The sequence below is a fragment of the Polyodon spathula genome, chromosome 3 (assembly GCF_017654505.1).
Source record: "Polyodon spathula isolate WHYD16114869_AA chromosome 3, ASM1765450v1, whole genome shotgun sequence".
Taxonomy (NCBI): domain Eukaryota; kingdom Metazoa; phylum Chordata; class Actinopteri; order Acipenseriformes; family Polyodontidae; genus Polyodon; species Polyodon spathula.
In genome coordinates this window covers 21,446,088-21,562,038 of record NC_054536.1, presented here as the reverse complement: position 1 = coordinate 21,562,038, position 115,951 = coordinate 21,446,088, and the positions used below count along the sequence as shown (strand labels likewise).

At 38.1% G+C, this 115,951-nt stretch overlaps 4 protein-coding genes across 7 annotated transcripts; all 4 read left to right on the top strand.

Moving 5' to 3' along the window:
* The first annotated feature begins 18,332 nt into the window (after positions 1-18,332).
* On the top strand, positions 18,333-21,286 carry LOC121312849 (5-beta-cholestane-3-alpha,7-alpha-diol 12-alpha-hydroxylase-like). Its single transcript, XM_041244693.1, has one exon. The coding sequence runs from the start codon at positions 18,374-18,376 to the stop codon at positions 19,907-19,909; it is 1,536 nt and encodes a 511-aa protein (XP_041100627.1). The 5' UTR covers positions 18,333-18,373; the 3' UTR covers positions 19,910-21,286.
* Positions 21,287-44,371: 23,085 nt separating this feature from the next.
* gjc2 (gap junction protein gamma 2) lies at positions 44,372-72,360 on the top strand. 3 transcript variants are annotated; one of them, XM_041244689.1, is made up of 3 exons: positions 44,372-44,649; positions 48,162-48,251; positions 69,872-72,360. In XM_041244689.1, the coding sequence occupies exon 3, from the start codon at positions 69,892-69,894 to the stop codon at positions 71,140-71,142; it is 1,251 nt and encodes a 416-aa protein (XP_041100623.1). In that variant the 5' UTR covers positions 44,372-44,649; positions 48,162-48,251; positions 69,872-69,891; the 3' UTR covers positions 71,143-72,360. The 3 variants fall into 3 exon arrangements, with proteins under 3 accessions (XP_041100623.1, XP_041100626.1, XP_041100624.1); XM_041244692.1 differs by lacking the exons at positions 44,372-44,649; positions 48,162-48,251 and adding an exon at positions 56,821-56,845; XM_041244690.1 differs by lacking the exons at positions 44,372-44,649; positions 48,162-48,251 and adding an exon at positions 66,863-66,959.
* Positions 72,361-82,722: 10,362 nt separating this feature from the next.
* Positions 82,723-89,303, top strand: LOC121312847 (putative transferase CAF17 homolog, mitochondrial). The gene is made up of 3 exons (XM_041244688.1): positions 82,723-83,216; positions 84,499-84,854; positions 87,241-89,303. Exons 1-3 carry the CDS (start codon positions 82,831-82,833, stop codon positions 87,624-87,626), a joined length of 1,128 nt encoding a protein of 375 aa, XP_041100622.1. The 5' UTR covers positions 82,723-82,830; the 3' UTR covers positions 87,627-89,303.
* A 3,429-nt stretch (positions 89,304-92,732) lies between these two features.
* On the top strand, positions 92,733-109,782 carry LOC121312846 (meiosis-specific coiled-coil domain-containing protein MEIOC-like). 2 transcript variants are annotated; one of them, XM_041244686.1, is made up of 8 exons: positions 92,733-92,992; positions 97,594-97,725; positions 98,193-98,362; positions 99,168-99,269; positions 99,659-101,465; positions 101,838-101,972; positions 108,120-108,300; positions 108,546-109,782. In XM_041244686.1, the coding sequence occupies exons 1-8, from the start codon at positions 92,948-92,950 to the stop codon at positions 108,860-108,862; spliced, it is 2,889 nt and encodes a 962-aa protein (XP_041100620.1). In that variant the 5' UTR covers positions 92,733-92,947; the 3' UTR covers positions 108,863-109,782. The 2 variants fall into 2 exon arrangements, with proteins under 2 accessions (XP_041100620.1, XP_041100621.1); XM_041244687.1 differs by lacking the exon at positions 92,733-92,992 and adding an exon at positions 93,950-94,047.
* Positions 109,783-115,951: the final 6,169 nt, after the last annotated feature.

Here is a 115,951-nt window from a genome sequence, read left to right as displayed (position 1 = left end):
TCAATTAATAATAGATTTATTATAATACATGCAGGGAATCATGTCCCAAGCCGGGAACAGACAGATTCAAAGCGCTCTGTTACTGGGTGTTGGTCATTTTGTGTTAAAATGGTTAAGAATGTCAGCCCATGTTGTTGCATGGTCTGAGTGAGATACTTAAGCATGAAGGAACAGAAAAGTTCAGGTTGCTTAATGCACACACATACACAGAAATTAAGTTTTGTTTGTTGGAGAAGCTGTTGTTGGCTAATTTAACCATCTTTCTGTTTTTTCAAGAATAACTTCAGATGACCTTACCATTGGCTCCCACAATTGAAGTCGAGGGTCCAAATGAATATAAAGATATATATATATATATATATATATATCTATATAGATATATATATATATTATATTGTCAAGAAGTACGTCATGCACACAGTATTATATATTTTGATACAGACGGTGAAAACAGGAAATTCCTGTGAGTCAGCCTGAGACAGGCAAGGCAGCAGATATCATTATACTAAGATCAGCTTTACTGGCCAAACTTTATATTCAAAATTTCCTTGGTACTCTATATTGGTTCCATAAAGTAGTATTTAAAATATATATATATATGTATTTTTACAATATTTCAAACATAACTCAGACAAGGTCAAACATAGCTTGTGTTAAATAGAAAACTTCTAAATTCTCAATTAGCCAGTTTAGCTTACCTGTGCCCCTTTCACACTGGCATGCTCTACCCGGATCAGAACCTATTCGGGTCAGGACCGGGTGTCATGCAGGTGTCAAACACAAGTAAACAATACCTGTATCAACGCCCAGGAAGCAGCTTCTTACTGACGCTTCCATCCAAGCTTCTCTGGACAGACCCGTCGGCCCAAATGATGATTAGATTAAATATTTCTTCAAATGTTTACAAACGAGAGGGGGCCATTCAGCCCATCTTGCTCGTTTGGTTGTTAGTAGCTTATTGATCCTAGAACATCATCAAGCAGCTACTTGAAAGATCCCTGGGTATCAGCTTTAACAACATTAGAGGGAAGTTGGTTCCAGACCCTCACAATTCTCTATGTAAAAAAGTGCCTCCTATTTTCTGTTCTGAATGCCCCTTCATCTAATCTTCATTTCTAACCCCTGATCCTTTTTTTTTTTTTCAAGTCGAAAAAGTCCCTTGGGTCGACATTGTCAGTACCTTTTAGAATTTTGAATGCTTGAATCAGATCGCCGTGTAGTCTTCTAGTTCAAGACTGAATAGATTCAGTTCTTTAAGCCTGTCTGCATATGACACACATTTTAAACCGGGAATAATTATGGTCGCTCTTCTTTGCATTCTTTCAAGAGCAGCAATATCCTTTTTGTAGCGAGGTGACCAGAACTGAACACAATATTCCAGATGAGGTCTTACTAATGCATTATAATTGTATTAATACAATTAATACTAGAGAACTAGATACTGCTACACCAGTGGCGTAGCTAGGGGATAATTTTAGGGGTTTGTATTATATCGTGTTACATATCTTGTTTTATCACTTTTTTCATTTTGACAACTTTATTCTGCAGCGGGTCGAGTGTAAACGTTATTGTTTTTTCAAAAGCAAATATAGGTATTTTATTTACTTTTTTGTATATAACGAAATCAAGCAGTTTCATTTAAGCGTAGTATATTATGATATGATTTGCTTTATATTAATGCAGCAGGTAAATGTTCTACGGGCCTGTTCATGCATTTTACTAATTAATTATCAAATTTTCAAAAACATTAAAAACAAAAACATTAAAACCTGCATATGATATAATTGATGTTTTCTTGCTTTCTTTTCTGCAAAATGATCTACAGTTATTTTTGTGTCCAGTTTCTTTGCCCTTTCTACTTCAATTGAAATTTTAACAAGTGCAGACAGTCACACCTATGACATTGAAGTCCTGAGGTAGTTTTTGATCAATTTCAACTTGGAAAATTGTCTTTCTGCAGATGCTACAGTAACTGGAATTGTCAGGAATAAGAATCAAGCTGCACACACATTAGGAAATGTAGACGGTACGACTTGGTTGTCAATCAAAACAAGCTTTGCAAGATCACGCACAGTATCAAGTTCGGAAATCTCTGCTCTCATGCATGATGTCAGTGATAACAACTGCCCTGGCAAAGATGAACAAATGTCTGATTATAAGCATTCTCCTGAGTTCATCAAAGTTTTTCTTGATTCTTGATGTGTGTTTTTGAGAGAAATTCATTTCATCTGCCCAAGTTTTTGGTAAATTAGTGGCTTGCATTTTCATTTAGAAGAATTCATTCTTCATGTTGCGAACCTGTTCAAGAGCATTTTGCAATAGCACTCCAGCACGACGGATGTCTTGAGCTTGGTGTTGAAATGGTTTTGAGACAGCATCGTTACACTGAAGAATGTTACATTCAAGCACTGTTTAGAAAACTGTATCAAATAACTGGTAATGTTCCAGTAAACTTGCAGCTTCATTTCTCTCTTTAGAGCTTGTCCCTAAGAGAGAAATATTCGCCAGTGCTTTCATCACGTCAACATATCTATGTCGCAATGCCATCAAACAGTCATAGCGAGAAGACCAACAAGTTGGACAGCTTCTTCAAGGTAACACGGGAATCACCTAATGATGATAAAGTTGCTAACCTCTCAAGAAGACCATAAAAATTGCACATTTTTCTGAGACTTTGCTGAATCATTTAAATTATGTTGAAGTTATGACTAGCGCATTGTACGTACTTAGCAAACTGACACTTTTCTAGTAATCGAGCTTGAACATTGACGACTTCTACAACAATAGTCTGACACAGTAATTTCGATTATTTTGCTCTGTATTGTAGGACTAAGAAGTCACAGTGCCTTTTGATTTTTGCAGTACTTCGAGCACACAATCATGCTTAGTAATTCAGTAATAGCGAAGAAATTTCCTGTTTTTACCTTCTGGAGTTTCTTTGTCCTCGAAATACTAAATTAGAACTTGCCAGGGTTCGCGTCACATTAACTACCTTAGCAAACTACATTAGAAAATAGTTAGCTTTTTGCCTGATTTGTGCTTCTAAGATCTCTCCAGATTTCCATGTGAGTGCCATTGCTCATAAACGACACAGGCTTGAAAGTGAGCTGAAGAAATCAATGCTTCTCTTCAAATGCTGCCAGTCTGAAAAACCACATGCCCACACATCACATGGCTTTGTTTGGTCCCTATACAACCAACACTGCTCACAATAGCACTGATTAAGTTTAGGCGAATAGCAAAGCTAATGATGCTGAAGTTTAATTCCTGCCGTTGATATTTGTTTGTAGTACATTGAGTTAAAACCTTGGCCTTTATTAGACCCATTTAAGTCTTGTCGAAAATTCGTAACAGTCCTACAGGGCCCATGTTGCAAAACAAAACCTTTCTCTTGAGAATTTAAATTATCTCAGAAATTCGCTTTGTCAGCAGGTTACTCACTTGTTACGAAGTCTGAAATTGTGGTTAATTGTAATTCAGAATCAGGAAGCCTTTCTGTAAGAGACGTTAAAACAGAAGCCAAAGGCAATGAATCAGAACTCGGTCTACTTTGTGGGGCTGTAACATCATCACAGGTCATAAAAACTGGCAGAAAAATTGTCCACACTTTTTCTTTGAAATACGAGTCACTATTTTCTTCAGCTACGACGTTGGCATCTCTGTTTGACTTTTAAAAAAATTGTCAATTTAAAGTAACTTACTTAAAGTTCCTCTTTTATCGCGGTGTCTTTTTCTCTGCTGCACACCTCAAAATTTCTCTTGGCATGTTAAATTATAAAAAAGAAAGTGAATATAAACAGTAAGTTATAATATATTAGCTTATAACTTTGTAGAGGTATCAAGTACGGTCAATATTGCTATTAACTATAGGGGAGCATGTATGGGCTATCCAAAACCGGTGTAGCATGAGAAAGTGCCCCCAGTGAGATAGTACACCCCCTCTGATCCACGGTCTTTAACTCGCAGACGCATCACAAAGCATCACCTGATTTATAGCATTAAAAATAATTTTAAAAAGCATATTTTGTTAAAACAAATGTATAGACACTATAGACTGCAAGCTTCTCAGGGTATAGTTTACTGCCTTTGAATGAACTTTTACTGCCTTTGAATGAACTTCTGCTATACTTTTTCAATCACGGGAGCTCATTCTGAGAGGTAGCGCAGTTTTTCAGACTAGTTTGACAATCTAAGCTACCAGGTACCTCATTCTGAGCGGGTAGCTCAGATTGTCAGAACACAGATGCTCCCACACTGTTACCAACCCTAACTAATGTAAGTACAGTGGCAACCTTTAAAAATTAATTTGAGTGGCAACACTGTTGTTATTGTTAGCTTAAACCTTTGCTACAATTACGGGTTTTGCGATGCATTTTGTTCATTGTCGCTACCGCTGACAAAAATATGTTCATTGTTAAGACTCCTAATTGCGTTATTATTATTATTATTATTATTATTATTATTATTATTATTATTATTATTATAAAGGAGGGGGAAGGATAAGCCCAATCTAACATAACAAATGCACAGGTAGGGGATAAGTGAGCCCCAACAACCCCACAGATAGGTCCAGACAAAGGGTAAAGAGATAATGTGGGAGGTAGTTACTAATGAATTGTTTGCTGCGTGCTGGCTTCTGATAGGGGTGAGGGATGCTATGTAGAAACTATATAACCCATATACGTGTAATACTCCGGCAGAATATACTAGTCACTGATGATTTGACTGTTGTTCTCCGGAGCGCTCTGTTGTTTGATGTCCACTGCAATAATCCTTTGACGCAACGATCGGTGAGATTTATTGTCTCTGATCGTCTCTGAGCTTCATTAAGGGACCCTACAATATTTTACAAGAAGTAGTCTGTAGAGCTTGGAAGACATCTGGAGTCCTGCATTGGGTATCTTTTCTGCGAAAGCTTCAACTGGAGGCACGAATGTAATATAAACGTATTTTATAGCAAAGTAAGTAGATAGTAATATGTTACTCTGTCAAAATATATCTACACCACTAGAGATAGCTACCACATTGTATAGCCTATTGTTTAAACTAAATTTGTGGAGAATGGTAGAGATGTTTGTATGTGAATGTGAGAGTCAATTGACACAGGCAGTAGGTGCAGGACAAACACTTGCGGGTTCAGGTCGGGTCAGGTCACAGGTAAAAAGATGGTGTTGTAGCTCATTGTGGGTTTGGTTCGGGTTGGGTCCTGTAGTAGAAGCAGGTTGTAAAAATCAAACCCGTGCAGGACTGTGCCTCCATTATACCAACCTGCAACACCCTCAGTTTTATCAGTAGGTTTAGAACTATTCTTATGACATATTGCTGATATTTAAGGACAAACCAGCAAGGGTTATGTCCCACTCTTGTCTCATCTTATGCCTAAACTGACATAAACAACCAGGAGTTGTGTTTCCAGCAGCAGAAAAGAAAAAGCCAAGAACCTGACAATGTGAAGACATCACATCATTTTACATTAGTGCAGATATGTAGCGAGCCAAAATTCATTACAGAATTGCTATCACCAGTTTAAATATGTAGTTCTGATCAACTATGGATATGGTAAATAGCCTGCGTTATTTACTTTCTTCTTGTAAGTTTGAAAGTCCTACTTCTGAGCTATAAGGCTTGTAGGGAACTCGGGCTTTCTATTTTAGAAAAATATCGCAGAAACCCTGTCATGTGAGTGGTGACGTCAGGCCAAATGCAGGAAAAAAAACAAACCAGGTACCGCAGTGCAAAAAGATGTGTGGTGCACCATTTTTATTAGACAAAAATAAAATGTTTAAACAAAAAAAAAAAAAAAACATCACAGAGTGAAAAGAAAAGGTTAAAAACAAATCTCGCACACAAAACACAGGTCCTGGTGGGCAGTAGCCTTCACGGATCCTCTGTTTTATTTTTAAATTCTCGCTTGCTCTCGTTCCTTCTCTGAACACCCCACCTAGAGTGCAGAGAGCTGCAGGTTTATATACAGGTGACCATCTCCCGATTTATCAACAAATTAATCACTTAATTAATTCGGGAGATATCCACCTTCTGCACAAGGATTTTAATCATTCTTGGCAGAGGACAAGTTACTACCTCGCCTCTGCCAGAACACGTCTAAACAAAACAAACGCGGCTATGCCGCCATATTTAAATACAGTAAATCCTAAATAAACAATAACATGCCGTCATAAATACAATAAATCATAAAACAAACAAATACAATATAACACAGGGGCGGAGGGGGAAACCCCATTCTAAAATAAACAAATACAAAATAAAAACAAATCAATAACGTGGCAGACGGCACCATGCTCGTTCTCCACATATAGACTGACAGTAATCTTCAAGTCATGCCACAAATTTTCAATTGGATTTAGGTCGGGGCTCTGACTGGGCCACTCAAAGACATTTACCTTTTTTTTTCCTTAGCCACTCCAGTGTAGCTTTGGCTGTGTGCTTTGGGTTGTTGTCATGCTGATAGGTGAACTTCCGTCCCAGTTTCAACTTTCTTGCAGAGGCAGCAGGTTTTCTTCAAGGACTTCTCTGTACTTTGCTCCATTCATTTTCCCTTCTATCCCGACAAGTGCCCCAGTCCCTGCCGATGAGAAACATCCCCTAAACATGATGCTGCCACCACCATGCTTCACAGTAGAGATGGTGTTCTTTGGCTGATGCGCTGTGTTGGGTTTGCGCCAAACATAACGCTTTCCATTTAGGCCAAAAAGTTCGATTTTAGTTTTGTCAGACCACAAAACTTTTTGCCACATGGCTACAGAATCTCTTGAGTGTTTTTCTTCATACTTCAAAAAGGATTCAGGGTGGGCTTTCTTGAGTAATGGCTTCCTTCTTGCCACCCTACCATACGGGTCAGGTATGTGGAGTGCTTGAGATATTGTTGTCACATGCACACTTTGACCAGTCTTGGCCATAAAAGCCTGTAGCTCTTGCAAATTTGCCATTGGCCTCTTGGTAGCCTCTCTGATCAGTCACCTTCTTGCTCGGTCATCCAGTTTGGAGGGACAGCCTGATCTAGGCAGGGTCTTGGTGGTGCTATACAAGTTCCACTTCTTAATAATCATCTTGACCATAGTCCAAGGGATATTCAAGGCCTTTACTACTTTTTCATACCCACCCCTGATCTGTGCCTTTCAATAACTTTGTCCCGGAGTTCTTTTGAAAGTGCCTTGGTGCTCATGGTTGAGTCTTTGCTTTGAAATGCACTATCCAGCAGACGGAACCTACAGGAACTGTTGAATTTATCCTGAAATCATGTGAATCACTACAAGTTAGCACAGGTGGAAGCCACTTAACTTGGTGTGTGATTTTGAAAGCAATTGGTTACACTTGAACTAATTTAGGGTTGCTATTACAACACTTATTCAAACAAGCTATTTCAGTTTTTATTTTTAATTCATTTTCTACAAATTTCTAGAATTTTTTCACTTGGAAGTTGTGGAGTAGGATGGGTAGATAAATGAAAAAAAAAAAATTTTTTTTTAATGCATTTTAATTCCAGACTATAAGGCAGCAAAAGGTGACAATTTTGAAAGGGGGTGTAGACTTTCCATAGGCACTATGTATACTGTATCACTTCTGTTTCCATTGCTTTAAGTCTTGAAAAGCATATCGTAGCTATTCAACCTAATGTAACCTTGTACCTCCTGAACTTGCTTTTACTGATTAGAGATTTGGATCAAAGATAGACTTTGACCATATGATAAATTCCCCTTCCATTACCGCAAACAACCTTAAATGTCAAGTTACTGTTTAACCAGCATAATCCATATTCATATTCCATATTCAGGTTTGAGCCCAAGACCAGGACTGGCGAGTCAAGTCTTCGAGTCCAACAAAAAGTTGACAGGCTGAATTTTGGATAATATTATTATTATTATTATTATTATTATTATTATTATTATCATCACTACTTTAGTAAATAATACTACATTCAATACATTCATATCTGGAAACAAATAAAAAATATATGGAAATACATTCACGAAATGGTTCATGACTGTGGTAAGAGTACAAAAAGATTGTTGTCACCAGATCTGTTTCATTTTGATGTGGAAAGCACTGTGACTGATGCCTTCATAGAATGTTTTTCAAATCTGGGCATTCAAGTAAATGTGTACCAAATGAAAAAATCAATGATTTGCACATGGTATTGTTGTTAATGCTAAAACCAAGGAAGATGCTGAAGCACTGAAACGCACTGAAACAGAATACAAAATAAAGGTTTCCAGTTGAGCTGGGCAATGCCTTCACTGGATTTAGACAATTGAAAAATCACAACCAACAAAACACCAACCTGCTTCCTCAGCTCCCTCCTCCCAAATGAGAAGCAGAGGCCTCCTTTTATGTCAGGTGGCTGGGTGCTGATTGATCGTTAATTAACCTAATCAACTAATCAACCCCAGCCACCTGAACATAATAAACCCAGGCAGGTAGGGGAAATTAACCCCATCCCTGCCAATTTAAAAAGGGCAGAGCTTTGCTCTGCCACAGGGCCCTATATGCAAAACAAATAGGCACTTAAAGCAGCATACTATGCAATATATTTACTTGGTAAACTACAGAGAATCTGGATATATAAGGGAATAACTCTGAGAACAACATTTCGTGGTTAACACTCGGTTTTATTATATAGATAGAGGACTGCACCACCAACAAGGTAGGTCAAAATAAACTACAGGCACATTGAACATTACAGCCAATGGAGACGAAATGAGTAAAATAAGGACTTAGAATCCTGCAAAACAGTTCTGATTATGCATGTTGCTGCTACACTACAATTCATATCATTACATATTAAAAAAAATATCAATGATCAAAAACCTGGGAAATGTCGTTGGTGGTGATGGTTGTTTGTCCTTAGCGATGGGCCTGAACTGGGTATTCACCTCTGCCTGGTGTATTGTATCACCTGCTTCAGCTTTGGCAATCACAATTTCTAATATATAATTTAAAAAAAAAAAATAAAAAAAAAAATAATAATAATAATAATAATTATAATAATAATAATAATATTAATAAATCAAGTCCATGTTCATTCCATCTCACTGGTTATAATTTATTCACAATTTTAAGATCATGTGTATTACTCATTGGAGAGCATATTTTGTAGTAAATTCAGTTGATTCACAATAAATGATATTCTTTGTGGAGTATTGGCTAACAGGATTTGATAGCAGTGTATTCATTCAATTACTGAATAAGGACTCTTCCTGAGGCGAATCTGCATATCAAATGTGAAGTGATCTAGATCTAGAACCCAGTGACAAATCCTCCCCAAATCACAGTTTATACAATTCTAGCTTTCTCTGGGTAGGACCCACCTAACAATATTTTAATTGTCTGTTTGCATCTGTTGAATCAATAAAAAATAAATAAAATCAGAGGGAAAATGAAAAAGGCTGATGTGTGAGAAAACTTGCAAGAAAAATAATATACAACAGCAGAGACCATCACTGTAGCCTGCTTGTAGGTCTTTTGAATATGGAGCTGACCCAGGTGGATGCAGATGACAGCTGGAAGTTTTTTTTAAAGAGACTTGAGGAAGAGTTGTGCCCCGGCTGTGGGGAATATGGGCACACGGTGGCCATCTGCTCCACGCAGTATGAGGGGGAGGAGCCATCGCTGCCGTCCCAAGAGACAGAGGGAGAGGAGCTACAGTCCTGTGAGATGGAGAGGGAGGAATGGGAGGACCAATCCCCAGATTTTTTTTTGGGGGGGGGCAAGGGTGTGAAGCTGGTGCTGCACAGCAGCCCCTTTATTTACTGCTGAAGGGAGCCCTGCGGAGATGCCGACCACCAACGCTGCTGTCGGAGAAGTCGGCAGCAACCTCAGCTCCAGCCCTGCTGCTAGAGGAAAACAGGTTTTTATACCTGCCTCCATCACCAGAGGAGCTGGAACTGCCTCCACCAGCTGACAGTGAGGATGAAGTCTGGCCTCTGCCACCCTGGCCAGAGGTTCCTGCACTGTTGGCCACGCCCGCACCGCCCAGGGATGCCTGCCTTGCACCACTCAGGGATGCCACACCCGCTCCTCTCAGGGATGCCACATTTGGATTGCGTGGGGCTGCCTGCTGCTCCGCATCGCTTGGGGCTTCTGGGGTCTCCTTTTTGTCTAATAAGGTTGCTGAGGATCCGCTGCTGTCGTTGCCTGGGGTCACTGCAGGTTTCGCTTGGCTTGGGGTCGCTGCCAGCCCTTCATGGCAGCAGGGAATAGTGTGGCCAGAGCTGCACAAAAGGGAGCTACCGGCTATGAAGAAGGGCGCAGAGGTGAGGAGATCACCTCCACCACAGCCCCGACCACCACCCCTGTGCCATAGCTCGGTGCCTGGGGATTGGTTCCCTCAGCCTGGGCTCCCAGACACCCAGGCTGCATGTCTGGACCTCTGGTCGCTGATTGATTTTTAAATTGGCAGGGATGGGGTTAATTTCCCCTACCTGCCTGGGTTTATTATGTTCAGGTGGCTGGGGTTGATTAGTTGATTAGGTTAATTAACGATCAATCAGCACCCAGCCACCTGACATAAAAGGAGGCCTCTGCTTCTCATTTGGGAGGAGGGAGCTGAGGAAGCAGGTTGGTGTTTTGTTGGTTGTGATTTTTCAATTGTCTAAATCCAGTGAAGGCATTGCCCAGCTTGGAAACCTTTATTTTGTACATTTTGATTTTTTGTCTTTCTTTTTGTGTTTCAGTCCTTTTGTTTTGGCCCTTGTGCCTTTTTATTTTTGTATCTATTTATAATAAAAGTATATTTTTTTTGAACTACAGTCTGTCTCTGGGCCTCTGTCAACTTGCCAGCCTGCCACAGGCCCCTTACCCTTTTCTCACTTCATGTATTCTGTTTCAGTGCGTTTCAGTGCTTCAGCATCTTCCTTGGTTTTAGCATTAACAACAATACCATGTGCAAATACCATGAAGTCCCTCCCACCTACTTCAGAAAGGGTGGATGGCTTTCCAAGGGGGGGGTGGGGGGTGGCCGTACGGCCGATACGTGTTCCCCCCAAGGGGGGGACTTACACCGTGTGGCAAAACACAGTTTGGAAAATTTTTGTTTGACCTTTTAGTTTTGGCTCTGTGAGCAGTGTTTTGTTTGACTTTTTTTATTTATTTTTTTAGATTAAAACAGAGCAGCACCGCTTTAACTGCAGTTTTACTGTCACTGAGTCTCTGTCCTCCCAGCTATCCTGTCACACCCTCATTAAGATATCTCTAAATGTCAGTTTGGTGTGCCATGCTAGTACAGTCCATGTGGTTTCCATAGCATTTAAAGATATCTGTAAATCAATCTGCAATATCTTTATTTCATTTTTAGATATCTCAAATTGATTTACAGATATCTTTAAATTAATTTTAGATATCTTAGAAACTGCACAATTAAAGATATCTGGAATTCAATTTGAGATATATTGAAATGTTTTACAGATATCTCTAAATATTTCAAGATATCTTAAAATGCAATTTGGCTTGCCATAAAAATATGGAAAAAGAATCGTTCAAGCAGCCCGGCAAAATCCTCAGATTACTGCAAAATATTTGACACAAGAATTGAGAGAAGATGATCAAGAAATTCACGAACGAACAATTCAGCGGTACCTTAACAAGATGAATGTCCATGGGCGAAAACCAAGATGCATACCTTTGTTAAAAACGATGCACAAAAGAACGTGATTGGAGTTTTCCATTGAATATTTGAAGAAACATGATGATTTCTTCAACCAAATTTTATGGTTAGATTAATCCAAAATGTACTTTTTCACCAAGAAAGCAACAATATGTTTGGAGGAAGAGAGGATAATATTTTAAAGAAGAGTTCATCATGCCCAGTGTTAAACATGGCGGAGGATGTGTGGGCTTGTTTTTCTTGGTGACCTTTGTATTGTAGAAGGATCAATGAATGCTGAAAAATATCAAGACATTTTGCATTATCATTTGTTACCCAGTGCTGGAAGGCTTATTGGACGGAGGTTTGTATTCCAGCAGGATAATGACCCTAACCATTCTGCAAAGTCTACAAAGGAATTTCTGAAAAAAAGGAAGGTTACAGTTATGGATTGGCTATCTCAGTCCCCAGACTTGAATCCCATCGAGATGTTGTGGATTGACTTGAAGGCTGCTGTTGCAAAGAAGAAACCAAAGATTGCAGAACTCAAAGCTGTATGTGTTGAAGAATGGAGAATAATATCTCTGGAAAGATGGTTTCAAAATAAAAAAAAAAAAAAGACTGCAAGCTTAAAAGGAAGCAAAGGGTGGGCACACAAAATACTAATGTAAGGGAGCCCAGATACTTTTGTCAAAGTATGAAATTAGTTTTTGCATGTTATTTTTCTTGTTGATAGCCGCGTCAGGCTTTTTCTTCTAGGATTTTTTAAATTACTGTTTTTTGGGGTTTTTTTTACTGTTTGTTTGTAGCTGACCAGCCTTTTATTAGGTCTATATAAATTATCTGCTGGTTCCTGAAAATAAAAATAAAAAATCTACTTCATTGTACAGTGGGGTTTTTTTTTTGTGTGTTTTTTTTTTTTTTTTTTCTTAATTGTGACTTTGATTTAAGGTCTTATTTTTTCCTGTTCTTGGTCATTGAAGTTGGAATTGATTTAGATTCAGGGACAACTTAAATTTAAATAAATACACATTTAAATTTGAGTACATTCCATGTGTGTTTAGTTTTTAATCTTTTTTTTTTTTTTGGTATATTGCCAGGTTTTAGTATTCGAAGTTAATCAAAAGAAGACATGAATACAGTAGAATTTTTACTTGCTAATAATTTTGCTGTAATGGAGGAAGCACAGAAACTGCAGATCAAAAGGTTGGGGCCCAGCAAGCCTCCAATACTATTAGTTCAGGTGAATAGTGACAGTTGATGAGTCGGAGTATAACCTTAGGTCAAGGGGTTGTGAAAACAACAATGCACTGTTTTGCTTTCCTTGCTTCCTTTTTGCTAAGCCTTAGGGAAAGACCGGGAAGAATTCAGAATTCATCATGCTGTTGGAACTACTGATTAATCTTGAAAGTTACTTACATTTCAGTTGGTGGTTCAAAGAATATGTTAGTTCCAACAGCAAACAGATTCTAATTCTTCCCGGTCTTTCCCCAGTCTTTTGTCAAATAATCTGACCAATCAAATGCTCCATTAAACATTTTAGATACACATTCAGCAAAAGACGAGTAACCAATCAGAAGCAAAGCATTCACTCTGCCCTTGAGGCAGCTCTGCCCCCAGAACAAGCTTGGCTTCCAAAAACTCAACTGAGCTGGAAGTGTAGGCCGCTGCCATATTGGAACCTACCTGGCCCCGCAGTTATGTCATATCATTGACAGCCACCCTGTCAGAGGGTAGTGGGTGTAGCCTTAGGTGGACCAGCAATGACGTCACTGAGTCGAGGGTGGACTGCAAACTCAGCGCCAAGCCTGTCGTCTGAGTGGTATATTTATTTGTTGTTTCAAAAAAACAAAGGGGGCTGAAGCCACAGTCAGCATCCAGATTGGGCAGCAATAATTATTTAAAAAAACACAAAAAAATGGTAATACCAGCGATGGTAGAATTGGATTAAAAGAAAATAAATTACACAAAAGAGTCCCGCATACAATAGCAAGAGTCAACGACAGGACGCCACACAAAGCGCAATGGAAGAGAGCTCTAATACATTCAATGGTTAATTTGTTTTAATGATTTTTATACAATATAGAAGAGACTGGAAATGCGTCAAAAGGTTTAGTTAACATGTTTTCTACTGAAATAATGATATATTCATTTGCACTACAGTTCCGCTTTAAGAATCAGTGGCTGTTCTGCTGGTGCCTCATTGTTCATGAACTGGATCGGATTGGGTTATGTGCAGATGCATCATAATCTAAAAAAATAAAAGTTTGGAAATATGAAGAAAGATGCTTGGAAATTGGAATGGCCTTTTTTTGCACTGCAGATGAACCTTGTCTATAGTGATGTACTTACTATTGACTTTTTCTTTTTATTTGCTAAAAGAAAAAAAAAAAACCTGTGTCCTCTCATAAATCAATCCCTTTAATGTAAAGGTCCATTACGTGACATCCAGATTGAGTCTAAGTGACATCATTTTTAGCATTTATCGTAGCAATTATATGCAATAGGAATTTGCAAATAATCACAAAAACTGTATTTTTTCAACAGATGCATTCCTACCTAAAGACAGCCAAAAGTATGTCTGTATATGAATAACTTTCCTGAATCACGTCCCAACTTTCCTGATATTTTACTGTCTGTTTATTGTAGTCTGTAGTGTTTAAATCTGAAACACGGTCTGGTCTCATCCTTATTGCGTGACAAAGTAGTTAATTTCAGGTGTACCACCATTTTAAACATTACAAATCCTTGGCTTGAAAATGATAGAACACAAAATGTGCATTTCACATCACGTAGGAATTGAGCATCTGACTGACTGACTGACTGATTGACTGAACTAATAAAACAGTCATGAAACACAGAAACTTAAAGTTGCAAGGCCTTGAACCTTCACAAAGATACTGAAATGCTGTGATCTGCACCTATCTCATTGACCATCTCAACAAACTTGAACAAGGCTTGCAGGTTAACAAGAATTCATCACATTGTAAAAATGTATTTCACTAAAAGTCATAGGAAATGCAAGCAACAGCATAGGTAGGCATGGCAAAAAAAAAAAAAAATCAGTATTAAAAAAAAAAGAATGGCAACAGATTTTAAAAGCACAGTGAAAATGAAAAAATGAAAAACAATGAACATGATAAACTTTAATTTAAGGTCACTGGCGACTCACAGATACAGTGTTTAGCTGAAACTGCTACTTCTATGTAATTACAAATGTATCCATATTCACAAGAGTTACGGGGGTTAGTTCCTTATCAAGAGGTACATTGGACACGTGTACAGCATAAATCTAAACCTTGATACACCTGACAACGTGTTGCTGTTTTCCATCATGTTCTATTGACAGCAGTGATAGTTTCAATATCAAATCCATCCTGTTAAAATCACAGAGATATCACTATCATTATGATGGACCATCCAAACAGAGACCTACAGTAAACAGTAACAGAGCAGGTACTAAAATACCCAGACATACTTTGCAAACAATGCAAATAATATGGGTTAAAAAAGTGTAGACAAGTAGAAATTCAGGGACGATGTCCTTCAGCTTCTTGCAATGATTAACATTATATTTTTCCCGATAAAGAGGGTCAATAGTATCAATAGTCATTTTGCAATATTTATTTTTGACAACCCTGCTTAGACTGATAAGTATGCAGTGCACGCAGTGACACTCTGCTACCATCATCCCAAATACGCATGCAGAAGCTATGCACAAACAACGCCTGCAGCTCACTAACCCGCTTAGTAGAGGCAACAGCCAAGAGGAAGGCTGTCTTCATGGACAGATGCTTCAACTCAATGGAGTGTATAGGCTCAAATGGGGGGCCTGCGTGAGAGACTCCAGTACAATGTCAAGGCTCCATTCGGGGAGAGGGTGCAACCGCCGAGCGCCTCGGAGAAACCGTGTAGCCAGTTGGCACTGAGTCAACAGGGGCATGGCAAGCAGAAATAGCCGCTAGGTATACCGTCAGTGTGGAAGGTGATCTTCCAGCCTCAAGCAAATCTTGCAGAAACTGCAAGATGACTGGCATGGGACAGGAGGACGTCGACGCCAAGTGGACCGCTGCAGCGGTGGAGGGAGTGGAGGCAGTATGTCATCTCCTCCGAGGCGAAGAGATCGACCTGCGACGTTCATTCCCAAATGCCCTCCACCACCTGAGGGTGGGCCCTCCCTTGAGAGGAGGTCCGCTGCCCGATTCTCCACGCCCGGAACATGCGTCGCCCGAAGGGACAGGAGGTTCCATTGTGCCCAAATCAGGAGCCTGAAGGCTAGGTGATGCAACTCTGGGGACCGAAGGCCACCCTGGTGGTTGACATATGCCACCACTCATGTGTTGTCCATGCAGATGTGTTCCCCACTATGGGTAGGAAGTGTTGGAGGGCAAGGAACACCACCTGCAGCTCCAGCATACTGATATGCAGAGACATCCAACGGCCCGACCAGGGCACACTGACTGCTCTGCCTTCGCAGACTGCGCCCCAACCTGAGTTGGAGGCGTCCGTCGTCACCAGCCTGTGGTTGTAGACCACTCCCATTCGGACTCCATCAGCACACACGCAAGACACACCGTTAGCCAACGATGCCTGTCACGCTTGGGATGTAAGTAGAACGCATTGAGCCATGCCTGTAATGGGCACATGCGCAATAAACCCAGCTTGATGGCTAATGCCGCTGCCGCCATCAGACCCAGTAAGTTCTGGCACAAAACAAGGGGGACCCTCGAACCCTGTCGAAACAGGGAGAGGTGGTACTGGAGGTGGTACAGGTATGCGTGCAGCATAGTGGAGTCCAGCCGGAGCCCTGCATACGTTGTGCACTGCACCGGCATCAGCTGACTCTTAGCATCGTTGATGGTGAGGCCCAGCCTCACTAGATGCTCCATCACCAGTGCCGTGTGGGCCAGCACTCCCTCCTGCGACTGGGAACTGATCAACCAGTCGTTGAGGTAGTTCATCACTCTGACCCCTTGCAGCCGCAAGGGGTAGAGGACAGCATCAGGCACCTGCGCCTGCGATAGCCACAGCTGTCTGCACGCGACCACTAGGCCCACCAGGCTTCAGCCCAGGGCTAACCCCTGCATGTCAGAGATCTGGAGCAGCGTGTGTGATATTAATCGCAACTCTGTGGCCACCGGCTCTGGGAGCAGGATGTCACGCATCACACCATCAATGTTCGCAACCAGCATACTGGATGTATTAGCCAAGCGGGTACTGGCCCCCGCCATGTAAGCCCTCCGGACGTGTGTCTCCATAACCCTGCACTGCAGGTTTGGGCACACAGGGTCCCTGGGTATACCTCCTACCAGTGGAGCCTTGACCAAGGCTGTGATGGTGGAGTCTATGGGGGGGAAACTTCAGCCAGTCCCAGCTTCTCCGCCCCCTCCAACGAGGCCAGTGGAGAACTGTGTCTCTACTGAGCTGGAGCTGTGGCTGGGTGGTTCCAGAAGGAGTACACCTCCTCCATAAAATCAGGGAAAGCTGGGAAGGGTTGAGCTCAGGAAGCAATGTTATGCGGCCTAAAGACGGAGCGACGTGGCTCTGCCTGCGCTGTCCAGGGGACCTGCAGGTACGTAATTGAGGAAACCTCAGAGCTAGGGGCAGCTTCAGCAGGGAACTCAGGCTCTGCCTCCACCTCCATATCCGGAGGGAAAGCGGACTCCCCCCCACGAGGCAGCGATAGAGAGCGCATCCTCGTCCGAACAAAGCGCTCGGTCAACCCACTTGCCCTGCTCTCCCACGGAGAGGTCAGGGGGCAGTACAGCGACTGCTTTGAAAATGATTCTCTGGATGGAGGCAAAAGTAAATGTGACATCTGTCCGATCTCTAGCTAGCTAACTTAATATATTTGCCGTGTCAGTGTTGTTTTATCATTATTTTGTTATTATTATTAGTGTACTTTGTTTCTGTGTGTGTAAACTATAATAATAAAAGTAATGACTATTTTGCTGTAGTCATTACTTTTATTATTATTTATTTGTTTATTATTGGTAGTTTTTTTTTTTTAACCTACACAGTACTCGCAAGTTTCTTCTTTTAAAAAAAAAGTAAGAAAGAAAAATAATATTAAACATAATCAACGTCTTGTGTAGCATACATATTGAGACCTCGACACATAAATAATTAACTTTAATCACAAACAGGAATATATCATATTTCTAGGTTTCTTCAGTTTCACTTTCAGGTCTACATCTGCCATTTCGGCTCTTTTCTGCACATTTTTTTTTACATTGCAAAACTTTATGTAGCTCTGCAACTGTACAAAACTGTATTTCAATTCTTATTAAATATTTGAAATCCTCATAAAATTGCATATCTCCCATATACTCTAACTTTTTTTTCTAAATTGTTTGGAAAACTATAAAAATTAGCACATTTGTGAAATATTATTATTAATATGTCATATTTCAATATTTTTTTTTGGAGGTGTTGCTTATAAGATAAAATCTACAAAACACCCTACAACAAAACAGATGATACCACTGGAAAGGTCTACTCAATACTTTTCTGTTGATATATTGGGTTTTAATTTGTGATTTATGATTATTAAACTACAAGCGTTAAAATAAGTTGGATAAGAAAGTCGTTGGATACATGCACAATTTATAGTCATTCCTTGTAGGTGGCATAGGGTTAAAATTATGAATCGCTCACTAGAACACTCCGCCCTGATTGGCTAGCAGCCCATAGGGAGGAGCTAGTGTCTAGTGTTATTTGCAGCTTTCTCTTAGCTCTTAGTCAGAGTAGTGCTCAGAGTAACAAGAAGACAAAATGTCTCTTTTGCTTCCAGTCCTCCTTGCCTTGCTAATCTCCATCCTCAGTGGCCTGTATTTCTTAGGAGCTTTTCGTAAAAGACGACCTGGAGAGCCTCCCCTGGACAGGGGCCCCATACCATGGCTGGGCCACGTGCTGGACTTCCGAAGGGACACAGCCAAGTTCCTGCAGAAGATGCAAGAGAAGCATGGGAACATTTTCACTGTGCAGTTAGCAGGTCACTACTTCACTTTCCTCATGGACCCCCTTTCTTTTGGCACTGTTGTGAAAGAGTCCAGAGCCAAGCTTGACTTCAACAAGTTTGCTGTACAGCTGGTACAGAAGGTCTTTGGCTACCACGCAATGGAAAATGATCACAAGTTCCTGCAAATCTCCAGTAACAAGCACCTGATGGGCGACGGCTTGGTGGTTATGACCCAGGCCATGATGGAGAACTTGCAGAACCTGATGCTGCATAGTGTGGGCTCGAAGAAAGAGCAGACAGCATGGAGCCAGGATGGACTGTTTAACTATAGCTACAACATTGTCTTCAGGGCTGGCTACCTTGCACTTTTCGGCAACGATACTGCCAAGGAAGCTGGCAGTTTGGAGAAAGCTAAAGAACGGGACCGGATCCAATCTCAGGAACTGTTCCAAGAGTTCCGCAAGTACGATAGACTCTTCCCCCGGCTGGCATATGGAGTTCTGCCGCCAAAGGAAAAGATGGAAGCAGAGAGGTTGAAGAGGTTGTTCTGGGACATACTGTCTGTGCAGAAGGTAGCTATGAAAGACAACATCAGTGGCTGGGTGTTGGATCAGCAACAAATAAGAGCTGAGAATGGAATGAAGGAATCCATGCAGGACAGATACATGTTTCTGCTCCTCTGGGCTTCCCAGGGCAACACCGGTCCGTCCGCATTCTGGCTGCTACTTTTCCTCATGAAGCATTCTGAAGCCATGAAGGCAGTCCAGGGGGAAGTGGATCAGCTCTTAAAGGAAACCGGCCAAGAGGTCACATCTGTGGGCCCACTAGTTAATCTCACTAGAGACATGCTTCTCAAGACCCCCATTTTGGACAGTGCAGTGGAGGAAACCCTTCGCTTAACTGCTGCCCCTGTCCTCACCAGGGCTGTCATGCAGGACATGAAACTCAGGATGGCAGATGAGCGTGAGTACAGCATACGAGAGGGGGACAGAGTGGCTCTGTTCCCATACACTGCAGTGCAGATGGACCCGGCCGTGCATCCGGACCCAGACAAATTTAAATATGACCGATTCCTGACCCTGGAGGGGACCAAAAAGACTGACTTTTACAAAGATGGTAAGAAGCTGAAATATTATAACATGCCTTGGGGTGCTGGAGTCACTATGTGCCCAGGACGCTTCTTTGCTACAAATGAGCTCAAACAGTTTGTCTTCCTCATGCTGACATACTTTGAGTTTGAGCTGGAAAACCCGGATGAGGAAATCCCCTCCATTGATGTCACACGCTGGGGTTTTGGATCTATGCAACCAGTCAGAGACATCCAGTTTAAATACCGTCTACGATTCTAATGTATTGAAATAATTCAGATGAAAAAATAACAAAATGCATAGTCTATAAAGAATTGACCAGTTCATTTAAGAATGTTTTAACTATGTGATTTGTTCCTGCTTGTTCCTTTCTTTTTGGAATTTTATCTAACATGTTTTAGTTTTCTGATGCTATGTTTTTAGCTGTCTAATATAAAAATAAATCTCGCCAGTGTTTTTACTATTCTGTATTACAATCACTTAATCTGTCATGTAATCTAAGTTACAAGCTAGAATGTCCTTTAGGTATAAACTATAAAATAATTATAATTATAATAATTATTTTAAACTAAGTTGTAAAAGAAATCTGAATTAACCAAAGGTAATGGAAATTTGTGGCTGCTCAAAAACATTCGCTGTCATTCACTGTATGAAACTAATTCAACTCTGCCCAGATATAAATACAATTGTTTCCACAGCTGGATTGAGTTGGCAGAGAGAAAAATAAATTTTAACTAAAAAATTAATTTGGGGAAAATTTGTACTGTATTGTACTGAAATTTATAAATATTCTTGCATTCAGCATTGTAACTGCAGTTTGACCTCTTTTACAGAAATTTTAATTATGATCACAATAATTGAAACTGCATTGTATGTAATTGTAGTTTGTAAATGCAGATTTACTACATTGAATATAGAAAATGATTTTTTTATTTTTGTTTTATAAAAGACACTAAAGACTTTGGCTGAAGCACAGCAGTGATGTCTGAATCTTGTTTACAGCACAGTTTTGGAAGGTATGAGCATGGCAAGGGGGCCTTTTGTGAGTGTCTGCTTTGATTTATATTGTATCGCTGCACTGAAATAAGAATAGTTAAAGCAAAAATGACAATTACTTATTTTACTTAAAGAATACTTTTAGTAAAAAAAATAAAAAATAAAACTATAAGAATTTAAATTACAGTTTACTAAGACATAAAACAGACTTCAAAAAACATTCTTTAAATAATGTAAGCTTGGTTTACATGCATAAAATAAAACATAATTTACACATATATGAAAATGTTTCTGCTACTGTTCCTCACACCGAAGTGTTTTTTTTTTTTGTTTTTTTTTCTGATTTAATATCATTACTGGCTGTACTTTCCCTTTCTGAATAAAATAAAAATAAATAATCTTTCTCTCTAATCATGCATGTCTTTTAATAAGCAGTGGGCACAAAACACACGTGGACAGATTTTGAAAGCTTTTTCCTCTGTTTATTAGCATTTTCAGAATATTATTCTGAAAAAAAAAAAATAAATAAAATAAAAATGACAATTATTTCTTGTTTGGTGATTTTAGTGGTTGCAAGTTACATAATTGTTCAATCCACCTTTGCCGGGGGGCTCAATGAGCAGTAGATCCGCAACAAACAAGCCGCTTGGAGCTCGCCCAAGTTTTTGCGCTTTTGCCTCTGTGAAAAATAAAGGCTTGTATCGCAAATTAAAATCTGAACTGTACTACTGCGCAGCTGTGTTCAGGAAGTTTTGCCATGGTAACTGGCCTGTTTCGAAAGAGGCTGGGAGGGGAGGGGTGGGGGGAAATAAAAATAAATAAATACAGTGAAACTCTGATACAACGTTCTGCTTTGGGACCGTACAAACAGTATGTTATAACGGAGGTATTTAATAACCAGATACATGCACATACCCGCCTGTGAGGGAAATATAATGAGTTATGGTTATAAATCTCACTCTCGACCACCACATAGCGTTTTAGAACCGAGTTAAGGGTTCAAAGCATGTTTAAAAGTGCGTAAATCGAGTTTCATCCACACAATACACAGTTCAAACTGAGTTCAACACTCGAATTTGAAACCTGCTCAGGAGGTGTTGTCTCGAACTCGGTTGTCGGTATAATAATACTAGTTTAACTGTAATCTAGAAGTGAATCACCTTCGAGCCTGTTTACACAGCATCTTCCGAGATCCCGTAGTGCTTTGCGGTAGTACATTGTCATAATCCCCCTGGTTACATGAGGACGAGGATAAAGAAGAGACAAACCTGAATTAAAATACAGGAGGATTTATTCTTGTCATATTCCATTGGTAGTCAGATATGCTAATGTATCGTAGTACACAAAAATTAGTTTCCAAAACACTTTTTAAATTATCTTAGATCACATCACATATTAGCAAATTAAAGGTCTTTATTTCGGCTTTTAATTAAATTAAAGAACGTCTTATCTGTCCCAGATTTCCCATTTGTGCAAATGCACATCTAATTTGTTTACTATGGCGTGGGCATTTCCCCCCCATATGAATGGTTGCAGCTTCATTGCAGTCTGTTGCTTCCAACTACAGTGCGCTTTTAGAGTTTACTGAAGAACTGTCAGTACAAGACAAATGTGATGCTGGAGGAAAGGCAAACTGTTTCCTTTTACATCTGCAGAAGTTTGACACCTTTTTCACACTAAAGCTGCTGTTACTGGTTTTCTGTCGTGCTGAAAAAGTTAATACGGCACTACAGAGCATAAACTACACTTCCATCAAGCAGAACTGATGATTAAAATGTTAGAAGAAAACTTTGTGAAGGACTCACTCAATTTTGGGCCAAAACAACCGAAACTGCAGAAGGGTTGGATTTGGAAAGCCTCAGAATTTTGAGGCCAAGAAAAGTTCCACGGCGCTTTAATGGAGCATTACGCCACACATTTCAGTCTTCGGAAGAACTGTGCAGGCAGAGATATTATGAAGTGATAGATCGCCTTTCTACTTCTCTGTACAATCGATTTACTTCTTGAGTATTCACACACGTGACAGAAATCGAAAAGTTTGTAATTGGAAAAGGTGAGAATATTTTGAACTTTTACAAAAATGACATTGTCAAAGAGACTGGAATTACATCGCAGTATGTTCATTACATCGCAGTATTCACCTGTCTACGTTGCAGGATGATGAAAATGACTTTAGCGACGAGAAGGGAGACCACCTGGGACAATTATTACCAGAACTAACAAAGCTGTAGCTATACCTGTGACCTCTTGCACATCAGAAAGGCCATTTTCAAGCCTTCGTAGGATAAAGACCTACAAGCTTTAAACTGTCATGCTATTTGATTTCTTTCTTTTGAAAAAGCTCTCAAGCATTAAGGGTTCAATGATGTTGCTTGAGTAATATTGGCCTGGAAAATGATTTTGCAATGGATGAGACAAATTCTGTTTCAGTTTTATTGATCTGTCATTTTTAAAGAAAACTAAAGAAGAAACAAAGGGCCATGTTCACAAAAGCACTGTTTTGTGTTTATACACATTCCTATAGGGTTCATGAATACTTGATTTAATTATTCAAGATGGCCCCAATATAACAACTTTGTCAAAAGAGACATGTAGCTGCAGCAACACAGGGATGCAAGATTCACTCCCTTATAAATTGCTTATTATCAAAGATTATATTTAATGTGAGAGATAAAATATTGTGGTTCCACTGCTCTTTTGTAATTTCTATTAGCATGTAGTGAATAAAGCTGTATGATGGCTTGGCCATACTACAATACCCGAACATACTTTGCAAACAATGCAACTAATATGGGTTAAAAAAGTGCAAACAAGTAGAAATTCAGGGACGATGTCCTTGAGCTTCTTGCAGTGATTAGCATGATAGCCTTCCTGATAAAGAGGGTTCAGTAGTACCAATGGTCATGTTGCAATACTTTTTCACAACCCTGCTTAGACTGATCAGTAAAAAGATTTACTGTAAGAATGGTGGTATAGGTCAATTTTCAGGTGAGCCACTCAGGGTCCCGATCATAGTTTTGAATATTTTATTCATTACCATACTTATGTACTTATTTTGGACAGTTTTGTTGTCAAATGTGTGCCAATTTGAAAGGCAGCATTCATGTCCTATGTTGAAAGCTAAATGTTGAAAACAAAATAAACACAACAAATGTAACAACTGAAAAATGTGTTCTATTGACTTTTTCCAGTTACAATCAATTCACTTATAAAAACTTTTAACCCCATCCATGCTGACAAACAATAAATGATAATACAATAAATAATATACTATATACATAGGGGGCAGGCACTTTGCCACAGGGACCACAGAAAACTTCCGATAATGCCGATTTTACCTCCGCAGTAGAGATGAACTCAAACCTATCTGAAAGATATTATTTGAACCAGGATAGGACATGGCCAGACAGTCCCACTGTGCTTCCAAGATGATTCAGTAGGATGGAATGGTCTGCAACACTGATACTGAACTCTGGCCCTCAAGGTCTAATCCAGTCCCGGTCTTTACTCCAAACAGGTTCTAATGTAGTTAATTGAAGCTGCTAAGAGGCAATTAACTAATTTAGGAATTAATGCACTGAATAATACTGTACTGTAATTAGTAAAATAAGGTACAGTAATCATCGCCTATAGCGTTGTACATTATATGCCACTGAAAATTCCTCTAATTTACGCTATTTTAAGAAGTATTTTAGGCCCTGACCACATAGCGTTTTAGAACCGAGTTAAGGGTTCAAAACATGTTCAAAAGTGCTTAAATCGAGTTTCATCCACACAATACACAGTTCAAGCTGAGTTCAACACCCGAGTTTGAACCCTGCTCAGGAGGTGTAGTCTCGAACTCGGTTGTCGGTATAATAATACTAGTTTAACTGTAATCTGGAAGTGAACCGCGTTCGAGTCTCTTTACACAGTTGCTTCCGAGACCTTAGTGCTTTGCGGTAGTACATTGTCATAATCCCCCTGGTTACATGAGTCGAGAATAAAGAAGAGACAAACCTGAATTAAAATACAGGAGGATTTATTCTTGTCATATTCCATTGGTAGTCAGATATGCTAATATACCGTAGTACACAAAAGTTAGTTTCCAAAACACTTTTTAAATTTTCTTAGATCACATCACATATTAGAAAGTTAAAGGTCTTTATTTGTGTAAATGCAAATGCACATCTAATGTGTTTACTATGGCGTGGCCATCCCCCCCATACGAATTGTCACCCTTTTGTTTACTTAGGCACTTTCTTGTAGCATTTATTATTATTATTATTATTATTATTATTATTATTATTATTATTATTATTATTATTATTTACGGTTGTATATTTATGTGAAATGGGCATTGATTTTTGTTTGTGTGAATGTGTTTATTTCATTTTGATGCTTGTATTCTTTATTTTGAAACGTGTGTTTATTTACTTCTATGTGTGCTGCATTCTTAAATGAGCTCTTGGCATGGCGCTGATTATGCTGGGGTCCCCAGGGCTCGGAGGAATCACAGTAAGTGTAGATGGATTTCTCATGGCATTGTCAATGAAATGATTGAAATTATTTCTCATGACGTTCTGCGTACACTGATGAAAGAAATCCACAAAGCAGGGTGTTTTTCTATAATTATGGATGAAACTGCTGACATATCCGTTAGAGAACAGGTGTCGGTATGTTTTTGTATTGTTAACAACGATCTTGTTATTGTTAAAGAGGAAATATTTTTCGGCTTTTACAACACTTCAGACACCACATCGCAGGCACTTTATATTGTGCTGAAAGATATATTGCTCAGATTTGATTTTCCTTTCGAGAAATGCTGGGGACAATGCAGTGATGGCTGGATGTTGTCGGGGACTACAAGCATTTGTACAAGATGAACCGTGAGCTGTGTATGTCATTGTTTAGCACATACTGTGAACCTGGTGGTACAGGATGTGTGCATACAACCTAACTTTCTTACTCTTATTTGAGAGCTGATTTCCCTTGTCAAGAACTTTCCCAAATGCCTTGCTTAGTTCGAAGAATTTCAGCAAGCCGACAGAGACATTACGAGCATTTTGTCTTACACATTGGACATTCAGAGCAGCTTCGTTGCAGTCTGTTGCTTCCAACTACAGTGCGCTTTTAGAATTTACTGAAGAACTGTCGGTACAAGACAAATGTGATGCTGGAGGAAAGGCAAACGGTTTCCTTTTACATCTGCAGAAGTTTGACACCTTTTTCACACTAAAGCTGCTGTTACTGGTTTTCTGTCGTGCTGAAAAAGTTAATACGGCACTACAGAGCATAAACTGCACTTCCATAAAGCAGAACTGATGATTAAAATGCTAGAAGAAAACTTTGTGAAGGACCCACTCAATTTTGGCCAAAACAACCGAAACTGCAGAAGGGTTGGATTTGGAAAGCCCCATCATTTTGAGGCCAAGAAAAGTTCCACGGCGCTTTGATGGAGCATTACGCCACACATTTCAGTCTTCGGAAGAACTGTGCAGGCAGAGATATTATGAAGTGATAGATTGCCTTTCTACTTCTCTGTACAATCGATTTACTTCTTGAGTATTCACACACGTGACAGAAATCAAAAAGTTTGTAATTGGAAAAGGTGACTGTGAGAATATTTTGAACTTTTACAAAAATGACATTGTCAAAGAGACTGAAATTACATCACAGTATGTTCATTACATCGCAGTATTCACCTGTCTACATTGCAGGATGCTGAAAATGACTTTAGCGACGAGAAGGGAGACCACCTGGGACAATTACTACCAGAACTAACAAAGCTGTAGGTATACCTGTGACCTCTTGCACATCAGAAAGGCCATTTTCGAGCCTTCGTAGGATAAAGACCTACTTGCGATCAACAATGGGACAAGCAAGATTGAATCACGTCGCAATACTACATGGACACAAACACCTCGCTAGAAAGATCAGTGTTAATGTGGTGGCTAATGAGTTCATCAGAGTCAGTTTTAAGGCGCAGCACCTTTCACATACAAAATTAAGACCGCTTATGTGAGTAGTAAAGTTTTATATTAATATAAAACTACTAAATATTAATAATATTAAATAGTAGACTCGATTTATTAACTCGATTTGATTAAATCCTACTACTATAGTGTAACGATGGGTTAAAAGGACTGGTTTCTGGACCGTAAGGGGGGTGGAGGGTGGGATTACTGTGTTTGTTTGTAATTAGTTTGTTTTCTGTTTTGTGTTCTCTGTGTCTTGTGCTGTGGAGAACCATATCCCTTGCAGCTGCTCCAAAATAAATTGAGAAGTCTTGTACAAGTTTAGCCTTGTTGTATTTTAAAAGGAGAATCATTTTTACCCCCTTCTTGCTATTTGTGATTGTACAATTTTATTTGTTTGTTTTAAATTGTTCACAGTGGCCACATATTATACATTGTGTTCTTAGATTATTTTACAATAACATCTATTGCTTAATTTTTTATTGTGAAATAAAAACTTAATAAATAAATAAATAAATAGTATCCATAGAGGATGGGGCCGGGGCCTAGCCTGTTGTGGAGAACGATTGTAGCTAGTACTGCACATTGAATTCCATTGTGTTGGACATTTTTTTTTTTTCTGTGATTTTCTTTATTGCTTTTATTCAAGCTTGCAATTCAACAGCTGAAATCACTCCATATCCAGTGTCCAATCAAATGTCTCGCTCATTAGGTGGTTAAGTACATATGCCTCAGTCATAGTCACTCACTCAAGTGTGTCATGGTCGAGAATGAATGATCAAGAAACCAAAAACATTTTGTCAATGTCAATCATATATATATATATATATATATATATATATATATATATATATATAAAAAATAATAAATAATAAATGTGTTATAATAGTGATAGATGCAATAAATAGTGATAGATGCAATATACCCATTGTCTACTATCTTTAAAAAACTGCCTCTTGCACTCCTGCTTGGTATTGGGTCTTGGAAAGATTACTGCGCCAAACTAGTGAGAATTTTCACCTGTGGTCAGAGAGGGATATATTTTTTATCTAGTATTTGCTTTATTTTATTTAGGGTCCTAGTGCCCTGCAAAACACTGGGTGGCGTAGATCAGCAGACTATATTAGTTACATTGGGTGACACTAGCCTTATTAGGTTGGTGTAGCAAAGACGTGTGAGGCGCCTTGCTCCGACATTTACGAGGGGGGGAAAAACGAACGAAGAACGTGTGTACATTAGAGTAGTTTCTGGGATACAGTCACCCAGCAAAGTGTTCTTTCAACAGCAGCTGGGTTAAACTAACCCGGTTTCATTACGGCAATGTGGATACTCTCTAACGCTGATGGGTTAGGGTTCAGGTAAATCGGGTCTGAACTCGATTGTCGATTTTTTTGCTATAATGTGGACAGGGCCTTGGATGACTGTCTCAGTAACTGCTGCTTTTTAAACTTGTGCTCTTTGCGCATAATTCTGACTGCTTTCATCACTTTAAGATTTCTCCAATAATGTACAGTTGAAATTATCGACCATTTAGCGCTGGCCATGATATTACTGCATACATTACAGTAATAGAGAGCAAGGTCAAGTTCAAACAGCAAGAAGTAGGCCTACGAGTATGCAATATGCGCAGCACAGACCACTGGGTGCCATCGCAGTGTGTGCATAATAACAGGAAGTATGCACTATCAGAGTACGTACTAAAAGGAGAATTTAAACAGGATTTAATACGATTTTATTCGGTTCCATGATACTGGTTCTTTGTATCAGTGTGCATGTTATATCCCAGGTACATTGTAAATGGGTTTGATAAAGAAAGAAAATATTAACAACAAATTAGAAAGTAAAAGAAAATAAGTGTGCATTTTGTATATATAGACACAAATACAGTACAGTCACAATGTTTTCCTGCGTAGCAGGTTGAGTCTGTTCATGGGACAAAAACACCAACCCGTGTAGCTCTAATGATAAGCTTTAAACTGTCACGCTATTTGATTTCTTTCTTTTGTAAAAGCTCTCAAGCATTAAGGGTTCAGTGATGTTGCTTGAGTAATATTGGCCTGGAAAATGATTTCGCAATGGATGAGACAAATTCTGTTTCGGTTTCATTGATCTGTCATTTTTAAAGAAAACTAAAGAAGAAACAAAGGGCCATGTTCACAAAAGGACTGTTTTCTGTTTATACACATTCCCATAGGGTTCATGAATACTTGATCTAATTATTCAAGATAGCCCCAATATAACAACTTTGTCAAAAGAGACATGTAGCTGCAGCAACAGAGGGATGCAAGATTCACTCCCTTATAAATTGCTTATTATCAAAGATTACATTTAATGTGAGAGATAAAATATTGTGGTTCCAATATTGTGGTACCCGAACATACTTTGCAAACAATGCAACTAATATGGGTTAAAAAAGTGCAAACAAGTAGAAATTCAGGGACGATGTCCTTGAGCTTCTTGCAGTGATTAGCATGATAGCCTTCCTGATAAAGAGGGTTCAGTAGTACCAATGGTCATGTTGCAATACTTTTTCACAACCCTGCTTAGACTGATCAGTAAAGACTTACTGTAAGAATAGTGGTATAGGTCGATTTTCAGGTGAGCTACTCGGGGTCCCGATCATAGTTTTGAATATTTTATTCATTACCATACTTATGTACTTATTTTGGACACTTGTTTTTGATTTTAGCAGTCTGGCATTTAAAAAAAAAAAAAAATAATAATAATCTTAGTGTGTTCTTACAAATGTACCAATTTGAAAGGCAGCATTCATGTCCTATGTTGAAAGCTAAATGTTGAAAACAAAATAAACACAACAAATGTAACAACTGAAACATTTGTTCTATTGACTTTTTCCAGTTACAATCAATTCACTTAGGAATACACACCCTGAAAAGGTGTATAAAAACATTTACTGCAAGCTGCACTTAACTTTGGGAACTTCCCATACTCAGCATGAATAAAAGGATGTTTTCGCTTTAGATGCCTAGAAAACAAAAACTGAATATGGAATTATTTTAACAAATGTGGTCCTGTATTTACTGATCGTTCTCATGTCAGTAAAACCATTTGGGGCATTAACATTAATGACCTTCACAATTAACATTTTATTATAACAACCTATTTTTTTGGCTAAAAAATTAAAATTATGCCCCAAACATGCCTGTGACAGGCTGGCGAGTGGATAGAGGTTTTATTATAATGCTTTTGCTTTTATTATAAATAAACACAAAATAAAAGGGCACAAGGGCAAAAATAAAGATATTTAAACACAAATAATCAAACAAAAAGCAAAACTTACAAAAATAAAGATTTCCAGGCTGGGCGATGCCTTCACTAGAAGAGAACACACAAACACACATCCCTCCTCTCCCTAATGGGAAGCTGAGGCCTCCTTTTATGTCAGGTGGCTGGGTGCTGATTGATCGTTAATTATGCTAATCAACTAATCAACCCCAGCCACCTGAACACAATAAAACCAGGCAGGTAGGGGAATTTAACCCCATCCCTGCCAACTTATAAAGGGCAGATTTCTGCCACAATGCCACACAAAAAAAAAAAAAATTGGCTTGCCCTTTGCCATCCATTTTTTATTATGTTCATGTTTCCAAATTGATGATGGCAAACTGAATGACGGCGGCTGCTTCGATTCCATTTCAGAGAAATGGAAAGAGAAGAGAAACTTGAGAGGTCATAATTTGTTAAGGAAACTGTCAGTAACTATGTTTCCATCCAAAAAGATAAAAATAAAAATGTGCTAAAACATATGCGTATGAAAAAAAAGCACCGTGACCGATGGAAACTTGCAAAATTGGGATATATATATTATATATATATATATATATATTCTATATATATATATATATATATATATATATATATATATATATATACACACACACACACACACACATACACACATACACACACAACACAAGATCACATGGTACATTATTCTGTGAATGCACCAGCGGGCAGCTTAGTCATTTAAAATATACTTGTAACTTCATACATTATTGCAATGGGGTGGGGGCAATAATAATAATAATAATAATAATAATAATAATAATAATAATAATAATAATAATAATAATAAATAAATACCTTTTACTTTATAAGGCGTTTTGTTTTGTTTCTGACCAGGAGATTGGTTTTGGAAACGGGAGGTTCCTGATCAAGACTTGACAGATATGTACAGATAATACTATTTCTAGGCATTTGTGTTGCTGACACAATTTTGTTAAAGTAACTAATATATTTATATTATATATTTATTATTATAATATCATTATGAAGAAACAATGAAGCGAATTCATGCATGTTTTTTCATAATGATGTTATAATAATAAATATATAAGCTCAACAGCAGATGCCTGGAGAGTGCTTGGCTTTTTAGGACATTCTGTCTTTTTATACAGGTGACCATCTCCCAGTTAGCAAGAATTAATCAATGAATTAACTCAGGAGATGGTCACCTTCTGCACAAGGGTTTTATGATGGGGTTTTTAACCCCTTCCACGCTGACAAACAATAAATGATAATACAATAAATAATATACTATATATATAGGGGGCAGGCACTTTGCCACAAGGACCACAGAAAACTTCAGATAATGCTGATTTTACCTCCGCAGTAGAGATGAACTCAAACCTATCTGAAAGATATTATTTGAACCAGGATAGGACAAGGCCAGACAGTTCCACTGTGCTTCCAAGATGATTCAGGATGGAATGGTCTACAACACTGATACTGAACTCTGGACCTCAAGGTATAATCCAGTCCAGGTGTTTACTCCAAGCAGGTTCTAATGTAGTTAACTGAAGCTGCTAAGAGGCAATTAACTAATTTAGGACCCGGTTGGAATAAAGACCAGGTCTGGAATAAATCTCAAGGTGTCAGAGTTGAGTACCATTGGTCTACAGTATCAAAGGAAGCACTTTGAATTAGAAAAATGGAAACTGATGGAAAGCCAGTTAGTAATAAAAAATCCATAATGAAGGCATAGTTCACTTCATCGTGGTCAGGCGCCCAAGAGTCTTGACAGATTTCCAATGCTAGGCACGCTTGGCAGGGAAGGAAAGAAAGAATTTGATTATAATCCTGCTGTATGTACTGTAAAGATGCTCATGAGATACTCAGTTTTGCTGACAAGGTACTACATGGTGAGAATGGTACATTAACTGGTGTGCATGAGATACTGAACACCATTTAAAAAACATGTTTTAATTTAATTTAGTTGTTCCATACAAAAACATACGTTTGCCACAAGTACAATAAATAAATATGTAAATCATAGTTTTAGAATTTTTTTGAATGTGTACAACAATGCCAGTACTCCTGGGTTGCGGTTTTATAGTGCCATCTGCTTGCTTCTTTATGTAGTAGCTTCAAAAAGAAATGCAATACAGTACTACAGCAAACAAAAACCACAGTCTGCCCTGAAGATTCAAGCAAGAATGGATTCTAACATCTTTGCTGAGAGGCTAGCTTTCCATTTGTTATTTACTTTACACAAGACTGGCATACACAGAAGCCAGATTGTGCCAGTTCAAAAAATTTAATTGGCTGGCACAATTTGAGAACATGCTACATGAACTTTGGCAAGCAAAAACCTAAGCACTATAACCATTATTGCTTTTGCCAACCAATTTAATCGTACAGTATGTCTGGGGGAAACCAATTAGGAATAGAACACTTAGTTAAAAAATAATTAGAACTGCATATTGTGATTTTGTATTTAGTTGGAATCCTTCCTAATATTATCATATGCAGCCAATTTGGAAGGAAGCCATGTTTATAGGCTGTCAGCTTACATCTTCACTGACTGCAGAACAGATTTTGCAGACCCTATTAGGAGTTAGGAGTGGGATGGCTGTTTATAGGAAAGGGGCGTACGTCCTGTAGCCTCTTTAAAACAAATGACATAAAATGACAAGCCAGCAATCAACCATGCAGAAGTCCAAAATAGATGCCTTTCTAGCCAAACTATTTATTGTTTCTTTATCTGTATTAGTGTTTATTAATAACATTAGTACAGTGGAACCTGTCATACCTGATTTAATTGGTTCCAGGGGCCCATCAAATATGTGAAAATATCATATCTCAGAAGTACTGCATTATAGCTGCTTTATTACCGTCAGTGCATTATAAATGAACAAATTCAAGTACAGCTGAGTCTAAAATACCAAAGTATAGTACTGGACCTATAATATACAAAGAAAATCAGTGAAAATTATTGCAAATCAAAGCACTCTAATACAGTATTTGGCAATTTACAAAACAGTATTCTGAAAACAGTTGTTACCAAGATTTCTCAGTCAATGCCAAAGTAAGGGAACAGGTTGTTTTTTGGTTTTTTTTTTTGCATCATAGGTGCATGTTAGCCCATTACAGATAGTATGTTTAAAACAACAGCATCAGCAAAAAAGCACTCACACAAAATGGCTTTGGAAAAAAAAAAATCGTGTTTTAGCTTTTAAAAGATACAGTAATTATATTAACCCTTTGCTTTGTTGTTTTATTTTATTGAGCGTTGTTAAACTGTGCAGTTTGTTTTGCATGAAGTAATAGCATGTAAGAAACCAAACTGCCTTCCAAGACGCACCTTCTGCAAATGAATCAATTCTATAATGTTCATTGATCAGTTTCCATCTGATCCGTTCAAGTGGTACCAGCATGGCTAAATGAATATAAAGGATTGTATAGTATAGGTTCTACTGTATTATCACTTTATTATTATTTGTTTATTTAGCAGACGCCTTTATCCAAGGCAACTTACAGAGACTAAGGTATGTGAACTATGCATCAGCTGCAGAGTCACTTACAACCACCTCTGGTCTGATTGACACAAGCAAGTTAAGTGACTTGCTCAGGGTCACACAGTGAGTCAGTAAGTGAGCTGGGATTTGAACCAGGGATCTCCTGGTTACAAACCCTTTCCTTTAACCACACAGCCTTCCATTAGATACTCTGCTTATAGTTTTGCATTGTGACAATCCATGGCAGGACACTGCTGAAATTGCGGTTTAATTCTTGAAAAGCTGCTACTAATTGCTTTTAGTAACCAAGTGTTAACATATTCTTTTCATCTCTTATCTGGTGTCTGTTTAAACAAACATTTTATAGCCTTCATCTCTGTTCCTTTTTTACTGGTTACACCCCAGTTTTCAATATTACCCTATTTAAAGAACCTGTGTGCAATTTCAGATAAGAGTGACACATAATTAGGTGTGCTATTTCCTTTTCTATAATTCGACCTGTGTAAAACTGGTTGTGACTAAGTTGAGTATTACAAGTTTAACCTTTGGCCACTTACTGTCGGCCCCTGTCTACTAGATTTCACATGTACAGCATTTGGCTGTTTCCTGCTAATGAATAGCCCACTGATGCAGCCCCTAGATAGGGTGATGCATGGCAGCTATGATCCGCGTTGCCTTTATTGCCCCCTTAAGTGTCTGAAGCAACATCGTACAAATTACTTCTCTATCTCGACTGCAGTGTTCCGCAAAGGGTTACTTGAGCTGTGCAGTAGCACCACAGGACTTAATTTGAACTATCCAACTAGATACCCCGGGGGCCTAATTAAAACACAATTCCATATCTCCAGGTCTGTGAATCCCAGCCATGGGCAGGGATTGGTAAGCAACTACCACTCATCAAACTGAATCATTATCACTACTTCTGACAGCAAATATTGTGCTGTCTTGGCGAAAACAAACTGAAGGAAAATGTTAAGAGTTAATCACCCATGAAGACTGCTTTTTCCGCTGGCAGCTCCCTGACCCTGAGCAGTACCCTGGTGGAAGGCAGCTAGGAAAGGAGACCCCTGGCAATAGGAATGCCCGGCAGAACATGCCCTTCTTTCACTGTGCGCCATCTGCAAAGCCACTGCCTGCATTGACAGGGAGACTGGGCAGCAGAGGAGAAGATCAGCAGATCACATCTTTTTTTATGTTTTGTATACATAAATACATTTTTTTAAGAGAGGCTATCAAATAGCGTTCTGCACTCCTTTTTTCTTGGTTATGTAATTGTTGCTATTCAGACTTTGAAAAATCCCCTGAATAAAATAATTCTTTACATTCAGCCAAGGGTGAATTAAATCTACATTATCTTGCAGTTACTTAATGTACATTGATATATGCGGTAGCAAAAGGAGGTTTATTTTTGCAACATTGGATAAAATGCATGTATTAAAGCTTGTTAAGAGAAAACTCTAAATTGTCCTATTTTACACCAAAGAACACTATTTTCAAAGGTATCAAAAAGCTTGCATTTCTATTTCATATTTGTATAGTGACAGATTAAGACCCTAAAAATTATAAATAAGTAAATATGTTTGCATGTAGAGGCTGTTAATGTTGGAAATGTTGAAGTTTTTTTTTTGTGTTTGGCAGGGATGAACATTTGAAAATGTGGCTGAGATGGAAAAACTAGAACCCTGATCGATTGACCGATTATCTCTATTGCTTCATATAAAGCTACCTTATTTTCGTGTGATACCTGTCTGACTGACCTGGCTGCCTTTTCAGTGTGTCCTGCACAGTAGCTAACTTTCTGTCAAGATGTTTCTCTTAGTTAAGTATCTTAAAGAAAGCTTTTCACAAGGCAAAGACTAAAAAAAAGAATATTGCCTTATAATAGCAGTAGAATGTGTTGTAGTCTGTAAGAGAAAATGTTGTATAAAAGAGTCTGATAATGAAACTGGACTGTTCAGTCACTTTATATTAGCCCTTGCGTTACCACACAGTGTCTCAAATCGACAGTGGAGCATATTACAAGTTTGATAATGTTATGTGCTCTTAAATGCATACACTCATCACCTTTCCTCAGAGCACAGTCAAAGATGTAGTCTTTCACATTTAAAATACATTCTCTCTAATATTCAAAGGACATGGGCAAACAGAAAACTGGCTGGCTAAATGTGTGTTTATCCTAACAAAGGTTTTTCAGAGTTTGTTGCTCTTAAAATGAGAGGTATTTCTTTCTTGCAGTGTCTAGTTTTTTTTCCTTATGTGAGATAAACTAGTTGGTACAAGTTATGTAAAGTATAATGTTCATGACACATCTGACCTCCACTTGTCACTGGTAGTTTTACATGTGTGTGCTGGTAACTATAAACCCAATTAAACAAGAGGTAAAAAGGGGTTTGCACCAAAACATAGGTGACAAAAAAATAGCTTTAATGTATTTTATTTGATAGTGTATACGTTAGTTTCAGTATTTGCTATGTTGGAAAATACACACTCATTAAGGAATACTTTATATCCTCTATAGAAATGACACTGGGATGATCTTGGGGTGTGCACCCCCAGTGGTCATTACTATACTGGCCTCATCACAGAAATATCTTATGAACTCCCCAATGTAATACAGTAATAATTTATTGAACGTGACAAATATCCATGAGTGTAGAAACATAAATTTATTATTTAGAACACGTAGCATCAAATAATAAACAGATACACTTCTATCACAGAATAGAAATGTATTTTTTTTAAAATAAACTTAAACACGCATCTGTCACCTGTTGCAGTTCACAGCCAAGTGTGTTGCCAGATACCCGAGACAAGTCGTCCTTCAATTCTCCTGTATCTCATTTTGTGAAAAATATTAATTTGGAAGATTATGAAATCTACTGTACTGGTAGTTCTTCCCTTTAATTAAAGAAAAAAAATAAACTAAGTTCAAACCAGTTACATTCATTTCTGAGATTAGTGCTAGAGCCTCAAGCCTACTGTTTAAGAATGTTCTATCCCGTCTCATACATATAAACCAGTCTTTCTTTGTTAAATGAGATAAAGGCAGATAAGCATTGACTTAGCTGTTGATCCAGTGAATTTTCTCTGCAAAATCTCACCTCAGCTGCACTGTATACAGATTCAGCTTGGTTAATTTTCCTACATTATTTTGGTTCAGCTAATTTGTTTACACATAGATAAAAACCACAGCCACTTTGGCTACCGAAAAGCTTCACTGAATGTTCTTACTGACCAGCTGTATGCAGTACCTCAGAAGCACCATTAAAAGGTAATATAATTGAAGACACCAGGTGATTCATCTGGTAAGTAAATGGATGGCATTATCTTGTTGTTCACACTCAATCATGAAAAATATTATGCTTTTGAATAATTTGCTCAGTTTAACTGTAATTGAGTGGAACAGTATCTAGGTCTGTAATCTGAGGGTTGGTGTCCTAAAATGTAATATACAATGAAATCCATTTGTTTCCATCAGACCAAGTTTAGCGGGTTTGCATGAACTGATCTCTCCATCTCATTACTGTACTTAACCTAGAAGTGCAAAAACCTGCTATCAGAGAAGAGGGTTGTCAATTAATGTATCAGTTGTGGAAATATTGGATATAGCTGGAAACATTTATGAGCAGGATTACTATATAAACACATGGGGCCCCATATTAAATCAAATCCAAGTCTAACTGCAAATTAAACAAGTCATGTTTACACTCTAGAAAATGTGTGTACATGTCACTGCTTGTGCATTTGTTTTTTTTTTTTTTTTTTTTTGGTTCTGAATATAACTGTCTAGAAGAAAGTAATTTTTGTAGTTTTGCAAAAAAAAATGCTGAAATAAATATTTGTTAATGCATAAACCAAGACAAAAAAAAGAGCATTTGTGTAGTTTTGCAAAAATGTTGCTGTGTGCACCAGGTTTCTGTACAAGATCCATGTGAACAGGCTGGCTGGTAGTGATGTCAGGCCAGGAAATGCAGGATGCAAACAGGGCTGCTGAGTGAGTGCGCTATTGCACTGCTTTATTGTAATTGAACAAAATAAAAAGGTTTAAACAAAACAAATGGCATGTTGGCCAAAATAAACAGACAAAACAAACACTGGAGAAATATTGAATAAAAAAAGTATCACGCTGGTGTAAAACCAGCACGAATAGCAGTTGAAGCATTTGTTTCAATTCCAACTCTCTCCCGTTCTCGCCACACTGAACACCCAATCCTGTAACACTCTATTTATACACCACGTGTTTTTGTAGGGAGGTAACTGCATTCCTGTCACCCACTATTCCACACACACATCCCTGTGCTCATTTACTAATACACACTTTCTCTGCACGTGAAGTGATTGTGCAATCCCCTTGCCTAAATACAAATATACATTTTAAATCACCCATGCTACATAACCCACTCTCCGTGCACCAATACATACACACCACATAAAACATAAAACACAAAAATACACACAGCTGCAGGGCACGCTGCCACATTCCACAATGACCAAAGTCAGTAGTATTTAAAAGTAAACTCATAAATAAACTGTGCCTGCATATCAAAGTCAAATATAGGTAATTATTTCTGGACAGTGATTATCCTCTTGGAGGGTAGGTAGACCTCTAAGGACAGCAACAAGAAAGTGAAAGAAAATGACTGCACCCGGAGCATATAGTCTGAGCAAATGCTGTGAGATATTTGCTTTCCAGGCAAATTTGTTTTAATATTGTACTTGCTATTTTTATTCAGTTTTCAGTTCATTTGATTTTTAAGCTGTACAGTGCATTTACCATCTATTTTAAGGGGAGGGGGTGTTTGTCAGATCTTTGCAAATGCTGTACTGCAGGTATAACATTACAACAGATTACCATGGTATAAGCATAGGAAAGTTTCTATGAATTGTTCAAAACTTGTTTAACCATGGAAAAAAGCATTAAATGTATATTATAAGGAAAGAAAACTGGCAAAGGGAGGTAGAGCCTTCTCAGAATTTCAAATTGAAAAAAAATATATGTTCTTGAATTTAGTTTTTGTTTTATTGAACATTATGTGTGTGTTTGTGTGTGTGTGTGTGTGTGTGTGTACAATATAATATATATATATATATATATATATATATAGATATATATAGAATATATATATATATATATATGTGTGTGTGTGTGTGTGTATATATGTATATATATATATATATATATATATATATATATATATATATATAATGTTAAATAAAACAAAAACAAAAATATTGTCTAAAATACAAGAACATTTTTAACCAAAACCCAAGATTCCTATATCAACAGCAGTACTGGCTCTTCAAAGGGGACAAGTCTCCATTATAAACTCTTATCTACTATTAACCACAGTACTAGCAGTAGCAGATCACATGATCTGTGTACAGGTTTTAATTGGAGGAGTCCAGAGAATGTTTTTTCATCAGAGGAAACAAGCGTCCGTTATAAACGCCAACCTCGATAACCACATTACTAGTAATGACAGGTGACGCCATCTGAGCCCTGGTTTTAATTGGAGGAGCAACTACTACCATCCCGCCCCCTGCTAAAGCGCTGCTGCCATGTGCTCGACTATGAGTGACGTGTTGAATAAAGGAAACTGCATAATTTAGTTTCAGTTTGTGCTACGAATCCACAGGAAAATGTTGATTCATCAACAAAACCAGTCAGAACAATTTGTAGGAGGCTGTGTGGTCCAGTGGTTAAAGAAACAGGCCTGTAACCAGGTCATCTCCAATTCAAATCCCAGCTCAGCCACTGACTCACTCTGTGACCCAGAGCAAATCACCCTCTTGTGCTTTGGGTGAGACGTTGTTGTAAGTGACTCTGCAGCTGATGCATAGTTCACACACCCTAGTTTCGTATCTTGTAAAGCACTTTGTGATGGTGGTCCACTATGAAAGGCACTAAATAAAGATTATTATTATTTATAATATTACACATTTCAAACATGACACTAGAAAAAGATTAAAGAAAAGTAATACAAATTATATATTAACATAATGTTTTTATAATTACAAATTCACTTCCACGTAAACATCCCCCTTCTAATTTTTCACATTTCTGCGGGACAGGTTCAGGAACAACAGCAATTTCATCATCACTTAGTACATTTCCATCAATTACTTGGACACTAGATGTAAACTCCGCTTTTGCCTTTCTTTCGTTTAATGTTAGCTGCGCAGTTCGTTTTGTAGCAGGTCAGTCTGCGTTATTCATGCTTCAGCTTAAATGTCTTCGCTAATAACTTTGTTCCCTTGTTCCTTTCACTGCAGGTCACATCTCCGCACAGCACTGCCAAGACATTATCAATTATTTTCCTACCTGCTCAGGTGATTCTTCTCATCATTCAACTTCTCTACTTGGCCACAGGAGCTCCAATGTCTTTCCTGCTCCTTTTCAGTCTCCTGCCCAGCAACAGCACCATTCAAAACGCAGCACCATTACTCAACTTTCTCTGCGTTTTCATTAGAAATACTGGCCCTCCGCTAAACTTTCAAAGTTTCACCGATAAGACATCGACGTTCCTTCGTCAGTGATTGCCCTGCCTTAGCTCTATTTAAATTTGCCATGAAGCTTTCTCTGCTGAATCTGTTTTTACTCCTCGCCGCCAATCAGGCGCTCCCGCTACAGCTCCCACAGAGTCAGCACGTCCATCGGGGACGTTCAACATTTTAAAGACCTATCCAGGCCATTACAAACTCTATTCAACCAGTGGCGGCTCGTGATTAGTATTGCCCATTCCACAAAGAAGGAAGTCGCTAGAGAGACCACACAAAGTCACTACATGTCACTATTTAGACTTTATAAAGTCACGAGAAATGTTGCTAGACAATTTACCACTCTTCTTGGAATTGCTTAACCAGAGTAAACACCAATATAAACGATATTAAATGTATTAATGATGATTGATCATTTTAAAACACCTATGTGTATTTGTCTGGATTATCTACCTATACAGAGTTAGTCTGATGTAATTGATTTTACTGTAACATTGTACATCACTTATCACTGATTTAGTACATTATGTTTGTTTAAATAACCGATGTCGTTCGCTTCCGCTAACAAGAGGTCAGCAGTTGTAGTTGTTTACATTACGATTAGCAGGTCACTTGTGATCTCTTTGGTTCATAGCGGCAACCAACTCCGCAGCAACTTTTCAAAGCTGCGCTGGACTGTGCAGGGTCCCCATAGATTTCTGCATGTGGAGTTCAGTGACATCACGCAGCAGCCCTTGAAGAACGTGCGTCTCTGCAATTCTGTCCAGAACTGTGCAGATCTGTGTAAAACTGTGGAAATCTGCATTAAGTTAAGAACGCCACCACTGTACTACTGTATGTGTTTTTCTATCCTAGTTTCCAAGTGCGGGTCTGCCGGTCTGTAACTAGTTGGGGCTTTAGCCCACTCCTCTGTCCTAAGTCCAGTCCTATATAGCTGGCACCCTGTCCTAATAACCGTTCCTTTCTGCTTCTGTTGCCCTATCACCCCTCAACTCACGCCCAGTGAATCATTGTTCAAGAAGCTTATAGCCCACTGTGACAGAAATACAATGATTCTTGGTGGTAAATCTCCTTCCCGATCTGTGCGGGCGCTAAGCAGCGAGAATAGAGTTCGTTGGACAGGCTGGCCTCACAGTTCTTTCCCAGGGTTCAAAGGAAGTTGGCCAGCTGGAAAGGGGGCGAGACTCCATTGCAATAACTCATTGACCCTGAAGGGAAACAATGTGGCAGCCACAGATTGGAGAGGCAGTTGCACTTGTTTACCAAGGTGTCATGTGTGACAGCAGGGGATGGAGAATCGCAATCTGTTCCTTCACATTGGTTATGTGTTACTAAACCGAGAAGGACTTAGAGACCCCGTAACCACTGTTTCAGTAACATGAGTGTTTTGTTTGTTTGTCTGTGTGTAATTCATCTTGTTGGTAAAGCACTAGACGGCTAACACAAATCCAGAGCTGTCGCCGAGGGCCAGCCCTAAGCCAGAACAAGACTGCACTACTGTCACAAAATAAACTGCATCACCCACCACGAGCACTACTGCACACACCCAGGACTGGTGACCGTGTTTGTATTATTGTGAGATGGATACTTATTGTTTATTATTTATTGTTTGGGTCTGGAAGCCTGTTATTGTCTACCCTGTGCAGTACACGTTGCTGTGTATTGCCGGGGGATTATTATTACTTGTCACCAGGCCTGGATACAAATAAAAATCACTTTCCAAACCGGATTACAATGCTCTGTCTGTTTCACTACCGCACTGCATCACTCCTACACCTGTTTCCACTCAGCCACTTTGCCTCACCCACTCACATTTTGTCTAAGTACTTCTCGAAAACTGATCGCTGATATTTAGGTCTTCATCTGTTTAGGTTTGGCAAAATGATCAATATCTTTGCTCTCCATTCCTGGATCACATTCCATTGTTTTTTGCATTTTAATTTTTTTAATGCCACTTTCATGTTCTACAGTACATCTAAAACACACTTCTTGCTACATCTTCACTTACAACAGACAACTTGTCTGTGTGTGTTGGATTTTAAACTCAATCCAAGGAACTTGTGACAACATTTCCACAATATGAGAGGCCAACATTTTAACTGTTTGAACTAAACGTGACAAATGAGCAATTTCCAGATTAACAATCAATTGAATCTGATTATCAAACAAGTATCAATGAGGACGAAATGTTTGAAGTGGCAGAAACACCTCAAAGGGTTGAATTGGTAAGAGAACGGCACTTGAAACTGTGATTTTTTATTGTTTTTTACAGATTCAACACTTATCATTGTTCATCCCTTACTTACGCAGTTAAAAAGGGGTGAGGCATAGCGTGGAATCGAACACAGCCGACAGTGGCTACTCTCTAAGGGAACTGAACGAAACTGACAGGGACTGCAAAGGGGTTAATCACACAACTCCTTCTTCGAATTGAAATACAAAACGCCAAATTATCCTTGCAAATGGGAGCTGTTGACTACAATAGAGTCTACAGAAATAGAATCCCCCTCCCTCTTTGTCTGACTACATTACAGTGTTTTGACAGACCTCCCGACTTACAGTGCCAGGTTTGGTGGAACCACACAGCTGGGAAGGTGAGAGAGCAACAGATAGTGTCTGGCCAATGCCTGGTCATTCAGAGCAAATGTCCATGCCTGGGTAATGCTGTACACTGTTTCATGATACAACTGGAACAGAAACATTTGTGACTTTGTAAATGGTCAGATTTTTTCATTACGCACTGCAGCCCCTGTAATTTATAACATAACATGTCTGTACTGATTCACCATTTCTTGAGAAAAAAACATGTCTCAGTGACTCATTATGAGGCCTCAGGATCGAGTATTGTCACCTTAACCCTGATCAAATATCAAGTTCTTCATTTTGTATTCCCCTCTTTTCATCTTGTTCACTTATTCTCTAAATTAGTCTAAACAAACAAAAAAAAACAGTGTTTGCAGATAAGTAGAAAAGGAAGGGTTTTGAGTCAAACTGGAAGAAAAAAGTTCTTAAGTCAAGAACATGGAAACTCACTTTCATCATAGTGTTGGACAAAAAACTGGTATAACTGGTATAAATTATACTATCAGTCTGGGTTGACAAAATGAGATGGATATATGGCATCATTCAGTAAATATTTTAATGCATCCTCCAGGGAAATAAGGGGTGGAAATTTGCCACAAATTACTTCTCACTGAGTAAAATAGAGTTATATGATTACAAGGCAAAGTTGTAAACAACTAAATATGTAAATGCATTAAAGCAGAGATTTATGAAGCCCTGCGTACAGTGGAATCCGAATTGTTCTTGGGGCTGACCAGTAAGAACAAAATAACATTTAGGATAATGAGAGCCTTCAGAAGCACATTTCCCCAATTAAGTTATATTATTTTGTGCCAGATCCTTAATACATGTATTTAGGTATGTTTTTTTTTTTTTTGTCGGGGTGTTTGTGTGCACCCCTTTTTTTTATCAGAAGAAATTATTGAATGCAAACAAACAGTAAATATAATTATGTAGAATGAACTAACTAACTAACATCATACCATTCTTATTTCACAAGATATGTTAATTCGATCGGGAGAATGTATTGTCAAATGTTTTGATACTGATATTTCATGCTGTGTGCTGTTTTTTTGTATATATAGAATCTTATTCTATTCTGAATCGGTTTTCACTCTACTTTAAATTTGTGAAATTACACTGATTTACATCTGCTGCTGTTTATCCTTATGATATAGCTATCATGTGAGTGTTGTTTTGGAAATGCAGTACAAGGTAAGGTACTGTACCTTCTGAGAGCCAGTAAGAGTTTTCATACAAACAGCGTCTGTGCAGCTATCCATCAATATGGTTGAGAAGCAAAGACTGTGAAGATGAGCAAGATGGCAGAACATCATGTTAATATGTTAATAAACCATTATGAGGTTTTGCAATACATTGATGGGTCATTGTGGGAACGTATATGCGCTTCAGGGTAATATAGAACATCATGAGTAGCCCCACATCACAAACAGTTAATTAGCTCCTGGTTTTTTTGGTATTATAAGTGGATTTTAGAGGTATTGGCAATATTAAAAATAGGTCAATGTATCACTAACAAAGTGTGTGTTTTTTCAAAATTTCGAAATGATTAACAAACAGCTCAGATGTATCTACCCCCACCAGAACGCTTAAATATATTTTCTATATTTTCGCACGCTACTCCCACACCCAAAGCACGGGAAAGGTGTGATCTGCACACACTACTAGAAGTGTCATCAAACACACACAGCAGAAAATAAAGCCACAAAAAGTAAACAACAAAATAACAATCATAATAGTAACAATTAAATATGGTAATTATTACTTTCCCAGTGCCTGTAAGTTGTTAAAGGTTGTCTGTGGGAACTGTCTGCACAGTATTCAGGACTACAGGCTGTTTCATCCCTTTTTCACTCCCTCTCTTCTCTTGGTCGCCAAGTCCTGTGACGACGTGCTCTGTTAGTTGCCGCTTGGATGATCTGGGAGCAAGCTGTGTTAGCCTTCACGCAATAGACTAAATTAGGAACAGCAGAAAGACTAATATATAGGTATATGTATGTATTTGTTTTTCTTTATTATATTGGCACTAGAATATCTGTCATAGTCACAGAAATAAGTGATATATGACATATTTATTTGTTTGTTTGTTTATTTGTCGCGTCCTGTTTGAAGAGAACATGTTAACCTGCCTCTGTCCATTGCTATGTTATTGTTTGGGTTGATGATCTCACACGGGCAACAGTTCACCACCATGGGGGACAGTTGAATTGTAAGTACTGTATTTTCATTGTACGCTCTCTGAGGGAAAACCCCTAATATAATATATATATATATATATATATATATATATATATATATATATATATATATATATATATATATATATATATATATATATATAAATATATAGTACTATATATTCATATTTAATGTGTATGCAATGTAATGGAAATAGGTAATTCAGAATTAAAGTTCGATGGGAAGTTTTTGACAGCTTGCGTTTAAAAGTTGTATTAAAATATTAAGTAGAGGTTCAGACCTACGAGAACAGCAGCCGTGAATTGTTTTTTTTGATCGCACTCAGCTGTAACAGTTGTAATTTATTCATTTAATTTATCTCTACACCTACTCATCCCATTTCTGAATAAGTGTAGCTAATAAACAGATAAATAGTAGTTGACATTTAAATTGTATTTCTCCTTGCACCTGTTTCAGAAAATAAAATATTTTTGTTATTATTATTATTATTGGCTTATTTGGGTGGGCGTACACTACTGTACTTATTTTTTGCTGTTAAAGTTGTTTATTTGTGTACTTGCTATAAACTCAGAATGTGCTATGTTGGCAACACTAGAGACAAATGTTCTGGCTTTATTCACAAACCAGGCGTCTCAACCCGGCCCCGGAGAGCTGATTCTTCTTTTTAATGGTTTAAAGAACATTCATTGTACTGAACAGTATGAGACGATGCCCAGGGAAGTGCCAGTCATAATATCAACAATCCATGGAACCAGTGCTTAATTTGTGCCATGACTTGCCAGGGCTCACAAGACCGAAACCTCTCAGCGTGCAGAGTCATGTTCTCGGTACCTCGAGTTAAAAATCTCAAGAATTTTTTTCTTTTTAAATTCTCACCACAGTTGTAGCAAGTCTGCAAGTTCATGCGTGCGAGCTAGAGAGACAGACCGCTGCCACGTTTGTAGCCTACTTGAAATAACGATTTCAGCTTGAGTGCCTTTAAGTAAAATGACACTGGCTGCAACTCTATTGTCGTTTTTCTTTCTTTTTTTTTTTTTTTTTTTATACACAAATAAGCTTACTTGATTTGAAAAAAGACATGAACGATACAAGCAACTTCTAACGCTACTTGGTTTGATTAAATGATTAGTACACAACAAAATATGAAAGCTGGATTTCAACAAAGAACAAAGACAATTTTAAAATGAAAAATAAAAGTATATATATATTACTTCAATAGGAACATTAGCCTGTTATAGTAGGTTACATTGAACCAAGACAATAACAAAATAATAACGACCCTGTTCTCCCTGTGCCTTTTTCAATGAATATAATTTAATAGAGAATGTAATCTACCAGCGCCTTCTGTTGCACATACATCGCTGATAATAGTGCAGACCGTGGGTTAAACCAATGTTCGTGTTGGGGTGCCTATAGTCGTCCTTGTGGAGTTCTCTAAACGCCTTTTAATTTGTTTGTTTGTTAAACTATTTAAGTGCAAAACAGTAACAAAACATGTATACATGCTTTAAAAAAATATATAATATATATATATATATATATATATATATATATATATATATATATATATATATATATTGTCCTGCTGTTGCCTTGAATTATCGTTTTTTTCACGTACTACTACTTTGTATATGGTGTAGAATACGTGAATGTAAACATCTAACACTAGTGTGTACAATAGTCTTTCAAATAAACATGTTATGATGTTGAATGTGCGGTTCTTTAGGACGGTGTTGTCATTGCATAAGCCCCAGCACCTTTTCTTTACAAATTTAAGCACTGGAAGAAGAACAAGTGTTCTTAAATACTGACACAATTATTGCGTTGTAAAACTTCCCTTAAGATAGTTTTTTCTTCCACAGTCTGAGCAATTGATGAAATTGGGAGGTAAGATCCTCAAACAATAAACACATTCCACCATTCGGGATGATATGTTCAATGAATCAACAAGGATTGCCTGCTTACAAATGGAAGGGGACTGGTTTGCATTAACAATGAAGCTTTTACAATTGTACAAAATGTGTACTCCAGGAAAAATAATAAAATTGAAGTACTGTTTGAAGCCACATGCCACTGCTCAGCTGCAGATTTTGGGTTGGGGCCAAACTTTTCAATGATGCAAGGTGTGCCTGTGCAGAAGTGTTCACAATCCCCATTGTGATAAAGATACAGTACTGTGGCTGCCCAACAAGGGAGGTAAAGCACAGTCTTAAGTGTTTTATAGCAGAATGTTAAGTGGGATTTGTTAGCTAGACTGATATTTTAAATGGAGAGATCTGTTTATTTCTCATCTACCATTACAAACATGTACTGTATGTACAAAGTTGCATTAAAAGCAGCACCAATAACTATGATTATATGAAGGATTTAAAGGTTATGTGTAACCCTAAAGAGAAACTTTGCCCAGAGTGATTTTGTACTCTGGTTCCTCATCCAAATCCCTTTTAATTTTGATCTTTAACCTGCATGTACTGTATGAGTCTGGCTGTGGGCAGAACACACTGCAGTTTTCCATAATCACCTCAAAGGGACTTCAACCTCATTCTACTAATATTAGCCATAGCTGAACCATGATGAGTTAATTGGACTGGCTGGCAACAATGACAGTATGTTTTGTGAAACAAATTATCATCACTTTAAGCAAGACAGATGAGGTGCTTCACTTGAACATAAGCATCCCTGAGCATTATGTACATGTAGTGCTGCATCTGCCCACTTGGTTTTGAAGCAAGTACATCCCTATTTGTGATTTGTTCCTTTCCGAATGAAGCATCTTTGTACAGACAAGTTTGTGGGTGGCACTGATTTATTCAAATGGAGTAAACACTATTTTATATAAGGAAGAATATATACTACATGCTGTATGTTGAAGAGAAGTACATCATTACATGCTTTAACGTGGATCACAGGTAGGCAGTTTTGAAACAAAAGGTTTACAGCAAATACGATCAGAATGGGCTGGCTAGATGTGTAAGTTGGTGATTAGAACTGTTTATGCAGCCACCTGTGAAAAAAAAACAAACAAAAAAAAACAACTACACTCCCTTTGATCTATGACAAATCCACATCACTGAGCTGACATTGAGTTAACCAATAAAACTGCAGATTTTTAAGGTGCCAGGATTGTGCCAGGTGCATAATCATACCTATTTACAGTGTTATGCTGGTGCTATGCTCATTTTTGTCCCGGAATAGTAGAAGTAGGTAGAAAGGTGAATGTTTTGAACTTCCGTGATGGATTTCATTGTACTGCATTTCTGTTCTATAGTCATCATGGCCTGTGATCACATGGCTTGGAGGAGTCATGCACACGTTGGTAAAAGATCTGAATGAAATCTAGAACAAAACCCATCATTCAAATACACAAAACTGCCCAGTGTAACAACTCGGCAGATTAAACAATGAGACTATTGGAGTCGAAGAAGGCTGATTTCTGGTGTGCTGTCCTTTGTGCTTGGTGGTGAGTGGCTGTCTATACAGTGCCCTCAGAATGAGCTATTGTCTTCATTTTCTTGTTTTAAGGTTCAGAACTGCTAACCAAGGTCCAGAACCATCGTAGGATGCACTGAAGTGATTAGAAGTAAATCATCAGAGTTTTCTCTATATGGGAAGGTATGGACTGTTTTTAAACTGTTATATAATGTAATTATAACTGGTCATGTTCCCTTTACGTAATATTGCTATTCAAGATTTTTTAAAGAAATTATTACTTTAATAACATTGAAAACATGATTAAGTACTTTTCTTGCTGGCTGTACTTAAATTGTTGGTGAAATATTGCATACTCCAATCTAAACGACTATAATAGTTAAGATTTAAAAAGAAACTAACAAACTGTGATGTTAGACTGCCTTTGATAATGACATTGAATTAAGATTGGATTTACACCATATATATGTAGCTGTGTACTTCATAGATTTTAAACTTGTTTATTGCTGTATGCTGCATCTTATATAATTCTGTCAAAAATTTGACTTGAAGTGCTGAAAGGATACATGAGTAAATATACATTTATGTACCCATACCTACTTGCTCTTTACAGAGTGCTGTAGCTTCAAATTCAGTTTATTTTTTAAATTGATAAAGCTGTGTTGAGGTACTTTGACAAAGAGATCAGGAGCTGCTCTTCAGTTTTAGTTAAGTGCCATCGACATACGTTTGTAACTTTTGCCAAAAAAAACTTTTGTAAAAGAGCCTTTTATTAGTAAGTGCCAGCAGCATCTAGTTGCTAATTACCAGAAATACTTAAGGAAATTTGATCCACAGTAGCTGTTCGCTAGATGGTGCCTGCTCTTATTTCTATAATGACACTTTGGCTGATCTAGCTAATGTTACACATGTCTATTGCCGGGAAATTAAACTGAAGAGCAGCTCCAGAACTCAGACTGGTTGGAAAGCACACCACCTGATTCGTAAAGACCAACTCAGTAAAAAAAAAAAAGATAAAAATGAATGTGCTGTACACCTATGAAAGTTTGTTTCAACATGAGGCTGATGGTTCCTGCTAAAACTGGAAGTGTATATTATCTCTCAAGAGGTAGCAGACACTTACAAATTATACACACACACACACACACACACATACACACACACACACACACACACACACACACACACACACACACACACACACACACACACACACACACACACACACACACACACACACACACACACACACACACACACACACACACACACACACACACACACACACACACACACACACACACACACACACACACACACACACACACACACACACACACACACACACACACACACACACACACACACACACACACACACACACACACACACACACACACACACACACACACACACACACACACACACACACACACACACACACACACACACACACACACACACACAGACACACACACACACACACACACACACACACACACACACACACACACACACACACACACACACACACACACACACACATACACACACACACACACACACACACACACACACACACACACACACACACACACACACACACACACACACACACACACACACACACACACACACACACACACACACACACACACACACACACACACACACACACACACACACACACACACACACACACACACACACACACACACACACACACACACACACACACACACACACACACACACACACACACACACACACACACACACACACACACACACACACACACACACATACACACACACACACACACACACACACACACACACACACACACACACACACACACACACACACACACACACACACACACACACACACACACACACACACACACACACACACACACACACACACACACACACACATTTTTAGTGTAATTTTATCATGAAAAAAAAAAAAACCTTACAGATGTAATTATTCCCAATCAATTGTGTTCTAAACCATTCTGAAATGCATGTAGACACCTTCTAAAATGTATATAAAATTTAATTCTGTGAAAGGTTTGGAGAGTATTATAGTATTTCTTAGATTTTGTTTAATATATAGACATGACCCCAAAAAATATCAAATATTAGATATGCAAATCTATAGCGAAAAAGCAGAGGAAGAGGTTTAGATAGTAAGGAGACACTTAGCAGTACAATGACTCATTAGATCTGGTACTGGGATAAATATGCAAAGATACATATTGTCCTTCTATTGCAATGCAAAAAATATATACATTTAATCTATCCTTTTGTTACAATATTGGTTCCATTCAGACAACAAATTGAGCTTGATCTTATATTTTAAAAAAAGCATTTTACAAATGGTTAGTAAAATGTGGGGTTCAGCATTCTCCTTTATTTTTCAGTTCTGTACATGTTTTAGCGCAACCCTTGCCAGGCAAGCTGACATGCTGTTGTAAACATGCATCAAACTATAGCAAATGTACTTGTTAGTGCCTCCCATGAGCAATCATCTCTACATGCTACAAGGTAACCACAAAACAACAGTAAAAAAAGCAGAACAATAAAGTTAATTTGTCAAGGCCATCAGAAACATTGTGACTCTCATAAATAAAATATGTTCTCATAAATTAAAACATGTTTTAAAAAACCAAATACTATTTGGAAATGTTACTACTGGTCACTCATTGTACCCTCTAGATTTGATGTTAATCCAGGCCAGACAGTGTAGCGATTCCAGACCCGGCACAGCGCATATTTATTATAGTTATCAAAGGCTTCAGACCATTCATAACATCGTTCCACTATTTCATTCTGTAACACACTGTACATGTCACAGATTCAAGCACTTCTATTATTTAGCTCGCTATTTAATTCATGTTGTGCTAGATACACCTGAGGCACAGCTACTCAGCGCTGACCTCTCTTTGTAATTGATAGATTTTCATCAGAAAACAACCCAGTAGGGGGTTCTAAAGAACGATCAATGTTATTTAACCCTTTGTCGGCGGCAAGGGGTGCATATGCACCCCAGCGTGTTTAAAATGAACATATCTCATAACTCTTAAGATTGCAGGATATCCTTACAAAATGCACCATCTTATGTTTTGGTGTGCGTCTGCACCCCTTTCCAAGGGTTACAAAAAATAAAACATTTTCACGTACCTCGATCACAGCTCTGCTTAACTGGCAGAATATATTTAAACGGTGTATCACTTCTAAAATGATTGCTTTAGACCAGTGGACCTCAAAGTAATTTTGGCACGGGCATAAATTGATCTTACTTGGCTGTTTGCGGGCACGCTGGCTACTGCATAGGTTCTTATCTTAAAAACTGCCTTCTCGTGATATGTATAGTATATGTGTATATTAAGAGTTTTAGTGGAAGTTATTCTTGGCTCACTCTGATAAGTCAAGTCTCAGGAAGTAATTGTGCGTGCTGCGCTTATTCTTTAAATAATTTATATGAAATATTCAATGCAAATATTTTTAAATAGCATGTTTACACAGATAACCACGAATAAACAAAAATAAAAGAGAAAAGATACAATCTCACTTTGTTTCAATTTGGAAAATTTGTCAACACTACTCTGCTCTAAAAATCACTCATCTCCAGTACAATTATTCAGTGAAAGTATTCATAACTAAATCTACTACGGTGTTTCCCTTGTCTGGTGAAATAAAAATATATATAGAGAGAAAATTAATTTTTAAATACTGAAATGTATTATTTTTCTCAGTAACAGTCAGCGAAATTCAGTGCTTACCCAGCATATTAACACCCTGGAGGAGAACGAGCGAAGTAAATAAATAAATACTTAAAGAAGAAAGAAAGAAAAGATTATTTTTGCACCAGGGAAAAACTCAGATTATTGGTTAGGGTAGTGAGGGAACGCATGAGCTAGGACGGAGACCCGGGCCGTAAGAGTAGCAACGATCGCGGTGAACATTGCAGAGTGCAGCACCTTTATTTTGTAGTTTTATTATGTTTATTACTGTGTTTTATTTTCCCTTTTTCTTTCACCTTTTGTCTTTTGTGATTTATTATTTCCAGACCACCTGCGAGTGTACTTGCATTGGACTGTGTACCTGGATTGGTATAAATGTGGTTGTGTTTACCGTTGCCGGTACTCAAACCACAGACGACAGTGCCCTCTGCAGCTTGAAATAAATCAGTGCGTCTGAGTGGCGTTACAAATAAAGTTCTGTCTCTGTGTCAGTGAGACACACAGTTATTTTGCAAAGATGCATCAAAGCCTTACACAGTGACAGGCAAAAGATTTGGGCAGTTTAAAAAAATGAGAAATACCACAAAGAAAGTGATTTCTATAATTTCTAATTGTTTTATTGAAACATTAAAGTAGAGATTAGGGTTATATAACATTCAAACAATGAAAAATAGCATGCAAAAACAAATTTCAAAAGTATAAACAAAAGTATTTGGGCAATCAACATATTTCATATGAAACCCATTTGTTGCTAATTATTGACAATTATCATGATTGAAAACCAACACCTGATGGTAATTATAGAATAAATAAATACATAATCATCAAGTGCTGAAAAATAAATTGGACATGTATGATTAACAAAGCAACAAAAATGGTTAAAACTAAAGAGTGCAGCAACAATCTCAAAATGGAGAAACTACCATAAAGGTAGCAGAAAGACTCAGTTCACTGAAAAGCACTGTGTGGGCTACTATTGACAAACACAAGAGAATAGGAACTACTCCTTCAGGGGTGGAAGACCAAAAAAGATTTCTACAGAATCTGGAAGAAGAATCATTCGAGCAGCCCAGCAAAATCCTCGGATTACTGCAAAAGGTTTGACACAAGAATTCAGAGGAGATGGTCGAGAAATTCACTTCAAATTCAATTCAGTGATATCTTAGCAAGATGATTGTCCATGGCCAAAAACCAAGAAGCAAACCTTTGTTAAAAACAATACACAAAAAGAAAGTGATTGGAGTTTTCTGTTGAATACTTATGATGATTTCTTCATCAAAATTTTATGGTCAGACGAATCCAAAATATACCTTTTTTTCACCAAGAAAGCAACGGTATGTTTGGAGGAAGAGAGGATAATAATTTAAAGAAGAGTTCATCATGCCCAGTATTAAACATGGCGGAGGATGTGTGGGCTTGTTTTTCTTGGCGGCCTTTCTATAGTAGAAGGATCAATGAATGCTGCAAAATATCAAGACGTTTTGCACTCATTTGTTACCCAGTACTAGAAAGCTTATTAGACACAAGTTTGTATTCCAGCAGGATAATGACGCTACAGTTATGGATTGGCCATCTCAGTCCCCACTTGAATCCGAATGAGATGTTGTGGATTAACGTGAAGGCTGCTGTTGCAAAAAGGAAACCAAAGTCGTTTGCAGAACTCAAAGCTGTATGTGTTGAAGAATGGAGAAGAATATCTCTGGAAAGGTGCCAGGAACGGGTTTCAAAATACAAAAAAAGACTGCAAGCTATAAAGGAAGCAAAGGGTGGGCACACAAAATACTAATGTAAGGGAGCCCAGATACTTTTGTCAAAGTATGTAATTCGTTGTTGCATGCTATCCGTTTTGTATTATTTTAAAATGCTTCTTTGCATTTTGTCTGTGTGATTACTTACGCTATTATTCATGTATTTTTAAAATGTGAACTTTCGTTATTATAAATTACATGTACTTTTTACTTTTTACTTACGTGCACGATATCAATATACAATTATCATATTGTTTCCCACCACTAGATCTAAGGGTGTCTCTCGGTCTAATACATATATTATCTTGGTATAATACATTTGTCCTGACAGCAAAAGCCACCACTGCTGAACATTAACAGTGATTTGGGAATCAGGAGAAAGCAGGGATGGAGCAGCACATCTACACCAGTCTCTTCAGCGTGAACAGGAACCACATAGTTCCAGTAAGGATCAATAACGAGAGACAGCACACTTTGAATGATTGCCTTAATATTTGGTACACAGCTGTATGTTTTTTATATTTAGGTTCCATTATCGCCATTGTCCAGTAAAAATTAACACTTTCACTGCCACATTGCTTTAATCTCTGGCCATATAAATGATACCACATGTTTTGAAACATTGTCTTTCTAGGTGGTAGTTGCTTTCTCTATTATTCTGCCAAATAAATTCCGTCCTTATAAAGATTCTCAGTTTTAGAATTGTATTCTTGCACTTTTATCATGCTTTTCCCATGGTTATACTGTGTATTTACCATAGTTTACTCTGGATTGCCATAGTTTTTATTTATTTATTTTTTTAATGCTTATCATACCGCTCTGTGCTTTACAATGCTTACCTCTGCTTTACGTTCACTGTGCTTTATTACACTTTGCTATGGTTTTACTATACAAAGTCTACATAAGGGCAATGTAGGTCGTCTCCAGTCAATAGCAACCATTTCACTGCCACATTGCTTCAATCTCTGGACACAGATATGATTCACATATCCATATTCACTTTTTACTTCACTTCAGTGTCAAACATGGTGACTCACTGGGGACTATGGTAAAACATGGTGAAATATAGTTAATCAGATTACAGTAAAAACGTATTATAAGCATGGGAAAAGCACCCTCAACTACAAAATTACAGTGAAAATCCACAGAAATTGACAGGTAATGACAATAGTACCCTCCACATTTTGGAATTTGCGCTGTTACAGGGCTCATTACTGACATAACCTCTGTCAGTAATCAAGCTATATTATTGCTTAAGGGAACCGTTTCTACAACTACTGGAAAAAGGTTAAGTAAGCACCTGCTGAAGAACTCTATCTTAGTTGTATCTGTCAAAGTCCACCGGAATGTCAGCTGCACCCTTGTCGCACAGGCGATTAGAGTTTAGCTTCCAAAGAAATGCTCTGTGGAGCAATCATTACCTAAAGATCACAATTACACAACACATTGCTCAGGAACTGACCCAGAATGAAACATAAAACCATATCTTTTTGAGATGTACTATGCTATCTGTGTTAAAGGAAAGTGCTTCAGGGGCAGTGATTGTTAGATAACGAGACTCCTCCTTTGGGTTAAACAGATTATTCTGGCATCCTAAAGGTGTTTTTTCATTTCAGAACAAGATGGTGCTTTTAACAATTTATAGTGTAGAACAAGACAAGAGATATTTAGAAGTTACAGTAAGAAGAAATTCCACCCCAGATTTACCATAACCATAATTATTGCCTCACTGGGGGCCATATATATATATATATATATATATATATATATATATATATATATATATGCTAATTCATTTTTTATACTATTCTGCATACACTGTTGATATGTCATAGTCATCGACTTTTTCATAATACTCATAGCTCTACTGCTGAATTTACAGCTGTATATTCACAGAGCTTTCTTCGCTTGCTTGCACCCGTTGTATAATGCAATATAAACAACTTAAACGTATACAGTCTGGGTTGTATTCTTATATGACTAGCATGCTAGTGACTCATGAGTCCTGCACATTTATCAGCATGCTAATGCCAATGACAATGCAGTCTTTTATATTTAGAAAGTCTAGCTTTTTAGGAAAACATCTAAAGCATGTGTACTTTTTTTAACCAACGTATTTATCACATATGTTGGCCAGTTATCTCGTCTGTACTGCTGCTTCCTTATTTACACATCTGGCAAGACTCAGACTGGTTCAGCCTATCATGCCTAACATGTTCACGTATAATGTCTCACTTCGTAATAGAAACCAGACACAGTGCTTTTAGAGCATCTTGTTTTTAATACAGACCCATTTTCATCTTTCTGAGCTATTTTTTTAAAGCACAGAGCAGAGAGGATTTGAACATATAAAACCAGTGCAGTGACAGCTTTCAGCTTTACTCGGGGTACATATTGTGAACCCAGGACGCATTTCATGCTTTTGTTAATTTTTGCAGTTGCTTTTATGAGAATTAAAATGGAAGCGATTCTTATGAATTAAAATGATTAAGAAATACAAAGGCAGGGTAGAACATTGTACCATTTTACAGTAGGTAAAACTGCATTGGTAGTAAATGCATAAAATTGAGACTACATCTCAGTGCAGTATTACCTCAACATGTCATTGTTATGTTTGTTCTCATTCCTGCTGAAGACATTTTAAAGTTTGTAGGAAGGATTCTTATGCTGCGTTTTTTTTTTTTTTTTAATTTTCAGAAATAGAATCTGATAGAACCTGACTGTTTTTTTATCGACTTAAACAGGAAAAACGGGAACCTTCTGTCAGAAAGCCTATTGACCTTCCAGTTTGTGTCCATTATCCAAAGTTAGTTTTGGCATTAGAGAACCTGCTAGCCAGGTTTTTTTTTTATACTAAAGAAATAATAGTAAGATAACAATGAGGATTCGGAAAACATCATGAATTTTGAAAGGTTTTGTTTCAGTGTTATTTTGAAGTAAAAAAAAATACAAATACAGCTTTTGGATTAAAATGTAGACATGTTTTCTATGCAATAACATAAAAAATGTTATTCTAGAAAACCAACCGCCGTCTTCCTTTGGACTCCAGTTTAAACTCTACTGTGTAGAAGAATGAGGAGGATTTCTGCATAAAATCAAGCTCCCCCCACCCCACAGACACAGACATACAAGCCAGTCCTAGGGCTGCTTCTGCTAGTCATGCTCATCTTTAGACTGAAACACTGAGAATCTGCTGGCAACCATACATGGTGTTGAAGGTGGCTCTTCATGTCTGAGTCTCTTGCTGGTTTTGAGAAGATTTAGTTAGAGCTGGATTACAGGTAAAGTGAACCATACTGTTTGCCTTTTTTTTAATTTAATTTAGTTTATTTTAATTTAATTTAAATTATTATTCTTTTTTATGTTTTTTTTTTTTTAATTTTTATTCGGGTTTGAAGTGAAGCAGTCACAGTTCAGGATACTACCAGCTTGTTTTTACATGTTCTGCACAAGTTATTTTAATTTTAGTTTTCCCTGAATAATATTTTATAAAGCCACAATTCCATTAGCAAGCTATAAATGTGTGCAACAAATATGAAACAATGTGATGGAGCATAGAAAGAACATATCAGTAATGAATTTTAATAATCAAAACAATCAAAATATCTTCCCAGCTTAAAAGTTTCACTGAATGGAAACCAAAGTAATCAATAATAATAATAATAATAACTGTATACCAGGCACTACAGGGTTCAGTGGAGGTATTTGACAAAGTTAGAAATCGTGCAAGGTCTAAACTACAATTAAAAACTGCATTTGTAATATGTAACAGTGTTGTACTTTCCAGTCTTGGACTTGCTAGGGGTCTAATATTGATGACTGATCGAATCTATCAAATGTTTTTTGTTCATAGAAAGGCCCAACCAGTGCTAGGGGAAGCACCGAGTGAACAACTAGTCGACTAGAAAAGTGATAGTCGACCTGAGAAACTGGTAGCACACTTTTGTTTAAAAACAGCATCAGCAACATGGTAATGTTTTTACGTGTTTTAAGTGTAAACTAGCAGTGAACAAGCAATGTCAGTAACATAACTGCACTCGGCTGTTTGAATGAAATGAAAAGTTAAGTGTGTGTTTTCATATGGATGAGAATGCATTTGAGGTTTCAATCAAAAAATGACATTTTAGAACATTAATAAGTCATTTTAGAAAATATTAAATAGTTTTAAATCAATTTACAATACTGCACCAGAAATGTTCAAATACATGATTTATTAAAATAAATTTTAAAGTGGGAAGTAGTCAGCTAGGGGATTATTTTAACCTCAACTAATAAGTCATTCTACCTCTAACCAGTACAAGGCACGCAGATCTTACCCCAAAGTTTAAAGGCAGCCTCCTCAAGATGTTCTTAATTTTAAATTGGTGGGCTGCCATCACAGGATTAAAATGGATCAGAGGGGCGGGTTTAGTGTGTCTGTGTCAGGACTGGGGGGGGGGGGGGGGGGGGGACCAGTTCATCAAAGTTTTTAAACCATTTTCATTCAGACACCTAATTTCTGGCCATCATTTGCCTTTTTTTAAGATAGGTCATCAATAAATAGGCAATGACCTACAAAGAACCACGGTGACATGTACCAAGTTTAAAAGACAAACAAGGCTATATGATCTTATTTATTAATATAAAGAGTACTTTCTCAAATTGTAAAACTGGGTATGATGCTATAAATGAATAAAGTATAAACAATTTGAGGCGGGTTCAACAGCCTGATTGAAGTCCTAGAAGCTAATCATAGATTTGTACAGTTGAATGCGGCTTTGAAACTCAAAGTTCTTTGAAACCCTAAAGATCTTCTGAAGATTGTCTAAGGGCTGTAATGGCCAATGCCTGTTCTTTTTAACTCCAGCATCCTTAGAGAGAGCGAAAGAGACTGCTGCTTCATTGAAAGTCTCATCCCCTGGGTTGTTACTGAAGGAATCGCTTCAGCTCACTACAGCCTCAGTCAACTGGTACATGAAAAGGCCACTAACCCAAGGAAAGGGCCCTGGGTTTTATTTGAATCCCTGCATATACTGTTTGTTTTCCTATGATATGTAAAAATAAGTATTTTTATTTCTACATTTTTTTGCCCCCCGTGCTCCCAGTGCATTGTGCATTGTTCAATGGAAACAGGTGTCTTATCCTATGCTAAAGGTTTCTGTGATTTGAGCCACTGTTGCACATCTGTTGCTTCTGATAATGTGTAATACAGGTCTGTGGACATAACATAGATGTGTCCCTGGCCTTTTTCTCATTCACCGCCACTGCCAAGGCTTCATCAGCTCCACCAGCCTGTTGCTTCTCATTATCACTCAAGGACAAACTATGAGTGGCCAATCACTCCACTACTGAGCTTAGAGATTTATTTCAGCACTGGTGATTGGCTGGTTATAATGAATTGAAATGTTCAATCAAAAAGCTGACTGGTTGGTAGAACAGTTTAATTACATAGGTTATCAATGGGAGGTGGTGTTCTCTGCTGCAAGGAAAACTGCTCCTGTGACTCTAACTTTAGTCACTTTATATCACAAGGACATTGAGTTTACAAGTACAAATTACAAGTATTTGGGTATCTGGTTGGATAGGAATCTGGATTTTAAGGCTCATATTGAACATCTCGCAAAAGAACTGAAATTTATGTTGGGTTTTTTGTACAGACTGAAATCTTGTTTTTCTGTGGAAACAAAAAAGAGGCTTATTGCTTGTTTTTGCCGCAAATTGACTATGGTGATGCAGTATATAGGTTTTCATCATCATCAACTTTAGATAAACTGGACTTGCTGTATCATGCAGCATTGAGGTACATTACAAATACGAGAGTTAATACTCATCATTGTATATTATACGATTTGGTAGGCTAGACTTCTTTGGCTTTACGTAGGTTGAAGCACTGGTACATTCTGGTATAAGGCTATTCAATGTAAATTATATGAATATACTTATTTAAATGAATACCTTATAGCTTCCAATAATAACCATAGCCTTTTTTTTGCATTCTAAAATTCCAAATGCGCATAAAAGGATATGGTAGCTAATGAGGCTGGTAAAGGATCCTTTGCTTATTATGCCCCATGGTTCCGGAATGAGTTCCAGTCCAAACTAAAGCTGCAGACTTCATTGCAATTTAAAAGTAAACTGCATGATTTTATGACTGAGAGTTGTAATTTTTTTAAATAGTTTGAGAAGTGAAAGCATGTTTAGCACACCGGTGGTACAGCAGACTAGATGCACTTCTGTGATACTGGAACTCACTTTCACAGTAGATACAAGTAACCCTCTTTCTATCCAATGAACTCTCTTTAAAGGAAAGTTTTAAAAAAATAAACTTCCTATTCAAGTCCTTCAGTTTGAGTGCTTTGCTACATAATGCAGTTCTATGACAAATTTTATATTCAAACAATGACTGCACTCGTTTAGTCCTGGCTTGTACTTGAGTGTATTAAAATGGTGCTGCAGGAAATTAATTGTAGTATGCTAAGAGGTACAAGACAGGAGTGTGATTAACATGTGTTAAAAAAAATTAATCTCCAAAAAATGAACACATTCATCGCAGAACTTAACGGCGATTAATTGACAGCACTAATTTGAAGATATCTGGCAATGTTTTAGAGATATAACTTTAAATATTTAGAGAAATTAATTTGAGATATCTCGGAATGATAATTTGGCTTGCCATACGCTTCACACAAGATATGCAGCAGGATTACAATAGATCATGACATTTATTTCTGTCGCAGTAAGATGATGATTCTTTAGTTTAATCCTTGGAAGCTCTATGATTAGTTTATAATGCACCGTTATTGAAATTAGGACAGTTCTAGTTGTTTCGTTTTTTGCCTCTACACCCCAGTGTGATACTAGCTCTTTAAGGGATGTTCACATAATTCACATTGCTCTTTACCTTTAAGAGGAAAGGTTAACTCAGAGGTAAATAACAAAACGTAAAAGGATTGTTAGATAATATTTGTGTGGCTGTGTCATTAGGCCATTCTAATTTGTGTGATCTCCTGTCTGTTTAACTGCATATTCCATTAAAATGGCCTGTGCTAAATCTCTAAACATCTATCACAATGTTGCGACTGCATACAACATTAAAATAACTGGCAGCATGCCTGACCCAGAGAACATACATATTGTGACATGTCCTATTGCTCAGTAGACATATTATTAGCAACCACTTTTATTATGAAATTATGAAGCTAAAAACACTGCACACTAGCTCAGACACTATCTTTGCAAGCTCAATGTGAGGTGCTACACATTCTTATTAAAATGCCAGACTGTTCTGGTCTGAATGTGCAGCAACAGGACATTTGGGACAGACTTGGAGAATATCATGTTTTTTGTTTTTTTGTATGTTCCAATATATTGCAGAACATGTTAAATAGAACAGTGCTAGTTAGCTAATGTCTGGATTTAACGAGGTTTACCAGTTACGCTTCCTGGTGATTGACTCTAGTGCTTACGTAACTTGCTAGAGGTTTTGTTTTCTTTCCTGGGCAGAAACAAAAATTGACACTTTGCAGAAATGTGAAAGGTTCTCCCAGGTCACCCTGCGGACTCCTCAGCCAACTGAGCCCGTCAGATCTGGTACCTTTCACTCAGCTAATTACCATCGAATGTCTTTGAAAATGCTGTTGCCTTATTTCAGATTTTTGAGATGGCTTTCTGACAGATGAGGTGTTTAAATAGGGTGTCTAAATGCTGAAATAATCATGCTGCTAGTAATTGTATACCAGTGCCTCTGTGTCTTTCAGAATTCCACGTCCCACATCAGAAATACATTTGGGACATACAGTATAGTAAAATAAAAATAAATAAACATCCTATTAACCATAGCAAAACAAAATAGCACAGCAGTCTCTTCAAAAACATAGGGAGCCTATAATAATGATTTAGCTCAATGGAATGATGGGTTTATGTATCATATATTCAGCACATAGTGGTTTTATTTTAAATTTTTTGATGAATCAGTTTTTTGTGTGACGCAGATCTCCCACTCAGTATTGTAGTTTTCTTTGATGCTTTGACAAGGTATCACTCTGGCTGTTCTGTATATCCATGGTGTTGGTACATCAATAATGTATCTACTTTGCAGGGTACTGCCTACCCCATAGAACAAGGATTAAATCTCTCTGTCTTTTTATACAATCATTTCAGCAAATATGAACAAATTCACTTTTTGAAAATTAGGAAATATAAGATTGAAGCTTGCATTGCCTGTGTTAATATGATTTTTACTGAGAACATTGTATAATGAAAAAAACAGAGCATGACTGAAATTGAACCCCCAAGAGCAGCTATTTCACCACGATACCATCAGCTAACTCCCAAACTAAATACAGGTCTGCTTTGGAGAAAGATTTCAGGTGAGATATCTTGAATAGATCGCATTTATACAGTAGACATGGGCAGACTACCAAAAAAAAAAAAAAAAAAGTGTGAGCACACACCCTGTCGTTACAACTCTCTACAAATATTAAGAAAACAGTCTGGATTTAACTTCCATTTTTGGGTACATTATTTTTGTTATCCCACTGTATAACCCTGCCTTCAAGGAATATACTGTAAAGGTATAGACAGTCCAACAATTTGACATTTATAAATGCAGGCTTTACGCCTTATCAGAAGCAAAAATGTAATACCTGGCAACACCATTGTGGGATATAGTGTGTTAAGGCATGAGGATTGCACAGCACTTCACGTGCAAGTAAAACGTAATAATATGTGAGCATGGGGAATTGCACTTTATTAATTCACATGCAGTTGTACCGCGACTCCAATTGAATGATTGATTAGCAGTCGAGTCTCGGTACAGCTGCATAAAAGCTACATGTTTTCACCCACTCGGGGTTGGGTGTTCGGTGAGTGGAGAACGGGATAGGAGACGGAGGTAATAATTTTGATCATAATAATAGAAGTACAATATCTGCTCACCGTGTTTTGTTTAGTGTTAGTCCGTTTTGTTTGTCTCTTTGTTTTGGCTGCCAGTGCCGTGTCCTGTTTTTTGTCCTGTTTTATTTTGTAATAATAAACTGCGCAGCAGCGCATCCATTTATCATTTCATCTCGCAGTACTGTGTGTTTCTTCTGGTCTGACGTCCCCACTACAGCCGTCTTTGTGATATATATATATATATATATATATATATATATATATATATATATATATATATATATATATATATATATATATATATTTAATTTCTTGCTCATTGTGAAAGTAAACCCAAGTACGACCCCAAAGCCAAAAAAAAACAATTTTCTATGTGAGTTATGGACTTTAATGTAGTATGCATTGTTTTTTACTGTATCTTGTAAAGTGCTTTGTGATGGTGTTTTCCTCTGTCTCTACGTGTCTATAAGCAGAAATAAAGCCTGATTAAACCCATTTATTATACATTAAAATTGAACCGATTCTTTAAAACCTGAAAGCAGAAGCAGTAGGAAAAAATAATTAGAATTGATATATAATTAAATGGTAATGAATAAAAAAAAAATACATAAATGTTTGATTGTGGAATCAAGGGCAATTGTATTACTGTAATACAAAATGGAAAAGAAGAAAGCTTGTGACAGTCCTGACATGTTTTAGTCCTGAGGAAGGCTTGCCAAGTGTCATGTGTATCAAAACTCTTTGTAGAAGGTTATGAAAAGTCTGATTTCAATTCTATATGTTATTGCTGGCTGCTTAGTACATTCCCCTGCAGTTGACTCAGCACTGCACTAATTTTCACAAGAAACCAGACTCTACTTGAAATATTCCTGCCACTAGGAATGATAAAGTCAGGGTTAGAAACTGCCTCTAGGCCTGCACCAAGCCTGGGTTTCAGAACTCCCCTTCTTCAGGTATATTATTAAAATGGCAGATGTTTGATCAGTCAGTTCACTGTTAAATCTGCTCTCAACTGATCACACATGAATATGTCTCACCTGTAGCTGTAGGTTTGACTGTTAGAAGATGTTCATGCAGCTATAAGGGGGGGGGGACAGTATGTTTAATAGGGGTTTGAATAAACTCCTGTTTACTTTACTTTACTTTCATTTAAATAATATACTTTGTTGAGGGCAGTGTAGAAACCCAGGACTGGGTGATTATGTTATTGTGTTTGTATTTTACAAGTAGTACTGTAATAGATCTGTAGTGGATGCTGCACATATTGTGTATGCAGAAGTGTAAGAAGTGACATTCCATCAACCAGCTACCAGTGCACTCAGTTTATATGGATCATTTAAGAGAGATGCCATACCAATGTGGACATACTCTATCTGTAGCCGTTGGCAACTGCAAACACTACAACTAGGTCAATTAGCCTGCAGGGAACCGGAGAACAGTTTTCATGTTTCCCAGCTAGATTTGGCAGATGACAGAGATTCCTTTGCCTTCTGAGGTTTGAGATGGTCTATTAGACATCCCTGTAGCCAAATGCGAAGTGACAAGGCAAGACTAGCCCTCAATGACTAAACTCAGCCAAGCGGAAATACATCAATAAATACATTTTTAAAAAATTGGAAAAGATCTGAAAAAAGTTATTTTAATTCAAGACTTGAGGGATAAAGGAAACAAGTTTTAGCAGAGAGAACAAGACTAGTAAAAGAGCAGTTAATGAACATACTGATTTGTTTCTTGTTCGTTTAATATTGTTACCATTTTTTTTTCTCAAGGACTCCAAATGCACATGTTGTTAAATTGTAAGCAAAAAGTCATTTGTTGAGATACAGCACTATAAACAAGGTGACAGCAATAACAGGGAGAGGTGGATAAGAGCCACATGAATGAAAAAAGATTGCTCTTTAAACTCATTGTACGGTGCCATAGATGTTACCTTACCATAGCCAACTGGTACATACTAGTAGTTAAAAAATAAACATTACTCGACAAATTGGGACTTACACAAGGAACTAGATAGATCAATCTTTTTTCAGGTTTTTCAATTCATTTGTTTTTTTTTGCTTTTAGCCTATTTTTATTAATGTTGCTGTTTTCTCCATTTTGGTAGAGCAAAGATAATTTAAAACTGAAGGTCGTTAATTATCATAGGAATTAATGCACACATAGCTGGTAGTGTACTCCAGAGGAAAACCAGGCAGGGATCAATGGAAAATTGTCAAATTTTGCGCAAGAACAAGTGAGGAGCATATTAGCATACACATGTATCAGAGCAAAATCTGTGAAAGCCACAAAATATATGAATTGCCCCTTGAATGTTCATTAGCATTAGGATAAGAGCAATGGGTTTTACTCCTAGGTTGACAATACTTTACAGAAAGCAAATTTAATTCTATGAGGCAATTCCAATATTAGAAAAAGTAGATTTTAAAACCTTGCTACAATGTGTGATGGAACATGAATTAGCTCAAGCAGATGTCTGTACAGTCAGTCAGCTGGCTGCTGTACAAAACAGAGGTGTTTTCAGTCTGGTGTTTGTAGCTGATGGCAGCTTGCCCCTGCACCGAACATATTTTCAAAGCATGCTAGCGCTTGCCCTGAGATCAGTGGGCTGCTGCTTTATGCTTCTTCTGTCAATTTTATTTTATTTGCAGGGAGTGAAATTCCACTTTAAGAAGCAAAAATGTTTGAAATGGGTCTTATTTAAAATTCAGGCTAGTCAATACAGGATGGTTCACTTACTCAAATAGCACAATATTAGGAGGATTACTCCCATATACCAAAAAGGTGACATTCTAGGGCACATCAATTCTATAATACAAGTATTGTAATGCCTGATCCTGCTGTCACCTCACTTATTAAATGTGAATTAGTGGTTTTCAGCTCTGTTCATAAAGTGATGCATTTTTCATTTGTATTTCAATATTAAAAACAAAACAAAACACATTCTTATTATTTTTTGTTTATTTAGCATGGGCCTTTATGAGGTGACTTACAGAGACTTATCTAAGTGAAACTATCATACGGTCCGTTAGTGATGGTAAAACAAAAGGGGGGGGGGGGGGGGGGGGGGGCTATATTAAAGCATGCATAGTGGATATTTTGCATTGTGTTATTTTGTTATGTGTTTATCTGAGGGAGAATATAAGCGACAACCCAGACCACCATTCACAAGCCCAAAACACTGATCCAGGTACACTGTACTTGCCAGATCTCTTTTTTTAATGTTATTATTTGAGTTTGTCCCAGCATTGTAATTAGTTGACTAATACAATTTTCCAGACATGAAACTAACCTGCTAGCCTAACGTGTAACCTAAATGGTTAGTGGGTTGGTGACAAAATGGGCTCAGGCTTGGAGCTTTTGCAACAAACCGAGATAGATGCAACAAAGTCATACAATCTATTAAAGATACCTTGTGTAAGTGATAATCAGCTAAACACAAATCCCATACATATGCTACAAGTGAGGATGGCTTACCATAAGCTCATTTTTCACAGTATTGTAATGTATGCATCCCAAATTACTGTTGTATACAAACAACTGCCTCCACTGTGGGTAAAATTTGACACCAGTGGGGAAATCCAGACAAAGTTAGAGAAAATAATGATGTTTAATGTTCTCTGTTTAAAATGAGCTAATATATCAGTAAAGATATGTTGATTATCATGTAGGTAACTTTTCAGGCATGTTTAGCAAATAAGTTTCCTACTCTTCAGCTTCAAGTTTTTTAACTAGTAAATGTTGTTGGGATGTATCTAATGTCAACACAGAATATCTAACCTGAAGGCTTTTGACTTTAGCAGACTCAAGCAATTGCCTTGAACTCAGAAAATAGACAGTTTTAGCTGTTTTAATTTAATCCAAGTTGGCACCAATTTGAAACAACAAAAATGTACGTTCCAGTTAAGTGTAAGTAACATGTTAGTTGTGTAATTTGTGTCAGGGATTAAAATGTGATTACAGTACGTGAACCAACACACTGCAAAGCAGTGCCATTGATTGATTGCTATGTCCATGCATTGATTGATTGCTATATCCATGTTTTTGGGTTTTTTTTTTTTTGCAGTGACATAGTAAGACTAATGTGGCTGGTTGCTGAATGCATGTGATGGTTTCTGTACAATGAGTGCACATTCCAATTAGTTGCCATTGTGATACCTGCAAGTTGCCTTGGATAAAGGCGTCTGCCAAATAAATAAATAATAAAATAATAATAATAATGATGTGCAAACCTCAGAATATAATGGAGTTGGATAGAGGTATTGGCAAGCCACATTACCCTTACCTGTAGCTAGATTAATTAATCCCTAACCCTATCATTAATTCATCAGGTGTTTAACTGAAATGTGTAAGGATGAATGGCTAGCACACTGGTGTATGGAGTCAAGTCTAGACAAGAGGTTTCCAATAAATAACTGGCAAATATTTTAAAAGGTGGAGACTGAAGCAGGGTGATTAAATACACAGCACAAAATCTCTTATCTCTGAGCGGTACGGTCACTTAAAATCTGCAATGAAGCAAATGTAAGTATAGCAGTATATTTTAATAATTTTAATCTAATTCATTTTTGAGTTAATAAACTGGAGAAAAACAGTAATCATTTATTTTAACTACATTACATGTTTTTTTTGTGTGTATGTGTGTATGTTTGTTTTAGAAAAAAAGGCTGCTGATTTTGAGCTAGAGCGTATGCTTTTTAAGTCCATTGCATTGAGGTACAATATAGGCTGTGTGAATACACAATTTGAGCCAGGAGTGAAAAAGATTAACAGCTTGTTGAAGAATTTTTAGTGAAACTAACCAGTGATTTGTATGGCTCAAATAAAAATACTTCTTCAGTCTCTCTTCAGTGCTGTTCAAATTCCTGTTTAAGATGCTGAGTCAAAGAGACTTTTCACTGGTTCACTGTCCAGCCCAAGATAAAGTAAATAAATACTATAGATGAAAACAAGGTGGCTTTACAGAATCTGATTTTTAAGATAAATAGACAGATAGCTACTGTATTATTATTGATATTCTCCACTGTCATTTTAACTATGTGTCAATAGTGTTTTGTTTACTTTTACTTTAAAAGTGAAATAGCCTTTTTGGTTTTTTGTGTAAAAGAAGATATCCAAAGGCATTAAAGAAACGTAAAATAATTATTTCTGCTTTCAGTGCCAGCTGTTGATGACTTTTGTAACATTCCTTTCCAAAGTAATATACTGGCAGTGCTGCTCGAGGCTTGCCACACCATTTTATTATATTGTGTTTAGAACAAGAACCAGCATGCTTTCACAAGACAGGCACATTTTGGGAACATATTGGGCAGTGCTGTATGGTTACGACAAAAAAAAAAAAAAAAAAGAGAGAGAGAGAGAGAGAGAGAGAGAGAGAGAGAAAGAGAGAGAGAGAGAGTGAGAGTATGCTAGCTTTCGTTTGGAGAGATCCTTATTCCGTCAGGCTTGAGAAGGACTTCCCCAGCAAACAGGTGTTTCGGATACTTAATTTGATTATAAAAGTGTGCAGAAGGCAGTCAGGGCTACCCTAATTAGCAAGAACCAAATAAAAACCCTGCTCATTTTCTACACTGTTATGTTTGATCTGGATGTGAGCTGCATGTCATGAGTGAACCTGTTCAAAAGAAAGGAAACAAAAACTAAAGTTGGTTTGCTTGTAAGAACACTGATTTACAGAATCTGTGTTTTGTAGTGGAACAGCTTATATGTTTGTTTGTTTTTTGTTTCTTAATAACGGCCAAATGGTCCGATGACTGGAAATTTCAAACTTGTAAATAAAGTACGCTCTGGTGTTAAAGATACTTCTGTTTCCGGCCTGGATTATCTGACTGACCCACACTAACCCAACACAGTCAGGCAACGCACTGTACTACACAATATATACTGTCTACACACAGTCTATTACCAATTTTGGACAAAATGTATATTTCTTTATTAACCTCCAGAGGGGCTTGCACTTAGAATATTTAATGGTATGCAATTAGTTATGCTTTTGACAGCTTAATTGTAGGCAGATGATTGTTCTCTCTTTCAACAGTATTGATTGCTGGGACAATGATAAGTGCTTAATCTGTAAAAATAATTCACTGTTTCGAGTGCTGTTCAACATGAGAAACTGGATTATTTTCTTACCGATTCAACACTTTGAGTTGTTTATGCCACTTCAGATTTTTCTTCCTAACTGATATGTGTTTGATAATGAGATTCAGTTGATTGTTAGTGTGGAGATTGCGTCTGGGTTTTGCTCTTTTGTTACACTCCTGGTTAAAGCCAGAAAAGAAGTGCAAAAGCTTTTTTTTTTTTTTTTACATTATGCTAAGATATAATTGTATTACTTTTAGCAACAATGTGAAATTCTAAACTGAAATCACAAGCCCTTTTCTAAGTGCTAAGTTTGAAATGTGTAATACTGTAATTAACTAATTGTTGAAATGATTGAGTAATAAAATGGTATTCACTTTTCTGTTGAATTGTTCTGACTGTGGTTTTGTTGACGAATCAACAATCTTTTTACAAATTCATATGGAAATGCCAGATTTCTTTTTATGGTATTCGCCTGCATAACCCAGCACTACCACTTGAGTAAAACCGTATGTTAGCTTGGGCCACAAATGCTTTAAGGAAAAGGCTTTTTGACCATTCACCACAATCTTGTGTGTAAAACAAAACATTAAAATAACATGTTTCACAAAGACAAATGAAAAACATGAAAACAGTTCCAATGAAGCAATACTACATTATCTTTAAACAGGGACTGTTTTGCCATCCTCCACTCTTTGGATCATTTAACTGAGTCCTGTGTTGTGCAAGATAAGTTTAGCTCCATGTTACCGAGATCTTGTCAGATTCACATATAAACACAACAGAGAAAATTGTAGCATGGTATGTGTTTTGTCTCTGCCAGCATTGCCCATTGTCTCCACAGGTGAGGGAATGGATCCAGGAGATAAGTTGTACTAGAAAAGCATTGAGCAGCTATAACATAACAAAAATAACAAAAAATCTGTGGCCTCCTTTGTTTCCATTCTAGAACTTGTTTTTTTTTTTACATTCAATAACTATTTAATCTTTTCAGGCATGCAGAACAGCTCTCTATCTGATCCAGTCTGCTGAAAGTAAAAGCACTATTCATTGTTAAGAAGAAGAATAAGTTGTTAACGTCAGAAAAATTTTCCTCACTAAGAAACAAGCATTCTAATATATAAGGTTTGAATGAGACTGAACTTAAAAAGTCACAGTTGTTTGAGACAATAAACCAATACATGAAATACCAAAAACCATACTAATACAAAATTTAATTCACTCGTTTACCTTAAGAGTGATTCACATGGACGTGACAAGCTCATTAGAGAAGCTGCTTCTTTTCAAGGTCAGTTTGCTTGGGAGATTCATGGATGTGTGAAACTTTAAATTTTTTTTTTTTTTTACCTTTCCAGGTTTTAGTTGAACAGTCCTTATGACCAACATGAGCTGGAGCTTTCTCACCCGTCTTCTGGAAGAAATCCACAACCACTCCACCTTCGTGGGGAAAGTGTGGCTGACCATTCTTATCATCTTTCGTATTGTGCTGACAGCAGTCGGAGGGGAGTCCATCTACTCGGACGAACAGACCAAATTCACCTGCAACACCAAGCAACCTGGCTGCGACAATGTCTGCTATGATTCCTTCGCCCCCCTGTCCCACGTCCGGTTCTGGGTCTTTCAGATCATCATGATCTCAACACCTTCCATCATGTATCTGGGCTACGCCATCCACAAAATTGCCCGCTCATCTGAGGAGGAGAGGAGGAGGTTCAAGAAGTTCCGGAAGAAGCCCCACGCCATCAAGTGGAAGACCACCCACACTCTGGACGAGGTGCTGGAAGAGGAAGAGGAGGAACCCATGATCTATGAGGACACACTAGAGGTGCATGAGATGAAGCCAGAGAGCAAAGTGCAGGGCAGGGAACAGCAGAAGCACGACGGCAGGCGTAGAATCATGCAGGAAGGACTGATGAAGATTTATGTCCTCCAGCTTCTGGCCCGAGCTATTTTTGAAGTGGCTTTCCTCGGGGGCCAGTATCTTCTATATGGCTTCAAGGTCAGCCCATCATACATCTGCGCCAAGAACCCCTGCCCTCACCAGGTGGACTGCTTTGTATCCAGGCCCACGGAAAAGACCATCTTCCTCCTGATCATGTATGTGGTCAGCTGCTTGTGCCTGTTGCTGAATATCTGTGAGATGTTCCACTTGGGTATCGGCAGCATTCGGGACATCATTCGCAACAGGAGGAACAAGGGCAAGCACCCGTCCTGCAGCTATCCCTACCCCAGGAACATTCCTTCTTCGCCCCCTGGGTATAACCTGGTGGTCAAGTCGGATAAACCTAACAAGATCCCCAACAGTCTGATCACACACGAGCAGAATTTGGCTAATGTGGCACAAGAGCAGCAGTGCACCAGCCCAGATGAAAATATTCCCTCTGATCTGGCTAGCCTGCACAGGCACCTCAGAGTCGCCCAAGAGCAGTTGGACCTGGCCTTTCAGACTTACAACAGCAAAAGCAATGCACAGCCTTCAAGAACCAGCAGCCCGGCCTCTGGCGGGACTGTGGTGGAGCAGAACCGAGTCAATACAGCCCACGAGAAACAAGGGGCTCGGCCAAAATCCAGCTCAGAGAAAGCAGGGTCTATCATTAAAGATGGAAAGACGTCTGTGTGGATTTAACTGTACATTCTGTACTTTTACAACTTGTTCTGTAATGGTCTGTGTTAAAAAAAGGTAACAGCAGCTTTCTGAGAGCTATTTCAATGATGACATTTGTGAAAAGGATTGTTGTTTTAGGAACCCTGTGAATAGGGCATTAGGTTTTGGAGGAGACTGTAAATATTTGGATATTGTGACATGCAGGGTTCTTGAGTTGAAGTCCTATCAATCAACAACAATTTGTATGTAGCACTTTGACTGCCTAGATATCTCAAAGCAATGTACAAATGTGACCTATTAAAAGCAAACTGCAAACATTTATCTGACATGACAGTATTACCACAATAACATTCTACAGTCTAACCCACTTAAGTATATAACCAACACTTGAATGGAGTATACACTTAAGTGGGTTGGTGCTCTGCAATCCCAATTAATTAAAAAAAAAAAAAAACATTGAGGCCAACAATTTATTATTTTACTTGAATAAGAGAACACTGACTTATCAGTTTATAACATATTTTATTTAAATGTACAGTAAATGGTAAACAATGCACAGTGATGCACATTCGCAAGATGCCACTTTTTACTTTCAAAAGTTAAATGGAAATAATTGTTACTTGAACACTATGTACTGAAAACTGTATTCATTCATTGCCTCTTAACACATCTACATGTAATTTTAGCCTTCCTTATCAAAGAAAATTAAATTGTGGGTTATCAATTTTTTTTAGTACACCCCTACATTTTCCCTGATGATGAAAACGATGGGTACTGATTACAGTTGAGTTTAGGTTGTACATAAAAATATCATTACGTGTTTTGTGTAGGTTTCTCTGTCCCAATAATAATATTATTGGATTTAGGGAATGGGGCCCTAGTAATTTGATTGTTTTTAGATAAGCTCTCCTTCTTCCTAATATGAACCAAGTACAATTTTCTGAAAGCTGAAATGTTTGTAGTTTATCAAGTTTTACAGCAAAGGTCATGTGACAGCACCCTCTCTGTTATGAACTTAGATCATCCAAAATCACAAATTTAAGCTTTGCATCTCTCAGTCCGTATTCCTAAAACATGCTGTCGGAGTCCCAGTTCAGACTGCATTAATATTGCTCCGCTTCTGGTGGAAACAAACTGGACTGGTTTTAAAACCATTTCAATGCAATCCCAGTGGCAGATGCAAACAATGCATTCGTTTGTTGGATCTGACCACATCGGAATGAAATGTGTATGGGCTGTGAAAAAGAAACCACTGGATGATATTAACTTTTTTGATTTTTGATTTTTTTAAAATAAAATGAAAACATTAGATGAGGAAGACTGCTGTTACCTTTCTTTGTGATGGATTAGGACCACGAGAGTTCTGGAGTGTGTCGAGTGTTGCTGGAACAGTGCTGTCAGCCCTCAACACTGTTTATTAGAAAACATGTGGTCATCACTAGTCAACCAGGAAATCCTTCAACTTGCTCCTTTAAATGTCTATATAAGGGATTAGGTAGATATATGCCACTATTGTTCCTACACAAGGGTAAACATGATTCATATAAGTTATGAAACTTAGGACTTCTAAAAAATGATTGTAGTGTTAGCTATATTATTGTTCTGTCTGAATGCATCATTTTTCTACTATGTCAGGTAAATGTAGAACTCCATATTTAATAGTCTTAATTCTATCAAAACACCCAAAACATATAATTTGATAGCATTTTAATATGAGGGAGACCTTGTGCTAAGAGAATAAACTCACAAATCTAACAGAATGGATGGTTTGGCTTACTCTATATCTGACACCCTGATGCCCTCTACTGAATGCTATATAGCTTGTAAAGACTCTTTATACTAAAATAAAACCAAATTGTCTTCCTTGACATAGTATATGCAACACCTTGTACTTTTCATGTATTTACTGTGTGTGTGTGTGTGTGTGTGTGTCTGTGCGTGCGTGGGGGTGGGGTCGATGTTTGATGCAACACTTCATGTATTTACTGTGTGTGTGTGTGGTGTGTGTGTGTGTGTGTGTGTGTGTGTGTGTGTGTGTGTGTGTGCGTGGGGGTGGGGTCGATGTTTGATGCAACACTTCGTGTGTGTGTGTGTGTGTGTGTGTGTGTGTGTGTGTGTGTGTGTGTCTGTGCGTGCGTGGGGGTGGGGTCGATGTTTGATGCAACACTTCATGTATTTACTGTGTGTGTGTGTGTGTGTGTGGTGTGTGTGTGTGTGTGTGTGTGTGTCTGTGCGTGCGTGGGGGTGGGGTCGATGTTTGATGCAACACTTCGTGTATTTACTGTACTGTGTGTGTGTGTGTGTGTGTGTGTGTGTGTGTGTGTGTGCGTGCGTGGGGGTGGGGTCGATGTTTGATGCAACACTTCTATGGTGTGTGTGTGTGTGTGTGTGTGTGTGTGTGGTGTGTGTGTGTGTGTGTGCGTGGGGGTGGGGTCGATGTTTGATGCAACACTTCGTGTATTTACTGTGTGTGTGTGTGTGTGTGTGTGTGTGTGTGTGTGTGTGTGTGTGTGTGCGTGCCTCACCCACCTGGGGGTGGTGGTCTATGTTGTGACACACAAACTGACACCATTTACACATCACAAACAGTGTGTGTGGACATGTGTCGGTACCCCCCCATGGGGGTTGTTTTACGTTTTATTAACTGTTAATGTATGTACTGTGTGTGTGTGTGGTGTGTGTGTGTGTGTGTGTGTGTGTGTGTGTGTCTGTGCGTGCGTGGGGGTGGGGTCGATGTTTGATGCAACACTTCATGTATTTACTGTGTGTGTGTGTGTGTGTGTGTGTGTGTGTGTGTGTGTGTGTGTGTGTGTGTTGTGTGCGTGGTGGGTGCCCAGCGATGTTTGATGCAACACTTCATGTGTTGTTCATGTACTGTGTGTGTGTGTGTGTGTGTGTGTGTGTGTGTGCGTGCGTGGGGGTGGGGTCGATGTTTGATGCAACACTTCGTGTATTGTGTGTGTGTGTGTGTGTGTGTGTGTGTGTGTGTGTGTGTGCGTGCGTGGGGGTGGGGTCGATGTTTGATGCAACACTTCGTGTATTTACTGTGTGTGTGTGTGTGTGTGTGTGTGTGTGTGTGTGTGTGGAACCCGCACGGTCGGTGTTTGACCCCAGCCAACAAACTACGTGTGAAGCACATCCTGTACTGTGGTGTGTGTGTGTGTGTGTGTGTGTGTGTGTGTGTGTGTGTGTGTGTGTGGGGTCCCCCCCCCAGCTACAAACTACGTTGTGTGTGCGTGTGTGAAGTACATAATGCGAAAACATTCCATGTATTGTGTGTGTGTGTGTGTGTGTGTGTGTGTGTGTGTGTGTGTGTGTGTGTGCGTGGGGGGTGGGGTCCCAGCGCGTGTATGTTGCAAAAACTACATGTATTTACAAAACTGTTTGTGTGTGTGTTGTGTGTGTGTGCGTGCACGCGACCCCAACACCAGCACACAACAACTATGTTGATGAAGTACAGAATGGGTGTGTGTGTGTGTGTGTGTGTGTGTGTGTGTGTGTGTCTGCATGGGGGTGTGTGTGTGTGTGTTTGATGCAACACTTCATGTATTTACTGTGTGTGTGTGTGTGTGTGTGGTGTGTGTCTGTGTGTGTGTGGTTTTACGTTGTGAAGTACAAAATGACACTCAATGTCCTGCTGTGTGTGTGTGTGTGTGTGTGTGTGTGTCTGTGCGTGCGTGGGGGTGGGGTCGATGTTTGATGCAACACTTCATGTACTGTGTGTGTGTGTGTGTGTGTGTGTGTGTGTGTGTGCGTGGGGTTGGGGTCGGTGTTTGATGCAACACTTCGTGTATTTACTGTGTGTGTGTGTGTGTGTGTGTGTGTGTGTGTGTGTGTGTGTGTGTGTGTGGGTGGGGTGTGGGTTGGGGTCGGTTGTGCTGCAACACTACGTGTATTTATAAATCTGTGTGTGTGTGTGTGTGTGTGTGTGTGTGTGTGTGTTGTGTGTGTGCGTGCATGGGGGTGGGGTCGATGTTTGATGCAACACTTCATGTATTTACTACTGTGTGTGTGTGTGTGTGTGTGTGTGTGTGTGTGTGTGTGTGTGTGTGGTGTGCACCCCAGTGGGGATACTACCGTTGTGATGCAAACATACAAACCTTTGTGTGTGTGTGTGTGTGTGTGTGTGTGGTGTGTGTGTGTGCGTGGGGTGGGGTCGATGTTTGATGCAACACTTCGTGTATTTACTGTGTGTGTGTGTGTGTGTGTGGTGTGGTGTGTGTGCGTGCGTGGGGGTGGGTGGGGTCGATGTGTGATGCAAACACTACGTGTGAAGCACCACCAACCGACTCACACTACTGTGTGTGTGTGTGTGTGTGTGTGTGTGGGTGTTGGGTCCCACCCCCCACCACACTACGTTGTTTGAAGCAACAATTCGTGTGTTTACTGTGTGTGTGTTGTTGTGTGTGTGTGGTGTGTGTGCTGCATTACCCCCCACCGATGCTACAAACTACTTTGTGAATTTACATAAAACTGTGTGTGTGTGTGTGTGTGTGTGTGTGTGTGTGTGTGTGTGTGTGTGTGTGTGTGTGCGGTGTGTGGGGGCCCAGCGATTGTTTGATGCAACACTTCATGTTGTTACATAAAATGTGTGTGTTGTGTGTGTGTGTTGTGTGTGTGTGTGTGGCACCCCCACCCCAGCCACCCCCAACTATCCAACACTTGTTGTAATAAATTCAGTATTGACTGTGTGTGTGTGTGTGTGTGTGTGTGTGTGTGTGTGTGTGTCTGTGCGTGTGCGGGGGGTGGGGGCACAAACTATGTTGTGAAGTTACATATTGAGGATATGGTACACACACACACCTGTGTGTGTGTGTGTGTGTGTGTGTGTGTGTGTGTCTGTGCGTGGGGGTGGGGTCGATGTTTGATGCAACACTTCATGTATTTGACTGTGTGTGTGTGTGTGTGTGTGTGTGTGTGTGTGTGTGCGTGCGTGGGGGTGGGGTCGATGTTTGATGCAACACTTCGTGTATTTACTGTGTGTGTGTGTGTGTGTGTGTGTGTGTTGTGTGTGTGTGTGTGTGTTGTGTGTGTGTGTGTGTGTGTGTGTGTGTGTGTGTGTGTGTGTGTGTGTGTCTGTGCGTGCGTGGGGGTGGGGTCGATGTTTGATGCAACACTTCGTGTATTTACTGTGTGTGTGTGTGTGTGTGTGTGTGTGTGTGTGTGTGTGTGTGTGCATGGGGGTGGGGTCGGTGTTTGATGCAACGCTTTTCATGTATTTACTGTGGCGGTTTGATGCAACACTTTTGTTTCAGAGCTCTCTGTCAAGTTGTTGGCAATTTGAGTAACGTAACTGTTATTACTGCCTTTGTAAATATGAAACTACCATGTGCCTTAACTTACAAAGATCAAGTTTTATCCTGTGTATATAGAAATACAGAAGACCCATTTTTTAAATATGTAATAATACACAATTCTGTGGTTTGTTGACAGTGACAGAGAAATGTAATAAGTATGAATCCCAAACTAGCTTGATATTTAGACTGACAGAAATAAATAAAGTCTATCCCATACATTTATATACCTGTGCCCCAGTTTGTTTAAAGGATTAAAAATACATTAAATGGGACATATTACATTGACTGAGATGACAGAGTTGCTGTTGCTGTTGTTGAATGCATTAAACCGTGTTGGCAATATTTTCTAGAATCTATCCATAGTTCAAATGTAATTAGATATAAGCTGACACAAAACTGTTGAATTCTTATTGATTTCCTATTAATCAACCCATGATATATTGCACATTATTTATAAAAAAACATTATTCATTTACATCTACCTGCTTTAAAAATGGTATCCCACAATGGATATATCAGTATTACAAAAGAGCTATAAAGATGCTTTTAATTTAAAGAGCCATTATCAGAATTAGACCTTAAAAAAAAGTGTGTTTTGGTGCTGTCGTGGAAATAACAATACTAAAATTGAAATACGTGTGGGAAGTACGGCCCACTTGTTTTGAGGAAACAAGTTGATGTCGTTCAGAAGTACCAGGATCAAGATAATTTTTCTGCTAACCTGTAATTCAAATACCGCTGCAGTGACAGTGGATGAGAATGGCACTCCTCGCTATCTCCTGTAATAACAAATGACAAAACTTATTTTACAGTAGTAAGAGACATGTGCAAACAATGTATAATGTGGACTAGGTATTGAACTGAATTTGGTTTTGCTAATGTAGCAGTATTATAATTTATTTTTTTACAAAAGTGTCATAGGTATTATAAAAGGTTTGAAAAATGTATGTATTTGTCTGCCGCCCGAAGCATGCCTTCCGTTTTGTAGCTCTTCTCTGGTTAAAACATATATATATATATCGATATTTTGCATCAGTTTTCTAATCTGGGTAAGACGGGGTTGTTTAGAAGTATCTCATACCTTCACAGTTGTTATCACTGGAAACCCAGTTAACTCAAGTGCAGTGTTCCAACCAATCCCAGATGATGTTTTGGGTTATGTATAATAGGTGTAACAGAAGGAAGTGTTCTTGCGTGGGTCCTCACTGAATGAGTCAGACACAGGGCATTGGGTAGATTTAATAAACACACAGCAATGGAAGCCCCAGTGTCAGATTTAATAAAGAAAACAAAAAAAAAAACCCTAAAAATAAAAGTTTGCCTCACAAAAGGCGAGCGTGGGTCGTGACCTGTTAAGACTCCAAGACACAGGTGAGTGTCAGATTTAAGGAACGAACGTTGTCCTTTGGGTTTCTAAAACGGAATGAAACCCATCTCTATGTTCGGTCGGCCAAGTCTGCAGAAGTTCCAGCACCGTAGGCGGCAGGCTGGACGGAGGTCGGCTCACATATCGGTCGGCATGGAGTCTAATATGTCAGATTTAATAAAGAAAACAAAACAAAGCTAAAAATAAAGGTTTGCCACACAAGGCGAGCGCTGGTCTCACTAAAAGAGATGCCCTGCTCCAGGAACCGATTACACAATGAAACCCTCTCTATGCCAGCCTTTATGCATAGTTCAGAGGCGCTGGAGAGGTCGGTCATCCGTCGGTCGGCCTGTCTGTCTGTCTGTCTGTCTGTATCTCTCTCTCTCTCTCTCTCTCTCTCTCTCTCTCTCTCTCTCTCTCTCTCTCTCTCCTCTCTCTCTCTCTCTCTCCGGGTCATCGTGGCTCCGCCCATTCTGCCTCAGCGCTCTCTCTGTCTTAGCCAGATCTCCAATAGCCCCACGCCATGCAAGCTAAGTTAGGCTCTGGGCCAGAGCGTAACGGGATGGGGCTCCCCTCTACACTGTCCCATCTGTCAGTCACTCCCTATTCTATTTATATATTGACAAGCACAACTTCCTGTCTTTGTCTTGCGTTTGTTTCTCTTCCTCCTCCTCCGCTTCCCTTTCAATGCTGCATTCCCTTGCACAAGGTTCCCTCTGGAGGTGAAGTGAGGCTCACTCCCCCAGCCTCGGGGCTGGACTCAACGCCCCCTGCCGATGCAGCTCAGGTTCTCCCGCGGAGTCAGAGGGGACCCCACACACAACTGTTCTATCGCAGATCATGAGCTTTGCCTTGCCTCATGGCTCTATCCTAATCCTACTCTTACTCTACCCAGGCTTGATTCCTAACCTTGCTATGGCCTTCTAAACATTTCCCTTATCCCAGGTCCCTGACGGTACCTCTCCATAGAAGCCGAGGTCGACTCCTGGTGACAGGTACCTGACTGCCCCCTTTTCTTTTCCAGGTTCTCCAACCGTACTCGAGAGCCTTTCCTTCCCCATCGCCAAGTGGAGGGGACTCCTGCCTATCCTATGTGTTTTACAGTCTCCCACACCGACTGAGAACACTTCTGCGGTCCTCCGAGAGTGAGGGTCTGTCCTGTCCTGTCTGTTCCGTCTCCTAACACTCCCTAATAAAAACCCTTCAGCCCTTGCAAGTGCCCCGTGAAATACTGGTTGGGATCACTCTGGGTTGTTGTGACGGTCCTGGCTGGGCAGTGCCTTCGCAGGCACCGTGTTGCAGTTGAAGGGTTCTGTAGTAGTTATCCTGCAGAGCGGACGCTTTCCTCCTTGATGTAAACAAAGCACCCTGTGCAGAGCGGACGCTTTCCTCCTTGATGTAAACAAAGCACCCTGTGCAGCATAACGGTGGAGTCACCTTGAGCTGTGGCCCAGACGCTTTTTCAACTTTGTAGATAATCATGGTCAGCACCTGGCTTTGGTTATACAATTCAGTCTCAGTTTTGCTTGTAAATGTGCTAATTGTTTTTTGTATGACATTTCAGTAAAGGACGAAAATAGTATTTAGTATAACAGTCATAATTAGCAGCTCCACTGCCATTGGCCAGTTAACATGGTCGCTCTTGCATTTCTCTTTTACTGGAAATACCTGAATGAACTAGATGATAACATTGTAACCCTCAGGCTTTGCAAAGGTTTTTTTTTTTTTTAATAATTCATGTATAAAATTCAAGATTTATGCTTTTTTTTTGTATTTTTTTTGTTTTACTTTTTGTTCAAAATAACTTTTACAGTAGATCAGGTGTAAAATGAACAATAATATGTAAATATGCATTTTATTTTTATTTTATTTTATTTTTAATATGTCATTGTAAAAGAACAAAACTTTGCTGTCTGCATGTCTTTTTTGTATTCAAATTTCCAGGCAAAGATTGTCTTTTTTCTATTCAAAATTTCCAGGCAAAGATTATCTATTATAAATATATTATTATTATTATATATAATAATAATAATAATAATAATAATAAATAATAATAATAATAATAATAATAATAATAGATATGTGAGATTTTTGTCCTACTGCTCATATACATGTTATTGTGAACTGGTGCTGCCTTTAGGAAATGTATTCTGCTCCTTCAATTAAAAAAAGGTTTAAAGTTTTTATTTCAGGTTATCTCTAAATGCAGGTGTGCATCATTTGAGATATGTGTGAATGTCTATTCAGCTTGTCTAATTTCACTTTTGTTTTTAGAGGTGGGGTTGCATTATCTCTCAGTAGCCCCCTCTGCAGTGAGCATGTGTTACTGCAAGAGACAGCAGACTGGATTTACCTCCCAAAACTGTATTTATTCAGTGTGTTCCCAGGGCAGGAAAGAGTTAAACGTAAACTGTCATTGTTTTTGGCCAGGCTTGACCCCCAACACAGCAGGCAACACATTGGTGCATTTTGATGTATCTGCCTTCTACAATTAAAAACCCAGCTACGTTATAGCTTTAATACAAACAAGTATGTTAGGTTTAATGCCATTCTTGTCTTAATTCTTCCCAGCTCCACATGATTTTCTGACACATTGGATATCCAGTAGACCCCGAGCTGTGTCAAAACCCGACACTAATCTGTGTTAATCAGAGTGTCCTTGCATGACATTGATGTTGGTGTCATATTTCAGACAGCAGATAAGAGTCTGAGCACTGTCTGTTGAATTATTTTCACTCTCCTGCCCGATATGACAGGGTCCAACATTTCCCTGTAGCTATAACTAAAGTAGCACAATATGAGTCAGCCTGTATTGTAAGGACCCAAATTCCACTGGTTTTGAGGGGGATGAAATATATGGTTTAAAGAAAACAATTTAAAAACTGTGGCATTGCTTCAAGTTTGAAGTTAATTTATTGCAGCCTATTTTTCTTTTTGTAATTTATACTATCTCTTTTAGAGTAAAAGTGTACAATTAAAACCACAGTTGCTTCACATGAAGTGAAACACATGATATTATTTACTTGACAATGCCAGCAGGCAAATTAAATGTATAACAATATCTCCCCACTTACACAACCCGGTCTCACTATCAAAATAGTGCAGTAACACATTGCTGTGGGAGATGCACTGTGAATTGTATTGTGGGGTTTTTGAACACCTTAACCCCTCAAAAAATCAGGAAGTTCAACTTGGAAACTGTTTTTGTTTTTTTACTTGCATTTTACTGACTGACAGTTTTCAAGTCTGTTTTCTAGCTTTGTAACAATGTGTTATAAGCTATGAAATGCAAATCCATTCTTTGTGCTCACTTATACATGCCTAAAGCTTTTATAGAAATCTGTTTAATTTAAACTAGCAGGCACAATTAATAAAAACCCAACTAAATCATCTTAAGATCAATAACACAGCTGGAGTGCATTGTTCAGCCAGCTACAGTACCCAATAATCGATAATAAATTTCAATAAAACATATAATAAGGTGATAAAAATGAATTTTAAACATATGCTAAGGATCACCTGATTAGAGTCCAATTTTCAAGATAACTTTGCATATGAAGTTCTGGACTGTTCATTTTGAAATACGACCTGCATGAATGCCTATTAATCATTTTTGATATTGGTTGTAATCCCAGCATGTGATGTGTCTACAATGACAGTATTGTAATACTGTCATTGTAGACACATCATATGCTGGTATAATCAAGTCAAAAGAGTTATACAGCATGACTGGTTAAAGTATTGTAGCAATGGAAATATTATACTATACATAAAGGACATTCACATTAATAATGTGCTGAATTTGTTTAACCAATACCTCTATGTTCTTTGGGCTGAGAATGTTTTTTATTAAAGACATTGAATTAATTGAGTTACATATTTTTTTGTATAGCTGCTTTTGTAATGTGGAGGTTCACATCATTATCTGTGGATCTATATTCCCTTAACAAATAGCCTCAATACTACATTGGCTGTGTACTAGTGGAAATTACTTTTATGCTAGCCAATATGACTGATTAAATGTCTCAAAATCCTTCTTACTTTGTTAAAATTGGTGACACTCAAAGAAAATGTAATTAAGCTGTCTTTCTTGAGCGCTAGAGGAAATCATCACATTGTCTGTAACTGTGGAGAATACAATACTGTGTGTCCCATTCTCTCCAGGGCACACTGATACTCTCTGACACCTCAATTCCAGTTCTGTCACCACAGGGCTCAGACAACAGGCACCAGCTCGATGACATCTTTAATTATCAGCACATAATTTACATTGCGAGTCATAAATTGACCTGTTACTGTATATAAACAAACTATGTCCTAGAGCTAGAGGATACACTATAAATGTAGATGATTGTAGTTTTTACACACATTAAGATGGCTGAATAAACGATGAGCCCCCAAGACAAATATTCTGTTTATAGAACAAGCACAGCGATTGGAAAATAAAGTATGATTAACCCTAAATTAAACAGACAAATGCAGGTTAATGACTGAGATCAAGATCTGCATCTGCTTAGTAATGTATTAACATTTGTCTAGGGTTCAGAAAATATCAAGTTAAATATCATTATGAACAGAAATATTTACAGCAAAAAACAAAAGGGGCTTGTGAGAAAATGTTCCCATGATAATGAGAGGTAACGGTTATTAAACCTTTACATAGGATTAACTTATAAGAAATCAGTTTACAATTCACAATAAACTCTATATAGTAAATTTCTCTATATAGTAAATTTGTTCACTCTCTACTTAAAACTTCTTGTGCCTGTCCTAGTATTAGTATCTACTGATACGGCTGTCTGAAACAAACAACAATATCATTTTCTGCCACTCGGTGGCACTATTGCAGGAGGTTAGCAGATGCTTCAACAACATGTAAAGCAGAAGTCGCTCATTTTAAAGCTCGATTTATTGCTCCTTGTCTTTTAAAAGTGCAGAACAGCGGGGAATTTCGGGATACAAAATGGCATCAATTTGAGCTTTTGACTTCGAATATTTCATTTTATATACTATTTCTAGTGTATTTTAAGGCATAGAAACGGGACGATGTTTAATTCATGCTTGGCCCGTGGCAACTCCGGAGCTGCAGTTTATAAGACTTTCATCTGGTCCAATTTGAAGTGCTGTCGGCGACCGAGACAGCATCACCAGGTCGTTACATTCAATGTTTCTGGGTTCTGCCAGAGCACCACAAACTCAAAGCGGAGTTTCAGTCAGGTGGACGGGGATAAATGTTTGGGGCTGTATACGTGTCACAGCCTGACTCCTCATAGGACTCTCTTGAAACTTCAGGGCAAGGACGCGAGAGCATTTCTGCAAGGTCTAATCACTAACGACGTGGAGAGCTTGACGGGGGAAGAGGGCAGAAAAGCACTGTACACCCATATGCTGAACATTCAAGGGAGAACTTTATTTGACATTATTTTGTACAGGTAAGAGTGCACGCATTACATTTTCTAAAGTTAATTGAGTAATTACATTTGATGTATGCGAAGAAGCTGGAATGCTAATACGAAGCTGGTGAATAGGAAGCCAACTTCAGCATCGTGCAGAACAGTCCGTTTTATATTTTCGTTAATGATTACTTTATGCAAGAAACACGCTACAATACACCCTAAAGTTTATGCACAATTAGATTTGTACTAAGGACATTAGTACATTGTACATTCTGTACAAAATTCTGTTATGACCAAAAAATAAAAACGCATCAGTTGTAGTTGTAGTTCCTATTGATGATCCATTATTGGAAGAATGTATATCTTTTTAAAATGTTATTTCAAGTGAGAAAGGTGCATATCCTGTATTTCTGTTTCTGAAACCCCAATGTTACTGTGCATACTGTGATAACTGAAGTAAAACCAACTGCTCTTTCTGTATTAGAGAGATATGCTGCACCAGCCAGAGGTCTGACTTATCTGGGATACTCCCTTTTGGGTTGTTGGATAAACTCATAAAGCCAGTGCTGTCCTCATGTTTATGCCAAATGTTGTAAAATATGGCAAAATCTTATTAATTTCGTGCGCGTGTGTGTGTGTGTGTGTGTGTGTGTGTGTGTGTATGTGTGTATATATATAATATATATATATATTACACACACACACACACATAGAGCACTCTGTTTATAAGAATCAACTGCATATTATGATCAAAACCACTGGGACAAAATCATTCCTATACTACCCAATGTAAAATACTCAGCTTGTAAGAATCAAGCAATCTGCTTATAAAAATCATTTAGGGGCAAACTGACTAAATGTAATACGTTACTTGATCAAGTGCAATGACGTGTACAGCCAATAAAGCTGTTTCTGAATTTGAATTTGATCACGTCTCATGTGATTAGACGCGTACACAGTGTGGATCATGCAATGATGCAGGAAACATAATCAATAATCGATATAATCAAATGTGACTGCGCCACTGCATTGTGCAGGTATTTTTTTGTATTCCAGTACTCATTTAGTTGTTTTCATGTTGTTCTCCATAGACTGTTTCAGGGAAGCACCAGCTACATTCTGGATTACTTCATTAGAAAGAAGTGTAGATTAAGATGTTTTGAAATGTTTTTGTTAATTGAGTAGTTTCATCATTTATAATTGTTAAAGGACAAACGACTCAAAATATATTAAATACACAGATTGACATTTATTGTTTGTTTGTTTTTTAATTTGGAAAATGAAATTATTATTTTTTTTCCCTTTAACGTTGGTGAAGTTTGGAGGGAAAGCAGGGGGAAGAGTCGAGCAGCCTGTTGCTGGAGTGTGACGGTACAGTATCGGACTCTATTCAGAAACATTTAAAAGTCTATAAGATCCGTCGGAAGGTGATCATCGAGCCCTGCACAGACCTGTCTCTGTGGGCCGTCCTGCCTTCAGGGCAGCTGGGGGAGAGCAAAACTGCCGTCCCGCAAGTGTCGGGCTCTGCCCAGATACTGGTGTGGGAGCCTGACCCTCGTGCTGCAGCGATGGGGTGGAGACTCATTGTGAACAAGCAAGTCAACCCACTGGAGATCCTGCCAGCAAGCCAACTTGGGGATGTTGAAGAGTATCATAAGCACAGGTATAAAATAGGTAAGTGCGGGGAGCTTCCTGAAGAAACAAGGTTCTTGTGTTTCCATTACCCTGGTTGTCTTCAGAACCATGCATCCAGTGATCATGAAACTTGTGTGTTTTATTCAGCTCCTGAGGGTATCGCAGGCGTGTGTTTGCTTTTGTTCTGGCATCAAACGAAAAGTTATATCTGCAGAAGGGTTCCCATAAATCTCACGATCACTGTTACAATACTGCTTCTTGATTTGTTCAGGTTTTGTCTGATGACATTCTATTTTATGTAGATAAAGGTGGCCTGGTATTTCTTGGCAGGGCACAAGTAGGTCTATATTTAAATACCTTGGGTAATATTTCCAATTTGTGCACTCTGTTCTTCCTCCTGAAAAGAGAAAAGTTATAATTTTAACTCTTTTGAATAACCAAATGACTTATAAGGTTTGCTCTTGTGATAGAAGATCTGTAAAGCACTCAAAACCTGTGTGTTTCTCATTTTCTAATACTAACATGCTAAGACTGGTAAACTTTGAAAATATACTGTAGCCCTTCTCTAATTTGATCTTTTTCAAAAATGTTTTATTCAGTTTTCAGACTACTTAGTAAACACTCTCTCAGTCGCTGTGCTGGGTACTGTACCTTTCTTCCTAAGTATAGCCCCAGGAAGGGAAGGCATATATTGTTTCACCACAAGGCACAGTTTAGATACAATACAGGTGATATTGTATTACATTTTAAGCATTCGCTTGCCACTTTGTTAGTGCTTCTCTGTACTTTGCTGCCACCTGCTGCTGTGTTCTGACATTACAACATTAGTTCACATTTATTTTAATTGAGTGATGGGCACCAATATCGATATTAAATCAATATGATAATTTACATATTGTGGGATTTAATCATTTTAATAATTCACGTACATTTGCAAACACATACTTTTCATTGCTAATGCTGCTAAAAGTACAAACCTTATAATCAAGTTTATTTTATATTATGGTACAGCAAACATACCAATCATTTGGGGAGTTACCATGTGTGGTTATTTACACTTGAAGTAATTATAATTATTATCCTAATTTTCTGGTGGCCATGTTAAACAAGGTTAGCTATAATACAGTACATACACTAATGGTTTCTGTTATATTAGTACAGCATCCAGTTAAAAAATGGTCAAGAATGTTAACATCAGCAGTTTAAAATATATTTAAACCTTTTCTACCGCAGTAACCAGAAACAAAAATTGCCAATATGTCTTACTAAAAAATTGCAGCAACAATAATTATTAAAACAAATTGGCCAAAGGAACATTTGAAATATTTCTTAAAAAAAAAAAAAAAAAAAAACACAGTTAAATACAGGGAAACTGTTTACTCATTAGCATAAATAATTTTACTCAAAACCAAAACTTCAACACATCTGCTTGACTGCTACTCACCGCGTGAACTCCTGTCATGAAAAAAAAACCTTGAAATGCTAAGAAACAGTAATTTAATTTCCAGCTAAGTGGAGATTTGGGACGTAGGGTAGAAGCTACTTTTTCACACAGAGAGTGGCGAGGGTTTGGAATGGGTTACCAAGTCATGCTGAATCGCTGGGATCCTTTAAGACTCTCTGACTTAGTTGCATGATTTTTTTAAGACATTCTATTTTAAATTGCGTTCAGATATTTTGTGAAACATGGTTTTAAAGCCAAAAAAAGGGTGTGGGGGTGGGTAAGTTTCATTAATGCTTAATTAAAAAGTCCCAAAATAACTACACAAGTTCATGTTACCCCTGCATAAAATGACACGACACACATAGTTATCTTTATAACTGTTGCTTGTTTTGTTGCTTGGTACTTTTTAAAAGCTCCATAACCCTAATTGGTTTGGCTTAAGAAGGGCTATTGGTTGGGGACCTGGCTTTGAGGAAACGTTGCAAAGGCATGAAGCTATTTCATGTGCAATTTCACAGAACAGACATGTCATTGTCTGAGCTATTGAATAATAATAATCTTTGTTTTTATATAGCGCCTTTCATAGTGGACCACCATCATAAAGCGCTTTACAAGATAGGAGACTAGGGTGTGTGAACTATGAATCAGTTGCAGAGTCACCTACACAATGTCTCACCCGAAAGACTGAGCACAAAGAGATTAAGTGACCTGCTCAGGGTCACACAATGAGTCAGTGGCTGAGCTGGGATTTGAACTGGGGACCTCCTGGTTACAAGCCTGCTTCTTTAGCAACGAGCCACACAACCTCTTATAAAGGCTATATCATAGGAACAAATTTTTTTATTTTATTTTTTTATTTTTGTATACATAAATGATGCATAAAATGATAGGCTTTGAGTTTGTTAGCACACAGTGGTAATGTAGGGCTGCGAATAGTACTTCTCAGCTGCTTATTCATCTCCTCTTGGTTTGTTCCTTCAGGGCTGCCTGAAGGTGTAAAGGACCTTCCTCCTGGGGGAGCACTGCCTCTGGAGTCCAACCTGGTCTACATGAATGGTATCAGCTTTGTCAAGGGCTGCTACATCGGGCAGGAACTGACTGCCAGAACTCACCACACTGGCGTGATCCGGAAGCGCCTTATGCCTGTACGGCTGACGGAGCCTGTCACTGCCCCTGAGGGGGCTGCCATCCTCACTGGAGGCGGGAAGTCCGCCGGGAAACTCCGTACCAGCCTCGGGGTCCAGGGCCTGGCACTCATCAGATTAGCTCAAGCCAACGAGCCCCTTTTTGTTCAAACATCAGACAACACTCTTCTGCAACTGAAGGCTTCATTGCCCGACTGGTGGCCAAAATATGATAAACAGTAGTGACATGACAAAAACCTTAATATTTAACATGGGTCCACACACACACACACACACACACACACACACATTGCTATAGAAAACAATTGGCAAAAGAGAAATTCAAGATAAATTCAAGAGAAACCTCACAAAATGCATATCCAGCCCCTCTATATTGAAATATGTTTAAAAGTTGCAAAATTGATTACCGATAGAAACTATAGCTCATGGTATGTATATTTATTCTGTTTTTATATGTTCCAGTTTTGAGTGCTTTTGTCAAATTAGGCATTCGGTTGTCAGGGTCCAGTTATTAAATTCTTAGCTTGGCAAAGTGCCAACAACCTTAAATGTGTTTGTTCTGTGATCTTGCAGAAAACAGACATATTCAAAGATGTTGCTCTACCATTGCACCTAACTTGGGGTGCAAGGTAAGCTGGGAAATTTAGTTACTGATCATTGTTTTTTAGGATTGCAGAGTTGGTAGGAAACACTGAGGGAATGTATTGCTAAAGTATCTACCAGTATTAGCATGTACCACAAAACCACGATGCTATACCCTGAGTTGTTTGTGTTTGCCATCATTTCTGTTATAAATATTCAGTGTGTAACTTGATTTGCAGTGAAATATGATTGTTTTTAAAAAAAAGAGCTAATCTTTACCATGTTACTCCTGTGATATACAGTACCTTTTTTCAGATAAATAATATATTAATGCTTTACAAAGCACTATAACATTTATTAAAGTGCTTATGCAAGTTTTTTTTTTATGTCCTGTTTCATTTGTGTGTTTGTGAAAATGGGCTGGTTAGGTTCACATTTTAAAAACGCTTGATTCTGAATTTTGAAGCTGTGGATTTGCAATTTAACCTATTCACGTTTGGTATTGGTCTTTATTGAAACACAAAAGCATTAAACCTCCTGCATGGAATTCATTTAGTCATTGTAGTAAAAGAAGTTACGGGGAGCATTTACTTGGTAACATTTTGGAAGAACAGTCTAAACCCATTGCATTAGCTAATTCAAAAGAGGTACCAAGCAAGGTTATTTGTCATGCTTTGGAATTAGTGGTGAACTGCTTTTGGCTATACAAAATATAACCTAAACTTTCCAAAAAAATATTGCATGAATTATGTGTTTTGCATTTATTTATTTTATCCTTTTGGGGCTGTATGAGCTCCAAAGCAGTTGGGGTAAGTAAGAAGCTGTGGTTTGTTCTTAAATCCCACTGAAGTAAATACAGGCTCCAATTTGTGAGAACAATGGGTTCTAATCTGTTCGCGAAGGTACATGTAAAACTATACATTGTGGCATACATACATACACTCATTGTTTAGGTGCCAAAGTTACGATAATTAACAATAGCCTATTCTGCAGCTGCAAAATAAGCATGCTGAAGCCTTGTGCAGCATTCATACATAATTAACATCCTTCAGAGGTACAGGCCAAACCAAAGGCCGATACCTTTCTGCTGGGGTTTCCATTTGGTTATACTGATTTTCCTCAAGCACTTCCTAATTTGAGGTACCTGTCTTCTAAAATTAGCTTTTGTGGCATCTTGACTTGTCTTGAAACATGACTAATGATATGGCAGTTGTCAGTGTCTGCTCTTGAAAAGTACTGATTGTGTGAATTTAGCCATTCATTGTTTACAGTACAGACAGCCTGCTTAACAGTAAGTTACAGTTCTGACTCCTAAAAAACAAGGTATTTTTATTTTATTTCTTTACATTTTTCTTTAGCTTGTGTATTTTTGTTTTGTTTGATTTAAAATAAATAAATGATTCATCAAGCTTGTTTGTCTCCCAAGTGAAAATTTACACAGATGGAATAATTTAAAATCATTTGCAGAATGGATTTTGCCCTTGAAATTTAGATGAAAAATTAATTTCCATGACAAAAACTGGCCTTTTTTCCCAGAAAGCACTTTTTTTTTTTTTAAATGTCATCTCCAATTTTTTACCCTGGTTTTTCTCCCCAATTTGGTGTACCCAATTATTATCCATATCCTTGGCTCACTGCTCACAACCCCCCCTGCTGACTTGGGGAACGGGGAACCTATAGTGCCGGAGGACAACACAGATCTGGCTGCTCCACTGCAGAACCACAGGTGCCCTATCGGCCACAGGGGTTGCTGATGCACAGTGAGCCATGGATTCCCCTGCCGACCTGAGCCCTCCCTACCTGCCAATTGTGCGCTGCCCCCTAGGAACTCCTGGTCATGGTTGGCTGTGACATAGCCTGGACTCAAACCTGCGATCCCCAGGCTATAGGGCACATCCACATGGAGTGCCTTTGCTGGATGTGCCACTCAGGAGCCCCCACAGAAAGTACTTCTAAACACAATCCTATGGTCAAACAGGTTTATTTTTTTTTTTTTTTTTTTTTATTTTTTATTTATTTTTTTTTTTTATTTTTTTTTTTTTTTTTTTTTTTTTTTTTTTTTTTTTTTTTTTTTTTTTTCTTTTTTCTGTTTTTTTTTTTTTTTTTTTTATTTTTTTTTTTTTTTTTTTGTGTTTTTTTTTTTTTTATGTGTGCTGGTTTTTTATTTTTTTTTTTTTTTTTTTTTTTCTTTTTTTTTTTATTTTTTTTTTTTTTTTTTTTTTTTTTTTATTTTTTTTTTTTTTTTTTTTTTTTTTTTTTTTTTTTTCTTTTTTTTATTATTTAATTTTTTTTTTTTTTTTTTTTTTTTTTTTTTGTTTTTTTTTTTTTTTTTTTTTATTTTTTTTTGGTAGCCAGCTTTATAGTTGATTCTGTGGGACTATTTAGTCTTGATCATTCGTTCAGGGGAAAAATCCAGGCCTAATGGAAACACATATACAGTGAGCTTTTTTGGCCTCAACGCTAAGTGCTATGTTTGGCGCAAGCCTAACATCGCATATCATCCTGAGAACACCATCCGTACCGTGAAGCATGGTGGTGGCAGCATCATGCTCTGGGGATGCTTCTCTGCGTCAGGGACTGGAAAGCTTGTGAAGATAGAGGTCAAAATGGATGCAGCAAAATACAGAGCAATACTGGAGGAAAACCTGCTGAAGTCTGCAAGAGACTTGGGACTTGGGAGAAGATTAATTTTCCAGCAGGACAATGACCCCAAACATAGAGCCAAAGCCACACTGGAGTGGCTTAAAAACAAAAAGGTCAATGTCCTGGAGTGGCCCAGTCAAAGCCCGGACCTCAATCCAATTGAGAATATGTGGAAAGAGTTGAAAATTGCTATTCACAAAAGGTCCCCATCCAACTTGACGTAGCTTGAGCAATTTTGCAAAGAAGAATGGGCAAAAATTGTAGTCTCCAGATGTGCAAAGTTGGTAGAGACTCATCCAAATAGACTCATGGCTGTAATTGCTGCCAAAGGTGCCTCTACCAAATATTGACTCAAGGGGGTGAATATTTCTGCAATTATTTTCTGTTTTCTATTTGTAATTAATTTAGTACAATTTGTAGATTTTATTTTTCACTTTGACATTATAGACTTTTTTGTGTGGATCAGTGGCAAAAACTCCTTATTAAATCAATTTTGATTCTATGTTGTAATACAATAAAATGTGGAAAAGTCCGGGGGGGGGGGATACTTTTGAGAGCCACTGTCTGTGTGTGTGTGTATGTGTGTGTGTATATACAGCTCTGGAAAAAATTAAGAGACCACTGCAAAATTATCAGTTTCTCTGGTTTTACTATTTATAGGTATGTGTTTGGGTAAAATTAACATTTTTGTTTTATTCTATAAACTACTGACAACATTTCTCCCAAATTCCAAATAAAAATATTGTCATTTAGAGCATTTATTTGCAGAAAATGACAACTGGTCAAAATAACAAAAAAGATGCAGTGTTGTCAGACCTCAAATAATGCAAAGAAAATAAGTTCATATTGATTTTTAAACAACACAATACTAATGTTTTAACTTAGGAAGAGTTCAGAAATCAATATTTGGTGGAATAACCCTGATTTTCAAACACAGCTTTCATGTGTCTTGGCATGCTCTCCACCAGTCTTTCACATTGATGTTGGGTGACTTTATGCCACTCCTGGAGCAAAAATTCAAGCAGCTCGGCTTTGTTTGATGGTTTGTGACCATCCATCTTCCTCTTGATTACATTCCAGAGGTATTCAATGGGGTTCAGGTCTGGAGATTGGGCTGGCCATGACAGGGTCTTGATCTGGTGGTCCTCCATCCACACCTTGATTGACCTGGCTGTGTGGAATGGAGCATTGTCCTGCTGGAAAAACCAATCCTAAGAGTTGGGGAACATTGTCAGAGCAGAAGGAAGCAAGTTTTCTTCAATCTTTTTCAAAAAGACTTTTTCAATCTATCTAGAAGAATGCATGCCATAAATGATTGTAAATTATTTGATACGGCGTTGATTAATGGAAATCAGATTAACACGAAGACGTGCAAGTTAACAGTACATCTTATTTTTATATTGTTTCAAACATAGATCTGGAGATTGTATGTCATATTTAGGATAAATATTATATTGTACTGAATTAGAATACATAATATAATATAAATGTGTGTGTGTGTGTGTGTGTGTGTGTGTACGTTGCATATATTTTATCAATTTGAAGTTCAGCTTCACTACATATAAAATGTAAACAACAGATATTTAGTATATTACATAAATAGTATCCAATATAAATGTATTGAAGCAATACATTGACAAGTGCTGATTTAAGAAAAAAAAAATGCCTGCAATTAATTGCTAGCAACTATTGCGAAACCACCCTACAATCAATATTTACACTAAAGTACCCCTGACAAACTGCCGCTTTTTAAATCTGGTACTGTGCCCTGGTTTTAAACGCCTATGGATAGATTATTTTTTTGCAGCGTTTTTGTTTGTACAGTATTTTCACGCTTTATCTTTTAAGTTAAAAAACAATTGGTTGTGTCACAACCAAATCTTTTATGATGAAAATGGTTGCTTGAGTAGGTCTCTGAACTCTTTTTATGGAATACAATTTACTGGCCAGTTCGTTGTAAATACTCCTGTAGCGTCCGTTGCTATGGTGTTATCGACGTTCTCTGCCCCTGATTGGCCAATTTAGTGGGCGGTCAGGAATCTACAAATATTATGTTGCGAGGGGCTGGGCAATTACTGCAGGTATTCTTTTTGACTGGTTTGATTGGTTAGGGCGGATGTTTGCGGCGGGAAGTCTGGCGCGGCGTTTACCCGGGTAGGAGGGCGGCTTGAGAAGGGCTGTCTGTTGCTGTAAACAGAGTGGAGGTCTCATTTTGAGAGAAGAAACAGAAGTGAGAGTAGGCAAGGTCGAGGTAAAAGCAGAAAATAAAATATTAAATACAAACGGAAAGTATGAAAAGTTGATGGTTAGGAAAAGAGATGGTAGCTAAAAATCCTCAGCCAGAGCGTTCGACTTTATGGAAGGTAGGTACAGTTTTTATTTTTGTTGCTGAACAAATATCTTTTCAATTCTTCGTTTTTGTGCCAAATCGAATTACTGTGTTTTATAATTTCCTATTGTATCACTAGTATTGCTATTGTCGATATTTCAGTACCTTAAGTTTAATGTGTTTTTGTTAGGAACCCCAATTTAAAAATCTAAGAACTGGGCAATGACCACGAAAAAGCCAATATTAATAAGGCTTGGGTGTCTCTGAAACAAGATGTTAAACCCCTGAGACTTTCTACAAATCTTCAAAAATAAACTAGGTATTTAATTTACATAACAATGAACCGCACTGCGTGTTTTACACGGTAACATAACGACTCATAACACTTGTTTAACAATGTGATGGCTTTTCACTGCTTGTAATTGTTATGGTGTCTTACAGTAACCAGACAGTTATTGGAGTGTGCAACTAAAAGGTTCAGGAACACCTCTGATAAACCTCTGCATATGTCAAGTGACAACAGTGCAAATTCACAGATGCTTTCACTATTTTGAGTTCGTACAAGGTTTCTTAGATCTCGAGGAACAGTTATATTATCAGTACTGCAACGCTATTGCTCTTTTTCACTAGAAGAATTAACTAGAAGAATGGTCAAATCGTGACAAAATTAAGTAGATTTGCTTTTCGATCATATGAACAGATGCACTGGGATTCCCCATTCTGTTGCTGGATTCTTCTGGAAAACTCGAAATCGTTGCATTATTTCAGAGCGATGTAGCGCATTCTTGTTATCCACACAAATTGCAGTCTTGACATTGCTTCGGTCTTCGTTCACTGAGCTGCAAGTTCCACAATTAAAATACATCGAATACATTAAAACCCACCAAACAGAACACTGAGGTTGTTTTAGTACGTTGTGCATTTCCTGCTGCTTATGTCGCCACTGAAAAGTGCATTTCCTGTGAACAACCCAGAAGGTGCAGAACTAATGGCGGCTGGGATTGCAAATTATGCTCTGGATAAAAAAACAAAAACTGTACGTTTTGGTGAAAAGCTTAAGGCCTTAAGCTGAACGGGCAGTGAACAGAAGTAAGTTCAATACTTTGGCGAATGTTGCTTTGGGGCGGGGTATCAACAGTGCAGGACTAGATAGACAAGTCATTTGTGCAAGACTGTTTCAGCATTGCGATGAACATGCATCAAATATCCAGATAGCAGATGTACAGTTTATGTTACGATAAAGACAGCGCAAACAAAGTCGTATGTAGCGTGGTCATATGTACTTTTTATTTAAGTGCACGATAAGTATCTTCTCTCAGGTTTTCTCACTTAACTTGGCGTAGACACGACTCTCTTCATGCCGCCTTTATCTTCCATCTTTGGAGATAGCAAATACAGTAAAATCAAAACCAACACGCTGCCGCTATGATAGTCGGTTTTAAAAAAACAGGACCAACCCCCAAGTTTGCAGTATACTACGGTACTACGTATATTTTCAGGCCGGAGCAACAGGTTGTGTGCACTGATATTCCAGCTCGCTGCCTTGTTTATGAATAATTATGTAATTAAAGGCATACCGCCGTTTATAACCCCAATATTTTTTTTTTGTTGCTTGGCATTCATTAAAAAAATGCATTCAAGGTAGTTTTAAAGTAAAATAAACAACTACTTGAGAGAACAGTGTGAGACATTTTATTAAATATTACACCAAATCACTTTAAAATAAACCAATTTTTCCTTCTTGATTACTTCTATAATATTTATACTGTGGCTGTAAAAAAGTTGCTTGTTTTCAAACGTTGATGGTTTAATGCAATAATGCTGCTGTTGGTGGGGGCAACTGAAGTGTGCACACAACACTGTTTAACTTCGTGGCAACTGTCACTGTATTGTCCTTTCTGCGGTATCCAATGACAGCGAGTCCATGGCACATACAGTACATGTAAAGAGTAATGCCTTGATTTTGCACAGCGAAGTCGTTTAGACATAATTCGTTTGTGTTGGGGTAAGTTGAACAGCGCATATGGGAAATCCATAGTGTTATTTATATTGGTTACTTTTTTTTTAAGTAGTTGGTTTAAAAAAATAAATAAACCAGTGATGTGTTTTTTGTTTAACACTTGGTTTATAGGTTAGCCCTTTGTGTGTACAAACTATTCACAATGACTGTCCTTCCTTTTAAGTAGTTGGAATCAAATGTATGTTTTCTCAGTTAGCAGTTTAGGATAGCAAATTATTAACCAGGTTGAAAATTTTAAAGCACCGGGTTGCTATTATGATCTGCATGTTCAATGATTGCATGTTGCCGCAGACTTGTGTAATGTTTGGTACTAAGCATTTCAACCCCCTATCTTGTGTGTTTCTGTTGATTTAATATTGAGTTGATACTGTTTGTTTAACATTAACACCTGAGTTGTTTTTTCTTAATTCAGACACAAAATGCAGTACTTTTTTCAGAAAATATATATATATAACACTGTGTAACAATTTATTTATTTTTGTTCCTGGGTAGTAAGTGTTATTTCCTAATTGCTTATGCCTCAAAAGTATAGAAAATGGCTATTATTCCCCACAAACTTTGCTTTTGTGACCAGGACAGTGATATTTCAAAATATTTACAGTATAATCGTAAATCTCAAAAAACTACTCACTTCTAAATCTTTTGTAGTCATTTTTATATTACTTTAGTATAAATACATGTTAATTTGGATTCATATGTTGTTTTTTTCTGACTTTATGTGAACGAAAAGACACACATTTGCCCGTTTTCCCATTGGAAATAGTGATATTTTGAAATATCACTGCCCTGGTCACAAAAGCAAAGTTTGTGGGGAATAATAGCCATTTTCTATACTTTTGAGGCATAAGCAATTAGGAAATAACACTTGCTACCCAGGAACAAAAATTGTGTTACATAGTGTAATATACATATAAAAATTGGGTTTGCGCCAAACATAACGCTTTGCATTTAGGCCAAAAAGTTCAATTTTAGTTTCGTCAGACAACAAAAGTTTTTACCACATGCCTACATGTCTCCTGAGTGTTTTTTGGCATACTTCAAATGGGATTCAAGGTTGGCTTTCTCGAGTAATGGCTTCGTTCTTTCCACCCTACCATACAGGGCAGATTTGTGGAGTGCTTGGGATATTGTTGTCACATGCACACTTTGACCAGTCTTGACCATAAAAGCCTGTAGCTCTTGCAAAGTTGCCATTGGCCTCTTGGTAGCCTCTCTGATCAGTGGCCTTCTTGTTCGGTTATCCAGTTTGGAGGGATGGCCTGACCTAGGCAGTGTCTTTGTGGTGCCGTACAGCTTCCACTTCTTAGTAATCGTCTTGACTGTGCTCCAAGGGATATTCAAGGCCTTTGATATTTTTTTATACCTATCCCCTGATCTGTGTCTTTCAACAACTTTGTCCCAGAATTCTTTTGAAAGGGCCTTGGTACTCATGGTTGAGTCATTGCTTTTGAATGCACTATCCAGCAGAGTGAACCTACAGGAACTGCTGAATTTATCCTGAAATCATGTGAATCACTACAGTTTAACACAGTTGGAGGCCACTTAACTTTGTTTGTGATTTTGAAGGCGATTGGTTACACCTGAGCAAATTTAGGATTGCTATTACAAGGGGGTGGACACTTATCCAACCAAGCTATTTCAGTTTTTATTTTAAATTTTTCTACAAATTTCTAGAATATTTTTCTCACTTGGAAGTTGTGGGGTAAGATGTGTAGATAAATAAAAAAAAAAAAAAAAAAAAAACTATTAATGCATTTTAATTCCAGGCTATAAGGCAACAAAAGGTGAAAATGTTGAAAGGGTGTATACATTCTGCATGCTTGGACTGGCCCGCTTGTGTTTACACTTGATTGCATTATTTTAATCCAGGCTATTGTAGGCAACAAAAAGGTTCCAGGGAAACAAAAAGTTAAATATTATATATAGTTATATATGTATCCGTGATATATATATATATATATATATATTATATATATGTATATATATATGTATGTATATATTTTTCCCCAAATGACATAGCCTTTCAGGTTAAAAAAAAAAAAAAGGATTATGATCTTTTTGATTTTCAGTTCCTGCTGTGTAAAGTGATTTAGTGATTGTCTTAATGTTTGGTCATTCTACAATAATTGTTTGTCCTCCACACCTGCCACATTTGCCATTTAAAATAAAAAATCACTGAAGCCTAATTGTTTTTTTACAAAAGCAAATAATTTAAATAAAATCATTAAGAAATACTTAAAAAAAAAAAAAAAGAAATGTGAGTCATAGTGTGCCTTGTTTGAAAAATAGTATGTATGGCCATTCCAACAGTTTAACTACAAAATTAGGCTTTATCTATATTTATACTGTACATTAGAGTCTTTGTACACGGACCCCACCACAATGTACTCCAGTGTTTTGTCCTGGGTGTTCGGCATGCAGATATTCCAAGCTTGCTTTCACTTTGCTGTCCATTGTCACAAGCAGGCAGTATCAGTCGTAGCCTGTTGTGTTCCTATGTTTGCATTTCTCATAGACAGTGCTTAGACTGTGCTGCCTGGTGCAGCCCACAAACACTGCCGCCTTCTACTCTTTGCTGTGTGATTTGTAAGGACACACCCGCTTTCTTTTTGCAGGCTGACACTGTGTTAAGCAGTCTGGATCCCCATGTATGCTGCCATGGTACAACTTTGGAATCGGGATCACCATACAGTATTCATGAGGAGATGGCTAATCCAAGACCTTCCTTTGGTCTCTACAAACAACAGGTAATTGAAAGCTGATTGGTTATACTCCCTTTTAAAAACTGTATCCTGTACAAGATTTTTATATTTTTTTTCTTGTGGTTAATACTGTGCTCCTTCGGAAATGTTCAGTAGAATGTATGCATCTACAGTACATGGAATTTTGGTAGCACAGCAAGGCAACCATTCTGCTCTGTGTTTTTTGTCATTTATTGGAGGAGTTTCCAGTTGCTTATTATTAGTTTTTATAGACAGTAGATCTTATGGTACAGTGCAACATACATTTTTAAATATGCTTCTAATACAGTTCCAGTAAGAGTGTTTTTAAAAGCAGATCTGAAACTTCCCTGTCCAATGTAGGCTATGTAGTATTTAAAAACTTCAGGTATATAGTGTTTACTCCAGTCTGTAACAAAGAAACTTTCATTATTGAAAATCAAGGGTTAATTACAGTAAAGGCTGGAGTAAAAATACTTTTTTTTTTTGAAAAGATAAACTTGAAAAATGAAGAGATGGACACCCAGCTGTTCCCTTCAGCCACACTGAGTGGCATTAACAATTCATCATCTTCCCGAGACCCAGCGCCGCTCTGCAACAGCTGGTCTGTGTTTGCTGATGACGTAAACCCATCAGTTTCCTTACAAGACAGCAGTGGACACAGGTAAGAACATGTACAAAATAAAAATAAAATAGCATTCAATTACATACAGTTTCATCCTAACTGGAAAAGCGGTTCTCTAGACAGGCCTATTTGTAAAAATGTAAGTACCATACATGTACAGACAGCTTCATATACCCCATTCATTATGATAATATCTTGTGTTAAAGAATGTCCTTAGAAAGTTGTGCTGGAATTGGTGTTATCTAGCTAAATAAAAAAAAATGTAAGCGTGATTTTTTTTTCTTTTTTCTTTATTATTAGTAAGCATTCCTAAAAGAGGGACTTTTATGAGTTTGTCAACAAGGTGCCGCACCTACTACTGCTAATTCCCCATAAACCATTTAAGCAGACAACTTACAAATTCCAAAAACATTTACCCTTTTCAGATAGTTTTTTCATACCACAGTGTTAAAGCCTTCTGTCGGTCATTCCACAGTATTCATCCGTTGTTCTTGGGACGTTTTACAAAGTCCAGTGCCATAAAAATATACCTACTGTACTTGCTGTGCTTATTGGACAGCCTACTACATGTATTTTTTAACCGTATTTCACAAAAAATTGCATCTCGCCTACAAAAGTAAAACCAAAGCATATGGGACCAGAAGAAGTTTTGGTCGCTATGGCAATTTTTGTTATTATTTTTTCTTGGGGAAACTACATTTAAGGCTACACCTAGCCACCGTTGTGCTGTAGTCATTGGATGGCTTTGATATAAAACTCTTTGTAATGAAGATTTAATTTCAAGCAGCCTGATGCAGTAACTACATACACTGAACACCACATTTGTTTTTTCCTGTGTATTTAGGGCCCAGGTTAATCTCTCCTACTCTGGGAACGGCCCAGATTTGTTTGGACTGGTCTCCAGTATCTTGGAAGATCCAAATGGTTCAGAACACCTTTCAGACTGGTAAGCTTCTGTTGTATTTATTTTTCATTCAGCAAATGTTCATCAGTTTTTATAAAGCCTTTATTGATACGTGTCTAAACAAGATTTGTGTTAGAATCTATGGTCAGTTTAGTAAGCAAAACCCTTATAAAAGTTCACTGTAGTATACCATGGTCAAAGTGTAATAAAGCAAATAAAATAAGGTAAATGAAATGTGTATGTAATATGTGTGAAAAGCTGCAAAAGGACTGCAGCCCAAGTGTTGTAAAATATCAGGACATAGCCTTGGACTATTATAGTGTTTACCTTGCATACTGGTGTGTTGTTGCTTGGGCAAGTTTGCTTGTTTTAAAAAAAAAAAAAAAAAAAAAAAAAATTAAAGTCTGTCTAATTTTACTGCTTTCACTTAGGAACTCCTCCTCAAAGTTGTTTCCGTCATGGCCTGTTGAGACAAGTGACTATCTGGGCCATCCAGCTAAGGCCATGTTAGATTGTAATGGATCTTCAGACGTGGCCGGTGCAAATGACTTTTATCAAGAAACCTTTCAGACGACCCCAGAAAATCAAATGGAGACACTGTATCAAGGGTTCCAGGGGCTCAACCTTGTGGAGTCGTGGCTTTCCACAGTCAAAAAGGACACCGACATTTCCAGCCTCCAGTCACTCCATTTCACCAAGAGGTCCTCCCCAGAGGATCCCATCTACAAGAGCAATTCATTTGTACATTGGAATGACTTTGGCTGCCATGAGAACAAGTTTGATCCGTGTGTGCGAGACTCTAATAAAGGAAGCTATAAGAAAGGTCTTCCTGACTTCAGCACATACGCTTTTCATAACAGCAGCAACAGCAATAACACCAGAGTGCAGAGGGAGTGGAACATGGATAAATGCAGAGACAAGCATGGCCCAACAGAGCAGGCAGGCTTCCCCAAAGATCATGGCTGTACACCGGCTGGGGGCAGCTGGGGAAAGATGTCCCAGCGGAAACAACATCCACAGTATTTTAAGGGGTATGAGGACTGCAGGGTTCACCAGCCACAGAAGAAATCGTTTCACCAGTCACCAAATGACTTTGGACAGAAGCATCCCAAGGTGTATGGGAGCATGAACTGGAAGACAGATGCCGACTTGACACTGAACTTGCATGATGGCTACCCTTTGAATAGAATATCTTGTGATCAGGTCCATTTGAACCCGATAGATGGTCATTCTTTCCCTACTGATTTCACCCAATCTGTGACCACCATGCTCCAAAATGGGGATTATCTGCATTTGGCAAAGAGCTGCCACGTGTGGTCCGAGGGGGACCTTCTGAGCCCTAACGGTAAGTCCAACTCACGATACCGAAAGCATAACAGTACAGCAAATAGCCCGCAGGCTTCATCATCTGGAACTTCTAACTTGTCAAACGAAAACTCTCCCACCCAGCTCTCTCTAGGCTCCATTCCCCAGCCCCCCTACTACTCCCCAACCTCCCCAGTACCTTCAAGCAGCCGCCAAGATAGGAGACCTAAGATTAGAGATGTCGGTCCTGGTAGTTGGCATGGAAATTCCAGTCCTGAAAACCTGGGGTTGAACAATTGCAGCAGCCACTCCAAACTAGACCAGTCTGCAGCCAAAGAGAACCAGTGCAACAACCAGTCTGACAGCTTTCCTTCAAGCTGGGCACCTCGATCTCTGAATTCCCCATGCAGTGAGCCAGACAGGTTTTTCCGATACCGCAACAAGCCAGGTCAGGAGACTCGGGATGACCGGAGTAGTGGGAGGAAGAACTGGTTCCCTCAACCCCACAGATACGGAGGCCCCAACCGCAACCAGTACAACAATTACCGCAGAAAGCAGGACCAAGATGGCAGCAACGTGTCTGACTTTGTGAACTCACAGGTTGTCCCGCCTCTCCCATTCATGATGCCAGACTTCAAGCAGAATCCCAACTTTTCCCAGTTCACTCCCCACACTGGCAACTTTCCTGCACCAGCATCTGGATTCCCCTTCCCTGACCTCATGGATCTACTTCACTATGAAGACTTTAGCCACCTGGGCCCTTTTGTCAATGATATGTTCTATGGAGACGTGCCCCCACCTTCCTTTGGTTTTCCGACACCCTTTAACAAGATCCGACCCATGAGGAACCGCAGTGGCCCCGCTAACGAGCTCCATACGCAGCTGGAGATGTGCTATGAGCAGTGGAGAGCCTTGGAAAAGGAGAGGAAAAAGGTAAAAGCCCTTCAAATCATTTACTGGAATATTTATGCAATGATAGTTTTACTGCAAATACTTTCCTATTCTATTTGTTTAATCTGGGTTTGATTGATTGATTGATTGATATTAACATGCCTGATAAATGTTTAGTATTTCAAAAGGCCAAATGTGTTGATGTAAGCTTTAGCTTAATTAATATGAGCAGCAGTATATAGCAGTTAAATTCTAGGCCAGAGGGAAAATTAGCCAGAACAATGCTTTTAATAAAAAAATGAAAAATAGTATTCAAAATACCAGTGAATATTTATGCTGTTGGACTACACTGACATGGTGGCATGTATCGTATGAAAAGAAACCCAATAACATTATTGCTATTTATTTACTCAGACTGAAGCTGATCTTGCAAGAAACTTTCCAGGAAAGAGAGTATCCAGCTCAAACAACACACCGATCCCTCGCCTTCCAGCTAACCCTTCCAGGGTTGACCGCTTGCTTGTGGACCAGTTACGTGAGCAGGCAAGAGTAAGTGTGTCTCAGTTTGGATTTCTCACACAAACAAGCTACGAATAATTTGTTGGGCCTGTGCAAAAAAAAAAAAAAACAACAATATATGTGTATACAGTGCCAAGAAAAAGTTTGTGAACCCCAATGATAATTATGGAAATTCCATAGTTTTACCACGATAGCCTTGCTGAATCAAAACTAGTCTTTTCGTAAATATCCAGTAGGGTTTATAGTGTCCAATTCCATGTATTTTGAAACAAAATGATGTATGACTTAGACAAACATTGAGTTATTAAGATTCAGGGTATGTGAAAATGTAAGTGAACCCATGTTTTTGTCAGGTCAATTAAGTGGATAATTAGAATCGGGTGTTTAAATAATTAGGTAGATCTTCAGGGGTGAGTTTGGGAGGCCCCACCCTATATAAAGATCAGAAACTTTGTGAGTTTGGTCTTCACCATACAGGTGTGTGGAAACATGTCATGCCACTATCAAAGGAAATCTCTGAGGACCTCAGAAAAACAGTTATTGATGCTCATCAGTCTAGAAAGGGTTACAAAACCATTTCTAAGGATTTGGGGCTCCAACAATCCACTGTCAGACAAATGGAGAAAGTTCAAGACCACAGTCACTCTACCCAGGAGCAGTCGTCCAACCAAAATCTCTCCAAGAACAAACCTGCTCATCATCAAAGAAGTCACAAAGAACCCCAGAGTAACATCCAAGGATCTGCAGGTCACTCTCGCCTTGGCTAATGTGAGTGTTCATGACTCAACTATCAGAAAAAGACTGAACAAGAGTGGTGTTCATGGCAGGATAGCCAGGAGGAAACCACTGCTCTCTAAAAAGAACATTGCTGCCAGTCTGAAGTTCACCAAAGAGCACATAGATGATCAACAAGACTTCTGGAACAATGTTCTCTGGACAGACAAGTCAAAGGTAGAACTGTCTGGCCTCAATGAGAGATCTGATGTTTGGTGAAAACCAAACACTGCGTTCGAACAGAAGAACCTCATCCCAACCGTCAAGCATGGTGGTGGGAGTGTAATGGTTTGCTGCTTTGCTGCCTCAGGACCTGGACGGCTTGCCGTCATTGACGCAACCATAAATTCTGCATTGTATCGGAAGATTCTAGAGAAGAATGTCGGGCCATCTGTCCATGAGCTGAAGCTGAACCGAAAGTGGGTTATGCAACAAGACAGTGTTCCTAAACATACAAGCAGATCCCTACAAAAGAATGGCTGCAGAAGAAGAAATTCCACGTTTTACAGTGGCCTAGTCAAAGTCCGGACCTAAACTCCATCAAAATGTTGTGGCAGGACCTGAAGCGAACTGTCCATGCAGGGAAGCCCTCAAATATCAAATGAGTTGAAGCAGTTCTGGAAGGAGGTATGGGCCAGAATTCCTCAAAACCGATATGAGAGACTGACAGGAAACACATAGTTGAAGTCATTGCTGCTCAAGGGGGTGCCACCAGTTATTGAGTCTAAAGGTTCATATACGTTTTCACACATGGATATTGAGTGTTGAATAAATAATAAATAAATGTTGAAAAAGTACAGTGCTTTGTGTCATTTGTTTAATCAGGTTATCTTTATCTATTATTAGGACTTGGATTAAGATCTAATAACATTTTAGGTTTGAAATATGTGAAACTCCTAAGGGGTTCACAAACTTTTTCTCAGCACTGTATCTCTCTCTGTGAGTAGAGAGAGGTATATATATATATATATTATATATTATATATATATATATATATATATATATATATATATACACACATACATACATACAGTGGCTTGCGAAAGTATTGACCCCCCTTGACATTTTTTCTATTTTGTTGCCTTACAACCTGGAATTAAAATTGATTTTTTGGTGGTTTGTATCATTTGATTTACACAACATGCCTACCACTTTGAAGATGCAAAATATTTTTTATTGTGAAACAAACAAGAAATAAGACAAAAAAACAGAAAACTTGAGCGTGCATAAGTATTCACCCCCCCCCCCCCCCCCCAAGTCAATACTTTGTAGAGCCACCTTTTGCAGCAATTACAGCTGCAAGTCTCTTGGGGTATGTATCTATAAGCTTGGCACATCTAGCCACTGGGATTTTTGCCCATTCTTCAAGGCAAAACTGCTCCAGCTCCTTCAAGTTGGATGGGTTCCGCTGGTGTACAGCAATCTTTAAGTCATACCACAGATTCTCAATTGGATTGAGGTCTGGGCTTTGACTAGGCCATTCCAAGACATTTAAATGTTTCCCCTTAAACCACTCGAGTGTTGCTTTAGCAGTATGCTTAGGGTCATTGTCCTGCTGGAAGGTGAACCTCCGTCCCAGTCTCAAATCTCTGGAAGACTGAAACAGGTTTCCCTCAAGAATTTCCCTGTATTTAGCGCCATCCATCATTCCTTCAATTCTGACCAGTTTCCCAGTCCCTGCCAATGAAAAACATCCCCACAGCATGATGCTGCCACCATCATGCTTCACTGTGGGGATGGTGTTCTCGGGGTGATGAGAGGTGTTGGGTTTGTGCCAGACATAGCGTTTTCCTTGATGGCCAAAAAGCTCAATTTTAGTCTCATCTGACCAGAGTACCTTCTTCCATATGTTTGGGGAGTCTCCCACATGCCTTTTGGCGAACACCAAACGTGTTTGCTTATTTTTTCTTTAAGCAATGGCTTTTTTCTGGCCACTCTTCCATAAAGCCCAGCTCTGTGGAGTGTACGGCTTAAAGTGGTCCTATGGACAGATACTCCAATCTCCGCTGTGGAGCTTTGCAGCTCCTTCAGGGTTATCTTTGGTCTCTTTGTTGCCTCTCTGATTAATGCCCTCCTTGCCTGGTCCGTGAGTTTTGGTGGGCGGCCCTCTCTTGCCAGGTTTGTTGTGGTGCCATATTCTTTCCATTTTTTAATAATGGTTTTAATGGTGCTCCGTGGGATGTTCAAAGTTTTGGATATTTTTTTATAACCCAACCCTGATCTGTACTTCTCTACAACTTTGTCCCTGACCTGACCTTTGTCTTCATGGTGCCGCTTGCTTGGTGGTGCCCCTTGCTTAGTGGTGTTGCAGACTCTGGGGCCTTTCAGAACAGGTGTATATATACTGAGATCATGTGACACTTAGATTGCACACAGGTGGACTTTATTTAACTAATTATGTGACTTCTGAAGGTAATTGGTTGCACCAGATCTTATTTAGAGGCTTAATAGCAAAGGGGGTGAATACATATGCACGCACCACTTTTCCGTTATTTATTTTTTTGAATTTTTTGAAACAAGTCATTTTTTTCATTTCACTTCACCAATTTGGACTATTTTGTGTATGTCCATTACATGAAATCCAAATAAAAATCAATTTTAATTCCAGGTTGTAAGGCAACAAAATAGGAAAAATGCCAAGGGGGGGTCAATACTTTTGCAAGCCACTGTGTGTGTGTGTGTGTGTGTGTATATATATATATATATATATATATATATATATATATATATAGCAATTATATTTTACATTAATGGTGAGGCAATACCAACAGTGTCCGAGAAGCCAGTGAAAAGTCTAGGGAGATGGTACGATGGGGATCTAAAGGACACAGTTCGTGTGGGAGAAGTTAGACAACAAGCAGTGGAAGGGTTGAAAAGCATAGACAGCAGCACTTTACCAGGCAAACTGAAACTCTGGTGCTTTCAGTTTGGTCTACTGTCAAGACTGCTGTGGCCACTGACTGTGTACGAGGTTTCCTTGACAACAATTGAGAAGCTGGAAGCTTTAATCAGTTCATACTTCAGGAAATGGTTGGGAGATCCATGCTACCTCAGCAGATTGGGACTTTATGGTAAAGGAATACTGCAGCTACCAATCTCTGCTCTAACCGAGGTGTTTAAGTGTGCCAAAGTCCGACTGGAAATGACATTAGTAGGTTCACGTGACAAATGCTTAAGGGAGGCAGCACCTGTGTTGAAAACTGGAAGAAAATGGACGGCAAAGAAAGCTGTGGAAGATGCTAAGGCTGCCCTTCGAATCGGAGATATTATGGGGCAAGTTCAGCATGGAAAAATAGTTTTTGGTCTCAGTTCAGCACCTCCTACATGGCACCCCCGGCTCAACGGAGGAAGCTGGTAGTCAATGAGGTGGAAAAGCAGGAGGAGAGGATCAGGTGTGTAAAGGCCGTTTCCCAGGCCAAGCATGGAGAATGGATGAGATGGGAGAGTGTGGAACAACGCAAGATCGTCTGGCAAGACCTATGGACAATAGAACAGAGCAGGATCAGTTTCCTCATTGGATCAGCATATGATGTTCTCCCATCACCACAGAACCTAAACCTCTGGGTGGGTGAGGATCCCTTATGTCCTTTGTGTTCATTACCTGCAACATTAAGGCACATTTTGACAGGATGTAAGGTGGGTCTTAGCCAAGGACAGTTTACTTGGCGCCATGACCAGGTGCTGCGATGTTTGGCCTTAGCATTGGAAGACAAGAGTAACCTGACCAATAAGTTGCCACCAGTTCCATCAAAGCATTACACACAAAAGACAATATTCCTTCATCCAGGACAGCAACCACCAAGAAAAGGTGTTAAAATCAAGCCTCGCTCAGGACAACTGGAAGCTGCTAGAGACTGGAAGGTGCTGGCAGATGTTGGTCAACGGCTTATTTTTCCACCTGAGATTGCCACCACTAACCTTCGACCAGACATTGTCTTGTGGTCTGGATCACGCCTTGTTCATCTGGTAGAGTTAACAGTGCCATGGGAAGATGCTGTAGATGAGGCGTATGAGAGGAAGAAACTTCGGTATGCAACAGCGAGGATGGAGAGTCCAAGTTTAACCAGTGGAGGTGGGTTGTCAAAGAGTGGTGGCACACTCTACAACCCCTTTCTCAGAGAGGTCAGGTTCAGTGACCAAGAGTTGCGTCGCACAGTGAAGAACTTATCTGAAGCAGCAGAAAGGAGCAGCAACTGGCTGTGGTTGAGACAGAAAGATTCTGGATGGGGATCTCAAGCACAGTAGAAAGAAAGCAACGCTGATGTACAGGTAAGTAAGCTGGGCTGAGCTGAGTGGGGGATGGAGGGGGGTGATGCTGAACGTGAGAATCACTGTTGAGCCCTCTTGAGGTGCCGTGGGCTAGTCAACGAAACAACGAGGATGGAAGGTGCCCACTTGAAGACCCCAGAGATGTACCCTACTTAGCTCAATCCAGACGGTTGTCATGCTGATGCGCTGGGGAAACTGCACTAGGTTGATCCCCGGAGCCAGCATCACAGCCGTTGTGTGTGCTGATGTGCTGGGGAGGCAAAATTAGCTTATTCCCGGAGCCAGCATTACGCATCAACAATCAACACCAGGCAGAAGGATATCTACATCACCAGATGGAAAACAACGCAAATGGATGGAGATGCAGATGGATCACATTAGTTTACTGCAAAGCCACGTCTAGGTTGGTACTTATCTTGTCGAGAGCCGAGTTCAAATCAGCATGAAGTTCAACATCTACTTTCATGTAATGGAAATTATTTTTTTTCCCTAGCATACTGGACACAGAATTCTGAGTTGTACGATCGATGTCTAAGTCCTCATTTCCGTTGCGGGCTGGCCGCTGCCAAGAAAAACGGTTTTCAGTTATTTTTTTCAAACGTCGCCAACGTTGGAAGTTCTTGTCCTGCGTCAAAAGGTCACTGGGTTGATTGTGGGACAGTATTGTGCTGTGTTTTAAAGAAATCCATAGCAGTGCTAAGTTCAGAGAAAATGCTGCAATTGAAAGTACGTTTGTCACTTTTTATTTTTGTTATACATACTATCTTAGACAGCATTCACAGATTATTAGTTATCTTTTCTGGCCAAACTCTTCTCAACAGCCATTGCATTACTGAGTAAAATTTTGTAATATGTAGTTCTATTCCCCTGTTGGTTTCTTATTTAGCACACACTACCCTGTTATGTAATGACATAGTTCCATTGTGGCCAGGTCTGGCCACATTTGGTACGGTATAGCAAACCAGGCAAAAAAAAGCATGCACGGCCTGATACCAGGAATGGAAACTCCCTTTTTTAGGGCCAGGGCTGGCCGTGGAAACTGGGTAAAATAGTAAAAAGTAGGGGAATTGACTGACACTTTTTTCATGATGGAGAGCACTGGATTTAGATTTTTTTTTTGTGTGTGTTTAACAGGTTGTGACCTTAATTGGGAAAATGGAAAGCCTGCGTAGCGCCCCTGTCCATGCTAATATATCCACCACCCTTGATCGCCATTTGGAAGCCATCCACATTACCCAAGCAAGACGCAAAGATGAAATTGTGAATGCTGCTAATCGCCAGAGACAGGGGGCACCAAGATACAATGATGACAAAGGTACTTCAGGAGTCCTTACACTAGATCAGTCTATCTGGCCTTTTCTCCTTTAACATTGATAATAACAAATATGAATAACCTGTTCTATGCAGCATGGTAGATCTGTACATTTACTGTAGTGACATTTATGTATGCAGGAATTGCCTAAGAAGTTGTTTACCTTCGTTTAAAATGTATATGCTGTGACTTTAAGAAAAAGATGTATAGTAACAGTGTTTTCTTTGGGGGGGGGGGGTCACTTGCAGATGTTCTTGCCCTGGCAGCTGCCATTAAAGATCAGGCTATTTTCACCCGCAAAGCCCGCACTGCTTTGTGGTGCGCCCTCCAGATGACCTTGCCAAAAAACAGCGCTGGGGCCACAGCCCAGCCGGCAGAACTCGAGAAGGCACTACAGGAGCTGTGCAGTCCTGGGCAGGGAGAGACCAAGGGTCCTCTGAGAGCCACCGAGTTCCCAGGCCCAGAGAGGAAAGGGGCTGAACCAATACAGGATCAGCAAGTAGAGCAAAAAGAGGAGAGGCCTTGGGCCAACAAGAACAAGGGAGAGGAAGAGAGCGGAGAGTAAAGACATTGAGGGTTGAAAAGTTGAGAGTGGCACACTATGGAAAATCTCTTGCCATTGGAGCAAAATCAATTAAGCTTACTGACTAATCCTGTACACCATACCCACCCAGTGATAAAAGAAAAACATTTTTAGATTAACTACATTTAATGTCAGCTCAGCTGCATTAGTTTTCTACAAAATTCTTAAAGCTGTTACTTGTGTAAATGGTTTGTATGGCTGGCTGTTTTTAAATATTTTTTTTTTTCATTTCTTTTTTTTTTTTTTTTTTTTTGTGGGAACAAAATATTGAAGAAAATTCAAAGTTGTTGGTGTGTTACACAACAGTTTTTTTAGGCAGTCAGTTGTTTGTTGCTGTCCAGCAGCTCATTTCTGAAACTGAATGCACCCCTTTTGTAATTTGACTTCAGTTTAAATGGTGGAACAAAAGGTCTTAAAACAAATAACCACATTTCAAATTCTTTCAGTCAGTAGCATGCAATTAATCAGGATTTAATCTTTTGTAAAGTGCCAAAAAACAAGCTGTTGCAGTATCTGAATGAAACTGTGGGTCATTTTTCAACAGATTGATATTATTATTATTTTTTTTTTTTTCAGTACATGCACTTTATTTTAATTTGCTTATGTAACTGCTGAGCAGCAGAATGTCTACCATTAGTTTCCATACTGCCCACTTCAGAACAGAGATTTTCCATAGTTTAGAATCAACAACACATGTAATGCGGTATTTCTTTACACAAACTAGCTGAAAGGAATTCAACTGTAGCAGGTATTGTAACTGATGTACATGTGGTATTGGTTAAAATGATGAAAGTTGACTCAGGATTAGTACTTAGACCTACTAACACCTTTTTAATGGGTAAAACATTGATATTTGACATAGTATGCACTTAAATCAATATTTTAAAACTTATGTTATTTTCAGACACATTCCATATTTATTTTAATGCTTTAAATTGTTTATTTTTTAAAAAAAAAAAAAACAAAAAAAAACTTAGCAAAATGTACAGTTTAAATGGATTATTTTTTGTTTGTTTGTTTTTTGCCAAACCTTCCTAAATCAGATTTAACTCTTTACTGAGTCTCTTTAATATATATATATATATCTATATATATATATATATATAATATATATATATATATATATATATATATATAATATAATATTATAGTCAAGGTATTTTCAGAAAGCTAACTCTGTACTAAGTTACCAAAGCTATTATTGTTTAACTGATTGTTATTTGTATCAGGGTTTGTTTTTAATGTAGCAGCATTTAGGAGCAAGTCAGTTAGTCTTTGTACTTTGACTTAGACAATCACTAGCTTTGTATGTCTTAAAACACACAATGTGAATGTAGAAAAAAAAACTGAGGAATGGAGAAAAATGATTAACAGTTCAAAGTTTCCTTAGCACACTACTCAATACTGTATTGGAAAGTTTTGATGGTTTTAATAATTGTCACACTGTTAGATTTGTGTTTATGATATTACTAACCATAGGGTTTGGCACTTAAGTAACAGCATTGTGTGGCAGTCCTGGATCATTTTAATAAGAAATCAATAATATGTAAAAAAAAAAAAAAAAAAAAGGAAAAAAAATGAAGTCGGAAGTATTGATTTTTCAGAAAAACATGAGAATTCAGAATTTTTGGTCTCCTGTCATGCATGTTGCATCTTTATTAATCCATCCTCTTTTTGGTAGTAATTAAGTTGATTGATACAATGTTAATGCCATTCATTTTTGTTTGATGTCTTGGGAGTTTAGTTTTTTATCTGTTATATGAGTTTTGGGGGTTAGAACAAGATTCAGTGTTCTGTGACTTTAAACGATGATTTAGTGTTTTATGTTTTTTTTCTTTACTTTTAGCACAGGAAGTTAGAAGTGTTTGCTCTACCTCGTTTTGGCATACAGTTAAGGTTACAGGTCAGTCTCTCATGAATTGCTTGCAAATGATCAAGCCATGTTTTTTGTTTGTTGTGGAAGCTTCTGTCGCCTCTGGACCTTGTTACAGGCTTCTGTTGGGTTTATATAAGAATTGAAACTTGTGGAAGCATCCCTTCTAGACAGTACCAGTAACTGAACCACTACTTTTTAAAATGTATTTTTAAATAACATTATCGTTGATTGAGGAAGAAGACTGGTAATGACCTTATAAACCTTCTCACAGATGTTGTGTAAATTACCTCTAAACCAGTAATGTTAAGTGAAAAAAACCTGCATTTTTTTCTTACTAAAACTGGAATATAACATTCTAATATTGTTTACTCGGATTTGGTTTATGGAAATCGATGTTGCAGATTAGATTGTTCTTGTTAATAACATTATTGTTTTAATTATTTTTAAATGAAGCATAATAAGAAATAAGAGCATTTATGTTAAGGTAGGAGTGCTTCCTGAGTAGAAGGAACAATGTTGATTTTCTTGTGGTTAGTTATGAATGTGTAGACACTATTGGGTCCTTTACAGGGATTTACTACAGATGTGTTTTAACAATTGGCATTGGAAATACCTTCATTTTAATGATTGTATTCCATGATATGGAAAATGTGCCTTTTAATGATTTCCCAAAACAGTAAAGAGCTGTGTGAATATGAAATTCTAGAGCATTCATATTGCTCAGTCTGTGCTACGAGCTGGTATTTAAAACAAGAAGAAATTGTAATTGTTGAGGTGTTTTTGATTTGGTTTTGTTTATTTGTATCAAACAATTCACCAATTTGGTGTTTATTACAGTAAGCAGCATCATAGTTAACATGTAGTATGTTAGTTTTACTTTTATGTAAAGTAATAATATGCCTCTAGCAAGTTGGATATTCAAAGAGAATGTGGGACTGCAGCAAACATATGGTTGCTAAGATGATGATCTGGGATTAAGAAAACAAATGTACAATTATCATGTTTCGTTTCTTGTTTACTGGTCAAATTGTGCTGTAGTCTGATTGGAAAGAATTTTTGTATTGCCTTAAATCTAATAGTGTTAACTCCAGGTTTTAATCAGACACATTTTTACACAATGGCATAAGTGTGTAAAATAAGCTTTTTTTTTTTTTTTTTTTTTTTTTTTTTTTTAAATTGTTATTGCTATTTTAGAAGAGGAAATAAAAAAAAAAAAAAAAAAAATATATTCTATGGAGTGGAGTACTACAAATATGCCTAATGAGGTATGTCAATAATCAATACTGGAACCTTTGCAGTGTTTATTTATGGATTTATGTGACCCAGGGTTAAAGTAAATGCAATGGTTGTCTGTCATCCAGTAGTGTCTTGGAGTGAAACATGAAACATGTCATTGCTTAGGCAACACAGGATATGCTAATTTCAACTATATATATATAGATATATATATATATATATATATATATATATATATATATATAGAAGTAAAATTACACACACACACACACTCTCACACAGTGCTCCCCCTTTATAAGGTGGCCCTTTATACTGTAGAACAGGTTATAAGGCGGTACGATCATGGCTCCCATTTGCCCCATAAACTAGTATTCTCATGGCAGAACACAAACAGCATGATCTCTTAACTGTGGACCCCCGACTACAGCATTATAAAGGGGGGGCACTGTCCATCATAATTTTAATTAACATATCCATTGCAGTTACTTCATAATGTATATGAATGCTTTATAATATATATGAATGATTTATTAATTCAAATGCAACCCTGTATACTAAACTGAAGCGCTTTCATGCGCATAAGTGCATTGTAGTTGTAGTGATTTAACAGGATTCCTAATTCTTCATGAATATGTATGTACAGGCCAGGGTATTGAGAATTTCCCTTTCTTTGTACAGGTAATCTCTGCAGCTACCAGTAGATGGAGTTAAAATTTTTTGGGGGGGTTGGGTGGCTTTTTGTGTACTGAGTGTGGCCTCATTATTTCTTTCACTACAGTTACTTTACAATATGTGCTTGCATACTTCAGTTTCTCATTTTATAGTTAACAAGTTGGAGAAGTCGAGCTAAGCCAAGGACAGGAAACTCAAAGACATTCCCGGAGATTGATAATATTACATGGAGTGGTAGATGTGAATAAGCTTGCGTCTGTGCTGTTGAACATCTGACCAGGACAAAGCAACTTATGTTGTTGGTGGCTGGATTCTTAAGTCTCACAAGTTTGCGTTCGTGCCACATTGCATAACCTTTTTGATACACTTTTTTTTCTAAATGACATTTAAAAAGGGCTTATGTTTAAGCTAGGTATTAACAACTTAATTTAAGGGCTAATCTTGAAAATGTTTTTACATCATTTATTTTTTTATAATTCAGGAAAAAAGTTAAGAACACTTTGAAACCGGTGAGATAAGCTTTGTTAATATAGACCTTCATCTAGTTTGAAGTGGTGGAACTTTTGCATTTTCGGAAGGGGGGTGGAGGTTTTACTGTAGATTTGTTGATGCAAACCCCAGTAGTAGTGTTGTGTGTGTGTGTGTGTGTTTTTTTATGGGGGAAAAGAATGTATTAAAACACTGACATGCAGTGGAGGGCTAAGTGATTTGGCACTGAGGAGGCTCTCATTTGTTTTAATTTGTGGTCAATTATTAATGAAAGTGTTTCTTCAGAATGGTGGGCTGGAGCAGGAACACAAGATTTGGGGTTTTTGACCACATCATCCCCACAAACCTGGGGGGCCGTGGTCATGGCCTGTGTTATTTGTTATAATGGAAATGAAACGGGAAAGTATGAGAAACGTTGTGTGTAAACCTCTGTCTCTGTTGGCGGCAATCATACACCTTTCACAAGCATTAAATGTGTTGTATTATATGCCAGGCTGTTTTATTCCTGAGCAGCAGAGGTACATGCGTCTAGTCTGTTTTGTATCCTCAACCAGTTCTGTTGGTAGATTTTACATTGCAGTGTTTATCTTAACCCCTGTCATCATTGCAACTATATAGGAACAGGGTAGTATTAGTATTTTTTAGCATTTTGTGGTTGTTGATTTTTCAAATGGCAGAATGCAATTATGTAGGAATAAGAGTAAGTATATATATATATATATATATATATATATCTAGATATATATATATATATATATATATATATATATATATATATATATATATATATATATATATATATATATATCAGTATGTGTGTATATTAATGTATTACCAATGTGTACTCATTCTAATCAGTCAGGTGAATATAAAATTGTACTAAACCTTTTAGTAAACTTTTTGTTATTATTTTAGATGGTAATTACCGTTTAGTTTTGGCAACAGCTAGGAAAATGTACATCCAGATTAGGAGACTTTGCACTGGGAATTCCAATTGTGAAGTCATTACATTTACATAGTCAAACATTAAAAATAAATAATCAAGCACATTTGTACAATTATATCTATTTTATTTACAATCAAATTTCTATTTCTAAGCATGCATTTTGTGTGTGTGTGTGTTGTATTTTTTGTTTTTTTTGTTTTTGTTTTTTCTTGGGTGCTTTGGTCTAGTGTATTGGTTTGAGCGATGATCCAGTAAAAGACAAATAAGTAGTTTAAATTAAGTCTCTAGTGCCTAAGAAGTGCACAAAATTATTCATTCTGGACAAGAGCATTTATAGTGGGGACAATGTGAATGTATTAAGGTTGCAAACCATACACATGCTATACTGTAGCTGTAAGTCATGTAATGCAGTTTTGCTGTGCTCTTACTTCGTGCCTGTGCATAGCTCAAGTCCTACCAATGGGGTTTGTTTATTTTATTTTATATTAGTTTCATTAATAAACCAGAATAGTATCTTCTGTATTTTGCACAATACATTTCAAATAACAGAATGAATGTAGCTCACTCCACTGTGTCATATTTCTGTTAGCAATATGAAATTAAGTCTTGTAGTTCATGGATACTATTTTGTGTTTGTTTTAATTTTGTATACAAATGTGATTTAAAAAAAAAAAAAAAAAACTATATACTAAAAGGGGAAAATGTGTATTAAAAAGACTTAATTGGCAAATAAGATATGTTTACTGTTATTTTTTATTGTTTTGTTGACAGCAAACCATTTAGGGGTTGACCTAAATTGAATAAAGTACCAAAAAAGTATATACTTATGCAACAAGTGGTCAATTAGCAGTACTTAAAAGTTACACATACTGATCTCAAAAATAATAACAAAATAAAAAGATTTAGTTGTTCTCCTAGAAGCACTTGTGATGTGTTACTTTCCTAAGGTAAGCCTATTTGTAGAAATAATTTATACATGTTACCTTGAATGGTGTGCTTTAAATACATGAAGAAAAATATGATAGTTGATTTCTCACACAGTAAACTGAAGACCATTTGAAACAAATACTCTTAAAAATAGAACCAATAAATACTCTCCAAAAGCAATATTTAATTTGAAGTGGAAGTAGATTTGAATAGCTGTTTGTATGCTTGGAAGCCTGTGCTATCACTTCTTCATAGATAAATAGAATGCTTCTGTGATATCCATCCAGCAAAGAACAAAATCACAAATCTACAAATAAAAATATTTGGGTTTGTTTTACTAAAATAATCCCACTTGTATCTTAGTGGAGGCAGTGGCAGTGCTTCTCAAACAGCTCCCAGTCAACTGTACTTACATTACACAACATTTGGATTAATGTTTTCATTTTATTAGTGTTGACTATATATTTTTTGGTTTGAAATTTATATGTAAACACATTTCTATTTTTTTGTACAAGTGCATTTGAAAGTTATTCTTGTATGAAACCTGTCCACAGTGGCTTTCAAGTGTGGAATATTTATTTTTTGTATTTGTGTCTCAGAGATGCATTAGCCTGGTTAATGACATTTAAAACAAATTAGCACATTAATGATAAAAAACAAAACAAAAGTCAGGGAACCATTTCATACACTCAATGGAGACATCTGTCCTTTTTTCTGGATCTGTGGAATTAGAATTGTAGAATTTGAGTTCCCTTTGAAGTACGAAATGTAACCATTACTGTATGGGTATTTACCTGCTAAAGACCTGAAACCTGAATAAGGTGTATCAAAGCTGCTCGCAGAGCCTGTGACGCAGCCCTGGCCCCACCCTCGAGGGCATAAAAGTACTGCGCTCAGATCTCTGTGCCTTTTTGCCTTTCAAGAA

Bases quoted from the DNA above. Each gene is read 5' to 3' on its own strand.
- LOC121312849 (XM_041244693.1), top strand. From the start codon at position 18,374: ATGTCTCTTTTGCTTCCAGTCCTCCTTGCCTTGCTAATCTCCATCCTC.
- gjc2 (XM_041244689.1), top strand. From the start codon at position 69,892: ATGACCAACATGAGCTGGAGCTTTCTCACCCGTCTTCTGGAAGAAATC.
- LOC121312847 (XM_041244688.1), top strand. From the start codon at position 82,831: ATGTTTAATTCATGCTTGGCCCGTGGCAACTCCGGAGCTGCAGTTTAT. The intron at 83,217-84,498 runs GTAAGAGTGCAC...ACGTTGGTGAAG, and splicing joins TTTGACATTATTTTGTACAG to TTTGGAGGGAAAGCAGGGGG. The intron at 84,855-87,240 runs GTAAGTGCGGGG...TTGTTCCTTCAG, and splicing joins TAAGCACAGGTATAAAATAG to GGCTGCCTGAAGGTGTAAAG.
- LOC121312846 (XM_041244686.1), top strand. From the start codon at position 92,948: ATGGTAGCTAAAAATCCTCAGCCAGAGCGTTCGACTTTATGGAAG. The intron at 98,363-99,167 runs GTAAGAACATGT...CTGTGTATTTAG, and splicing joins CAAGACAGCAGTGGACACAG to GGCCCAGGTTAATCTCTCCT. The intron at 101,973-108,119 runs GTAAGTGTGTCT...TGTGTTTAACAG, and splicing joins AGTTACGTGAGCAGGCAAGA to GTTGTGACCTTAATTGGGAA.